The 134683-nt window shown below is 37.7% G+C and overlaps 24 protein-coding genes, 2 non-coding genes and 1 pseudogene across 52 annotated transcripts in view; 11 read left to right on the top strand and 16 right to left on the bottom strand.

Moving 5' to 3' along the window:
* Nucleotides 1–1183, top strand: part of LOC111467982 (rac-like GTP-binding protein ARAC8) — a 3632-nt gene extending 2449 nt beyond the window's left edge. The window contains exons 5-8 of the mRNA XM_023113080.1: nt 160–224; nt 341–406; nt 577–671; nt 881–1183. Of these exons, the coding sequence (XP_022968848.1) occupies nt 160–224; nt 341–406; nt 577–671; nt 881–920 (266 nt within the window). The 3' untranslated portion in view covers nt 921–1183. The remainder of the gene's footprint in view (nt 1–159; nt 225–340; nt 407–576; nt 672–880) is intronic.
* A 144-nt stretch (nt 1184–1327) lies between these two features.
* LOC111467952 lies at nt 1328–8318 on the bottom strand. Of its 4 annotated transcripts, none has more exons than XM_023113066.1 (5): nt 7935–8318; nt 7691–7859; nt 6349–6720; nt 1888–6273; nt 1328–1726 (listed from the first exon to the last, which is right to left on the bottom strand). In XM_023113066.1, the coding sequence occupies exons 2-4, from the start codon at nt 7820–7822 to the stop codon at nt 1918–1920; spliced, it is 4860 nt and encodes a 1619-aa protein (XP_022968834.1). In that variant the 5' UTR covers nt 7823–7859; nt 7935–8318; the 3' UTR covers nt 1328–1726; nt 1888–1917. The 4 variants fall into 4 exon arrangements, with proteins under 4 accessions (XP_022968834.1, XP_022968832.1, XP_022968833.1 ...); XM_023113064.1 differs by having other exon boundaries at nt 7691–7943; nt 8048–8318; XM_023113065.1 differs by having other exon boundaries at nt 7691–7892; nt 8048–8318.
* A 426-nt stretch (nt 8319–8744) lies between these two features.
* Nucleotides 8745–11670, bottom strand: LOC111467922 (39S ribosomal protein L47, mitochondrial-like). Of its 5 annotated transcripts, none has more exons than XM_023113050.1 (4): nt 11460–11670; nt 10803–10980; nt 9353–9510; nt 8745–9225 (listed from the first exon to the last, which is right to left on the bottom strand). In XM_023113050.1, the coding sequence occupies exons 2-4, from the start codon at nt 10966–10968 to the stop codon at nt 9118–9120; spliced, it is 432 nt and encodes a 143-aa protein (XP_022968818.1). In that variant the 5' UTR covers nt 10969–10980; nt 11460–11670; the 3' UTR covers nt 8745–9117. The 5 variants fall into 5 exon arrangements, with proteins under 5 accessions (XP_022968818.1, XP_022968803.1, XP_022968794.1 ...); XM_023113035.1 differs by having other exon boundaries at nt 10803–10983; nt 11256–11665; XM_023113026.1 differs by having other exon boundaries at nt 11256–11665.
* A 3173-nt stretch (nt 11671–14843) lies between these two features.
* On the top strand, nt 14844–20722 carry LOC111497750 (nucleobase-ascorbate transporter 6). 3 transcript variants are annotated; one of them, XM_023148678.1, is made up of 15 exons: nt 14844–15258; nt 15597–15765; nt 16321–16418; nt 16515–16691; nt 16943–17043; nt 17329–17404; nt 17497–17556; nt 17705–17889; nt 18068–18164; nt 18399–18485; nt 19145–19203; nt 19307–19398; nt 19843–19920; nt 20010–20170; nt 20271–20722. In XM_023148678.1, the coding sequence occupies exons 2-15, from the start codon at nt 15669–15671 to the stop codon at nt 20487–20489; spliced, it is 1587 nt and encodes a 528-aa protein (XP_023004446.1). In that variant the 5' UTR covers nt 14844–15258; nt 15597–15668; the 3' UTR covers nt 20490–20722. The 3 variants fall into 3 exon arrangements, with proteins under 3 accessions (XP_023004446.1, XP_023004461.1, XP_023004453.1); XM_023148693.1 differs by lacking the exon at nt 14844–15258 and adding an exon at nt 15303–15431; XM_023148685.1 differs by lacking the exon at nt 14844–15258 and having other exon boundaries at nt 15447–15765.
* A 2901-nt stretch (nt 20723–23623) lies between these two features.
* LOC111465553 lies at nt 23624–25191 on the top strand. 2 transcript variants are annotated; one of them, XM_023110001.1, is made up of 4 exons: nt 23624–24152; nt 24183–24288; nt 24424–24584; nt 24690–25191. In XM_023110001.1, the coding sequence occupies exons 1-4, from the start codon at nt 23793–23795 to the stop codon at nt 24804–24806; spliced, it is 744 nt and encodes a 247-aa protein (XP_022965769.1). In that variant the 5' UTR covers nt 23624–23792; the 3' UTR covers nt 24807–25191. The 2 variants fall into 2 exon arrangements, with proteins under 2 accessions (XP_022965769.1, XP_022965761.1); XM_023109993.1 differs by having other exon boundaries at nt 23627–24288.
* A 2893-nt stretch (nt 25192–28084) lies between these two features.
* On the bottom strand, nt 28085–30108 carry LOC111472240 (LIM domain-containing protein WLIM1-like). Its single transcript, XM_023117888.1, has 4 exons — nt 29648–30108; nt 29309–29446; nt 29113–29202; nt 28085–28413 (listed from the first exon to the last, which is right to left on the bottom strand). Exons 1-4 carry the CDS (start codon nt 29780–29782, stop codon nt 28219–28221), a joined length of 558 nt encoding a protein of 185 aa, XP_022973656.1. The 5' UTR covers nt 29783–30108; the 3' UTR covers nt 28085–28218.
* Nucleotides 30109–31207: 1099 nt separating this feature from the next.
* On the bottom strand, nt 31208–33985 carry LOC111468234 (succinate dehydrogenase subunit 7A, mitochondrial-like). Its single transcript, XM_023113389.1, has 4 exons — nt 33781–33985; nt 33619–33681; nt 32911–33013; nt 31208–31483 (listed from the first exon to the last, which is right to left on the bottom strand). The coding sequence occupies exons 1-4, from the start codon at nt 33835–33837 to the stop codon at nt 31404–31406; spliced, it is 303 nt and encodes a 100-aa protein (XP_022969157.1). The 5' UTR covers nt 33838–33985; the 3' UTR covers nt 31208–31403.
* Nucleotides 33986–34229: 244 nt separating this feature from the next.
* Nucleotides 34230–37412, top strand: LOC111471442 (uncharacterized protein At5g50100, chloroplastic). The gene is made up of 8 exons (XM_023117172.1): nt 34230–34501; nt 34796–34935; nt 35067–35174; nt 35893–35949; nt 36273–36338; nt 36461–36521; nt 36851–36897; nt 37139–37412. Exons 1-8 carry the CDS (start codon nt 34330–34332, stop codon nt 37175–37177), a joined length of 690 nt encoding a protein of 229 aa, XP_022972940.1. The 5' UTR covers nt 34230–34329; the 3' UTR covers nt 37178–37412.
* Nucleotides 37413–37584: 172 nt separating this feature from the next.
* Nucleotides 37585–41754, bottom strand: LOC111470985 (calmodulin-binding protein 60 A-like). Of its 3 annotated transcripts, none has more exons than XM_023116657.1 (7): nt 41080–41750; nt 40279–40345; nt 39870–39922; nt 39210–39706; nt 38974–39134; nt 38641–38847; nt 37585–38542 (listed from the first exon to the last, which is right to left on the bottom strand). In XM_023116657.1, the coding sequence occupies exons 1-7, from the start codon at nt 41247–41249 to the stop codon at nt 38003–38005; spliced, it is 1695 nt and encodes a 564-aa protein (XP_022972425.1). In that variant the 5' UTR covers nt 41250–41750; the 3' UTR covers nt 37585–38002. The 3 variants fall into 3 exon arrangements, with proteins under 3 accessions (XP_022972425.1, XP_022972433.1, XP_022972441.1); XM_023116665.1 differs by having other exon boundaries at nt 38641–38844; nt 41080–41748; XM_023116673.1 differs by having other exon boundaries at nt 38378–38542; nt 38678–38847; nt 41080–41754.
* A 1023-nt stretch (nt 41755–42777) lies between these two features.
* LOC111471326 (peroxidase 41-like) lies at nt 42778–44200 on the top strand. Its single transcript, XM_023117048.1, has one exon. It carries the CDS (start codon nt 43058–43060, stop codon nt 44048–44050), a length of 993 nt encoding a protein of 330 aa, XP_022972816.1. The 5' UTR covers nt 42778–43057; the 3' UTR covers nt 44051–44200.
* A 690-nt stretch (nt 44201–44890) lies between these two features.
* On the bottom strand, nt 44891–49427 carry LOC111471079 (heparanase-like protein 1). The gene is made up of 10 exons (XM_023116773.1): nt 49081–49427; nt 48398–48668; nt 48277–48313; nt 48011–48194; nt 47077–47225; nt 46761–46994; nt 46493–46682; nt 46267–46392; nt 46074–46173; nt 44891–45562 (listed from the first exon to the last, which is right to left on the bottom strand). Exons 2-10 carry the CDS (start codon nt 48605–48607, stop codon nt 45170–45172), a joined length of 1623 nt encoding a protein of 540 aa, XP_022972541.1. The 5' UTR covers nt 48608–48668; nt 49081–49427; the 3' UTR covers nt 44891–45169.
* Nucleotides 47384–47481, top strand: LOC111473161. Its single transcript, XR_002715577.1, has one exon. It is a non-coding gene; the product is annotated as a U6 spliceosomal RNA (small nuclear RNA).
* A 973-nt stretch (nt 49428–50400) lies between the features above and the next one.
* LOC111470776 lies at nt 50401–60260 on the top strand. Of its 5 annotated transcripts, none has more exons than XR_002715110.1 (10): nt 50401–51185; nt 51873–53192; nt 53430–55205; nt 55784–56875; nt 57138–57242; nt 57429–57518; nt 58375–58485; nt 58565–59133; nt 59290–59384; nt 59689–60260. XR_002715110.1 is itself a non-coding variant. In XM_023116403.1 (10 exons), the coding sequence occupies exons 2-9, from the start codon at nt 51129–51131 to the stop codon at nt 59102–59104; spliced, it is 5091 nt and encodes a 1696-aa protein (XP_022972171.1). In that variant the 5' UTR covers nt 50401–50526; nt 51084–51128; the 3' UTR covers nt 59105–59133; nt 59290–59605. The 5 variants fall into 5 exon arrangements, 3 of the variants coding, with proteins under 3 accessions (XP_022972171.1, XP_022972159.1, XP_022972181.1); XR_002715108.1 differs by having other exon boundaries at nt 59290–59453; XM_023116403.1 differs by lacking the exon at nt 59689–60260 and having other exon boundaries at nt 50401–50526; nt 51084–51185; nt 59290–59605.
* A 2517-nt stretch (nt 60261–62777) lies between these two features.
* On the top strand, nt 62778–64959 carry LOC111471357 (transcription factor UNE10-like). The gene is made up of 6 exons (XM_023117076.1): nt 62778–62944; nt 63049–63337; nt 63529–63618; nt 63693–63758; nt 64024–64362; nt 64683–64959. The coding sequence occupies exons 1-6, from the start codon at nt 62904–62906 to the stop codon at nt 64791–64793; spliced, it is 936 nt and encodes a 311-aa protein (XP_022972844.1). The 5' UTR covers nt 62778–62903; the 3' UTR covers nt 64794–64959.
* Nucleotides 64960–65083: 124 nt separating this feature from the next.
* LOC111497411 (pentatricopeptide repeat-containing protein At4g21065-like) lies at nt 65084–66799 on the bottom strand. Its single transcript, XM_023148200.1, has one exon. It carries the CDS (start codon nt 66797–66799, stop codon nt 65084–65086), a length of 1716 nt encoding a protein of 571 aa, XP_023003968.1.
* A 1463-nt stretch (nt 66800–68262) lies between these two features.
* LOC111471548 (dCTP pyrophosphatase 1-like) lies at nt 68263–69643 on the bottom strand. Of its 2 annotated transcripts, none has more exons than XM_023117278.1 (2): nt 68747–69643; nt 68263–68630 (listed from the first exon to the last, which is right to left on the bottom strand). In XM_023117278.1, the coding sequence occupies exons 1-2, from the start codon at nt 68912–68914 to the stop codon at nt 68391–68393; spliced, it is 408 nt and encodes a 135-aa protein (XP_022973046.1). In that variant the 5' UTR covers nt 68915–69643; the 3' UTR covers nt 68263–68390. The 2 variants fall into 2 exon arrangements, with proteins under 2 accessions (XP_022973046.1, XP_022973054.1); XM_023117286.1 differs by having other exon boundaries at nt 68777–69634.
* Nucleotides 68805–77310, top strand: LOC111471509. The gene is made up of 4 exons (XM_023117218.1): nt 68805–68892; nt 74704–75188; nt 75331–75453; nt 76883–77310. The coding sequence occupies exons 2-4, from the start codon at nt 74894–74896 to the stop codon at nt 77038–77040; spliced, it is 576 nt and encodes a 191-aa protein (XP_022972986.1). The 5' UTR covers nt 68805–68892; nt 74704–74893; the 3' UTR covers nt 77041–77310.
* Nucleotides 77311–79021: 1711 nt separating this feature from the next.
* On the top strand, nt 79022–95703 carry LOC111470798 (formin-like protein 20). 7 transcript variants are annotated; one of them, XM_023116425.1, is made up of 17 exons: nt 79022–79643; nt 80768–81471; nt 81548–81769; nt 81846–84589; nt 84731–84851; nt 87396–87467; nt 88536–88634; nt 88807–88848; nt 90352–90432; nt 90532–90582; nt 90683–90764; nt 91433–91527; nt 92313–92384; nt 92782–92898; nt 93981–94049; nt 94150–94216; nt 94712–95703. In XM_023116425.1, exons 1-17 carry the CDS (start codon nt 79571–79573, stop codon nt 94861–94863), a joined length of 4863 nt encoding a protein of 1620 aa, XP_022972193.1. In that variant the 5' UTR covers nt 79022–79570; the 3' UTR covers nt 94864–95703. The 7 variants fall into 7 exon arrangements, 4 of the variants coding, with proteins under 4 accessions (XP_022972193.1, XP_022972210.1, XP_022972201.1 ...); XM_023116442.1 differs by having other exon boundaries at nt 79571–79643; nt 94155–94216; nt 94712–94790; XM_023116433.1 differs by lacking the exons at nt 93981–94049; nt 94150–94216; nt 94712–95703 and adding an exon at nt 93000–93746 and having other exon boundaries at nt 79571–79643.
* Nucleotides 95704–96774: 1071 nt separating this feature from the next.
* Nucleotides 96775–97749, bottom strand: LOC111497402. Its single transcript, XM_023148190.1, has one exon. The coding sequence runs from the start codon at nt 97747–97749 to the stop codon at nt 96775–96777; it is 975 nt and encodes a 324-aa protein (XP_023003958.1).
* A 2463-nt stretch (nt 97750–100212) lies between these two features.
* LOC111497390 (probable receptor-like protein kinase At5g61350) lies at nt 100213–115654 on the bottom strand. The gene is made up of 21 exons (XM_023148182.1): nt 115345–115654; nt 114276–114377; nt 114021–114103; nt 113838–113922; nt 113648–113734; nt 112678–112739; nt 112389–112582; nt 112186–112246; nt 111653–111830; nt 110931–110969; nt 110742–110803; nt 110627–110663; nt 109947–109996; nt 109715–109784; nt 109239–109314; nt 105512–105609; nt 105359–105427; nt 104960–105005; nt 102431–103701; nt 100867–101937; nt 100213–100787 (listed from the first exon to the last, which is right to left on the bottom strand). Exons 1-21 carry the CDS (start codon nt 115405–115407, stop codon nt 100404–100406), a joined length of 4188 nt encoding a protein of 1395 aa, XP_023003950.1. The 5' UTR covers nt 115408–115654; the 3' UTR covers nt 100213–100403.
* A 2162-nt stretch (nt 115655–117816) lies between these two features.
* On the bottom strand, nt 117817–119839 carry LOC111471209 (probable xyloglucan 6-xylosyltransferase 5). Its single transcript, XM_023116916.1, has one exon. It carries the CDS (start codon nt 119514–119516, stop codon nt 118134–118136), a length of 1383 nt encoding a protein of 460 aa, XP_022972684.1. The 5' UTR covers nt 119517–119839; the 3' UTR covers nt 117817–118133.
* Nucleotides 119840–121046: 1207 nt separating this feature from the next.
* On the bottom strand, nt 121047–123094 carry LOC111471217 (probable xyloglucan 6-xylosyltransferase 5). The gene is made up of 2 exons (XM_023116927.1): nt 123018–123094; nt 121047–122819 (listed from the first exon to the last, which is right to left on the bottom strand). Exon 2 carries the CDS (start codon nt 122642–122644, stop codon nt 121262–121264), a length of 1383 nt encoding a protein of 460 aa, XP_022972695.1. The 5' UTR covers nt 122645–122819; nt 123018–123094; the 3' UTR covers nt 121047–121261.
* On the bottom strand, nt 122655–124658 carry LOC111497380 (annotated as a pseudogene).
* Nucleotides 124659–125132: 474 nt separating this feature from the next.
* Nucleotides 125133–128745, bottom strand: LOC111471042 (two-component response regulator-like APRR1). Of its 4 annotated transcripts, none has more exons than XM_023116739.1 (7): nt 127903–128745; nt 127617–127778; nt 127388–127521; nt 126966–127130; nt 126562–126655; nt 126308–126478; nt 125133–126277 (listed from the first exon to the last, which is right to left on the bottom strand). In XM_023116739.1, exons 1-7 carry the CDS (start codon nt 128072–128074, stop codon nt 125568–125570), a joined length of 1608 nt encoding a protein of 535 aa, XP_022972507.1. In that variant the 5' UTR covers nt 128075–128745; the 3' UTR covers nt 125133–125567. The 4 variants fall into 4 exon arrangements, with proteins under 4 accessions (XP_022972507.1, XP_022972512.1, XP_022972499.1 ...); XM_023116744.1 differs by having other exon boundaries at nt 125133–126140; nt 126180–126478; nt 127903–128743; XM_023116731.1 differs by having other exon boundaries at nt 125133–126478; nt 127903–128743.
* A 337-nt stretch (nt 128746–129082) lies between these two features.
* Nucleotides 129083–132799, bottom strand: LOC111471171 (protein NEN1-like). The gene is made up of 6 exons (XM_023116870.1): nt 132273–132799; nt 132023–132180; nt 131005–131051; nt 130854–130917; nt 130046–130713; nt 129083–129479 (listed from the first exon to the last, which is right to left on the bottom strand). The coding sequence occupies exons 1-6, from the start codon at nt 132553–132555 to the stop codon at nt 129248–129250; spliced, it is 1452 nt and encodes a 483-aa protein (XP_022972638.1). The 5' UTR covers nt 132556–132799; the 3' UTR covers nt 129083–129247.
* A 648-nt stretch (nt 132800–133447) lies between these two features.
* Nucleotides 133448–134683, bottom strand: part of LOC111471526 (putative invertase inhibitor) — a 5579-nt gene continuing 4343 nt past the window's right edge. The window contains exon 2 of the mRNA XM_023117243.1: nt 133448–133798. Coding sequence (XP_022973011.1) covers nt 133551–133798 — 248 coding nt within the window. The 3' untranslated portion in view covers nt 133448–133550. The remainder of the gene's footprint in view (nt 133799–134683) is intronic.
* Nucleotides 134510–134645, top strand: LOC111473235. The gene has a single exon (XR_002715608.1). It is a non-coding gene; the product is annotated as a small nucleolar RNA Z247 (small nucleolar RNA).

Below are 134683 nucleotides of genomic sequence, written 5' to 3'. Positions count from 1 at the left end.
TCACAAAATTTTGTCCTAATCCTCTCACTGTTGGAATGCTCTGATTCTTCAAGCTAAATGATTTGTTGTGTTCCTTTACTGTATTTTCTGTCATTTGCGTTGGTTCTCACTCTCAGAACAACAATTCTTGGTTGACTTGTGCTCATTTTCGTTGCTTAGATCTTCGAGAGGACAAATTCTATTTGGCTGATCATCCTGGATTGGTGCCTGTAACCACTTCGCAGGTGATTTTTTCGTTGTAACATGCTTAGGAAGGAAAAGTAGGAAACGACGCTGCTTGTGTTTGCCTCGTGATTATGATGAATTTTAACTCTTGGTGTTGATGGTTCGATCTAATCAGGGTGAGGAACTCCGTAAACAGATCGGTGCAATGTATTATATCGAATGCAGCTCAAAAACCCAGCAGGTACTCGGGCTATAAAAAATTTTCTTATCTCATGCGCACCAAAATCTTGAGCTATTTTAGTAGATCTGATCACTGACCACCTTAGAAAAATAATTCATGTAATTTAGTAGCAGCAAAAGTAGTGTTCATCTTTGTGCGGTTTGATTGTGAGTGTTGAGTGGCCATTGCAGAATGTGAAAGCAGTTTTTGATGCAGCAATAAAGGTTGTAATCAAGCCACCACAGAAACAAAAAGAAAAGAGGAAGCCACACCGTGGATGCCTGCTGTTAGTTCTCTCATCATCCTCTCTAATTTATCAAAATTTAAGTCCCAACTCGGAATCGAGATTGGGATTGGGTTATTCAGTTGTTTCGAGTTATAGAGTCGTTCACTTCGTAGTACACCTTCATAGGGGAGGCTGCTTTGCAAGTAGAATAAACTTCAAAACAATCATTGATCTGTCTCTGCTTATGCTTTGTTTTGGAATGAATGCAGAAATGTAATTTGTGGAAGAAACCTTATGAGGCAAAGTTGAGAGCAGCAGCTTTACTTTACAACAAAACAACAGAGGGTTGTTTGAAGCTAGGAAAATATGTTGGAAGCCACCAATGTTTCATAATATCAGTAGCTGTTTTTAAGTCTGATTTGTATCCACTTTTTTAAGGTTCTTTTAGTCGCTTCGTTGTATACAATTATTTTTAGGGGGAAGGATGTGGCGTGTGAACTCTGCTTTCTCTTCCTCCATTCGGTGGTATATTGTACAATAATAACTCTAATAGGAACTGCCTTATAAACCTACCGCCGCCGCCGCTGCTGCTGCTCATAACCTGCCCATGATACATTTAACATACAACACTGTTTCATAACCTGGCCATTGATTATTTGCAACACAAAATTAAAAAGAAAAAAAAACAAAACAAAACGAGGGTAGAACTCTCTGGCTTCAGGGAAAAAAAAATGAAATTATAAATATGATCAAGGCAATTCACCGGTTCATATTGGTGAAATAGCTGCAAAAAGGATGGGAAAGATTTTGAGTTCAACAGTATATTAAATTGATGCACTGAACACCTTTATCGGCACCAATTATCAGATAGAGCATGCTTTTCCAACAGTTAAATATCTACAAAGATGAAATTATCTGCAGCCACCCAGAACAAATTCAAGTGACAAGAAGCTTGAAGGCCCCAGACATTCTTTTTTTAGTCACAACTGATACAGAGAAAAGGTGTGGGGTTGGAGACCATGAAGAACATGAGATACTACTCACCACCTCCTCCAAAAAGCACACAAAGATGACAACCAGCAGTGGAAGTCAGCTCAATGCCAATCCTCAAAGCACTGAAAAACAGATAATTAACACTTTCAACATTAGAATATAAATCATGGAATATACATTACATATATTCATATTAAAGCGCCATCCAACACCATGTACCCCCATCCCACCCTTACAACATCTTTCCCCGCGGTCAAAACTAGAAAGATCTAAACAAACTCACCAGCTTTGAGGATTCAACAGGATCTTTCTGCTACCATGATGACTGTTTGTACCCATCCCACCCTCCCTCTGGCTCTTTTCTCTTCATCATGCCAATTGCTGGCTGGTAAATCCTCATATGCTCCTCGGTGGTGGCTTGCGAACTGGCAACAGATAGTTGCCTTGGTACCAAGGACGATGATTCCTCTCTTCCTTCAACGTCTGGAACAATAGGGCCAGCATTTAGATCTAAACCTTGTCTCCCCCACTTTCTACTACTATCAGAACTAGTATTGTTGCTGCCATCCAAGTGACTGACAACAAAAGGTCTTGGATAATGCGTTGAAACTGCACCGGGAGGAGCTAAGAACTGTGAAGCGACTGCAGGGAAGCAAAGCCTGCCACCAGATGACGAATCAACATATGTTGTTGCGTTGCCTGAAAATGTGGCCGAGGGTAGAGGAAAGCTGTTTCCAAAAGAAAGGACAGGATATTGAAAAGTTGAAGGAAACGGCACTGCAGGAGAAGATGATAATACTTGGCCTCTAAAGACATCGGTGCTATATGGACTGGTACCACTTGTGGGTCCCAAAATCCTGGGCGGTCCATTTGTTGCAACTGGAAAAGCCTGTTCTGCTCTATCAGGCATAATTGATGGAATTGCAACAGCTGAATAAGCATTTCCTGGAGGAAACCAGGATGGAAAATTTCCTATTTCTGCATTGTTCATCCAAAGGCCAGAAACAGTTGGCTGGGATGGCATATGGCTTCTAGCATGCTGAGGAAATATTGACGGTTCAGTAGTGCTCTCATCAGCAATAGGCCCATTCAAATCAAAGTCCCTGTGAAAATTCACCTTGTCATTGAGACGAACAGTTGATGATTTAACACTAAGAGGAGTTTCTATTCTACGACAGTTGTTCAAGGAGAAGCTGCTTGGATCAGGAGCATCATCAACTCGGTTTAAGTCAAGATCTAGCCCACCAGAACAACGCCCATGTGTGGAACCTATATCACGTGCTAGATCACGATTATTAACCAGGCCAGACTTAGAAGCCACCTCCTCAGAAAATATCTGGGGATTCATATCCTCAAGAGTCCTTTCATCAGGAACATTCAAGTCAATATCCAATGGGGGTCGTGAAATTTTACTGGCTGCAGCATCAGGAAGTGAAGCAGTTGGAACACCTAGTGGCATTTCTAGAATTTTTCTAGGTTCAGCAGGTCGAAAAGCACTTGTGGCGGCTGATCCTTTCCAGCCAAGTTCCCCTTTACTCCTCAATAGATCGTCAGGTGGTACAAAGGGTCTTTTTGCTGCAGCTGCAACTGTAATTGAAGCAGGAATGTTGCTTGCCACATTAGATATAGATACAGGAAAAGGTAACGGACTAATTAACTGAACAGTTGTAATTGAAGCAGGAATGCTGCTTGGCTCACTGCATTTTCCATCATCTACATTAAAGCCTTCATTCAAATCAAATTCCAACTTAGCATCCATATCTGGCGCTCCTGAAGCAGACATGGAACCAGCATCTGCAGCAGTGGATGTAGACTCCTCTGCTTCTTCTGCTTCAGCATCAGCTAATTTGGACCTCTTGGATGGAAGAGGCTGCTCAGTTTCTCGAACAGGAGTGAGAATAGATTGCCAATGATGTGTTTGTCCTCCATTTTTCTCCTTATTAAATTTAGATTCCAAATTCTCCTCCATGTGCTCGCCCTCAAGGTTGGTCGCTGAACATGAGCCACCTACACTTCGAGATTCAGATACCATAGGATCCAGGTCGCTTTGAGGTTTTTCAAGTTTCACATCAGCTGATGTGTTGGTTTCATCATTCTTCTCGGCCTTCATCTCACTTGCACTTACAGAAATCAAATTACTTGAAGAGCCTGAAGCCTGAAGTAATTCATCATTCCTTAATTTGGCAGAATCGCAGTTCAACTTAGAAGATAGCCTTCGGTCAGATGTACTAACACCATGCAGTCTATCGTTTGAATTGCCATCAACTTCTTGCAACCTATGCAAAGGGTCATTAACAACATCCGCTTCAACTTCGCGATTTGAGATACCATCGCCAACCACACTACCATCAGGCAAAGAACTGCTTGGCTTAGGTTTAGATTTAGAACTGCTATCTCCATCAACTACATCAGCTGCCTTACTGTCTTCAACTGGTTTAGCCCCCTCCATCTCAGAGCCCTTCTCTGGCATCCTAGAAGGAGAGATAGGCCCTCCAGCCTCGTTCATTTTTATACAACCATCTGGAAATGGCACAGCAGTTGGTTGCAAATTTACACCAGATGATTTTGAATGACCACTCAAATCTCCAACAGGTTTCTCTTCAGATTGTGAAGCACACCTTCCATCCACAATTTTAGCTCCAAAAGAAGTAGTGATCACGCCCTGCTCAGAAACATCCATAGCATCATTCGACTGGATGTTATCTCTAGCATCCTCTTCAGGATAAGATGCTTTAACTTTACAATCACTGCTTCTGGAGGTTCGGTCAACTGCAGAGATATTTCCTTGTGTATCAGAAGGCAAAACAAAATCAGACTTTGACATCTCAACGGCAGCTACACTAGCAAGTAAATTCATTCCAACATTATCCATGAGTGAGGTAGGCATATTAGCTTCGGAGCATTTAATACAACTCTCAATTAAAGCATTTATGGAGCTCAAAGAAGCTTCATGTAACTTCCCATTTTTATGATCATTCGCCCTTGAAACTTTTATGTCCTTGACAGCCTGACATCGATCCTCACCATGTACAGCAGCAGGAGATCCATCGCCATCATCAGAGCCGGTCACCATATCCTTTACATCACTATTCTGCCAGGGCCCGACATTCACATCTCCAGTAATATTAGGCTGACAGGTATCACTCTTACTGTGATCAAATTGATCATGCTTCTCTGAAAGTGGAGGAGAAGAAGCCCTGCTATTCATTATTGAAGGATCTTCAAACGATCCACCACTAACACTGTGTGCAGGACTCCGGCCTCGATTGGTGATCTTTACTATCAATTTAGGACTGTTTCCCTCACCAATAGGTCCATCAGATGCCTTTTCAAAGGTTGTTCCCGATTGAGATGATCTCTCTAAAACTGTGTTTCGGTGCAAAGAACTTTTTCCTGACCCTACATCTCGTTGAGCCCCAGAGAGAACAGTGCTAGGAAATCCATTGACTGATTTGCGCTGTCGAGATCCACCACCTGAGATCTTATTCACACTCATTGAACCAGCAGTAGAGCTTCTGGCATCCTCCTTCCCTAAACCACCACTTTTACCATGTTCACTAGAACAAGATTGACTATTATTATGGGACTGACTGGAACTGCTACTCTTTTCATCCCTGGCAATAGTTTGAGAAAGATCAGCTGTGCCACAAACACCAGGATTTCTGGATGATCCATCTTTCGAGTTAATACTTGCTGATGCGGGTGATAAAACTGGTTTCATAGAACCAGGAGAGGCAGATGCAGATCTTGTAACACTATCATCCTGAGCAAGCTTAACTGAAGCAGATTTGGATGTAGAAAGCTGAGAAACTGAGCTCTTCATGGCAACTTCAGAGGATGCATCTTGGTTCCTCCCACCATGAGCAACTTCAGATGATCGAGTTCTTGCACTCCATGCAACAGCTTGGTTTGAACCAGACTTTGCATCATTAATGTTCATTTCAGCTTCAACACGTTTTTTCCATGTGTCCACTAAGCTCCTTGCTTTCTTCTGAATTTCCAAGTTCTTATGTGAGCGTAAATGATTCACAGACTTTCCAATATGGCACATCTGCAAAGCAGGAAGATTTACAGGTAGTTTATCAAGGGCTCGAAGCAAAATCAGTAGAAATTCCTCAACTGCTTTATCGCTATCCTTGGGGCTACCGCCACTGCCAATTTTTCCCTTGTGAACCTCTTGGAGCCATTCATCAAGCACAGGTAAACCCTTAAGATGTACAAACTGATTAAGGCACTCAACCTTATCTGTGGCAGCTATCACACCTGCAAGTGCTGATCTGCCAGCCAAATCAATTTTTTTGTCACTATCAGACAGCATAAGCTGCACCAATTTCTCGACAGCTTCAGAATCAACTAAGCTCCCTTTTTCAGCAATTTTTGTGATCTCAAACTTTAAAGTATTTTCCAATCTGCAGTTAGCAGAATCCCCTTCATCAGCTTTTACGATGCGTTCATGTTTAACAGATTCTAATCCCTGGTCACTCCTCTCTCTTTTCTTGCCTTTCGTGTGAGAAGGAAAGGCGGCTTGAACACTATCTGAATTAGCTTTTAACTGAGATGTTGATGTTGGACCACTAGTACGCTTAGGTGATCGGCCACCAGGTTGGACTGAAGCATGCATTTCTAACCTCGTCTTGTCTAATAATTGATCCACTTCTTCCCGATGTTCCTAATAAAACAAATACAATTAACCTAATATCACACCAACTAATAGAGAATAATGAATAAAGCATCAGGAGCTTACATTAATATAATCCTGATCAGTTAGCCACCGTAAACACTTATTCCTTATGTCATACACTCTCCGGCACACAAATGACGAAATTCCTGATGGAAGTTTGATGTCCTTAGGAAGGAATGCAACTTTACACGGGTGGAGTAAAGATGCAGCAGGAATTTCATCCTTGTGAAAGGAATAGAACACTTCGTTGGGCGCAGCTTCCAAAAGGATGCCTTTGCCGAGCTTTAATTCAGAAGATCGATAAAGCCAATTCACACCCAACTTCAATTTATTCTCCTTACCAGTAGTCAACCACCGGATTATGCCAATAAAAGGTGGGGAGTCTTTGGGGGGTTTGAAAAGAGCACAATCACCAACACTAATCCTACGTCCACCCTGTTCAAGGATAGTAGAGAATAGTGAGTCATCAAAAAGATGTGCCTGCCAATAGACATTTGAAATTTTAAGGGTAACTAAAATATTGGAAATAGCAAGCAAGACTAGAGGAAGCTACATAATATTATAGCACATGATGTATTCCTTCCCAGCTCCCAAAAAAAACCCATGAGGGGAAAAAGCTTGCACCTTTTAAGTATAAAAAACAGCAATGTTTTCCTCATGAGAACAATTCCCATATATCAGCATACGTGGATTCAATTATATCATCTAATACATGTCCAAACAATATTTTAAGAGAAAATGTTTGTTGAAACACATTGAATTGCTTCTTGATTCAAACTAGTCAATAAGATGTCTTATTCGATCACCATATACAAACCCATTTCTCAAAATAAAAAAGGTAATAAGAAACAGCTGAAGTTAAGATCATGAACATCCTGCCCCTGGTGAAGCAAATATGCCTTGGGATTAGCATCAAACCTAAAACAGATGGGTCGATGGCAAAACATCCATCGGTTGGAAGGGAAAAAAAAAAATTGGCTAGTTTCAATGAATTAACGCCCCGTCCTAAAGACAAAGAATCTACATTCGCATTCGGTAATGCCGAGCAGAAAATCAGTTACATATTTTTTTGTAATAATCATGAGACTGTTTCTGAAGCCTCCAGACCGCTCATCGAGTGCCAAGATCCACAAAAATTTAAATTAAAAAAAAATCCATGCCGCACCCAGGGCTTCAGAGACATTTTACTAAATTCCTCCATAGAGAAAGAATGAACATTAGAACTAAAAACAATTCCTCCCTCCAACATTTACGCAACCAGCAATTTCTTCAACCTTTTCATTTCCCTACAACAGCGAATGCTTTGTTTGCCAGCACGAGCTAAAACAAAAGCACAAAGAAAGCTGAACCACAAAGGGAATACCTTAAAAAAGGACAATCGGGACAAAGAAACAGAAAACATTACCTTGCAAAACGAAGTAGGTGCAGATGAAGACGATGACGAAGAACCATCTGCTTCTACGATCTGGGTACCGCGTGTGGGGACTGTCCACATGTGCCGACTCCGTTTCCAGTTCTCACCTCGACGCCCATGCATAGCCTTGCATTTTCCCCAATTCCAACCTCGATCCCACCTTCACGCCGAACGAGTACCATCAATCCTAACCCTAATTCATCAGACGAAAGGCAATTCAAAACTATCCGCTTACCGAGAAACCCTAGATCAATACAAAACGCTGCCCTGGTATCATGTCCCGATAGAGGAAAGAGGGATTTGGAAATCCCACACCGGCGTACCAATAAATACGATTCTAGGGTTTACCTTATCTAACCAAGACTGATCCAATTAAGGTCCCGATCCAAGCAGGCGCAAGAAGAAGACGATTAAAGATTTCGAGCCGCCTTTCAACCTAGAAAGAAAGAGAGAGAGAGAGAGAGAGAAGAGTGCGAGAATCTAGAGAGAGAAAAACGAATGCGCACATAGAACGGGGGATAATGAGGGAGAGGAGTAGGGGGAAAAAAAAAAAAGAACGAAAGAGAAAAACAGAAGGCAGAAAGGAAATGTGTACTTGGTACTTGGTAGGGAGCCGAGACCGGGCAGTCCCGGGCAGATCGGGCAATTTGGGTGAGTAAATGATAAATAGACATGGCGGTGATGCAACTCCCCCCACAGCCCCAACTGACCTGGTACAACGTGCCCCAAAATGCTCTTTTTTATTATAAAAAAAAAAAAATTTAAAATTTGACTTTTGATTTTAATTACTAGGCTCTGACATTCAATCCAAGGGCCTTAGCTGCCTGATTTCGTCATTGTATGGGTCCCACAACCCCTTCCCCATACGGGCATTCTCTTCCAAGGGGTGATTGGGTTACCCAGTCGGTGACGCTCGACCCTCTCTGTCTGTCGCCAAAAGGCATCTAATGTAAAATTTCCTGAGTGAGGTTTGAGTACATCGCTCCAATAAGAGTGCACCACGTGGCAAATCTTGAAGAAGAAGAGGAGAAAGAAAGGTCCCTCATGAACATAAACAATCTTGATTAAGAAGCTAATAGAAAAGCAGAGCAAGTCTAATCAACATTCTCTCATTTACCCAACACAACAACATCAAACCATCATTATTTACCCTTTTTTCTTTGTCAACTCTTTCATTTTCAGCACACACATCACATCTAAATCTTCTACAATAATCTTGTCCATCATGATGTTCCCACAATTCATAACTATCTCCAAAACTTCCAATATCTGTCTTTTAAAACTAGATTAGAGTCCTAACGAGATCCTCGATTACATAATCAACTCAATTGATAGACGCCCGACTTCCTCCCTTTGTTACCGGGACGGCGAACACCACCACGTACAAGGCTGGGTTCGAATCATTGATTAGCTTATTATCAAAGGGCATTTACCATCCTCTTCAACTCTGCGCATCTCCGAGGATCTGGTTCATCGATGGCTCTCTCGGTAAGTACCTGTTTGATTCGACACATTGATTTCCTCACCTAAATTACGATCATCAGCAACCAACGTCGATATTAGACTAGAGAAGTAGTTAAACGATATAGCTATTAACAGTTCTAAGGGAACAAATATAACAAAACATAGAAAGCATATTGCGCCTCTATTTACCTTGGGAATGCGTTCTGGATTAGGAAACCTTAGATTTTGTGCGTTAAGCATCTGCCGCTGTGTCATCAACATATTTTTCTCCTTCAACAGGACATACCATAACTTGTTAAGATCGTCCCAAGACTTGAGCCGCAGTTCTGAAGCCTTCCAACTTCGACCTGACAGCATAGACATTGCAATGAGAATCTCAATATTGTGTTTTGAAGAAAGCCCAAGATCTCAGGCATGAGATTCTAGTGGACCCACTTGTTCTAACTACTAAATTCTCATCAAGGGCCTTTTCTTGCCTTCCATTGTTCAAGAAAAGTGAGTTTTGTCTTTTAACCCACAATTGTTTATCTTTACTATAAATTTCAATCAGTCACATACTGAAGAAAATTACCAAGCAAGGGACATTTCTGTTTGCAAGCATCCAGAACAAACCGTACGTCCACGAGCTAACCATACAGAGTTATATATCACGAAACTCATAAGATACAAAAGTATCAAGCCTATAGTAATGGAGTCAAACAATTTTAGGGATATTCCTATTGTTTTAACTTTTAAAAGACATCGTTATTCCTTTGAAGTAGGGCCTATATATATATATATAATATATATATATATATATATAGCAACTTTGTGCAAAGATCAAGTCTGAGAATTGAGATGAGGAAAGTAAGCATCTAAAATCCTTAAACAAAAGCCTCTTGACAAAGAGGAAGCATTCAAATTTGTACTAAGAGAGTAACTGAATGAACAGACACCATGCTAGAATATGAACATAACACTTGTATCTGGTGCGCAACCACACTGAGAGCAATTTGTAAAAATTTCAAAACTCCACATAAAATTTTCAACGGTCGATCATATGGCACACATTACATAGTTTCAGCAATAAGAATGCTGTGACAGCCAAAAGGTATAGAAGCTAAGTAGATAAATCAGACATGATCATGGCAGCCGACATCTGTTTAAAGTCCTGGCTCCTAATTTCACTTTGTAACGAATCGGGTAATTCTACAAACAACCACGTTTTCAAAGAAAACAAAGAAGGAGAATTCTACCATGAAACTCAATATATATGTTTTTTATGTTTTATCAATGAAGCTGAATCCAGAGTCCCCAGCGACCAATTATTTAAACTTTGACTAAGTACTGGGTAGTCCATGGCCACTTCTAATCTTGTTTTCTTAAAAGATGCCTTCAGACTCCATGCACAACAAGGAAGGTATTTTCTTGTAGCGTTGTGGCTGTATCTAAACAATTTGTATTCATTCCCATGAGTGAGTAGACCCTCCACGACTTGAAGTTCAAATTCCACTATATCCGACCAGACACCCAGGTATATATTTTCATCCCCAACAAAAAGTATATTGAGGCAAATTTTTGCGAATTGAATGAACCAAAATACAAATTTATTGATGGTTAATAACAAAGGCCAAAGCTCAATGGAAATATAAGAATATACCATATACAACAGGTTTGTCATCGTCTGGACTTCTATGTGCCTCAAAAAACTCCTCGAGCGGATTGTACCCTGTCCTAGCTGTAGAGCCAGCAGCAGCTGTAGCAGCAGAAGTTTCTGATCTAGCAGCAGCTAGAAATGTCCGCCCAAATATTCGTGTCAGAAGCATGCTGCACCAATGCTGCTTGAATTCAGAGACTAAAACAGTGAGTTTACAGACAATCCAAAAACATTAAAAATACATAATCTGAAAATGAAATACCATCTTTAGATTTAAGCTTTCTGAAACCCTAACAATAAGTGCTGGACATAAATTTGGTTTGGTTCAATTCAATTTTCTACAAAATTCTTTTCCCTCTGCTTGAAACCCCAGATTTTAAAAAGATTTCAAATCAGACCAGATTTCAAACTTGGACAACGAGAAGAATTTTTTTCTATATTTGTTAATGGGCATACGTGGTCAACGAGACCAAACAATGAGGGGCTGCCGAAGAAGACTGGCGTGAGGCGGCGTCTGGTTACAGACTAAATGGAGATAGTAACGAAAATTAAACTTCCGATGGGGCCGTGCCGGGGAGCAGCAACAACTGAGAAGGAGATAGCGAAGAAAAGAAAACAACGTCTGTCCCAAAATGACGGCGAAGGCTCCGATTCACTCACCTCCGATTCTGAAGTTCGTAGTCTTATTACAGTTCGACGGACTGTACCCAGAAGGGATGATATATTATGAACTGCAAAAACAAGGCTTGGACCCAGAAAGCGGCAACGATCTGGGTTCCGGCGAGTAAACGGCGACGAGATAGCAGCGGTGACGCGGGAGTGCGTAGTGCGAGAGAATTTGAGAACTGAACGCGGTACGTAAAACACCACAGGTTTTATTTATTTATTTATTTTCTCACAAATATTAAAAATCAAACTAAATTTTAAATTAATTAATTCAGAACTAGTGGGCCTTTTCACATATCCAAGCCCAAATTGTTCTGAATTGCCTAGATCCATCAAGCCCAAAATGAGTGTCGGCGTTGGACCTAATGGCCCATTGTTCTTATAAATGGACTTTGATCAAATTACTAATAAGGGCCCGATATAGGTAGTGGGCTTTTCTTCTTATTTAATGTAGGCCCAATAGAGAAACTCATTGGACCTGTCTATTTATTATCCACTTACAATAATAATTTTTTGTTATATTTTAAATAAAAAATTTAATAATTTATTGTACAATTTTGTAAGTGAAAAATCATAAATTAACACTTTTATTTGTAATTTGGGGAAATTAAAAACAAGAACACGAGAAACATGAATTTTGTAGAAAGTTCTATTTTCGAAAAATCGAAAACCAAAAACATAAAACGAATCGAGATACACGAACTTTAATAAAACAGTGATAAAGGGATATAGTCTTAACCAAAAAGGATTGTTTTTAAGATAACGTTTGAGAATGTTGAAGAATATACATATATATAAATAAATAAAGGGAACGAAGGGTGGATTCTTTGAAAACCCTATAAATTAGGGTATATCCCAAAGGCAAAAGAATGAGGTTTTGGATTACAAAAAGGGCAAAAAGGGAAAAGAAGAAAAAGAGGCACAGAATTTGCAAAAGTATGGTGGTCCCAGCTACTTCCACTCCAACCTCTTTTTATTTATTTATTTTTTTATTTATAAATAAATTACATGGGTATGCTTTTTCTTTCGAGCTTTCTCTCAAGGCTTTAAAACATGTCTTCCTTAAATAAAATTAAATAAATTCAGAAATTAAAAGAGATTAAATTTTGCAAATCTTAATCCCATAATTAAGATGTGATTTGATTTAAAGTTGATAAAGTAAAATAAATTTAGAAATAATTAGAAAGTTGGGTGGGCCCCAAGTGGGCCAGAAAATAATAAAGAAAAAAAAAAGAAAAAAAAGGAGAAAGTAAAAGGGGATATGCATATTCTTAGGGGAGGCTTTTACACGCGTAATGACAAATGTGGTTTGTGGACCATTCAATTTGTCTTTTTAATATTAATTTCTGTTTAATCAATATTAATTTTCAACCTCCCATAATTCAAACAATCATGTGGGCGTTGGAAAATTATTTGCTACTCCACCCTTCTTTCTTCAAAAACAATTATAAATCACCCCATTCAAATTTAATTAATTTAATCTTAAAAAAACAATTAATGAGTTAAATTAGAAATTAAAAAAAAAAAAAAAAGAGGAGAGGAATATGGCAAAAGGATAATAAATATAAAAGGGAAGACATTATTCCAATTGCTTTTTAGTCCTACTCTTGTCTTTATTTCTCCTATGGTCCCTCCAGCCAAATGTGAAGTTCGCACGTGTCATATTTTCACTATTTTGTTTTATTTTTTCTATATAAATTAAATTAATTACACTAATTAAAAGGTTGGTTGATCACTTCATAAATGCTTCCAATGCAGACAACCTTCATAATTCAACTACTTTTTCTCTCTACAACTAAAATATTAATTCCAAATTATTCTACCAAACAAATGTATATATAAATTACTTACCTCCTTTGAACATTTTTTTAGTTTTAAAAAAATTAAAATAAAAATAAATCTTATTCACGATTTAAAAAAAAACATATTCTAACCATATATCGGAGAAATGTATAGTTTAATAAAGTTGGTACGATATATCTACACGTAACCACAGTGAGCTTTTCATCAATGTTTGCATTATTATTTTTTAATGGGATATTGGCGAATGGTTGAGATTCATAATATTCTTCTTTTGAATTTTACTTTCGAGCTTAGCTCAAGATTTTAAAACGCGCCTATTAAAAAAATATTTTCAAGCTAGTGTAAGATGTGAGATCTAATTTAATAAAATACATCAAGAAAAATAATCCATACATATGAGCATATGGAGTAGAAGAATTTAAAAGTAGTATATTTTTAAAAAATTTAGAATTAAAAAAGGTAATTAGGTGGAAGAGGAAAGATTGGGTGCGGGTAAAAGCATGGTAATAAAATAAAATAAAAAAATAAAATAAAAAAATAAATATTATAACGCGATGGACAAAAGGCCAAAATCGAAGGCCATTGCCAGTTGTTTGACAAGATACGTTTCGTGTATATATTTACTCTTTTATTTGTTATGGCTAATAAAATTATTTATTTTTTGTTTTTTTTTATCCCATATGAATTAATTTAAAAATAAAAAAATAAAAAGATAATAGTAAAATAGTAAATAAATTATAAAATTTATAAACGTAGGGATGAAACTATAATTTAGCCTAAAATATAATCCCACATGCTGATTAGGGAGTTAGTTATTAATTGTTGGATTTATATAATTTAATGATAATAAAAGTATATTCGACTTTTTATTTATTTATATTGGATTATAAAATTTTGGAAGAATAGGGATGTGGGAATTTTGTCGGCGGGTTCTTTCTCTTCAACGCTGGCTTTTGTGGATTCGGGTGCCCCGACTCCAGGCCCGCCCGATATTCCTTTGTTACACCTCGCACGTGATCCCCACTCTCCCAATGTCCAAATTACCCTTTCAATTATTTGCATTCGTCAGGGTATCAACCCTACATCCATCCAAGGGCATTACCGTCCTTTTGTAATACACTGACCTTCTTTCTTCTGCGTGTTCGGGAATCCCGTAGAGAGCGATTGGCAATATATTTATTATATGTTTGAAAAATAAAAAATACTTATATCATAATATTACCTTTAAAATTTTCATAGGATATTAAATGAGAAGAGAATTATATTTGAATTTTTTTTCAAATTTTTAATATAAACTAATGATATTTTTTTTGGTATAACATTATGATAAATTAATATTTTTTAATTTTTTTTTGAGAATATTATAATTTTATAAAGTTGAGAGATATTTTATATATAATTGATGAAAAGCCTAATCTCTTTAGTTCAGCAACCGACGTCGTTTTGGATTCCTTTAAAACGTCGTGGTTTTGGACGTTTAAGCAACGACGTCGTTTTGGGCGTTAGATTAATTGAATTTGTTTATGGCGTGCTGGTGAATCAGATGCATATTAAAGTGGAAACAGCGATGGAAGTAAGTTGCTCTAATGACTGTTCTTAAGACATGAATTTACTAAATCTGGGAGAACATGCCAAAAGGGTGTGTAGAAATGGTGGAATTTCTTGAGAGAGAAAGTTAGAGAGAGAGAGAGAGGAAGGTGGAAAAAGCCACTTTGCAGCTACCCCAGTGTATATGCAGTTTCTTTTTTGTTTATCGTATCATCCCATCTTTCATACCTGCTTCACAATCACAGCATAGCTAACTCTTAAGCTGCTGCTGCTGCTGCTGCTGCTGGTTCAGTTCTGGGACTGTTCTTTTGCTTCAACCTATTTTTTGGGGTTTTCCCCCCTCCATTTCCAACTTTTTCAGTGAACTTTAGGGTGTGGGGTTAATGGTGTATTGACTTTAAAGCTTTCCCACTTGATTTTGCTTCTGAAAGATTGTTAAAAGGTACTTTTACACATCTTTTTTGTAATTTTATTTGTGGGTAATTACTAGAATTGATGTTTTTCTTTTCCATTTTATTTACCGGCCATGGCTACCTTATCGTTTCTGTGCTGTTTATTTTATTGTGTGGAGTCCCATCTATAACTTTTCCACCTAGTATTCTTGTGGAGGTGCATGTGAGTGTTTTACGCTTCTGGGTCCTCATGTTTTTGACTGTTTTCTCTGTTCTGTTCACACATTTGCGTGCCGTCATCTAAGATTAGCGCATTTCCCTCATCTGGGGGTTTGTTTTTGGACGATTTGGGAGGTGGGTTTTGCTTAGATTTGAGTTTCTTGTACAGATTCTAGCAAATTTTTGTTTCTGGGAACGAAAGAAAGGGCTGTTTCAAGCAGAGAAAGCTGTAGAGTGAACCATGGCCGGAGGTGCTAAAGTAGAGGAACCACAGGCTCATCCACCCAAGGATCAGCTACCCAACGTTGCTTACTGCATCACTAGTCCACCACCATGGCGTGAGTTTTTCCTTTTTGCATCTTTCAGAACATTCGCCTTGTTTTACCCATAATGAACTTAGTTTGAGTTCGATTCTTCCGAATCTGGTTAAGCTATTTTCAGTTCTTGTAGTTTCTTGATAAGAAACGAGATTGCATTAAAACAAAAGAAGGAACAGCCTACTGCAACAAAACTTTCCAATTGTTGAACACACCACTGTGTATTAATTGCTGGAAGTAACTGTTTTCCTCTATGTTTTGTTAGATTTTGCTGTTTGGATATCATATTTTTATTTCTCCGTGGTCGAATCTGAGATCAGAAAGCAGCTAGCCATTTCTATGCTCACATCTTTTACACAAATGTTGTTTTTGGCCATTGTTTTTCCCCTTTTTTGTTTTAACCATACTTCAAATGGGTACTGAAATCCAGTTTTGAGCATATCAATCGAGTTATTTATTGCGTTTCACGGGTTGATCGTTCTATTTTTTCACATTTCTATGGATTCTGGTTGTTTTTTCATTTAGTACCACCATGTACCTCATACATTTTGTTCTTAATTTTTTTCCTTGATGCAGCGGAAGCTATACTTCTCGGTTTTCAACATTATCTGGTGATGTTAGGCACGACCGTTCTTATTCCTTCTTCTCTTGTTCCTCAGATGGGTGGTGGATTTGTGAGGCCTGAAGCTTTTGAATTATATTAATTTTTGTTGTACATCAATATTTGAAGGTCCTTATAATCATGTGACTGTAACTCATTATTCTTATAGGAGGAGAAGGCAAAGGTTATCCAAACCTTGCTCTTTGTTGCTGGTTTGAACACGTTGCTACAATCGTTCTTTGGAACTCGATTACCCGCTGTGATTGGAGGGTCGTATACCTTTGTACCAACGACCATTTCAATCATCCTTGCCGGTCGATTTTCTGATACAGCTGATCCTATTGATGTAATGTAAACTAAATCCTTCTCGGTTTTAACTGAATTGCGTATAGGTCAATCTGATGAATGGCTAGTGCAGGGCTTCATGCTGAAAGAGAAATGCTCATTTGTTTCTATCAATGACTAATTTTAATTAATGAAAGCTTTCTTCACTAGTTATAACATATACTATCAGAATAGAGGATCATAACCGCTTACATGACAAATAATTGCTTGTTTCGTATGAGGTCATTGACGTTGCTTTGCTGCTTCATTCAGAAATTCAAGAAGATAATGCGGGCAATCCAGGGTGCGCTCATTGTTGCATCAACCCTTCAGATTGTGCTGGGCTTTAGCGGTCTGTGGCGCAATGTTGCAAGGTTGGTTCGGTCTACACTATGAAGGATACTGTAGACAAGCACGAAACACTCAAGTCATTAAGTTTACGAGTTGCTGGCACAAGAACTTAACTCACAAATTTTTTCATTTTTCGAAGTTATTAAGCTATTGTTAGATTGAATTTGCATTTGAGATAGAGCTCTTCTTAATAATGATACGTTACAATTTTCCCTTGAAGATTCTATAATTATCGGAACATTTTTATTCGTGACCTGTCCCCTTTGGAAGTCTCGAGCTTCATGTTGTTCACTGTTTCCATTTTTCAGGTTTCTTAGCCCACTTTCAGCTGTGCCGTTGGTTTCTCTTGTTGGCTTTGGGCTTTTCGAGTTGGGTTTCCCCGGGGTAAGTTTCTTTCTCTGTTCTTTTCGTTTTCAAAATTACATATTTGAGTTCTTTTTCACTACAAGAAATCTGACGTTCGCCTCGGATGTTAGGTTGCCAAATGTGTGGAAATTGGACTGCCAGAGCTTGTCCTTTTGGTGTTTGTTTCACAGGTATTTCGTTCAAGCAAGGCATATTCAGTGTTCTCTTTCGAGTTAGATTCTCTTACAAAGAAGATATCATTACCTTTCTTCCCCCTCTATTGACACTTTCTGTAAAGTCATCTTTTTTTGCTATAAACTTCGTATGCTTTTTGTGCAGTATTTGCCTCACGTGATCAAATCTGGCAAACACATATTCGATCGTTTTGCAGTCATTTTCTGTGTGGTGATAGTTTGGATTTATGCTCACCTACTAACCGTAGGAGGGGCTTACAAAGGCTCACCACCTAAAACACAACTAAGTTGCCGAACCGACCGCTCGGGGCTTATAGATAATGCTCCATGGTGAGTTTTGACTTGCTAAAATCGATATATGGAGCATGAAGTTCTTGCCGTACCATTCCATCATTGCACTGGATTTTTGCTCAAGAGTCGAAAACTTAACTTTTCCTAGTTGTGTGCCATTATCATTAGTTCATTGATGGGATCAACAATATACTTAGCTTGGAATTTACATTTGTAGGATAAGACTTCCATATCCGTTTCAATGGGGGGCACCTTCATTTGATGCCGGTGAAGCCTTTGCCATGATGATGGCGTCGTTCGTTGCTTTAGTCGAGGTTGTTTTCATTTTCCCGATTCAACGATCGCTCTGTTTACTGACCCATGAATTCATCCAGTTCCTGTTTTCTTCATCGTCTATGTCTTTAGTTTTCTGGTTTTTAAAATTTTCGATGTCTTCGAAAACTGAAAGGTAGTTTTGTTATAATTGACAATACTTTTGTATACGTAAATTCAATACTATTCATTCCTCGAAGTGATCCTTTTTTTTTCTCTGCTCATGTCAATTTCAGTCCTCTGGTGCTTTTATTGCTGCGTCCAGATATGCAAGTGCCACTCAGCTTCCACCCTCGATTCTCAGCCGTGGTGTTGGTTGGCAGGTAATGTAAAACTAGCTTATCTATGTAATATAAATCGAGCCACGTGGCGTTCCAACCCAGTTCCAACAATCGGACCGATCTCTTCTATGTTCTATGATAGTCTTCTATAGATATAGCTTGTCTCGTATTCTAATCTTGATTAATTCATTTCATTACGTACCTCCCCGTGAATGGACTGTTCTTATAGAGAGTGAGGTGCTTTCACATCTATGTGACTCGAAGTTTCATGGCGGTCCAAGAGTTGATCTATTTTCAGTTCTTTTCTTACATATTGGTAGTATTTAAGGACAGCCAGAAAGATGAAGGTTGACGATGTAATAGGGATGTTGCGAGTAGACGAACACTATATCATCGTCATCAAGCTCGTCCCTGACACAAATACTAATCTTTTTCAAAGATAATCGAGTATTAGGGGCACTACTCCTTTCATTATACTTGTGGCATACCTCCACTAGTCTTTCGAGAGGCTTTGGCCACTCGAAGATAGCTTAGGGAGACGGCATAATTTCATTAACAAACGAATAATTTCGAACAAAGGCGTTTAAGATGATTGAAGAGGTGGATGGGATCCTATTAAGCCTTGATATGCGCTATTATGCCTTTTGTATGACTAGTATCACATTTGGCCCCTTCAACTTATTGTGCAATTGTTTCTGCAGGGAGTTGGAATTCTACTTTCTGGGCTGTTTGGAACTGTGAATGGATCCTCGGTGTCCGTGTAAGAGTTTAACAGAAAATTTTGCTGCCTTCAACAGTCTACTTCGATAAGTACAGAAGTTGTTTTCGTCCCGTTAAGATTTTCTCTTACTTTTTGTATTCAGTGAAAATGCTGGTCTCCTGGCCTTGACCCGTGTTGGAAGTCGAAGGGTTGTACAAATTTCCGCTGGATTCATGATTTTCTTCTCCATTCTTGGTAAGTTTCTGATATGACACATATATAAGTGCACTCTATTGGTTGGAGAGGGAAACGAAGCATTCTTTATGAGGGTGTGAAAACCTCTCCCTAATAGACGTGTTCTAAAACCTTGAGGGGAAAGCCCAAAGAAGATAATATTTGCTAGTGGTGGGTTTGGGCTGTTACAAATGGTACTAGAGCCAGACACTGAGCTATGTGCCAGCGAGGATGCTAGGACCCCAAGGGGGTGGATTGTGAGATCCCACATCGGTTGGAGAGGGGAACGAAGCATTCCTTATAAAGGTGTGGAAACCTCTCCCTAACAAATGCGTTCTAAAATGTTGAGGGAAAGCCTGTAGAGGACAATATCTGCTAGTAGTGGGTTTGAGTTGTTGCATTGAACTCATGAGTTGGGCTGCTAAAATCGTTGTTTATCTGTTCTTTTCATCTGTGGGCTTGCAGGGAAATTTGGAGCTGTCTTTGCATCCATTCCAGCCCCCATTGTTGCAGCTCTTTACTGTATTTTCTTCGCTTATGTCGGTATGCATCTGTCTCGAGTAAACTGGTCGATAACCAGAGTTATAAGTTTCGAGTTATCTTGGTCGGAAACTGATTCATTTTGTTTGCAGGCATGGGAGGTTTAAGCTACCTCCAATTCTGCAACCTCAACAGCTTCAGAACAAAGTTCATATTAGGATTCTCCATCTTCCTGGGACTCTCTGTGCCACAATACTTCAATGAGTACACTGCCATTAATGGCTTTGGTCCAGTCCACACAAATGCAAGATGGGTAAGAAGGGACTTCCCCTCGTTTTTTTACGAGCTCTACACCGCTCTACACCACACATGTTAATTCTTACGGCAACACTCGCTCTTTTCTTTCTCTGCAGTTCAACGACATGGTCAATGTCCCGTTCTCTTCCGAGCCATTCGTTGCTGGAATCATTGCATATTTTCTGGACAACACACTGCACAAAAAGGGCGACGCGATCAAGAAAGACCGTGGCAAACACTGGTGGGCTAAGTTCAAATCGTTCAAGGGCGATACGAGGAGCGAAGAGTTCTACTCTCTGCCCTTCAATTTGAACAAATATTTCCCATCTGTGTGATTTGTTGGGCTCTCTGTCATTGCTGCTGCTGCTTCATTAAATGGGTCTGTGGAAAATGAGAAGATTGGGATCATTGTCTTGTTAATTTATTGCGAGTAGCAGCTGTATAAGATAGTTTCTTTTCTATATAGGATTACCTTAATAACTTCATTTCATTGCTTCGCTTTTGCTCTTTTGTATATCCAACGAAGAGGTGGATTTCCATGTGTCTATGAACAAACAAACATCCCTTCATCCAAAAAAAAATTACTCAAATCGAGTATAGTTCAATTGATTATGATATATGTTATCGGCTAAGAGGTCAGACTGAGAACAGGGCACATGTCACAATGGAGTGATGCAAATGATCATAATGTATAGTAAAAAATGCCAAATTGTCAAGAATATGCAACTTGAATATAGTTCAATTGATTATGGTATACGTTATCAGCTAAGAGGTTAGACAGATTGAGAACCGGGCACGTGGACAACCTTAAAAGGGGAGGAGACAAAGGAAGCATCTAAAAATTGAAGGGAATTCATTTTCATTTAAAGTCTTAGGTGGGAGGGCAATTCAAGATTGAAAAAGGGTGCATTTTGACAAGTCAACCACTGAAATACAAGGCCATGTTGAGCTACCCTACTACCCAAGGGACAATTATACATGAAAGTGAAGGGCCACATGGAATATTCCACATTTTCATCATTTGGGAAGCTCTCTCTTAATAATTTCAAAAAGGGCTTTAATTTCCCTTTTGAAATCATGAAAATGGTAATGAAATAGAACTTACGCTCCAAACTTTATATAGTATTAGAGTGCACGTGATTTAGAACCACTTCGGTGCTACTAACTCGTATTTTGCTGGCACATTTCACTCTCACTCAAAAAAGATCGATATCAACCATTTCCTTATGAACCACATATGGATCTACTACATACGGATGTGACAGACAAATTACACAATTAATGCTTTTCATTTGAAAAACAAAACAAGAAAAATATTTTTGGAAAAAAACAAACATTCAATCAAATTCAAAACTTCCGGAGAGCTTGTCACGTTGAAGAACTGTTGAGTAGCTCTTTTATTTTGTTCGGTGTTCGGTTCACATGTTTTTATTTTGTTCGGTTTAGGGTTTAGGGTTTAGGAGAAAACCGGTACCCACTCATTTGTTATTGTTTTGTGCACCAGAAAAAGGGAAGATATTTATATTTGTTGCATCTCATTCCTCTTGCAATACCTAACCCTCACATGCCTCCATTCTTCATATTGTTTCTACGGCTTTGACCAATCAAACTTCTTCATCTTCTTCATCTACAACATTTAAACCTCTAATATATTGGTCGACCAATATTGCACGATCCAAATTAATGGTAAGATATATTTTAAACAAAATTCTGACCAATAGAATGAATATTTTTTTAGATTTTTTTTAATATTAATAAATAAAATTGATAATAAATTTAAATTTAGAGGAAATCTAAGGCATGAATGCAACTAATTTAGGGATTATAATAAATTATCTTTAATTTTATAATGAATGAAGATTAAAAAAAATAATAAATAAATAAAAAGTACATCTCAACATGTGAGAGGGTGATTTGAAAATAAAATCTTGAAGCATGTGACAGTTATTCTTTCCATAAAAGCATAATGTATATCCCAAATTTAAGGGTCATGTCTCTTTGAATAACAAGTTTATATTAAAAGTTTCATACAACCTATTATTCTTTCCACTACCTTTTCTCTTATCTATTTATTAAAATAACAACTTAAATTAATATGTAACCATTCAAGTCTACTGCTAGTAAATATTATTCGTTTTAACTCGTTTCTATCAACCTCACGATTTTAAAACGCATCTACTAGGGAGAGGTTTCCACACTCTAAGAACAAATTATAAAACACTGAGACTTTGACCTCAGTTGAAATTTCTTTTATGAACCATATATATTAATAAGTTTTTTTTTTTAACTAAAAATTTCAATTTAGTCTTAAAAATTAATTTAATTTAAATCAATTCAAGTGGTCTATACTCTTAATAATTCTTTTTATTAAAAAATTGAAGAAAAAGTGAGTGGGCTTCCTTCCACTTGGAAGAACATTTATTTTTTGTTTGAATCAACAACAGTTCGATCCAAATTCAAACAGCCGGAGAACGACAATAATTTCTTTTAAATCTTACGACCTCAATGATATTGGCAAATGCCTGCCAAGAATGTTGTGTTTTGAAAGCGCCATTTTCAAATCCGGTAAGCTTTTCTTTATTTTGTCGCATCAATCTTTTAATGGATTATAATATTAGGGTTTCATTTTTCCTGGATCGATTAAACAAGCCCAACAACGGTTCCTACTAAGCATGATTACAATCCATAAGAAAATCCTTTAATTAGGTTAAAGAAAACCAGAAGAAGAAGAAGAAGAAGCTTTTTGAGCAGCGAAGGCTGAGGCAGATGGAAGCTTTAGTGAAAAGGGTAAATTTCCTTTTTGAAAGGGAGATGGTTGTAATGAATAGAAAGAGCTCGTAATGTAATACCTAACCAAAAAAGAAAAAGGAGAAAACGTTGAGACTCTGTCTGAATTTCCCTTTGATGCGACATCACTCATTATACTGATTCTCTTAGGGTTTCTCAACCTTGATTGTTTCATTCTTGGAAGCTATGGAACTTATTTAATTGCTCTGTTTTATGATTTATTTTACTGTTTTGAATGAAAATTCTGAAGGAGATGGGCTTAGGGATTGGATTTAGAGGCGCCCACAAGAATTTTCACCTCCAATTCTGGTCTGTTTCTTGTGGGCTACATGAAAACTACTCCCAGTTGTGTAATCCAAGAAGAACCACTGGAAGTAGAAGATTCAAGTTTTTTTTTTTTCTCTTTTTGGGGCTGTGGGAAATCTTTGACATTTTATGAAGGGAAATTTTGTCTTCTTTGTGGTCCTGTTGAATCATAACTTTGAGAGCATGACATTCGAAATGTTTCCATCCCCATTTCATTTATTAATTCATAGATTCCTTTTCATTTACAAAGTGGTGTGGTAGTCTTACTTCGAAGAATTCCATGGGGGATATAAAAAAAATCCAAACTGAAAAGAGAAAATTATTGGGGAAAGCAAAGCAATGAGACTGTATTCATCATGTAATGCACATATCAAGACTTGAAGCTGTATTTTCACCTTTGGCACCAAATCCCCTGTTCCTCCACCCACCCAATCATAGCTCAACACATCATAACTTGTTGGACAATGTTGCCCCTCTTTGTCACCTGGGTAGCCCTTTTAACCCCAAGATCTATTGAATAGATAAGAGGTTAAAGCTGCTGGTGAATGAGTACCTCTCTATCTCTAGTGGCTATAAAAAAAGATTGGTCCTCTTTCCTTGGCCTCCCCTTTTGTTTGTTCATTATCCTCTTCTCCCACAGTTTCATTCCCAGCAGAGAGAGAGAGAGAGAGATGGGAAATTGCCAAGCCATTGATGCAGCAACACTTGTGATACAACACCCAAGTGGGAAAGTTGACAAACTATATTGGCCTGTGACTGCTAGAGAGATCATGAAGATGAATCCTGGTCATTATGTTGCTCTTCTTATCTCCACCACCATGGTTACACCGAATGAAAGTTCTAATAACAATGAAACCAGCAAGGTTGAGAAAAAGGAGAATGAAGCCAGAAAGGTTGAGAAAAAGGAGAATGAAGCCAGAAAGGTTGAGAAAAAGGAGAATGAAGGCAGTAGTAATTCGGTTCGTTTAACTAGAATCAAGCTTCTTCGCCCAGCTGACACGCTTGTTCTTGGCCAAGTTTACAGGCTCATCACTTCTAAAGGTGAGTTTTATATCTACCACCGTTCTTCCTCTTGTTGCTGTCTGTTTTTCATATCCAACCCATAAAATTCTTCAAATCTCTTAATTTTTTAGTCTGAATTTGAATTAATGGCTTCATTTTCTTTGTGGGTTTCAGAGGTTATGAGTGGTTTATCCGCAAAGAAACAAGCAAAGGTTAAACAAAGCCAGTTAGAAGCCGCTGAGAAGGCAGGGAGGAGGAAAGAACGTGCAGCCAGAGGCTCAGATTCAGCAGCCACCGCCGCAGCTGGAAGATCTGTATCTGAAGATCCTTTTCAGGTGAATTTTTTAACAAACATCAAAACAATTCTCAACTTTGAAGGGAGTTCTTTTGACGATTGATTTAATTATAATTGTTTGTAAACGACTGCATAATTTTTGTAGGCGACCAAACACGAGAAGAACAACAGACCAAGGACAAGTACATCGACAACCTCGGCCATAGCCAGGTCAAGAACATGGCAACCTTCATTACATAGCATCTCAGAAGCTGGTAGCTAATCATTTATGTTCCCTATTTCCCACATGCTATTGAGAGACAGGGTGGCACAGATTGTCCAAGGCTCTTTAAACTTCTCCAAAGAGGGAAAAAAAAAAAAAAAAAAAAAAACAACAGAAAAAGCAGAAAACTGGAGAAAGTGAAAACAAATAAAGATGAGAAGCCAAATGAGCTTTTTAATTCAAGAAGAGAAATTCCTTCAAGAGCAGATCTGGAAGCAAAACAGCATAAAACCGTGCATAGGAAAAGCAGGGTGGGTAACATCTTTGTAAATTCAAAGTCCTTTTCAGTAATGGCTATTGGTCATTGTGCAAAATGAGCTCTGTTTTGATTACCACTCTGTTTCATCTGTTTTAGCAGAATAGAATAGACAAGTGCTTGTGCTTACTCTACTCTGTTGTTTTTGTTGTTATGTTCAATAACATGTAGAGTTGAAGATAAATGTTAAAATGAGTTTAGTTACGTTTAAATTGATTGCAGGGTTCATCTCTCGAGTTCTTTAAAGCTTACAACTCGGGAGAACAGTTGAAGTTGAAGTGACGTGGATTTGCTAGCTAGCTAGCTAGCTTCGTACGGTAATGATTCATTTCCAGCATATTTTCTTGGAACTAATGAAATGGATTAATAATTGTGTCCACTAAATGTAGTTGGAAAGCTATGATTGCTTGGAGTTTAAATGTTACCAAGAAAATCAAATGTTGTAGGGTCAATAGTTTCGTAAAATGATTTGAAACATAGAGGTTAAGATATAATTAAAAAAGGGGAAAAAAGAAATAGAAAAGAGTGAGTCCATGCAAGAAATGAAACCTAAGACAAAATGAGTAAAGATTTAGTGCAATGTGACAGTGCCCCTCGTGCATAGCTACAGTTAAATATCATAATTGTGATCTAATTGGGATGTGATGGATCAGCACTACCCAATTTATTTATATTATTTTTAAACTTTCTCATCATTTTTGTATATATATTTTTTACTCTCATACAATCATTAACTTCATCTTTTTATTTAAAACAAGGGGAATATTCCTCAATGCCCAAACCATCATGATTTTAATAAAGTCTTTCAGATTTCAACCTTTTCTTTTAATTCTCCCTTACTTCAATCCAAAGGAAATTTAGGAGGAGGTGGGCTAGAGTCGAACCCACTAATAGTAGAATGTTTCGTTCTCTTTCCGATTAATATGAGATCTCATAATTCACTCTCGTTCGAGGTTTAACGTTCTCACTGATACTCGTTCCCCTCTTCTCTCACACTTAGGATCAAAAACATATTTGAAGGGGTTGGGGCTCTAAATATTGAAGGGGAGTACCAAAAGTTTTAGAAGAAAGAGATTGCAATTAGGTCCGACGTTGATAGAAAATGTGTGAGTGTAGTAGGAGAGTTGCTGAGGAAAAGGATGAATCTCAAAAACACTATGGAGACGTGGTAGGATAAATGTTGTGTGGTTTGTTGACTGACATATTGGCATGGATAGCTCAAAACCTCGGTGGATTAAACTACCTAAGATGTTACTAAAATGAGACCGATATTGCGCCTCTTTAAGCTTTTTCTTTAGGAAATTCACGGGGAACAATGTAATAGCCCAAGCCCATTGTCCTTTTTAAACCTTTTATTTTGGACTTCCCCTCAGATTTTTAAATTGTGTTTGTTACGGAGAGGTTTTCACACCCTTATAAACAATGTTTCGTTTCTTTTTCTAATCGATGTGGGATTTCATAATCCACTACCCTTCGGGGACCAACATCTTCACTGACACCCGTTTAGCTAATGGAGAAGAAGGTACAAAAGTCAAAATTTTAATGAGGGGTAGAAGAAGAGACATACATATAGATACAGATGTGCAGTCAATTATTATTCTTTCGAAGTGCATCTTCATACTCGTTTTTACTATTCTTGAACATAGAACATCAATCAACATCAAGAACATGCATATTTGTTTTGAAGGATTGTTGATAAGGCTATAAACAAGAGATTAGTTGATAGGTTAGTTGTAAGAAAAAAGGAAAGGGAGAGTTGGCATGCATGCACACAATATGAAACCAAAGACAAAATGAGGAAGAGATTTAGTGGTGAATGTGACAGCCCCTCGTGCACTGCTAGTGCTATAACATAATTCAGGCCAACATGGTATCCATTCTTATGTCAACCGATTGAGATCTCATGTCAAGTTGAACAGAGGAACGAAGTATTTCTTATATAAGTGTAGGAACCTCTCTCTAGTAAACGTGTTTTAAAATCTTGAGGAGAAGTCTAGAAAAGAAAGTCTAAAGAGGACAATATTTGCCCGCTGGTGGACTTGGGCTATTACAAATGGTCTTAGAACTAGACCCCGGGTGGTGTGCCAGTGAGGACGCTGGCCTCCAATTGGGGTGGATTGTGAGATCCCATATTAGTTGGAGAGGAGAACAAAACATTCCTTATAAAGGTATGGAAACCTCGCTATAGCGGATGCGTTTTAAAATCTTGAAGGGAAACCCGAAAGGAAAGTCCAATAAAAACAATATTTATTAACAGTGGGCTTGAGTGATTACAATTTAGCTATCGAACGAGAAAAAAAGAACCGATATCTCAACTCCCAAAGCAATATGTCATTATAAGTTGAAGTTCCCTCCTTTGTTTTTTCTCTTTCTGGTGTGGAGGTTGGAGTAGAAGAATAAATATCATTAACTTCTTGTTCTACAGATTATGAGGCATATCATTGGTGAGTCATTCAATCTCATTCATTGACTCCAGCTGTTAGATAAGAATAATAATTGAGATATATCTCATAATTTATTGGATATTGTTTTCTCGGATGAGATTTCATATTGATTAGAAAGGGGAACGGAACATTCCTTGTAAAAGTGCAAAAATTTCTCTCTAGTAAACACGTTTTAAAACCATGAGGCTGATAACGATATGTAACGAGTCAAAACGGACAATATCTACTAGCGGTGGGCTTGGAGCATTACAAATAGTATCAAAGCCATACATCGAACGGTGTGCCAGCGAAGACATTAGGCTCCCTAAGGGTGTGAAAACCTCTCCCTAGTATACGCGTTTTAAAACCATGAGACTGAAGGCAATACGTAATGGGTCAAAGTGGACAATATCTACTAACGGTGGGCTTGGACCGTTACAATACACCGAGCAGTGTGCTAGCGAGAACGCTGCGTTCCCAAGGGGGTAGATTGTGAGATCCCACATTGATTGAAGAAGGGAACGAAACATTCCTTACAAGAGTGTGGAAAGCTCTCCATAGTAGACACGCTTTAAAACCGTGAGACTAAAGACGATATGTAACATGCCAAAACGGAACAATAAGATAGAACAAAGCAGATGAAACAAAGCCAGTGAGTTCACATATAAAAAAAAAAAACTCATTAATGAAAGGATGAAAAGAGGTTAAAGTCTGAATGAAGTGGTGTGTGTTCTTAGTGAGTCCCTTTAATATGTTCATGATGGTTGTCAAGTTGGGTGAAATTGCCCTTGTGTTTGAAGAGCTGGTTGTGATGATGCCTACAGTATAGTCGATGTTCATGTGCTATGTAGTTTGATGGGCTAATCACACATCCTCCATGTGAGCACCTGAAGCAACCTCTGTGGTATGATTTACTATCTACTGCCACCTGAACCAAACAAAGAGACCTCAAATTCTCACCTCAATATGTTGTTATACTAAAACAAATACACTTGGCTTTTATAATGCGTCCATTATAGAGAGGTTTCCACACTCTTATAAAAAATACTTCGTTCCCCTCTTCAACCGATGTGGGATCTCACAATCCACCCCTCTTTGGGGCCCAGCGTCCTCACTAGCACTCGTTCCTCTTTACAATTGACGTGAGTCTCCCCAATCCACCCCCTTTTGGGTCCAGTGTCCTTGCTGGTACATCGTTTGGTGTCTGGCTCTGATACCATTTGTAACAGTTCAAGTCCACCACTAATAGATATTGTCTTCTTTGGGTTTTCCTTTTCAGGCTTCCCCTCAAGATTTTTTAAAACAAGTTTGCTCGCCCTAATAAAGAATACTTCATTCTTCTCCCCAACAGATGTGGGATCTCACAATCTCACTCCTGTCGTGTTGCCAGTGACATGAGTGATCGTTGACCCTGTCCCTGATTTTCTTATTACTATTTGTGACGTCGAGTGGACTGACTATGGATTCGAGCTTTCTATCGGATACGGTAGGAAAAGAAGCTAAAGACAATATTCAACCATCCTTCCCAGTTTGGAACTTCCAACTTTATCACACTATGAATCTCTCAAGAAAAACAGGAAAAAGAAACAAGGAAAGTCATGAACCCTTTCATTATTTGCCCATTTACCTTCTCAATTGGATAAACAGTTTTCTTGCAAGCAACACATTTGTCTTGAGTTCCAGCAAAAAAGCTTGACAATTTGCTATTGGATTGGCCCTTCAATTTAAGTCAAAAGTTTAACTTTCATAAACTAATACCAACACCAAGGAGTTGGGTATCAGTTCATAAACAGTGATTTTAAAAGAATGAAGCAATGAAAAACCTGATTAGTAGATCTGTGTTTCCTCACAGTTCTTGGAGTTCCTTCAAAACTTTTTTCCAAACTTCCAGTCATCTTGAACAACTGATCAAAGTGAGGTTTGCAATACAAAACACCTTCAAAGGAAGAGTAATTGAACAACTGCAATCACAGAAAAAACAGAATCGTTTCAAAGTGACAGGCACCTATTCATATCTCTACTGGTTAAGACATATAGATCCGAGTATCAGAAAAAACAGAATCAGTACAGAAAAGGTAGGCATATAGGATCATTTGATATCAATTAGAGATACAGAGTATGAGGGATAGGATCTGGGGATCTATTCTATTCAAAAGATTTACCCTTAGAGTGTTGTTGCAATGGTGGCACCTGAAACAAGCCTTGTGATAGACTTTGCTATCTGCAGTGAGCTGATCAACCAAGTAAACAGTCTTGTCACATGCCTTGCACTTCTGGGTTGTCCCTAAAAACGCCATTTTCAAAGAAGAATTTGAGCTGAGCTGAACTGAACTATGAGGCTGAGAAGAAGGAAGGGAAAGAAGAAGCAGAGGAGCTCTCCTTTGCCCTTTTTAGTGTTAGAAAATTCTGAGTCACAGATTACAGCTCAGGCTTATTCATACAGACAAACTGACAAATTTCCAGTAATGGGTAATTTGAAGATTTGACCAGAAACATAAATTCCCCATCTGAACAGCCGTTTACTTCATCATTTTTCATGTCTCAGCTCTTTTAATTGCTCACAAAAGTTGAATATTATGCTCCAACCAGTGGATTAATGTGGGTTTTAATGCAATTTTATTGCCATATACGTTATGTTTCAGAGCCAAGTTTATTTTAATGATAAAATTTGAGGGATGATCTGATCTGTTGAATGAACAACCGATGATAATTTTGAATAAAAAATGGCATGTCTTTGGCAATCAAATGTATGACAGATAAGAAATGCATCTATACATGACAACTTTTTCCAAGTACTATGGTTCATGATTTGACATATCACAAACTCATCTAACTAATTATTTATGCAAATACAAGGTGTCGATTTCATTATCTTGTAGTTCATTAAATTTAAATCATTGCTCTTTTCTTTTTGAATTTTGTGAATTTTTTATCCTAATATGTTTCAATTCCGGTCGTCCTCCACGCTACAATGCTTTCATCTTTAACTTCTGCTCTGCTTTATTAATTTTTATCGGATCTCATTGAACTTTAATTGAGGCTTTTTGATCCGTGGGATCTTACAATCACCGACTTGAATTAGACTACCAAAGAAGACATCTCTTCATCATCCGATTGGACACTAGGATGTGAAGTTGTAAACAAAGATTCTCTCTTGTTAGACTGCTTTGACTTGGTACTGTATCGATTGAGGGGTTATCTTGGAAGTTTCAATTTCTTCCATCTCGTGTGGCTATTCAACATGTGCTCGATCATCTATAACACATTCAATACTATTTATCCTTCTCCACATTAGATTCAAGTGAGAAAGGGAATGGGGCGTTCTTTTGGTTTACATCTTTTCTCATTCTCCTTTTAGGCACCTACTGGGAAGAGGGATTGAAATGATCTGTCCCACCCACCATTCTTGTCCTATTTTAAAAATATAAATGAGACTATACTAAATTGAGCATTATTTATACTTCAAATCATATCAATAATAAACACCAACCAATCTTACTTGTATTTTTCAATTCATTTTTAATCGTTTGTTCATGTGGGTGTTACTGCTAATGTAGTGGGTCCAATCTTCTTTTTCAAGAAATTTGAATATATCAATTCTTCATTCAACATTCTAACAGTTTTTCAAGGATAATCCCATCTCTCAAAATCTTCAATAGTTTCAGCTCACGTCCCTCCATCATGTCACTTATATTTCAAACTAAAGAGCAGGCAACACAAGGTTATAAAAGGTGCTCATAACGATAAAAATGTATCCTGTTATCCCTTAGGATGATCCAAAGTCTCAGGTCAAAAAATATTATTGATGATTAAAACCTAACAGAATGGTGCTTAAAAAACAACCTTTATTTAGCAAACAAATGAAAGCATTGGAAACTTTTGCCGGACATTTTAATTGCCACTGGATTCTTAATTCCATCATGTGCTTCCGCTAGCAGTCTTTGCCTGTCGAGCTTCTTCTCGCATGGTTGCTCTTACATAGATTTCATAGCAACATCCTGAAAAACATACAAATAACAAAGATCAGCTTCTTTTTTCTTTTATTATTATTATTATTATAGTTCTTGTTGTTGGGAGGGGTGGGTGAGACAAAAATCTCATTCCAAGATTACAGAAGAGATACAAAGAGAGGCAAGGAGATAGCCCTCCTACCATCAAGCATGGGGAGATTAAGGAGAAAGAAAGTCCCCATGATGATAGAAGATATCTTCAAAACGTTTATATGACTTTGATCAAAGAAAGGTTACACGCTTTAAATTCTCTCAAATTATCTACCACTTTCCTTTAGAATTTCTATGTATGTTGTTAAAAAATTTGTCATTAGTTTCAACCAAATGACCCATAAAACAGCTCTTGAAGCATTCATTCCCAAGAATATTTTCTTTCCTTTTAACCACCTTCACAAAATAATTTCAGGAAGAACGTATATCTTTATGGAAGCATCATTTTATGTTGAACATGTTCCATAACTGAAACCAACAATCTGCCATACAAAAATAGCTCATAAAAATTGATCAATAGTCTCTTCAAAGAAAAGACGAGGTTGGCATGCTTGGGGATAGAAGTATGGTGTTGAATGTTGCCTTAAGTTATAACAAAGTTCAAAGTTGTTATGGACGGTAACATTGTACCAAAAAAAAAAAAGAATCTTCTAATGACCAACAATGACTTGGGGCGTAGAAACAGCAAAAACAAGAAATCAGAGATGTCTCATGTCATCATGCCAATTCACATAACATAGCCAGGTGCAAATGTGAAGCACTCAAAATTTACAAATTTTTAATTTTCTCCTTTGGATAATGGACAAATTAACTTCCCAACCCAAATTCTACTCATGGAAATAAAGTTTGTGGGGGAGATCAAATGTCTATGAACTCAGTTAGCTCAGTGCATCATCCTACACAAACATTTTGTAGAGTATAGAAATTGTGAAGAAAATAAGCCAGTTGTCTAGGTAATTATCACTTGATTCAATTACTAAGACTAAGTATCATCAACTTAAAATGAAATCTTTCATACTAGCTACTAAAGTCGAAAAGCTAGCACGCCAATTAAATAAACAGAAAAAAATAGCTACTTAGTCTCAATCAACCTGTTGTTAGCAAGCTGTATCATGGATAGAACTCAAGGATAATGCCACTAAAGTCTAAAAGGCACTAATAATAATCTGGCAGTTGCCACAATCCTAAAATTAGGAAAGAACAAACTAGGTTTGGCTAAAAGCATGGAAAGTTTGAAATGCCGAAAGCCAATTTTCATTTCTAAGAAGCTTGCAAAGATATGAAACTCTCGTAACGACATACATCACTCAAAAGATCATTCAGCCACACACCATCCACATCAATGTTGCTATAATAGCAGATAGCAGCAAGGACCCACTGGACAAAGAGACAAGTATTTTATTTAATGGAAAAAAGACTCATACCTGCAACAACCACAATGGTCAGAACATCTCCAATTTTCTTGATTCTAGAGACACCTTTCTTGTGTGATCTGAACCGCCTTAGAGAAGGGTCCTCAGCTAATAACTGCAGACATTCAACATATTAAAACTCATTGCATCACATACTTAGCAACTAAATTCCCTCACACAAATGCCAGAGGCGAACCAAAAAATTAGATAGATATTTATTTATCCAGTAGAGGAATGCTCTTCTGTGATGCAAGGAATAAATATTTTCAAACACATGCTTAAGAAAGTATCGCTACGGAAATTATACATGCGGAGTTTGAGAACATACTACATACTGCAAAGCAAACCCGTAACTTTCACCAATACTATGAACACATCACTTTTCACCAGGGTTTCAAGCCATTAGCACGGGATCACATTAGTTAAGAAAACAGCACGGCGACCTCCCATCCCCTCTAATTTCCTAGTCCTAAATACAGGAGTTGGAACAGGTTCGAAAAGCTTCCATCTACACTAGGGTCGAAAGATTCAAATACAATAAAGCGAAAGGAACTAGATTACCAGCCATACAATAAAAACTGAACATATAATTATGAGATATCAATTAACATAATGGAGCTGCGATGAGCTACAAGGAACTAATATCCCAAAACATGGAATAAACCGCTACACGATCAATTAAAGATAGCAATTAACAAGGAGAAAGTAAAACATGCTTACAGCTTTTTCACGAGTTCCTGGCTCGACGTGGAATCCACGGCGCGAGAGTGTTGAAGGATCCGCCTGTTGGTCAACCAAACAACTCAAGAGATTGATTGAGAGAAAAGAAAAAGAACGATTAAGAAAAAAAATAAGCTAAGAGGCGATCGAAGGAGAAATAACCTGGGATTGAGATCGGAAATGAGAGGCAAGAGTGGTTTTGTTGAGCAAAAACGCCATTGTTCCTGAGTACGAGATGCGAGAAGGAAGAGGAGAGCTGCGATGGTGAGATGAGGGAGAAATTTGGGAATGTAAAAACCTGAAAGGAAAGTGGGCTTCTTTCTTTCACTGCGTAAACAGAAATGGATTCAGCCACTTTAACGCAATATGAAATGCCTTTAATTATTTTGCCACTTCAAAATTACGAATTTCTATTAGATTACGACATACTTCAACAACATAAATTATTATATTCGGTAAAAAAATTATATAAAAAAATCTTGTTTATTTTTTTTAATCTCAAAATAATATCCGCGAGTGATGAACTTGGATCGGAGATACTCTCCCAATAGTCTCAATAGTTTTTAGAAGCATAGACGGAAATGGAAATGAAATACAAGTGGATTGTGGATAGCCACGCGTTTAGACATGCAAGGAGGAAGAAGGGTGAGAATCAGCTTCACCTTGGCGTAAGACTTCGAATGCAAACCACAAGAGGAGAAAAACTAGAACATGGCGTTTGGAGCAGCTGCCACTGCCACTGCCACTGCCATGGCATCTAAGTTTGCTGGAAGGATCGGTAATCCAATTCGACTATCAACTTCTCAGCTTCCCAAGCTCCGCCTCCATCGCACTCCTTTGCTTCTTCCGCAACCGTTCTCCGCATTTTGGACCAATCAACCCCGTAAGATTCCTTCGCCCTGCCTCTCTATTCGCGATCCTTTTACTTGTTTTTCCGATCAAAGATCTGCGAGTCATTTACAAGACGATAGACTTCTGTTTGAATGGCTAGAGCCAGAGAAGAGAAATGGCGAGATTAATTGCATGTTCATGTGTGCGCCTTTTGCAAATTGACCCATGGTTTTAAACCTAATGGGTTTAGGGTGGTATTTTCTAAAGATTAGTCTCATTCAATGAAATTAGCTTCTCTCGGAAAACAGCACACCATAATCTCCCTGAAGATTGATGAACAATGCAGGATTGAAATTCCAAATTTGCGCTATTAGTGAATCTGCAGTAGATCCTGTTTCTTCGAACAGAGAGCATGGAGAACGATCGCCTGAAAGTTGGAAGATCAAAATGCTCTATGATGGAGATTGCCCACTCTGCATGCGTGAGGTTGTACCGAGCCATCCTGTTTGCTTTTAAATTTAGCCTATGGAATCGCTCTTAGTAGAATTTGGCTTTTAAAATTGTTGATCAATGCCCTTATTTGTATCTAATTCTCTGTGAGTTCTTGGTATTGCCAGGTTAATATGCTGAGGGAGAGGAATAAGCGATATGGCACAATCAAGTTTGTTGACATAAGTTCAGATGATTACACCCCAGAAGAAAATCAGGGCCTTGACTACAAAACCGTATGACGTTTATTTCTGGTTTCTGAATGATTGAATATTGAGAGATCAATTATCTGAATTTTGAAAGTATTGATTGTGGTTCTTCTTCCTGTTATCTTTCTGAACATTACTTGATTGTGCCATATCATGAATTATCGATAACAGGAAGAAGAATCACAATCAATACTAACATTACTTGATTTTGAATAATACTAACACCATGAACTATCGATCCATCATTATTCTTGTTACAACCCAATTTTCGAGGTTGCGAGAAATCGAACCATGATGAAAATACGATCGTGACAGATTGGTATCAGAGCCAGACACTGGGTGGTGTGCCAGCGAGGATGCTGGCCCCTAAAGGGGGTGGATTGTGAGATCCCATATTGGTTGGAGAGGGGAACGAAACGTTCTTTATAAGGGTGTGGAAACCTCTTCCTAGCAGACGCATTTTAAAACCTTCCGAGGAAGCCTGAAAGGGAAAGTTCAAAGAGGACAAAATCTGCTAGTGGTAGGCTTGGGTGATTACAATTCTCATTTACTTCCTCAGTCTGCACTTATGAAATTCAAGGACCTATTGCAATGTGTAGTGTCTTTACAAATTTTTCTATTAAGAAAAAGTGGTTGTTATTGGACCAAAAAGAAATCAAACGAGTATTAGTTACTTTATTATATGGAAATTTTTTCAGTCTCTAAGGAACAATTATGAAGTATTACACATTCTATTGTCATTCAGGTTATGGGAAGAATCCATGCTATCCTTGCAGATGGTACCGTGGTCAGAGATGTGGAAGTAAGCTCCTTCCTTTCCTTTTCCTTTTCCTTTTCCTTTTCCTTTTCTTGTTCTTAAATTCAGTTATAAAATCATGATTGTATTATATCATAGTTTTCTGTTGGGTCACTCGTTGTGCAACTCGATTATTGTAAGTAATACACCTTTTCCCTGCCATGTGAAGTATTTAAAATTTTGGCTTCTATCAACCTCGGGCTCGTTATTTCTCTCATCCGTTGATCTTTTAAAACATCTTGTTCAAATATTAGATGCTTGACAACCTTTAGAACACAGATTTACTCATAGATTGTCTCTGTTTTCCCCCTACCGTGCTTCTTCTGCAGGTCTTTAGAAGACTTTATGAACAAGTTGGTCTTGGATGGGTATATGCCGTTACAAAATATGAACCAGTAAGTCTTCTCGAACTTATTTGAGCTTTCATCTATCTTCTCCACCAGGCTCAATTTTTATCCCAGGACACCGATTTCTCAATGCCTTCACATTGTTGCTTATGAACAACTTATTTCCACAGGTTGGAACATTAGCCGATGCTGTATATGGTCTCTGGGCAAAATATCGTCTTCAATTGACAGGTGAAACATGACCGTGAGATTTTTAGATAATATAGTTTCTGTGCATATGAGACCCCAAATGGCTTGCGTACAGAAAGAAAAGTATAACTCCTTATGTATGCCTTACATCCATAGCAGTCTTCTTGTGCCTAGAACTTGTTGCGTGGTTAATGGATTTCCACACTCGGAACTATCCACATAAGTGCATTTGTTGACTAATTCAAAATGCTGCCTACTCCTTCAAATATCAATTCGTAGCTGCATTAACAAAACTCACGAGTCTTGAAGTTCTTGATGGTTTTACAGCATGGTTGTGATCCTATTTCTTTGTCACTATGATATTGTTTCAGGTCGGCCACCGCTAGAAGATATTCTGGTTGCACGGAAGAAAAACAAGGTAAACTTTTGTGCCTTTTATGAATTCGTTAGTTTTAACTTAACAAGAATGAGCTTCTCACAAGAAAGAAATGAAGAATTCTTCTTTGGCCTATCTTTTGTTTATGGACTTAGAAGTGGACGTGAAATTAAAATAGGAATTTGGACATCCTTTTCTCACAAGAAGCTTATCTTCGGCTTCTGGTTGAGGAATGATTGATCTTTATAAACATATACATATGCATTCGGCGTTTTCTGCACAGGATGAAGTATGTAATGACAGCAAGGCTTGCAAGGCGTAATCCTTCTACACGGGATGACAATTCTCACTTGGTCATTGGATTACCAGAAAGGGAGAGAGCTAGTAGACGTTTCTTTTACATTCCTGTATACATGGCTGCCTTATAGACTCGTAACAATACTTTATACGTAGTCCACAAAATGTCAAATGTACTCTAGTAGATATCATAGGCACTTCTTCCCAGCTCTCCTTGTACTCAACAATCTCGTTGGTATTGATTTCTGCTTCTATTTATAACATCTTGCTGATTCAAGAAGCTAATAAACTCATCTAAGAAAACATTTGTTTACCGTCGTTATTTAACGCCCGATCAGTCCTCCAGAAGAAAGCTAAAGTAAGGTTCAATATACTGAAAAGAAGAATAAATAGTTCATAGACACTGAAAAGAGGAAGAAAAAGAGAATTTTCTCAAGACATGAACTTCTTAATCAAAAATTATATGCACTATAAAAAAAGCCTCCCATTCCCAATGTAAAAACAGGCTGAAAGAGAGTTCGTTTTGTACAGAAATGTATAGCGTAAAGAACCAAAGATAAGTATCTTGAGCATTCCGATCAACCATCAACTGAGACCAGATACTTTCTGATAGTGTTGAAAATTGCTACATAATGTACACACACTTGATCAGGGAGAAAATTCTTCTGGCTCAGATACGGGCACAGCAAGACAGACACCTAGAAAAAAACTGCATAGCCTCGTCTCCATACCAAATAACACGCACCACCCCGAGCTTCTCGTCATAACCGCACACATTTTAAACTGGACATTAGTGTGTTTTCCAGTATCAACCATAGTCCATTTTTTCCTTTCCACGACCACCTTTGTATCAATCAAATCTGCGTTTGTTTCTCCTAATAAACAAGAAGTACCATTGCAGCACACCATATACCTTAGTCCATCTAGTTTGTGCAACACCTTTTGGAGTAGCTCGTGATTCTAAAATCGAGCTACATTGGAAATCAGACTCTAAAACTTGCATATGATCCACATCGAAGAAAGATGAATTTAGCGGCTCGGAATCACAGAGCAGGGAAGAGCTGGGATAGTTTGGGGAACATGGAATCTGATCATGTCTTACTACCACGGAATCAAAGGCCTGCAAAGCATGATCGTCCAAACCACTCACATTCTCAATAGATCCCATCGATGAAATTATGTCAGAAGAATAGGCATTGGATGGTGTGAAATCAAAGCCACTAAATTTTGGAGAATCCAAATACTTGATACCATAAGAATGGTCCACCATCGGTGAGCTCGGGGTGTAAAGGAACTGAGAAGAGCTACCTACAAGAGAAGTTTCATCATCCATAGAATCAACTTGTTCCCAGTGTTCGTATGCGGAGATAACCAAGTTGTGAGCATCAGCCTGAGTTCAGAAAAAACGTTAATAAATCAGCTGAAAAGAATGTAAAACAACTGAAAAGAATAATACATGTATATTTAGAAGAGACAGGAGATGAGTGCCTTTTCAGTTTCAGATAGCTTATCTATGGGAACGTACTGGTAATCTGAAAGTAGCCCCATCACTTGTCCTACAACATTAAAGACCACTCCACTTTTCGGTTCCAAATCGTGAGGTTTGTACACATAAATCTTCTTATTGAGCACACATGTCTGCGCATGCTCAATTGTAGCTTCCCACATTTTGGTAGGCATGCCACCAAGAATCTGCTTTTTAAGACGAAAAAAACAGTAATGTCGCTTGCATATGGAATACTTTGGCTTAAATTTCTACTAGCAAAGCCAAATTTTGCATAAAATGATAGATGTTACACGAGGAAAAGGTATTATTATTACATTACGAAGCCTTGAAGGTTGTACATAAAGTTGACTTAGGAAATCTTGCACCGTCTTGATTTTTTCTTGGCTCAGGCGCTTATGATACGCTCCATCTTTGCTAATTTTCTGCAATCTCCATACTTCATCTTGCAGAGATGGAGGATGGTGCTTCTTGTACACTGAACAAAATGGCAGAGGTTAGGTTTAGAAAGGAACCATGCCCAGAAAATTAAATAATAAAGCTAAGTACTCACATTCGCCACGGTGATCCCTGACCACGAATGATGCAGTCTTTGCTTCTAGTATTCTCATTTCATTATTGTCGTCTAAAATTCTTGCACCCAGCCTGAACCGACGGCTTCTAGTCCAGCTAGAATTATCAGTGAAAGAAATCTCACCTACCAAACCAATGCCATATTTGAGGTTCACAAATGTATCTCCTGTAAGAAGTGATTTCTTTCCTTCCCTTTCTCTAACAATGTTGTTCTTAAACTCTTCTATAGTGTAATTATCAACTCCACTCTCAAAATCACCCTCCAGCACTACAATTTCCACTTTGGCTGAGGATTGTGGCTCAGTGTCAACAATTTTCCCACTTTGAGTATCAATCAAAGCCACCTTCAAGTTGGAACCATCTCTTCCTTCAATGCGAGCTCCAGTGAATACCGGGAGAGATATATCAGTTATGAACTTCAATTGAAAGCATCTTGGCTCGGAAGAACAGATTTCTTTCCCTCCATTTTCATCATTCCTTAACATAAATCCATTGATATTTCATCAGCACCTCGAATATATTATCCATATATAGATGCTTTTGGATTTTAATGACTTATGATCAGATTTCACCTCCTCTCTATTCCTTTGCACATTGGTCATATGCTTCAGCAATTAAACATAAAATCATGAAAAGTTACCTTTGCACATTGGTCATATGCTTTCTTAGCGCCAATTCAACCTCCTCCTTTACCTGTCAGCCACAACTAGCAAGCTTACAGCAAATGCTAAAATTTGCAACTCAAGGAATAGAAACATTAATGCATCTGTTGAAACATAAATTGAAAGTCTACTTGGAGTATGTTATTATTGTTCAGACATGAAGGTAATTGAATAGGTCAGCATTCTAGAAATAGAAAGAGAGGTAGTCTTCATACCCGACGACACGTTAGAGGATTCGTGGACCTTATATTTTACGACAATCCTTTTTTTACCCAAAAGAATAGGAAAAGATCCTCAATAGTTTGGTAAATGCTTAGACTTCCATCCCTATTCATAAATTTTCTACAGCAATGCTATGAACATATTTCTTTTGGTGATCATGCTTACCACTTTACGTATGAGTGGCTCCAATAACTTTTGCATTGATTGCGAGAACAAAGCATCCTGAACCACACTGTACATAAAAAAACATCATAACAGGTGATTAGAACAAATTAAAAGTATTCAATGAAATATACAAGAAATGGACATTCAAGACTCCAAGAGGCTGTGTTATAGCAGAGGCCACGACAAGAATCAAATGCCGGACTAATGTCCTGCCCGTCACAATTGCACTTCAACACGCCCTGAATGAGCATGACCGTGACACCCCCCCATCCCAGTTGTCTTGGTCTTCCTAGTATGCGACCAGCTCTTCTCTGAGTCGTAACTAGTTTGAGTGAGTCCAACCAATTCCCCATTTCCTATATTCATCACAGAAGATCATTTTCGATAGCTTCATCAAGCGAAATTTATCCTTTAGGGGAATCTCAAACAAACTCCATTGCACAGCGGACACTCATTATGTTCCCCATATAAATGCATCATTTTACTCACTCAGAAAAGTCCCAAGAATTCACCCAAAAAAGACTTAAACATGAATCATCAAGCTCTTGTACCAACTCAAGTAGGATAAATACAAACAGTTCTCTCAGAATTGAATTAAACCAATGAAGCCAGATCGCACCAAGTTCCTACTTCGGATTCTAACCTTCCAGCAAATGGAGTTCAGGTTCAAAACATAAATCAGCATTGCTAATGAAACTCACTCGAAATCCATATTGCAAGGAAAAATAACAGAACCCCAGTATAATCAAAGAGGAAACTTCAATAAAAGAAGTAAGATAGAGAGAAAGAACAGTGCGGTACCGAAAGAAACTAAACTTCCTACGCTTATCATCGGGATTGTCACCATCCGCCGGAGCATCTCCATCATCTGGATTTCTTTTCTGCGACGACATAGGAGGCAAGAAGACATACAGACACGGGATGAAGCGGTGGTATTGCCGAAGATTACAATGAACTAAAAAGACCAACATGCGGCGCGAGAGACAACAAAAGATATACAAATATGCGAATATATACAAACCCACATAAAGAAGCAAAAATTAATAGCGATCCACCAAAAAAAGAAAAAAATCTACAAAAAGAAAACCATCCGATCCCCTTCGTTCTCCATCGAAGTTCTCCTACCCTTCATCCAAATTCGGGGCTCTTGCCCTGAAACTCAATCGTAGTCGTCATTTTTCCCCTCAAAGCTTTCAGGGTCATTCTGAAAAACAAGAAACTGGTGCTGTGACCAAGTCCCGCCGCGAATAAGAGGCGTATAAGCCAGAAGGGCAGCAGAAAAAAAGGAACGTTAGGTGGGGACTTTTCCGGTTGGGCAAAAGGCAAAGGGCCGGTGGATTGAGTTGCCAGTCAGAGAAAGCGTGAGCGTATGGGCGGCGGAATGAGCCCGGGAAACCGCGTCGAGCATCGGCGCTAAATGGGCCCTTTTGCACGTCTTTCTGCCTCGGCCCGTAACATCGCTTTCCCTTACCAGATTTACCATACCATTATGCCCCTAAGTGGGCCTACTCTCCTCAAAACAATTATTAAATATGTCTCACTCTAATACTCAATATTTAAAATATGTAACTTTCAAATATATAAATAATTATTTGACACAAATATGGAAAAAAAAAAAAAAAAGAAGTATAATTTAAAATTTTAATATTTCAAAATTAGATAAAGTTGGAGAATTCAAGTCCACCTTTGTTTTTTATTTAATAAAAACATAGTCAAATGCCTCATTAATTTTTTTTCAATGATTTAAATATTTTTAAATTTTTAAAAGAAAAAAACGCAGTCTTACAAATTTTTGAAAGGGTTTTTATCAATAAAAAATAATTTGAATTTGGTGAATAGTTATCTTTATAAGCATGCTACAATGGGTGGATTATTATCATAATATTTGTCACCAAATCATTAGTCAAAGAGTGATAGCAACGTATAATTTAAGTAGGAATACTGCGGGGGCAAAAAAGTAAAAAGGAGACGTGAGTCTCAACTCAAATTGGTCTCATTTCCATGAATCTTCCTTCGTACTTTCACTTATCATCACAAGTCTTTAGACCTGCGAATGACACAATTACCCCCAGCTCTAAGAGCCCAAATGTCATGCCATCATACACGCTTTCGTTCCCTCGAATCAAAATTCAACCCTCACACTCCCAAATGGCAAAAATAACTTGAAAGCCCTTATACTTAGCTATCTACATAGTCAAGTCTATCCCATTTATAGGTGCACAATTCTGTTGGTACTCAACTCAACATACTTTTCGATCAAGTAATGACCTCGATTCAACACAATACTGCACTAGTGTGAGATTCATCCTTGCAAGTTACCTTCTCAACCTACTATGGCTCAATATCTGAACATTCATGTTGGTGAGTACCTATTTTAAATTATTGCTTTTACAAAGTTCACAGTAAGTTGTTGAATTTCAATTTTTTTTTTTTTCATTTATTGAATGTTCATATAACAAGACATTTCTATATGGTGATCAACATCGACATATGGTTACCATAGTTTTAGTAATTAAAAGATCGTTAGATGATTGAGGAAGTACCTGAGTTTGATTGTACCAGTAATAGCATTAAATCTTGAAGGATGCTTCATCTCTAACAAATCTCCCAAAATCTCTCCCATCCACTACTCCATCTCCTTTTTAAGCCCCATTCATCCCCTCCGTTTTCCTCACACCGCAATTGCTTCCTTCTTCCTCCTCACCACACTACACACACCCCTTCCACTTTTCCACATCCAGAGGAAGCAGGTTTCCCCCCGCCTCCTTCCTCTGCCGCCATGGCCTTCTTTCACTCTCCCGCTCTTCTTCTTCTACTTTTCCTATCCCTTCCATTCTCAGTTCAATCTCAGCTTTCTCTCCATTATTACCAGAAGACTTGCCCGGATTTTCCACAAATCGTTCATGACACTGTTGCTCGCAAGCACGCTACTAGCCCTGTCACGGCCGCTGCATCTATGCGCCTCTTCTTCAGCGATTGTTTGGTTGGAGGCTGCGATGGCTCTGTTCTTGTTTCATCCAATGTCTTCAACCACGCCGAGCGCGATGCTGAACTCAACCGCGATCTTCCTGGTGATGCCTTTGACGTCGTCACTCGAGCGAAAATTACCTTAGAGCTCTCCTGCCCTGGCATCGTCTCTTGCTCCGACGTGTTAGCGCAGGCGACTAGAGATCTCATCGCGGCCGCAGGCGGACCATCGTACAAAGTTGAGTTAGGGCGAAAAGATAGCCTCGTCTCCAAAGTTTCAGACGTGGAAGGCAACATTCCAAAACCGAATCAATCGATCGACGAGTTGATCAAGCTATACACGGCGAAAGGCTTCACGATTCAAGAAATGGTAGCGCTATACGGCGGACGCACGATCGGATTCTCAAATTGCAGGGAATTCAGCGACCGGCTCTTCAACTTCGGCAAAAACACACCAACAGATCCTGAGATTAATTCGAAATACGCGGAGGCGTTGAAGAAGTCCTGTGCCGATTACGAGAAGAATCCAGCAAGTTCGGCGTACAGCGACCCTGTAACGCCAGGGAAGTTCGACAACGTATACTACCAGAATCTGCTGAGAGGAATGGGACTGTTGGCGTCGGATCACGCGCTGGTGAAGGATCCGAGGACAAGGAAATTCGTGGAGATGTATGCAGGAAACCAGGCATTATTCTTCAAGGATTTCGGAGAGGCGATGGAGAAGATGAGCGTTCGAGAGGTGAAAACTGGCGGGAAAGGAGAAGTGAGGACAAGATGCGATGCGTTCAATTCAATCAACCATTAAAAAGGGAATTTTATTCGTTTTTTTTTTTTTCATCTTCTTTTCGTAAGATTGATTTGGAAAAGAACATTGTAGAGAGTTTATTGATGGAAGAGAGTGAGAGGAAGAGGAAAGGAGGAGGAATATTCTTTTTTTTTTTGTAAATTGTGGTTATTTCATGTTTTAATGAACTGATTTTTTATTTATTTATTATTATTATTATTTTTTATACAAACACTAACCCTCCCAAGTAGACATAAATGGTATAGAGTGGTGTGCCAAAGCTATCAGGTTGTTACAAATGGTATAGAGTAGACTTAAATTGTTACAAATGGTATAGAGTATAGTATGGAGTCGACACTGGAGGGTGTGCCAGAGCTACTAGCGGTAGGCTTAGTTATTACAAATGATAATAGAGTCGAGGCTTAAATTGTTACAAATGGTAATAAAGTCGACACTAAAGGGTGTGCCAGAGCGGCTTGAATTGTTACAAATGCACTAGAGGGCATGCTAGCATAGCTAGAGCTACTAGTCAACACTAGGCAGTGTGCTAGAGCTACTAGCAGTGGGCTTGAGTTGTTACAAATGTGAACTTGAATTGTTACAAATGGTAAGAATGTACATCTAACTTGACAACCCGCACCATCTCAACCCAAATTCACATCCCAACCCAAATTCACATCCCAACCCAAATTCACACTACACCTTCCTGAACACTTTTAAAACGTCTTTGTTAGGAAGAAGTCTATTTTCTAAATACTTTGCATAGAGAATATTAATTTTGAGCATAATTTATATATCTCCACCACTAAATAAATATTAAAATACAGGGAAAATTTGAGCAAAATATAAGAACAAGCAGAATTTAAGTCCCATTATGCAGACATTGATATTTGTTTAACTTGAGAGAAAATACACGGAAAATCTTACCAATTACTGTGCTTCACAGACTTCCAAGCTCCACAAAGGGAATGCAAACACAGTAAAATACAGCGTCTATCAAACTTCAGTCAACCACAGCTTATTGTACATTTTCCCAATTAATCATAATACAAACAATAACTTATGATGATATTGTACAATTATTCAGAACTCATGCAGCTTCTATAAGCTTTACAGTTATGCTGCAAAGATGGTATGAAATCACAAGCACGACGGCGCGTCGAAGTTAGGGAATACTATGAAAGCAACCGACAACGGGGTCATATGGACCGGAGTATTGACGTCTCGGAGGACAGGGTTCAGACTTGGGAGCTCTCCATCAGCAGTGAGCTCCAATGGCGATCCATTTAGAAGCATGGTTTGGGTTTGGAGGTACCCATCCTTTGGAGTCAGGTGGTATTCTTCTCTTGACACTGTTGCATCAGAGACTTTGTTGCCAACCCATGCAACACTCTTCTTCACGCCTTTCAGGAAGGAATTCTCTCTCATTACCCCATTTTCTTGGACATTCAGAAACATGTTTTTGCTGTTTTGGACATGGATTGAGAAATGTGTCTGGTTGCTCAAATTTATCAGCAGAACACTCACACCACTCTGAAAACAATCAAAGTTGGAACATATTTGATTTAGGCTACTTCTAAAAATGGAAAGTTAGGATTGTCTGACCCGTTACATATCACCGTCAGTTTCACGGTTTTTAAAACGTGTTTGTTAGGGAGAGGTTTCCACACCCTTATAAGAACTACTTCGTTTCCCTCTCTCCAACCAATGTGGGAACTCACAATCTACCCACCTTGGGGACCTAACGTCCTTGCTGGCACACAACCCGGTGTCTAGCCCTGATACCATTTGTAACAGTTTAAGCCCACCGCTAGCAGATATTGTCCGCTTTGCCCCGTTACATATCATCGTCAGTCTCATGATTTTTAAAACGCGTCCGTTAGGGAGAGGTTTCCACACCCTTATAAGGAATGCTTCGTTCCCCTCTCCGGTCGATGTGGAATCTCACAAAGATCGTTACCCTCTCCAATCGACGTGAGATCTCACACAGATCATTATCAAATAGGATTGTAAACTTTTCGAACTGAATGCAAAGAACACTTACACTTCCTCTCGCACAATGAGCGTAAGCGCGTAAGTACGACGATGCATCACTGCCAATGGGAAGAACAGTTTTCCCCATAAGCCGATGCCACAGAAGTGCACTGTTTCAAAAATCAAACGGATGTAAAAATCAGATACACAAAGGACTTAAAAGATGTCTAAAAGAGTTAATATTGCTAAATTGTAAGAGTTGCCTGTAAAAATCTGGATTTGGCACGAGTGTGGATGCGTTGAGCAGACCATAGTGACCCCCAACTAATGTTTGCCTACAATACACTTTGGTATTGTACTTGGATGCCAATCCCAGCTGATCTAAGTACCTAGAGTACACACGTAACATACAAACGATCACTTTACGGTTTACTCGATCGAAACAAGCATTACAAGACATGACTACATGTTAATGGCAATGAAGATTACCAAAAGCTATTAATGAACGTGTTGGATACATGACGACCACCGCTGTTATAGGCCCCGCCAGACTCCCCGACCCACGCCGACGCCCATGGACCATGAACTTGGATGGTTTGGTCTAGCCTGTTGAAGGTTTCTGATACCCTGCTCAAGTAATGTGGATCCAATATATTGTTTGCCAGATGGGGATCAACGCCTGTAATGAAAAGGGCAGCAATGAAGAAGAGAACAGACAAGATTGATCCATTTTTTTTTGGATACAACATTAACTTACCAGCCCCAAGATTGTATATGTGATGTGTGATGACATTCACAACATTGGATCCTGAAACCTGAAGAAGCTTAGCATACCACTCTGGCTCAAAGAATCCTCCCGGTGCTAGAAGTGAAGGTTTCCAGTTCGAATTCTTGTATAAATCATTGATGATGTTTCTTAGCTTGATCACATCTTTTGCATACAGTTCGACGTCGACACTCGCACCGACGCCATGTCCACTCAATTCATTACCTGCAGTTTTAAGGATATGAAGTTGAGCAGAAGGCCACAGACCAAATGATCATAACAACTGGTAACTTTTAGAGTCTTTTACCAAATTCCCATGAATCTATTGCATATCCCTTTGATATGGTGTAATTTATAAAATCCCAAGCATTGGTAGAGTCCCACTCTCCTCCCCATTTATCTCTTTGAATCCGGTGCCTTCCACGGAGTGCATTCAAGCCAAAGGTCACTATGGCCCTGAAAATGTAAGATTTTATCCATGATAAGACTTGTGTAGGGATGCTCCAATCTAATATTTCCCTTTTAACATGCATAATCCTTGACAAAGATTCAGAACATACAGGAATTAGAGATCTATAGAATTTGTTGAATCACCCAATGAACCCAAAAGCGGGTAATGCAAATTTAATGTTACTGGGACATTGGAACGATACATAGAAGATTAGCATGACCCCTGCACAAGGATGACACGCACAAATGGAGAAATGGTATTAGAGCCAGACACCGGGTGATGTGCTAACGAGGAGGTTGAGCCCCAAAGGAGGTGGACACGAGGCGGTGTGCCAGCAAGAACGCTGAGCCCTGAAGGGGGTGGATTAGAGAAGGGAACGAGTGCCAGTGAGAACGTTGGGCACCAAAGGGAGTGAATTGTGAGATCCCATATCCGTTGGGGAAGAGAGCGAAACGTTCTTTATAAATATGTGGAAACCTTTCCCTAACTAACACGTTTTAAAAACCTTGAAGCAAAGCCCGAAAGGGAAAGCCCAGATAAGACAATATCTACTATCGGTGAGCTTGAGCTATTACAACAATACTTTTAGCACTCCTTTCACTTGTGGCCTCGAAAATTTGTAGAAGATCCACAAAGTGGATATCGATATTAATTGGAAATGAAATGACATTAGAGAGGTTCAAACACATAACCTCCTACTCTGATACCATGTTCAATCATCACTCAACCCAAACTTAAAAGTTTGATGGGGAGTTGAGTTGCAAAGAAAGTAAAGACATAAATGTTTTACCCTGTGGTCTTGAATAATTGGTTTAGATCATCCCATCTACTCATGTGCAAACACCCCTTGGAATAACCAAACAGCCCCCATTTTATCTTTTGAAATGGATGACAAGGCGCCTTCAAACTTCCTACGTCGTACACCACTTGGTCTTGTAGCGAACCACCAACTCTTATCCTCAAATGCTCAAAAGCTTCCAAGTGTCAACCACGCAACAACAATGTAAGTATTGCAATTTAAAGAAGATTCTATATACAAGATCATTCTAAAAATACCTTGTATTGCCTTGGTTAGAAGAGGATGAGACAAGTTCTGAAAAAGGAAACAAATTGAGCTTGAATCAATCACAAAGAACAAGCGACTAAACATTGAGGATATGGATCATCTAATTCTCACCAAATTTACTGCAGAAGAATACCCCCATGGACAACGATTGTAATTACACTTATCATGAGGCCACCAATCAATGGTGGCACAAATGTAGTTGTCATCAGTTTCAGCAACTACTGAAGCTCCATCAACTATGATACTAGCATGTGTCGGTCTCTGAGCCAAGATAGCAGGTAGAGAAACTAAAAGAAGCAACAAGGAGATGCTGAAGCCCATTGGCAAGTGAAATAAGCAGCCTCAGACACCAATTTGCACGAATTCACACAGTTTACACGCCCTACATCATAAGAACACTGACATGATTTTCTTGATGGATATGTTTCTCATAACATATGTGAAAGGAAGGGCAAGATCTGTTGTTTCGTGTCTCCAGCTGACATTTTAAACATTGTTAAGAACTAACAGTAGCCTAAGAAGAACAGGTTTTAAAGAAGATTGTAGAGAGAAAAAGAAGATAGAACTAACAGTAATTTGTGTTTGTAATAGAATTCTTGGGTTCTATGTAGATTTGTTGCTTGTTTCTTGGGAAAAATATGAAGAACAGGAAATAGAAGCATCCAAACTCAAAGTACACCTAATAACCGAATCATTATAGCACTGAGATAATCAAATTCGATGCAACCCAGATACTACTCAAGCAAATCAGATCAACCCAATGAAGAACAAGCATCGATTTGCATAAAGTTTACCTTGAAAATATGCAACTCAGCTGAGCTTTCGAAGCATCTGCGATGCTAGCACGTTTCAGCGAAACCCCTTGCTGTTTCCAGCACCTCCTGCGAGTCTTTGAATATCAACGAATTACAGTGAACAAGTACAGTGATAGCTCTGGCGGGCGAACTGGATCTTTCACATATTTGTCCTTTTCACTTAAAATCTTCCTTCCAAACACCGACTGATGCGCAATTTAATCGTGGGTTGGGTGATGGAAACAGTTCTAATCAACCAAATAGTCGGCACCCAGTTAAAAAAATCCGATGGGTTGAAATGAAACGACGGCTGGAGATAAAAGAAGGGCTGTTTAAGATTTAAACGATGGATTAGGAGCAGAAATCAGCTCAGTAATTGAAAAGTTTATGGGTTGCTTTAAGGGTTAATTAAGATGGATACTTTAACCCATATACTTTCTTCCACTTTTTCAAAAATATGCTGTGAAATATGCTCTGTTCATCCAATAAGATAATTACTGCACATTTTTGTATATTTAATTGTTCAAAAGTTTTGATTTTGATCGAGGAAGTAAAGATTTTTCACGCCAATAGAATGTTTTTACTAATTAATTACAATTTGCTGACAAGTTTTTTAATCAATTAAGTTCATAACTTTATGGGGAAAGAAAAAAAAAATTATTAACTAAAAGGGTCGAATTAAAATATAATTTATTGAGGGGTTTGATGGAATTTCATACTTATCATTATAATCATTTAAAGGTGTAATAATAATTAATAATTAGCTTGTTGGTATTTAAAATTTAGAGAACTTTTAATTGTAAGATATTTTTTTTAGTGTCAGAGAATCAATCGTTATCATACTCTTAAATCTCCATATAACTCTCGTATCATTACAATTAGGTTTAGATTATGACTTTGATACTGCTCGTAAGGTCTTGTGTGTATCAATAGTTTTTGCGTTTCTTAATCAATATGAGATTTTTGTTGCATTTTAACTCTACGGAGAAAAATCTATTCCGCTCCCCTATTTTATTATTCGGAAATTTTAATCCCAAAATTATCTAATTTTCAAAGTTAATAACAAAATTATAAAATTTATAATTATATTAAATAAATTGGATTGAGTTCCATGGGTTGAACTTAATTGACCGACGTCAAACCAATAAAATTAAATATATATATTAAATATTAATCAAAATTAATCTTTCACTTTCTTCAACATCCCCAAGTCAACCTTCGCTTATTTTCTCTAAAAATGAAGATTTTATTGGAAAGAAAAAAACAAATTTAAAAAAAAAAAAAACATAAAAATGAGATATTTATTGTTGTATTGCGTAGCTTAATGGCGATGAACTGGTTCGAGCACGACGAAGCACTGCTACAATATATTACGAGTATGAACGAACAAGAACATGATTGTCTCGTCTCTTACAGCCATATTCAAACACCGATCCGTTTCTGATGGTGAAAATTCGTTGTCCTCTTTAGCATTTTGTAGGATTTTTGATTGAATTACACAGTTCCATGTCTGAAAAAGGGACCGCTCTGTTGAAAAAATGAAAAGTTGTTTGATCATTCTCCATTTCTTCAATTTTTCTTCGTTTTCTCTCTGATATAATATTAAATTTCCTCCTACTCGTGCCTCCTCCCTTATTTGTGTACTTCACGCTTTATATTGCATAAAATAAAGCCCTAGAAAAACCTTAGCAACCTGCCACTGCCATTGGAGTTTTTCAATTGCGAGTATTGTAGTTTTTTATTCATTGCATTGTTCCTCAGGCTAACTGGAATTCTGAATATTCAGATTTCTGTATGCACCTGAATAATCCGGCCCAATTTTTACTATATTGAGGTGCAGTTTTGTTTGTCTTTCCACGCGGTCGTTCATGGATGTGATCGATTCAACCAATTTCAATTTTGTAATGATTTGTGATGCCGTGGAATTAGGAGGGTTAGCTTTGGTTCTACGACTTGGAGGAATTGGGTGTTACAGCAAGAATTTGATTTATTTTTTCTTTTAGTTTTGCATTTTTGAAAAATGAAATCTGAGTTCTGATCAATTGGAGATGGAGAACGGCGGTGGAGGTGACGATCAGGGATCAGGATGGTTCGAAGTGAAAAAGGTGACAACTCCATTATCGGCTAAGTTCTTCTTCTTCTTCTTCCTCCTTTTATGATGATTAGAGAGTGGGTTTAGGGAAGATGAATGTTTCTTATTGTTTATCTTTTATTTCGCTGGGAATTTATGGATGAACTATAGATAACATGCGAGAAGGTCCCCGAAGCCCACCGATTTCTCATTTTTCTCACGCGGAGATATATAAGAGTTTCTTTTCTACAGAGTTGTGGTTTGTTTCACTAATTAGTCAAAGAATTTGGGGGCATCAAACTTGGTTTCTTTGAAATGGATTATTTAATTGCATCTGAAGATTATGTTTTGTTATTAGATGAAAACTTGAGCATCAGAGTTATTTGTTTGTAATGTAGGTACTCTAGAAATTTTACCGGTATAGGAGTCCAAGTAGACTTGGATATCTGTTGGGCTGTTCTTTCCTTCTCGAGGTGCTGCTAATGTCATGCAAAGTAGTTTTTTATTCACTTTTGAGTTGCATGCACTATATAATTTAACATCCAACTTTTTGCTCCTTCTCATTGAACATCAATATTATCCATTTCGTTGGCTTTGTTAGCCTCCTCCACCTTGGGTGCTGGGTTCATGCTTGTTACCTTCCTGGTTATGCTCTAATTATATCGTATTTTTTGTGGTGGCGAAGCTAACCTTTGTATAAATATGCTATTTTGTTGCCCAGAAACATAAGAGTAGTTCTAAGTTTTCCCTACAGAGCTGGGTTGGAGGATTTTCAGGGAAAAATTCATCTAATTCTTCGGGCAGTCCACATCTGGTGAATAAAAATGCCCGAAATGATAGGTCAAAGTCTCATCCTCCAACATCAGGAGGAAGTTATGCTGTTCATACCCAAATTAATACTGAGAAATATATTTCTACATCAACTGGGGACGATGGCGGTCCACACTTGTCTGATACGGTCAGACAAGACATTGAAGTCCCCAAGTCATCCGTTTTGCATGTTGTAGATTCTCATGGTGGAAGTGGAGACTATGGGAATGTCTCTCACAAAGATATCCCTGGAGTTGCTCAGAAAATCAAATGGGGTGATCTTGAGGATGGTAGTTTGATATTGAATAACAGTGCTAATGGAGTTGAAATAAAGTTTGGTAATATTGGAGAGGTTGATCTAGGCGTCTCTGAAAAGAATGAGGGTAAGCATGACTTGGCTTCACACATCTCTTCCCTTGATACACAAGTGATCAAATTGGGGGCATTATCAGTCAGAGAAGAGGAGGCCTCTCATCAGGCTCTTTTATCAACTGATGAGGTCAAATTATGCCAAGTTAGCCATCAAGATTTCAATAGAGAATTTAGAGAAGATCTGGAATTATTGAGTAATAGTGAAGCAGCAGTCTGTCCAAGTACCGACGACTTAAATTGCAAGGATATAGGCACCGAACACAACAAACTTATAAAAGATTACAGTTCAAGTTTTAACTCTCCCTCTAGTGAGGAAGCTGGAACTGAGCCAAAAGTCCAGAAGGCTGTTGAGTTACCTGAGCCTGAGGTAGAAAATTCAGAGCTCCATGAAGCAGCTGGTAAGAGTGAGTTGTCTAATTCGCCATTGATTGTTCAGGAGGCTGAATTACTCTCAACTGAAACTAAAGAACCTGAAAATTCAGGGGGTTCCTCTGATCAGGTTGAAGATGATCAAATTGAACAAGGGAGTGGAACTCATAATGTGCAAGTTGTGAGTGTGCCCAGTGAAGGTGAGACAGGTGAGAGTAAAGAAAGGTTTAGGCAGCGGCTCTGGTGTTTCCTTTTTGAGAATCTTAATCGAGCTGTAGATGAACTTTATCTCCTTTGTGAACTGGAATGTGACTTGGAACAGATGAAAGAAGCTATTCTTGTTCTTGAAGAGGCCACATCTGATTTTAAAGAACTAAATGCTAGGGTGGAGGAGTTTGAAGAGGTGAAGAGGTTGTCTTCTCAGTCTGTTGATGGAATGCCAATCACTATGAGGAGTGACCATTGTAGGCCACATGCTCTCTCTTGGGAGGTGAGCTCGAGTTTGACTGTTCTTTTGGCAAGCGATTCTCATATTCTCTGATGTGGCTATATCTTCTTTTTTTGCAAATATAATTACATATATTTTTTTTAGCACTTGTGCAACATGAGTATATCATATATTAACTCCTATACTTCTTGTTATTAGTTTCCTGTTGTGAATTGTTTGCTTGTATTGTTACTTTTTTTGTTAAGAACTTGAAACCCAATTATGCAATAAAAAATGCAGGTCAGGAGAATGACAAATTCTCCTCATAAAGCAGAGATTTTATCATCATCGCTTGAGGCATTTAAGAAAATTCGGCAAGAGAGAGCCAACATGCTTGAAGCAAGCAAAAATGTTTCTGGGACTGAGTGTCCACAGTTTATGGATCAGATGAAGAAAACATCTGCAGTAAATAATATACTGTCTCATGCTGCAGATTCAGCATTAAAGACAACAGAAAGTAAAGGTGCAGATCACACTCCAGGGAATCTTAGTGGAAAAGAAAAGAATATTGAGTCAATCGGTACTGAGAAGGTTAATGTTGTGCAAAATGGACGTTCACGCCCACATAGTTCCTTGTCTTCTTCTATAAATACGTCCAAGCCACCTCTTGCTGTAAAATTTAAGCGAGAACAAGAAGAATCTGATGTAGAAAAGCTACTTCCTAAAAGAGAACGAGCACTAGCAGAAGGTACGTGTGAGAAAAATCAGAAAGCTGCAGATAATTCGAAAAGACAAGCAACTGTTCCTGAAAAAGACAAGGAAAAGGAGAAGAGGAATATGGCTGCTCGGAAATCCATGGATGCATGGAAAGAAAAGAGGAATTGGGAAGATATACTTTCATCATCTGTTCGTATTAGTTCCCGCGTTTCACATTTACCAGGCATGGCCAGGAAAAGTGCTGAGCGTGTACGTGTGCTGCACGATAAGCTAATGTCCCCTGACAAGAAGAAGAAAACTTCTTTAGATGTCAAAAGAGAGGCAGAAGAAAAGCATGCTCGGGCAATGAAAATCAGAAGTGATCTAGAGAATGAAAGGGTTCAGAAACTACAGCGTACTTCAGAGAAATTAATTCGTGTAAATGAATGGCAGGCTGTACGCACTATGAAATTACGGGAAGGAATGTATGCTCGTCACCAGCGCAGTGAATCTCGGCATGAAGCTTTCCTAGCTCAAGTTGTGAAGAGAGCTGGTGATGAAAGTAGTAAGGTCAATGAGGTTCGTTTCATCACCTCCTTAAATGAAGAAAATAAAAAGATTATATTGCGGCAGAAGCTTCATGGTTCTGAATTAAGGAGAGCTGAAAAGCTTCAAGTAATGAAAATTAAACAAAAGGAAGATATGGCTAGAGAAGAAGCAGTGTTAGAACGAAAGAAATTGATTGAAGCTGAAAAATTGCAGCGTCTTGCTGAAACACAGAGGAAAAAAGAAGAGGCTCATGTTCGAAGGGAAGAAGAGCGAAAAGCATCAAGTGCGGCAAGGGAGGCGAGGGCCATGGAACAGCTTCGAAGGAAGGTGGAAAGAGCAAGAGCCCAGCAAGAAGAAGCTGAACTTATGGCCCAGAAATTGGCTGAGCGACTTAGTGAAAGTGAACAACGGCGGAAGTTTTATTTGGAGCAAATACGAGAGAGGGCTTCTATGGATTTTAGGGACCAATCTTCACCCCTGCTGCGACGAATTGTGCATAAGGATGGTCTGAGTAGATTGACACCAAACAATAATGGTGATGAGCAGGGACCAAGTAGCTCTGACTTGGATTCTGGTCTTGCAATGGGTAAGACGACAATGCAACAACACATGAAACGAAAGATCAAAAGAATCCGACAGAGGCTTATGGCTCTGAAGTATGAATTTATTGAGCCCGTTAGTGGTGCTGAGAATATTGGCATTGGATATAGAACATCCATAGGAACTGCAAGGGCAAAAATAGGTAGGTGGCTTCAAGAACTTCAAAAACTTCGCCAAGCAAGGAAAGAAGGCGCTGCAAGTTTAGGGCTGATAATTGCTGAAATGATCAAGGTACTATTAAACACCAATGTTTGTTTATTTTTAAGTGAGGGGGTGGAGTTTTTTTTAGTGAAATTTATTACAATTTTATTAAACAGACAACAGTATGAATTCTCCATTCCTCCATTTTGTCCATTATCTACTTGTTTATAGGGTTTATTACCTTCTAGAGAAGAGAATTTTATGAGATTTCCTTGCTTATAAGTTAGCATAGATCAGTTGGAAGCTGGATATCGATTTAAATAATTTGAATTGGAACTATGAGATGTGGTATTTGTTGCAATTTTAGCTTGTTGTATTTATGCCTGTGAATTCTAGTAGTGATTTGACATTGGTGTCACTTACAGCTTGCAACTTTCATCTACATAACTCGTATTCGTCTGTTTTATGCGAATTACAGCTTGCAAATTTTATCTTTGCATAACTCATATTCATCTCAAAAGATCATCACGCAGAACTGTTTCATAGCACATCTCTGTACTAAAGATAGCATAATGTGCTTTTTTCCAAAAGAAAAATGAATTCTTGTCTATTTGATTTGTATGCATTTATGTTATGTGTTGTTGCATTTGACAATTTTTGTTTTATAGTATTTGGATGGAAGGGAACTCGAGCTGCAAGCTTCTCGCCAAGCTGGCTTACTTGATTTTATTGCTTCGGCTCTTCCTGCTTCTCACACATCTAAACCTGAAGCCTGTCAAGTGATGATACATCTATTGAAATTGCTAAGGGTAGTATTATCTGCATCTGCAAACAGAAGTTACTTTCTTGGACAGAACCTCTTGCCACCAATCATCCCAATGCTATCAACAGCCCTTGAAAACTACATCAAGTTTGCAGCTTCTGTTAATGCCCCTGGTAATGTGCTTCCATCAAGCAAAACGTCTATTGAAAATTTTGAGTCAAGCTCCGAAGTACTGGATGGGTCCTTGTGGACTATCACAACAATAATTGGTCATGTAAGGCCTGAAGGACCGCAACTCCAAATGTGGGAGAGTTTGTTGGAACTATTGGTTGCTTACCAGGTTATTCATCGGCTCCGAGATCTTTTTGCGCTTTATGATAGACCTCAGGTGGAAGGGTCCCCATTTCCTTCCTCCATTCTCTTAAGTATACGTCTTTTGGTGATTTTAACATCAAGACCTGGAACTGATAGTACCATTAATTTTATGTTACCCGCTAGTGAAAAATTGGCGGAAGATGGAAGTGAAATTGCTATTTCTCTCCAGTCTAAAGATTTTATTGGAACTGGTTTCACTGAAGATGATAGTCCGTCAGAATCTGGGTTAAATGGGGTTAAAATTGTACAAAAACAAAAAATAGCAATAGATAAACTGGATGATGAATCGAGTGAGCAAAAGAAAAACGATGGGATGATACCCAGTGATGGAGGTCAGAGGAAGCTGACTGACTGCTCAATCGAGGCAAATGGTGTTAATCTCCGGACCAATGTTCAGGACGAACTACAAGATAGTGAAGTTATCTCAAAAACTTCTGTATCCCAAGGGGATCAGAAACAACCGATGGATCTTGTATCTGACCAATGGATAAAAAATATTACAAAATTGAAACCTCCAATAGCGTATTTACTGTCTGCTATATCTGATACTGGAATTGTTGGTCTCCTGTCCTTATTAACTGCTGTTTTGCTTCAAGCAAACAATAGGTTATCATCTGAACAGGTACGTTCACTTGTCAAATGCATTAATATCTCTGAGAAAATTTGAGTATGAAACAACTCGTAGTTTGGTGTTTAATATTACTGGATTCTGTCAGATATGTTTAAAATAAAATTTTAGATATAGCATAACCGAAGCACTTTAAGTTCAACTTTTCCTGATAGATTTTGAAGTTCGGCAGCCGTTTGTTTAGATTTTCAAGTTACACTTATTTAAGCATTGCCGCAAGCTGAGCAAAAATTTGGATGTCTTTACTATGTTTCAGGCCTCATATATCCTTCCATCTAATTTTGAAGATGTTGCTACTGGTGTGCTGAAGGTGTTGAACAATCTGGCGTTCTTGGATCTTAAATTTATTCAGCGAATGCTGGTAAGAGGCATTATTTCAAGTGGAACTTTGTCTATAACTAATTTCAATTTCTCGAATGTAGTTCAAAATTGGGATTGTTCAATGTTGATCCTTAAGATATAAATTACTAAGTCTCATAAGAAGAGATACTAATACCAGATCATTAACTCCAAGCTAACCAGGAGTTACATCCTCATTTTCTTTCAGGCTAGGCCAGACCTGAAAATGGAGTTTTTCCATTTAATGAGTTTCCTTCTCTCGCATTGCTCAAGCAAGTGGACAACTCCTAGTGATCCGGTAATTCATGTGTGCTATTTTTACAAGTTAGTGTTAAGTATAGGCGCGTACTTTTTCCATATGGTAGCATGCGAGACAACTACTAGCTGCAATTTTCATGGGCTGATCGATTATTTTCCTATAGTCTATAGATGTGAACATCATAACCCTAGTTGTGCATTACAATGATAGGATGTTAAGAGCCAAGTCCTTGGTGTTTCTCTGACTGACTTTGATTAACGAGTAAGAAGTTGGAATCAACACTTTTTACAGTCTTGGAATGCCAATAGTAAGTTTGAAGCAGCCAGAGATTCCTCCCGAAACAAAACCTATGACCTTGACCAAGATTAGACTTGACCACTTGTCTACCTGCACGCAGCATCCGGCAATAGATTGCCAGGGGCATCTAGAGCTGCAAGCTAGTAATTCCTTTACTCAAAGCTTTAGTTTCCAATGAAAACTTGGAACTCCATTTAACAAGAGAGGCTTTGTGTAAGGGCAAAATATTCTTCCCAACGGACAGGATGTGATGTGATTCAAGAAATCCATTTAGAGCCCAATCCGTTTTTTCATCTAGTCTTACAATATCCCAAATCGGTACAAACGAACTCAAAGATAGAGTTACAAACAGTTCAGGAAAATCAGCCGATTTATTTTACCATATTAAATTGTTACAAACAAAACCTACCGAGCATGTAAGTAAATTAATCTCTCTTTATGGCTGAGCTCATTGATTGACAATGCTGAAACTTAATTGAAAATGGGATTTTTGTGTAAATAGGGTCTATGCAGTTATCTATGTAGTTAACACTTTCTTTTTGCACCATTATGCATTATTGTGTAGTTCTAAGCTTTCAAACCTGCTGTTCATCCTCAGATTGGTCTTCTGCTTCTCGAGTCTTTGTCCATTCTTGGGCATTTTGCCTTGTTCCATCCTGAGAATCAAGAAGTTCTTCGCTGGGGAAAGAGCCCTACCATACTTCACAAGGTTAGTATCCTACCATACCCCTCCCATCCCTAAGCTTCATATTTGGATGAAATTTGACGAATGAGATTTCTGTGCTTAGGTTTGCGACCTGCCGTTTGTGTTCTTCAGTGACCCTGAATTGATGCCAGTCTTGGCCAGTACCCTGGTTGCTGCTTGCTATGGGTGTGAGCAGAACAAGTCCGTTGTTCAGCAAGAACTAAGTATGGACATGCTGGTCTCATTATTGAGATCCTGCAAAAATAATCTGCCAGTACCAACTGTTCAATCCACTTCAGCACAAGAGAACGATGATTCTAATGAATTTAACCCAAATGGTCCTGAGACTAGAAAATCGCTAACGGACGGTACCATTAGAGGCAGCCGCAATGTCTGCAGAACCACAAGGACTTCTTTAGGAAGACCTGGAGGAACTTCCACTGGAAATAGCAATAGGAGTAACAGAACAAGAAACCTAAGAGACAACAGATCAGCTAAAGCATCTGATGAAATTGTTTCGAAGCACAATCCACCAACATTAGAAGTTGCATCTGTGCTGTTGCATTATAGATTCCCTGGCAGTTTCATTGATAGGGCCGAGCAGTTCTTTTCGGCCGATACTCCCACTGCGTTTGATGAATAAAATGAGAAGCATGATGCGGGATTTTCCGGGTTTGTGATGAGTCTTAACCAATATTCTAAAAACATTTTTGAAAACTATCTTTACAGAATTATTTTTTTAAAACGAAGATTAAAAAGAATGTTTATCCAGCCCATAGTATTATCTATTGATGTCTAATGTAAGATTTGATATCGTATTTGTTTCAGCCGAGCTTTCTGGTCATGATGTCATTTGGAATCAAGAAACAACTAACTGGTTGCAAGAACTTTCAAGACAGTTAACCATACCAACAAATTCAAAGGTTAGGGTCATCATCAGCACAATGAAACAAGTTTCTCAGCTCTACTACACAGCATGAAAGGAAAAAAATGTTTGTATTCTTTCATTTAATCTATCAAGATCACCATATGTTATTATCAGAATTAGTGCTTGTATGTATGAATAATTAATGATTCTGATAGCAGTTCCATTCGATGGGCCATGAGGAATAGAAGATAACAATCCATTCATTCTGTCGTGAAATTATTGATTTTTCATGCCAAGCAACAACATGAAATATTTGTCAACAATTTAGATTCTTTGGTCTCCGTTTCACTTTGTAACAGGTGTTAGTGAGGACGGGATTGAGCAACACATTGGTGTATGTGGTTACAGCAACCAGCACAGATTTTCCTGCCAGAAGTCCAACGGAGTGCAGTTAGCCTCGACGTTTTTGGCGCAAGTGTTGCAGCTGGGATTAAGCAGCCATTCTGACTGCAAAATACTCACAAAATCCAGCCATGGAAGACAAGAATACAAGATGGAGTGATGAGATTTATGTCCTGCTTGAGGAATCTGAACCACAAGATCTTGTCCTCTAAGCGCCTGTGGACTCTCCAGGGCACTCAGTATTATTGTCTAAGAAGTCTGTCTCTGGAGTAAGCACTTCAGGGAACCTTCACTAAGGTTAGTTGATCGTCATCTGCATTCTCTTGCATTCTCTTACGCGCCATGTACTTGATTCTGTACTTTGCAATATCCCTATAATCTAATCAGGCAAGTTTGTTTGAACTAAGTCCTAAAAGTTTGAGATATTAGATTTTGTAATTTGAATTTGCTACACATGTATGTGTGCTATGTTGATGTAGAGTAGAACCACACAACACCTATTGGACTAGCACCTTTCTGTCGTATTACTCATGTCGTTACCATAAGGTGCCTAACTGATGTCCAATCGAACCTCTTTTAGTCTCGTGCTCTATTGGGTTTTCTCGAACATGTTTTACGAGGTCAAGATTAATTACTTAATCTTTCTCGTTTAGATTCAGCTTCCAAAGATTTGATAAGTTAAATACATGGGATTTCCTCTTTTCTTTTATGTTCTTATTTTCTAGTTGGAACAGTATGGTCGGTGGCTTGGGTTTGATTCTAAAGATTCTAACCTTTGACTTCTTAGTCTTAACTTAGTCGTGTTATGGCTTGTATAATGTAGTGGCTACCGAGCACATGGACTCATTTAAACAAGCTCGGTCCCAAAGAGATAAGGATAACAAATAAACGAACGAAACTGAGAATTGAAGCACCAAAAATAGTAGATTCCCATTAGCCAAATAACTTAAAATCTTGAAGGCGATGAAGGAAGTGAAGGCAATTCTGAGCCACCAAAGGAACGGAACAGTCTATTCCAAGCTCGGCCGCCTTTAGGCACATCCACCATAATTTCAATGCCTTTGTTTGCTCAGACAGTGAAACTATCCCTTCAAATGAAACAAAGGCTGTCCCACATGCTCTATTCCCATCCAACATCAACTTTTTTCCCACCAAAATTTATGTGCTTAAAAACATGTTCCAAATCCCATTTGTTCGTGAGGATACGTTATTTATCGAAAGATATAACTCTACGTGAAGCAATGTGGCTACTTGAATGTTTGAATTCTCTACTCCTATCATCTCTATAAGATTGCTCACATGAATTGTTGCACTCAGAGTTAGTAGTTTATTCTATCTTGAGATACAATCGTTCTTTACAAAAATTGTCTTAGTTAAGGCAACATTATCAAGTAAAACACATTTGCACTTTTTTTTAGTTCAACGAATTCTAATTTTCTAGTCAATGATGTATATTTTATTCAATTAAGTTATACTCGTGATATAATGTAAATAAATTCATTTAGTTAAGCTTATTGACACTTGAACTTAGCAAATTATATCTATTTTCATCTAAAACTTTTTAATTTCATCCAATTGAATTGTAAATTTAAACATATACTTTGATTTTTCTTCCTTATTAAAACGATCAACCAAACATTTGCAACAGTATGTGGCCTCAGAAGTGTGTTCCTCGTAATGAATGTTTTTTCTTGTCTCCATCAATTTGTCGGTGGATGAAATTACCAAAATTAAAGCTTGAAAAAAAAAAGTATTAACATTTTACTGTTATTCTTTTAACAAAATATTTTAATATCAAATAACAATACAGTAATTAAAAAAAATCTCAATAAACAATATATCTCAACGGGTTTAAACGTCATATTCTCAGCTTAAAGGTCATCGAATTCACATATTCATGAATTAAATTAACAAAAAAGAATGGGACGATGTGCTCCATTTGATTTTGTTACTATATCACTAGATAATATTGACGTTTCGATTTTGCGTCTCTCAATTGGGCTTCATTTAGTCAACTAAAAGACACCGACATGGACCAAATATTATGGTATAAACACATCTTTAGAGTAAATTCTAGATTAAGACAAATCATGTCATTTATTTGAGACAATTAAAATGGTCCCTTTTAGGAGTCGAAACTAGAAATATACTTGACTTAATTATTTATTTCATGTGTGGGTGAAAATAGAAATGAGATAGTTAGTTGTGCCGACTTGAATATTTATGATAATATACAACCAAAAAGTCTAGGGAACGATCAATTTTTATATTGTGTTTATTAGAGGAGTTAGGAGCTAGAAGATCGAACCTCCATTGAAGCTGAAATAAGTAACATCTTTCATTTGAGTTATACTCATAACGACACGTCTCCTATTTTGACTATTTGAGTTCTCGTAGGGTTTACTAGGGTAGTAGGTTATTGATAGAATATTATATTACATTTTTGCTTATGAAATATTATTAAATATATCATGATATTTTATATTTTTTTAATATAAAAGATATTTAAAAATAAAATTATTCATCAAATAACGAAGAAAAATTTCACTGAAGAATTCGATTCTCGTTTCAATCACCATGAAAATAAATGAAAAAAAAATCTCGATAACGAAAATTGAAATAAGTGATAGGAACGTAGACATAGAAGGCTTTCTCGTCTCGACCATCAAACATCTCTAATATTAGCTCGTTTGAGTTATCATTATAAAAGTCTTCAAACTTATAGCTATAGTAATTTGGATGACATTAATTAATTACTAGGAAGCGTATAAAAATAAAAAATAAAAAAACTTTAGTCTAACCATTTAACAAATTAAAGTATATATTATATAAAAATTTTGAAGCTCGTTGTTTAATTCTATCAAAATTAAAGAGAAAAAAATAGATATATATATATATATATATATTAAAGGGTCAGTGTTAGCTACAGTAACTAGGGCTAGGAGAATAAACACCCCTTGTGGGAAAGAAAGGGTTTGAAAAGTTGATGGAGAGTGGTCCAAATAAGTAAAGAACTGTTTCAGCTATCTCGGTTTCATACTGTGATATCTCTATCAACCCCCAATCTCTCGCATTATATACACATACCCTCACACACACATAGAGATAGAGATAAAGAAAGAGCTGTCCCTCAATTCCTGCACCTGGGAACCTATACCTTCTTCTGCATACTATGAGCATGAGCCACTGGACACTCCCAAACTGGAACCCCATGTAAGCACTCAATTATCACTCATTATAACTTTTTTAGTTAAGGTGAAGCCTTTCAAACCCACCATCCATAATGTTGTTTTTTGGGGTGGATTCCTGTAATTCAGGCCCAACTATGAACGGCCATGTGCGAGAGGGGATGACCAGGAAGCAGCCATGGACGCCCATGTGGAGGTGCTTTTCCAAACGCCTTCAACCAACCACTCCTGGAGCCAATCTGATGATACCCTCGAGTCCATTGTTCATAGTTCATTGTCAAGGAAACGGACACGATCCAACCCAGATTGCAAAAATGAAGCTTTGATGAGTTGGACTTCCATGGAATCTCACGGGAGCTTCAAAACCGAAGATTCTGTTGAGGATTTAGCTCAAGATGATGTCTCGGTGATGCACAAGGTCTTTGTTACGAAGTTGTTTTTGTTAGATAAACATGACTCTTCACAATAGTATTGATATCGGCCACTTTGAATCTAAGCTTTTGTGGTTTTGCTTTGGGCTTCTCCAAAATGCCTTATTCCAATGGAAATAGTATTCCTTGATTTGTTTTAGCGGACATCACTTACGGTTTGATTTGTTGTTTGAATCAGGAGGATGATCATAATATGAAGGGGAAAGCAGATGGGAGCTGCTCAATCGGACGAACTCGAGCAGCTATTAATCACAATCGGTCTGATAGAGTAAGAAACTTTGAACCAACTTAACTTCTTGTCATGCTACTCAAGGATTGAATTAACCGTTCTCTCGTTTGTAGAAACGGAGAGACCGAATAAACCAGAAGATGAAAGATCTGCAAAAGTTGGTGCCAAACGGGAGTAAGGTGAGAAAATGGTTGGAATCATGAATTATTTTGTCATTGTTTTCCGGGGTGCTCGGAAAACTCGTGTAGAGTTTAGTAAGCTTAGGTATGTGGAGATTAGAAAATCTATAATCCAAGATAATCAATTGCATTCTTATATAGAACGTAGGCTCGGTTTCAAACTTGAGTCACGCTTATCTAACTCGTAAAGTAAATATCTCTTTAGTATCGAATCGTCAATGAAATGGTTAATAGAGAGCTAAAAGAGTTGTCTTTCCTTTCACAGATGGATAGAGCTTCACTTTTGGATGACACAATTCAATATTTGAAGCAACTTCAAGCACAAGTTCAGTTCATGTACAGTATCAGATCAATTGTGCCGCAGATGGTCACGCCTCTAGGAATACAGCAGCAGCAGCTTCAAATGTCACTGCTTGCAGCTCATATGGGACTACTTAACACTGATTCAAAGGCTCCCAGCTCCAGTTCCTTTCCTTGTGCTGCTGCATTCCCTCCTCCTCCGTTTCTACTGCCTTCTATCAACTCAACAACAAAGCCAAAATCTAACCTTTCCACCAGCGCTTTCGTTCCTCCGACCGATCCTTTCTGTACTTTCTTGGCACAAGTAAGTCGAACATCAAACATAAGATGAACTAATCGAGTAATACACACAAATGGGTTCGATTTTGTAGAATGCAAACTGAAAAATAATTGAGATAGCTGGTTTTAGTCAACTTTCGCGATTCAGTTTCTTAAAGAGTCGTCAGGCCAGACTAAACCGATATTGAGTCATTCTACTTACACTAGCTCCTAACATGAATAAAGTGAATGAGGGACCAACTATATATAATAAAAATATTGAAAGAGCTATTCATTGAAGAACAGATTCAAGATGCAAAAGCTTACAGTTTTTTGTACTCAAGTGCTGATTTTTTGTCGCTGCAGTCAATGGATATGGATTTCTACAGTAAGATGGTGACACTATATTGCCAAGAAGTGAACAAGACACCTCGGCAGGCAGGCAAATTTGAAGGAATCAAGGAAGATATGCATTAGAGCTAACCACAAAAAACTTCAGCAATTGGTTGAATTGAATCCAAGAACAAATAGTCTTAGTTGAATAGCTAAATATGTCTCGTTTCAACCAAAAGTTCAAGCTTTCTCCAGTGATTTTGGTTGTTGGAAATGACATATTCTAATGTTAAGAAGTTCTGCATTTTTTGAATACCATGAATGAGCATATGGCAAGTCCAGAAATAAGTGAACATAATGCGAAAACAAGCAATATTGCTGAGCTGCTGCTCGAGATAGCACTGCCGAAGAGTTCGTTCTAACAAATTCAATGTTCACCAGTAGTCTCGGCAAGAACAAACGCGTTCAGAAAAATGGTGGAAACGATTTCGGTCTCTAACGACAATATATCGTTTATAGACAAGTGATACGACCTTGAAAAACTCATGGCAATCCGAGCAAATTCTCAGATTTTTCACTATCCTTAGGGTGCAATCTAAAGGAGAGTTTAAGAGACCAAATGCTAAAGCAAGTTTCTCGCTATGGTACATCACAGAGTGCTCTTTCTCTTCTTTCTCAATATCAAACAAAGACATGTCAGTGCCTGTAACGTAACCATTCTCTTTCAGTTTCTTCATCACATTATCCAACTGCTTATATATTGCACTGAATTCTAGTTTTCTGTCATTTGATGCAGTAAACTCATAAACTGCATTGTTTATTTCAATTGAACTGCAACCAGGGACTTTTTCAATCCCCCTGAGACTCATCATTCCTCGCAACTTTCCTACTTCGATCCACCGACGTTCCCTCGAGTATAGATTTGATAGCAAGACATAATTCTCCCCATTGTTTGGTTCTAACTCAATAAGTCTCCTGATAGTATATTCACCCATTTTCGTATTCCCATGGACTCGGCAAGCACAAAGCAGAGCCCTCCAAATGATAGGGTCGGGCTCCATGCTCATGGATTCGATTAACTCTAGAGCTTCCTCTAACAATCCTGCTCGACCAAGTAGGTCAACCATACACCCATAATGCTCGATCTTCGGTTGCAGTCCGAACTGTTGTTTCATGCTTATGAATTGTCGACGCCCTTCTGTGACCAGACCTTGGTGACAACATGCACACAAGAGACCTAGAAAGGTAACCGCATCTGGTTTGAAATTTTCCATCAACATCCTAGAAAAAGCCTGCAAAGCAGCATTGCCTTGGCCATTCATGCCATATCCAGAAATCAAGACATTCCATGTATAAACGTTCTTGTCTCTAATTTCTTCGAAGACCTTCTCTGCCTCCTCAACAACCCCACATTTAGCATACATATCAATAAGTGCTGTTCCTACAAACACGTTCAGTCTCAACTTATTCTGATAAATAAAATCATGGATCCACTTACCCTGATTCAAAGCTCCCAAATGAGAACAAGCAGATAGAACTACCACCATGGTTCTCTCGCTCGGTTCAGCCCCAGCTGCCAGCATCCCTCGGAAAGCATTGATAGCTTCCTTAAATTTCCTATTATGTGTATAACCAGTAATCAGCGCATTCCAAGTAACTGAATTTCTTTCAGGCATTTCGTCGAACAGCTGAGATGCATCGGAAATAGACAGACAAGAACAATACATGTGCACTAGAGCCGTGCTTGTGTAGACATCACGAATGAAACCCATTTGAACAACAGCACCATGTATCATTTTTCCAAGTTTAATATCACATAGCTGTGCAGTCGCTTTAAGAACGGCCGGGAAAGTAGAAGAATCAGGCAGAATGCTAAATTTATGCATGTGAGCAAAAATGATAAGTGAATTCAAATGCTCATTCAAATCCAAATAACCCCTGATCATCGAGTTACAAATCTGAGAATTAATAGAACCACGAAACTTAGAGAAAATAAGAGCAATAGATTCAAACCCATTATTCGAAACAGAGTCCTCAATGAGTTTCATGAGGAAATATCCGTCGCTCCGCATGTCATTGCCTTCCTTGCGGAGGGCATCCAGGCAATCAGGAATCTTTCTCTCAATACCGCCCTGAGACGGAAGATTCATCACCCGGGTATGCACAAATCTCGATATTTGTGATTGGTTCGCTAAAAAATCCAAGTTCGAGATCGTACAATTATCTTGGAGCCGAGCCCTTCGAATCAAAAGAAATGAGAAAGGCAGAAGCCTGAGATCCATTTTCATCTTCAGTTAAAGACAGTCTGGATTATAGTTTCCAGTTCATAGTTCAAATTATGCAGTTCCCTGTTGGTTTCAACATTTGAAGCCGGCGGGCCGGCGGTGGAGAGGGTCTGCAAGCAGCCGCAGCCATTAGAATTAATCTTTAATTTTAACTACTATTTTTACTCTCCAAGACTTTATATTTTAATTAACTTTATTTTAATATATCTAATTTCAATTATCTAAAGTAATCAAGGTTATTTTTTTATCTAATTTGACAAAAAAAAAATATCACTTAATATATGATAATGCTTAGATACTTAAAATGACATCATATAAATTTTATAATTATTATTCGACCCATTAATTTTATAATACGGTATTTTACATATTTTTAAAATATTATTATTCCATAATAAATGAAGGGGAAAAATGATTGCTTTCGAGAATATGAAAAATCATTCCATAAAAAATGATTCCTTGGTGCCTTTCTCGAACCGATTGTTTATGTATGACTTGATTTAATTCTATCAAATTTGGAGCGTGAAGTGTAATTTACTTTTGGGTATTCAAATAGATTGTTGTTGTTGAGACGTCGAAAATCACTATAGAATCCTCTAAGTTGGTTGTGATTGGAACTGAGGTGTGGAGGGTGTGAGTTACGACAACGTTTGACTACTGTGTCGGAACATGAATTATCCACATTAATATTTCGATTAGATTGTTGTTGATGAGACGTTAAAGACCATTGTAGAACCATTTGTGTTAGTTGTGGTTGGAGCTGAGGTGTGGAGGACATGGACTACAACAATGTCTGACTGTTGTAGAACCCTCTATTTTGGTAGTGGGTTGAGTTGTGGTGCGGTGGAAATGGACTTCAGAAATGTCTAACTACTTGTGGAACATGAACTATCAAGATTAATATTATCAATTAGATTATTGCTATTGAAACATTAAAGACCACTGTAGAACCCTCTCCACTCTTAGGACATCTAACCCCACTCTTAGAACATGAACTATCCAAATAAATATTATCAATTAAATTGTTGATGAAGACGGTCGTAAAATCCTCCATTGGTTGCGGTTGGAGTTGAGGTCAAGAGGACATAGACCATAGACCATATTTGACCATATTGTGGGAACATGAACGGTAGAGGTTGAAATTTATGAATGCGTTGAACCTAAAAGAATTAGTCATTAAAGCTTTAAAAATGATATATTAAGTCAAAATATATATATTAAATTTAGAACTTATTTACTTTTTGTTTTTTTATTTTTTATATTCAGCTGAATTTGAAATTATTTTTAAATTTGAGGGAGTAATTAAAAATCAAATTAAAAGTTCTAAATACCAAACATTTAAAATTTATTAAAGGACAAATTAAGAAGCAAAAATTATTGAAAATACAAAATTTAAACTCTTTCCGGACTTCCAAAATTACTAAGCAGAGAAAGGATCGAAGTGAAGGCGCGAAGTTTATGGCAGCGCGCGAGCGGAAGCGGCTACAGGATACTTGTTCGCATTTTTTACGATCTTGGAGAGCGCGGCATGGCCGAGATCAAGCTCACACACATCGGCCAGACGCACCAAATAGAGCAACACATCGGATAGCTCTTCTTCCAAATGCTCTCTTTCCGCCGCGCTCCAGTTCGGCAGCCCCCTTTCCACCTCTCCCTTCCACTGGAATATCTCCGATAGCTCTCCGACTTCGCCAACCTGCAAGGAATTGCAATTCTATCAACGATAAGAACAACATGTAAGATTCAGATTATTCCTAGTATATGTACTGATTTTGTTTGTTTTTAGGTCGAAATTGGAGATTGAGATGTTAACTTCAATGTGTTTTTTGTTTGATTAATTACAAGTGCTAGGAGCAGGTTTCTAGGGCTGTGGTATTGTTCCCATCCTCGCACTTGAGCGAACTCTGCGAGCCTGTCCTTGAGTTCATGCAGTGAGACGTCTTTGGCGGTTTTCTCAGGTTCGTAAGAACGACTCTCCATTTCTTTCTCTCTGTGATCTGTTTTTCTCTGCTTGTGGTTGTGACATTCTGTGTTCGGTTGGGCGGTAAATTTATAGAAGTCAGTTTAGGGCAGAGAGAGAGGAGAGATAGGGAAGAATTTGATGATGATAGTGGGATGTGCACTTGAGGTGTTTGATAAAAAGATAAAACAGTAATTAAGGCATGTGAAGTGTGGGCAAGCTTGTCTCCATCTTTCCATTCATGGCTTCAAATCACCTATCTGCTGCTACACCTCATGCCTTGCCATGTCTCTCCACTTCTCTATACCTCAACTTCTTTCAACATTTTGAATTTGAAGCTTGTGCGACTTTTGGACCCTTGTTCCTCCTCCAATTATATGTTTGTACTATATTAGTTTAGGTTCTTTAAGCTATATTTGAGAGTACTTTTAACCGGGTGGGCTAAGTATGTCTTTTTGTCGAGCTAAAGCTGCTTTTTCTTCTCAAAATCAAGACAGTAAAAGATAACTTTTATAGCTGAAAAGGCACCTGTAGAATAGTGTTTTTGGCCAAGTGTTTGAGGTAGCTTTCATAACACTTTTAAACTCTGAAGACTCTTTAGATAACGATTCCACTTCTTGTTTCTTATTTTATATAATTTTTGTGAATAAATGAGAAATGAGTTCGAGGGGTAGTTCTTTTCCACCCCTATGATTCAACATTAGTTTAGTTTTTCATAAAAAATTTATAGCCCAGTTTTCTCAACTTCATCAATAATCAAGACAGAAAAAGGTATTGTTGTGAAGGGCGGAGGGAGAGAAACTGAGGGCGTAGGCACGTTATACAAATCCCGGAAATTGCGATGGAAGTTGGGGAAATTTATGACAAATCTTGTTCCATTTGCCCTTTTTCCAGCACCTAAACGCCCATTCTTTTCTTTCTTTTCAGCATCCTCTATCTCCCCAGCCATTCCTTCTACTTCTTTTTATTTTTTTTCTGGTCAAAAGAAACTAGGAGTTTCAAAAGTTGGATAATAAATTAATTCACGATAGAGCTTACTCTTGAAAAGTTCTAAAAGTCCTATTAGTTTCTTAGTGTTTAACAAGTTTCTAAATACATTGAATTTTAAAAGTTCCTAAACTTCTGTTTGGTCCTTAAGATTTTAATTTCGTCGTTTAGTATGTTTCCGATCTTTAATTTTATGTTATATGAAGATTTATGTTTTATAAATCTTATGAATTTAAGAATAGTTAACGAGGTCTATTGGAAATAAAATTGAGAGTTCAATAGTGTATTAGACACTAAGTTGAAAGTCTAGAGACTTATTTGATACTTTTTATGGTTCTAGATTTTGATACTTTTTATGGTTCTTGATTCATAAATAAAGGGATATGGTGGTATAGCAAACTATTGGTTAGACTATGATAGTCTCACAAGTATAAGTCTATCAAAGAGAATAGGAAAATTATGGAAGGAGAAGAAGGTGGGGGATTTCTGTTCACCTCATGAAGTAGAAACTAAGCTGCTTACGAGCTAAGGGTTGCCCCTAGGCCATGAAAACTATTCAAATAGCTTGATGTAAAGTATCTGGTTTGGATTACTCAACTTCAAAAGTTGCTTTTAAGAAAATTATAAAAGAAAGGAAAAGAAAAAGGCAAAAACATTGTAGAGAACAGAGTTAAATGGTTGATGATTGCAATGGAGAAAAGGAAAGTTGAGAGGAAAATGGTACAGATTGTGTGTATGAAAATGAGCAACCAATTATTGCTTCTAGAGCTGTGGTTCTTTTGATTGAAAATTAGTTGCACCAAACACTTTATTTCTTGATTTTTTTCCCTTTAATCACTCTTTATCTTCCTAATCTCCTTCCCTCTCTAGCTTAGGCCACATCCAATTAAGGAAACAGCAAGCAATGTTCATAAAATTTTATTTGCCTATCTTAATTATTACTTGCCAATTGCTATAAAAGTTTCTTTTTGCAATAGACATCTCTTTCCTCCTGAAAAAAGATGACAAATTGTACAAATAAATAAAAATGATACATCTAGATTAATTACGGCTAAATTAATAAACATACCCTTCAAGTAGCACTTTGTCTCAAAAAGACCCATAAATTTTTAATAGTTTCAATCATACTTTTAAATTTAAAAAAATAAAAATAAATAAATAAACTGAAAGTACAAGTTAGTTTTAGTTGGGATGAAAATCTTTAATACTTTTGTTTCAAAAATATTTTTGAAGTTTAAATTTTTTTTTAAAAATACTCTTTTAACTTTAAAAAATGTTTAAAAATATTCTTGAGTTTTCAAAAGTTTTATTAATACCCTTAAACTAAAAAAAAACTTAAAAAACACCTTTAAATTTTTTTAAAAACTTCAAAAAAAATCTTATTGTTAGTATCATGTTTCAAAATATTAATAAACTTTCAAAAGTAACATTAAAAAGGAAATAATCTATGAGGTGTCTATAGACGATTTTTGTTTATATATTGACGGTAAAAAAAAAATTGAATATGTTTATAAAGGTTGAAGGTGTGAATGTTGTCATTAAATTTTATGAGTATTTTTCAAACATAAAATAAGGATATTTTTTAACTTTTTTAAATAGTTGAAGGGTATTAATTAAACTTTTTAAAGTTTCCAAGTATTTTTGAAACACTATTGAAAGTTCAAATGTACTTTTTAAACATAACACTAATGGTCTCCATCCAAAATTAATGGCAAGGGTGTTTTTGAGACATTTTAGAAAGTTTTATGTATTATTGAAACTTTTAAAAATTTATAAGTATTTTTTAAATTACAAGTTTAAGTTTTATGGGTAATTTTTTTAATTAATTAATTAATTTACTTTTGATTTTTTTTTTTCCTTTTTTAACCTTTTCAATGTCTTGCTTTACTTTTATTCTTCTGTGACTTCTCGTATCTTATTACTCAACTTTATAAATTTTAGGAGTTTGTTTGTGATTTATGTTATATAGATTATATAGATTATATAGATTAGAGGAACTCTCTTCAATTTTCAAATTGAGGGTTGTGTTATTTTGTTACGTAATATGTATAATTGTAAATATTAAATTTCAAACTAAGAAGGTTGAAATTAACGAATGATGAGTGAGGAAAAAGAAAAAGAAAAAAGGTTGTCCTTGCATTATTCCATTCCATAACAAGTGATCTTTTTATGTTTTTTAGTTTCTTTTTTCAACTTTAGGATAATTTTTTTTTTCTTTTTCCTTTTCTTTTTAGTCACATCTCAATTAGGATTCAAGGTGGCAATGATTCACATATTTGATTTACATAGTTCCCACTCGGTCTTTAATAAACAAAATATATTCTCTATAAGACTAAATAATCTAAGGCTAAATTAATAACAATATTCTTAAATTTTTCACTTTTGTCTCAAAAATATCAAGGAATAAAGTGTATTAAAGAAGTGAGAAAAAAAAAATGAGGAATTGTTTGGTCATAGTTTGAGGCGGAGAGAGAAGAAATCAAGGAGAGAGGTGGTTTATGAAGTATAGATAATTGGTTTTTGTTTATATATTCACGGTAATAACTTATTTTTTAAAAAAGTTAAGTGTATCAATATTCACTTTTGTAAGTATCAATATTCACTTTTGAAAGTTTGAATATTTTTTAAATATATATAATACTTCTTTTCACACTTACTATAATCTATCAAGAATTGATGCCAAAACCTTATGGTAAGTGTATGAACGAAAGTTCACCACTATAAGAGACTTGCGGTTGTCTGATTTATAAGTGTATCGTCATTTCTAACTTGAAAAAGATCATTTTTCATCATTTTGATCTAAGAACAAGAATTTACGTATACATACTTGTATATCTACTATCTTGATGTGGCAAATTACTTCTAAAGTTTTTTAGTATGTTATAATATGTGTTTGCATAGGTAAGGAAACCTTTTGTCTTTTTATGGACATTTTGTAAATGATGAATGCTTTTGTTTACAAGATGATTGGCAATAAATTAAAGAGTGTAGGTATCCATATCTTATGTCTATCAAAGTATGAACAGCTTTTAGGTTATGCACATTTCTTCAACCACAATCTTCATCACAAGGATGGAGAGGAGAAGCTATAGCTAATTTCATCTCCTCTTATGCCTGTTATGTTGATCAACATAGCTAGAACTTCATTTGGCCTTGCTGGTGGTGCTTAGTGCACTTCACCCGGATCTTGAGAAGTTCACACATCTCATCGACCTCCTCAACGAGGCCTGATCTCAAAACTGCAATTGGTACCATTCCCTTCTCAACCCTTGTCTTCCTTTTCCCATCACCCTTTTGGTGCGTTCGACTAGACACTCTTCCCCTTCATCGAGTGCTCGTCTTGCTACAACATGTTTCATTGGAAAAACTTCAAAACTATACACATTGCCTTTTATTGTAGCTTTTCATGTTTGTCCATACTCGGCTGCTACATAACCAATGGTTTCAGCCAGCATGGTACTCACATGGCTGTCTACCATATCTATAATTCTAGTCAAGCCCAAGTCTTTCACCCATCCTGACTATCTTTATCGAGCAGAATATTACTGGCCTTAACATCATGATGTAGAACAAAAGGGAAACATTCATGGTGAGGAAAGACCAGTGCTCGTGCCACATCAATTGCAAGATCAATGTGTTGCTGCCAGTTTAATCTGACTGGTCCAGTTTGGGATCCTCCCAAGTTCCTCCTTACAGTACTCATCTACCAAAATCCTCTTTGATCCATCAAGACACCATCTGTAAAGTTGAACAAGGTTCAGGTGCGACCAATGGAAGTCATTTCTAGTAAGAATCTACATTTGAGCTTGGAACTCTCTCACCTTCATTTCCTCTTATTAGGCGCTTCTTCTTTGCTACTTTCTTTCCATCAGGTAACATTCTTCTATAAATTGTTCCAAGGGATATCCTCGTGATTCATGTGATGAGTTCATGAACCCAAAGGAAAATCGTACCCCTCCCGAAGGTTATCCTCGTGATTCATGTGATGAGTTCATGAACTCAAAGGAAAATCTTATCCCTCCAAAGAATATCCTCGTGATTCATGTGATGAATTGATGATAATCCTTGAGAAAATTTGAATACTATTTCGAAGCATTAAAATTAACTCCCAATAAATTGATTTTCATCTGAAGAATAATATTAAGGAAAAATAATCAAGTTAATAAAAGTGTTTCGAGAATGGTATCATGCATTTAGTTGAGTTCCATGCATGGTAGTCAAGTCAAATCACAAATCTTAACTAAGGAGTGAGGCTAATGTTATAGGTAAAATTGGATACAAAAACATGGAAGACTAAGAGGCAAAGAGCCCAACATGAGCTAAGAGAGTGAATCTACCAAATAAAAGAGACAAGAAAAACTAGGGTGGAAGCTCAAGTTTCTTGAGGCCGAGATGAACCCTAGGGTTAGCCTGTTATGTATGGGACACAAGCCAAACATGCTCTCGGTTCGTATGACCCCAATTTAACCTAATTCGTTTATTTTTTGGATTTGGAAATTAATCTATAAAAATGTAGCTAAAATGTGAACGAGGCTGAAAAGTTCAATTTTGTTGAGATAATTGATAGAAAAAGATATTTATTTAGATTTTATATTGTTTAGGAAGAAATTTATAACTTGGAATTAGAAGATAATTTACTAACGTTATGTATACAAGAGGCAAATATGTAAGAGAAGACTTGATACAATTTGGAAAATTTAACAAACAATAAATATTTTTGCAATACTCTACTTTTATTTTATTTTATTTTTACATTTTTCACAACTTGCCTCATTTTCGTAGCAATTTATGTAATTTTCTGCTCATCCACGGAATTTCCCAGGATGCTCTCTTCGGCCCAAATTCAACAGGCCTGTTGTGTCCGGCCCAGCCCATTCAAATTTATTCTCGTGGGCGGTGGGCCGTCCGATATTGGGCTCGGTTAAGAAGGGAAAATCGCCATCGGCGTTTTGGACAATTTAATGAGCAGGAAATGATCGCACGTCTTCAGTTTCCCCATTTCCGGCTTCTACATGTCCGATCCGCCGGACGGCGTCGAAACTCCCATGGAAGCTACTTCCAGCTCGCCGTCACCGACTCGTTCCCGCGGCGGACCTAGACAGAGTGGCTCCGGAAATGGGAACGAACGGCCTAGATTTTTCGACACAAAAGCGAAAGCCATTTGTTGGGCCAAGGCCGATACTGTCCCTGGACGACATCCCGAGCGGTGGCGTAAGGACGCCGCTGGTAATGTCGTCTGCAAGCGCTTCTGCAACTGCCAGGGATGCCTCTGCTTCGAGTATGATCACATAGTCCCCTTCTCAAAAGGTAAATTTGATTTGCTTCTCTTCGCCTCTAGCCGGTTAATGGTTTCTGAGTTCGATATGGGAAATTTCGCTGTTGCTGTTGCTTTTCCGTTGTGGATTGCCGTAAATTTATGGCTTAGCTTTGGTTGTCATGAAATTCGCAGGCGGCGAATCCACGGCGGATAATTGCCAGATTCTTCAGACGAGAGTAAACAGATTCAAGTCGGATAAAGACGATGTTGATACGTCTCAGTTGAAAGGCTATTCATGTGATGTCAAGTTTACCGGTACTTTTTCATTCTGCCCCCATTCCCTGTCTATTGAAGTCCATGCTTTCTGTTTAGTCTTTTAACACTTGCTAGGGTTCGAGACTAAAAAATTGAACTTGCGTATGATGTCTGAATTTCCATATCTTAAAGATCCTGTTGCTAGTCCTTGAGCTACTCATACTAAGTTGAACGAAATCAAACTTGTGAAATCTCACTGTTATAGATCGTAAATCCAGATTAAACAATTTAGGTTTCCATAAACTATCCCTTTGTACTATTCCAAGTTAGAGCTTATCAAATTCATGCTTGTTAAAGCGACGAGTGAAACATCGGTTTGGAATAACTATTTAATTCACCTTTTTGTTGGTTTGGTCTTGATTTCTCTCCGGTTCGAATATAGCTACTATCATCAACTTACTTTTCTCCTAGCTGCCCCACATGTATAGCTATATAATTTTATCAGCTTTTACGGAATCATATGGTCGCTCAAAATTTGTAATTTCTATAAAGGCTATAATTTTATCGGATTTCATGGAATCATATGGTTGATCATATTTGTAATTTCTATAAAGTCTATATTTTTATCTGCTTTTACGGAATCATATGCTCGCTCAAAATTTGTAATTTCTATGAAGCATAAATTCGGCCGTCCCATGACACTATTGATTGGTTGTTTTGCTTTCCTTATCTTTTGACGGTACTTTGTGGCATTTCGGGGGAAGTGATCCGGAAACATCATTACATTTTCAGGAAAGTGCTAGAAAGTGAAGTTTCAATTGCTTTAGCAATTGTATATGCTGTCCTGTTTCATATTAGCTATCATTGCTGATGTTAGTTTATGTTCAAACAAAAGAATGCTTGTACTTTTGGTCATTGAAACACAAATGAAGAACCTACATAGATTGCATTCCCCTTGTTGAAGTTATGAATTCAAATCATGCTGTGCACCCACCCAGAATATGAAATATCTTATGAACTTTTTGTAGAGATATTCATTGTTGTGCATATGTGGAATAGAGCAGGTTCTATGAATCTTGATCAATACCTAAAGCTGAAATAATCCATTCTGGGGAGGAATTTTTTGAGGACGACATGGATTTTACCTCTTAGTTCATTGTCCCTTTCCATATTCAACTTGGGAACTTGGATTCAATAAGACTAACATTCATGCATATCGAATAACCTTATGCGACACTCTCTTGATTTACTATATTTGCTTACCAGAAAAACTCGTTGAATGTGGAATTGACTACCATGAATCAAACTCATTTTCACTTGACCCTTATTCAATTACCACTAGGATGTCCCATGGTGATTAAGATTTTAGATTTCCCTAGAACAATTGATAACATCCAATATTGAGTTTGTTTTCTTTTCTTTTCTTTTCCCCTCTCCTCTTTCTCTTACATCCTTATATGATGTATTTGGGCTGCATGTTTTGTTGCAGATAAGGAGCTTGACATAATTGAAATGGCTGTTTATGGAGATGTAATCCGGCCAGGAAACCAGTGTCGTTGCAGAACAGTTTCTGAAATGCTCGGCCAATATAAATCCAAAGACCGCTTGGCCCCTTGCAAGTTGCCATATAACGAAGATTCTTCGTAACAAAAAGAAGACTTGAACCCAAAGCATGTTTGCCCCATTTGGTGTAGATCTATAATTTAATACACTTGATACAAATAATGTTGGGGACCTCCATTACTTGATTAGATCAATGTGAATGAATATCACACCGATCTCAGTTTAAGAAATTGTTAAATTTTGAGTGTGTAGAAGTTTTTAAATCAACTAGATTACAATATATTTGATTTTTGTGCTCTCCATTCTGGTCCATATATTCTTAAACTGTTTATGTTAGTACTTAAATTGTATTAATGTTTTGTTACAGCCCTACAACTTTGCAGGATATATTATGTTAGTTGCTGTCCAAGCTTTTTTTAATTGAATATCTATCGTGAACCGTTATTCTATTTACATGTTATTGTCGTATACATGTTTATTCACACATCTTCCTGAATTAAGTTCTTAAGGTTTGAAGAGCTGTAAAATGGAGGGTACACCTTATCTCTCAAATGATAAACGAAACGATCTGCCAACAATTTGATAGCCACACAAAAATGGACCTCCCTCTCATCTCATCCTAAAACGGTTTGAGCTTAAATTTAAAGTGAACAATATGAATTGCCGATAAAGATAATTGAAAAGGAGATGTCACTGACTTTTTCTTTTTGTTTTAACTTTTTTTAAGAAATATATCATAATTCACAACTTTCGGCTTTAGAAGTCTTAAAATATTTATTTTCAATTCTTGAATTAAACAAAATAATTACTGCATATTGTTTATAAAATGGTATCGGATGAGTAAATATTAAATAAAAGTATGTTATTATGTCTAAAATGATTTTTTTTAAAATAATTTGATGACTAAAATATTTCAATTCTTACCTCAATTCAAAAAATAAAAAATATATTTATAAAATTAATTTTTAAAAACCAAATAATAATAATAAATTTTCTAATACAAATTTAAATAGTCGGCCGACCAAATAAACATGAACTATTCAAGTATAATTTTTATTTATTATTTTGTATAAAGTCACTTGGGATATTTACAAATTTTCAAGGTTGTCTTTTATAATATGGTTGAATATTTTAATTATTTATTTATTTTGGAGATGACTTATATATATATATAATTTTAGTTATAAAAATATTTAAAAAATAATAATAAAATGAATGTCAATGAACACATCTAGGGGCTCATTTCATGAAATAAACACTATGTTTGAACATGCAACCAATTCTATGCATTTAATTATTATCCCTACAATAAGGACTCCCTCAATAGTTGATTTTTCTTATTCCACCTACATTTTTATTTATTTATTTATTTTATATGTAGTACCTAAAATAAAAATAATAATTTAATTTAATAAACCTTGGAAAGTCAAATATTATATAAGATGGGTTGGATTTAATTAAAAGAATAACAAAAAATATATATATATAATTCTATTTTATTTTATTTTTCTTATTGATTTGAAATGCTTTTTTTATTTTTAATTTTTGGATGAATATTGCATTTAAAATAAAATAATTTAGGGAAAATCTGGGCTCAAGTGATCCATTTTATTTATTGCAAATTAGATTTTTTTTAATGGAAACAAAAATGAACTAAATGGACAATATTTAAGAGCTTAAATGACTTGAATGTGAAGCCAACAACTTGAATGATAAAGTAATATTAAAGATGGTCGATGTTAACGTATATATGGTTGGAATTACTTTCTTTAATTATTATAGATTAAATTACTTATTTAGTCTCGAGCTTAATCATTATATAATAAAATCAAAAATAGATTCTATTTTAATTATTGTTATTATTATTATTTTTGTAAATTAAAAATATGTAAAAATTGATTAAGATATTTTTATAATTTAAAAGTTTAATTAATCTAATTTTGAAGCTGTGAAATAAAAAAAGAAAAAATATAAAAGTGCCACGTGGGAGCCACGTAGGGCAAAGAGATGGGAGAAGTGGTAGCGCGAAAAGCAAAATTTGTACGTTGGCGGGTTTGATGTGTAAGAGAGAGGAGAAAGAAGTATGTTTCCATTTTATCCACTCTGCTATATTTCCCCCTCCCATGTCACGATAAGCCTTTCTGATGAAATTCATAATTCTTAGTTCTTTCCATTTCCAATTCCGTTTCTTTCTCTCTCGCCATTTTGTGTTCTTCCTCCTTCCCTCCCTTCAATCTCTCTGCCCCACTGTCACTTCTTTCTACTCTTCTGATTCGCATTTCTGATTCATCAGCTCCTCATTTTTGTTTTTACATTTTTTTGCCTAGACTATCTTTTGATTGTTTTTGTTATTTTTCCCCCCTTTGAAGACTTTTCCCCCTTGCCTGGGGTTTAATTGGCGGAAAGTAGTCGGGATTTTGTTTTTTTTTTTTTGCTCGCTAAATCTCGCTCTGCATTTGAATTGGTGAATTTTGGGTTGAATTCCGGAGGTTTTGGCTGTGATCCGACCTTTTAATTCTAAGATCTGCTCTGGTTCGCTGGTCAATATTGATCTGGTTAGTGTTTTATTCAGCAACGGGTTTGGATCCGATCCAGGAAGAAACAGCGCCATCCGATGGCGCTGTTCAGAAGGTTCTTTTACAGGAAGCCGCCGGATCGGCTTCTTGAGATATCCGAGAGAGTCTATGGTACGCTTCCTTACAATTTTCTTTTTCCCATCGAGATTTCGTGTTGTTTTTCATTTTATGCAGCTTCCCCCCAATGCTAAGCTATTGAAGAATGTTTACTCCTGGCGTCATTTGTTTACGTGCGTAGTTAGGCGATTGCTTATTTTTTCTAGCTTTATGCAAGCTCAATTCTCGATGATAATGGCCAATTGGGACAATGCTGTAATAAACCCTTGAAGTTTAGGTTTAGCTGCTTCGTAACGCAATAGTTCTGATGCAGACTATCGGGTGTACTTAATTTCTTCGGGATTTTATTTTTGCCCCGTACTCCTATTTCTCCTCGACCTGGGCTGTGGAATGTGACGGAAACAGCCTCCTATCCCCGTTGACACGCTTTTTCTCTCGCTCGCACTCATCGCTCTTAACGCGGTTGCCTGTCTGGTTATATCAAATACTCTATTAGAGGAGTAAGAATCTACATTGATTTATACCAATAAAAAATGGACGATTCCTGACTTCAACTAAATGATGCATGGTGCTAGAGAAATGTACAGTCACGATATTAATACTTTTGGGACATGAGTTGAAAGAAAGGTCCACTTCTTGAGGTGGTCGACCTCTTGCTTGCACAGATTTGAACTATGACAACTACATAATATTCTATTATGTTGTTCCTATATTTGTAGTTTCGTTTATCATAGGGGCCTTTGTACGTGACCTGAGAAGGTTCAAGGCTCAATCTGTTTATGAGTTCTTTATCTGTATCAATGCTTGTTCCATTAGTTTAGTAATGGCATTGTTATGAACAAGAGGCTAGTTTTGCTGCTCTGTGAACCTATTTCTTTTTTCTCGAAGGGAGCTGCTTACTGTTTGTGGTCCAATTGTCCCGTTCTTCTATTTATCTGACCGTCAAATTCATGCCACCAGAACCTAGTTGAATAACTGTTATATGGGAATGCCTTTTGTACCAGTTTGCAGAGTGGTGGCGTTACACCACTCTGTAATTGAGTTATGGTGATGGCTTTGGGTTGCAATCAGATATTCTCTTTTGGCTACCTATCAATATGGATATTTTGATAGCAACTTGTGAGATGGTTTTTAACAGTGGCACATGGTAACATGTTATGCTTATTATTTGTTTTCAGTGTTTGATTGTTGCTTCTCCCCGGAAGTGTTGGAAGAAGAAGAATATAAGGTCTACTTGGATGGCATTGTAGCACAGTTACAGAGCCACTTTCCTGATGCGTCTTTCATGGTTTTCAACTTCAGAGAAGGTGGTAAGCGAAGTCAAGTTTCTGATGTACTGAGTCAGTATGACATGACAGTTATGGACTATCCCCGGCAATATGAGGGATGTCCTTTATTGCCATTGGAGATGGTTCACCACTTCCTTCGATCAAGTGAAAGCTGGTTGTCGCTGCAGGGTCAACAGAATGTGTTATTGATGCATTGTGAAAGGGGGGGATGGCCTGTTCTTGCATTCATGCTAGCTGGTCTTCTGTTGTACAGAAAACAGTACAGTGGGGAGCAGAAGACTCTTGAAATGGTCTACAAGCAAGCTCCTAAGGAACTTCTCCATCTTTTATCTCCTTTAAACCCTCAGCCTTCCCAGCTGAGATATCTTCAATACATTTCCAGGAGAAACTTAGGTTCTAATTGGCCTCCAGCAGATACACCCCTAGTTTTGGATTGTTTAATACTTAGAGTTCTACCTCTTTTTGACGGGGGAAAAGGGTGTAGGCCTGTTGTGCGTGTCTATGGTCAAGACCCCTCAATACCGGCCGATAGAACTTCAAAGCTTTTATTTTCAACATCTATCAACAGAAAATATATCCGAAACTACCAACAGGTAATGACTCAGCAACACAAAATCTGAAAGCTGAAATTAACCAACATTTAAGTTTTCTTATTAATTGTTACCACAGGAAGAGTGTATGCTGGTGAAAGTTGATATTAATTGCCATATTCAAGGGGACGTAGTTGTTGAATGCATCCATTTGGATGAAGATCTAGTACACGAGGAGATGATGTTTAGAGTTATGTTTCACACAACATTTGTTAGATCAAATATTATAATGCTGAACCGTGATGAAGTTGATGTTTTATGGGATGCAAGGGACCAGCTCCCTAAGGACTTCAGAGTTGAGGTAAGTTGTTGGTCTTCTTTTGTGAATGCGCTTTTGTCAAGTTATAAACGTTAATACGAGATTGCATTTATGTCAGGCACTCTTTTTGGGTGCTGATGCTGATGTCGTTGTCCCCAATCTTACCACAACCTTTGATGATGATGATGAAGATGAAAATGAAGCTGGAGCTGCTTCTCCTGAAGAATTTTTTGAGGTTGAAGAGATTTTCAGTAATGCAATGGATGGGCAGGAAGCAAAGGGATCCAATCATCCTCAATTGATCAATCGTGCAGACCGTAAAGCAGATTGGAAGGAGGACTTTGATCCGCCTGCATTCCAAGATTGTGCAACGGATGATGGAAATCTCAAGCATGTGAAGAAATCAGATTTTGATGCAGTGAAGGACATTGCTGTGGATGATGTGAAGTACAAGCTGGATGAAAATATATATTCCGACCTTAATGCTGTTAAGGACATTGCTGTGGATGATGGGGATATGAATTCAAATTCCTTCCTGGTTGCTGCTGCTAATGTCTTGACTCATGTGAAAGCCCAGGGGTTGGTAGATGCCGCATATGGAAAAGTTGAAGATAATGAAGAAAAGGATGATGGAAGAGATGCTGCACCTGCGAAATTGGGAAACAAGGTTCTGCAGAAAAAGTTGAGTGCTGATGGTTCTAGACAAAAATCTGAAAAATTGCAAACACCAATCCCCAAGAAACTGCCTATTCCAAGTGGAAAACCTACCACTGATATGGTTTCAGCCAAACAGAAAGTCAAGCAACAAGAGACTCAAGGTTTTTCTGCAAAACAAGCAAAGCCGAATGCAGTTTCTAGGTGGATTCCTCCTAACAAAGGCTCTTATATGAACTCTATGCATGTTTCCTATCCTCCTTCAAGATATAACAGTGCCCCAGCTGCTTTGGCCAGTATTGCACCATCAAAGGATACAAGTGCAAATTCCAAAACAAAGGGTTCTGCCACCCTTGATTCTCTGGTTTCTACATATTTATTTAGTGAACGAAAAAATCAAAAAGTGGATTCTGCATGGTCTTCACACTCTGCACCTGGGGAACTCATGCTTGGCGCACCATCTCCAGTTGAGTCAATTGAGGAAGCAGATTCTTCCTCTGAAACTCCAAAACCATCACAAAGTGATTCACAACTTGAAGTAACACCTCCTCCCCTTCCCACAAAACCTCCATCTCCACATTTACCATCACTCCCCAGTGCAAATGCAATACCTCCTCCACCTCCTCCACCACCCCCATCCTTGCACCATATGGAGTCGACATACTCTGTTCCACCACTTTCTGTGTCTTTAGCACCACCACCCATTGCTAACTCATCAAAGGCAGTGACTCCCCCTCTCCCTCCCCCTCCTCCTCCATTCAGTAGGCAGAACAGTGAGATGCTTTTGCCCATTTCTTCTACACAGTCATCATGGGAGCAAAGATATTTTTCTGTTTCTAGTGTAAAGGTGGCTGGTTCTGTACCTCCTCCACCTGCACCCCCATCTCGACCTCGACCTCACTCTGTGGCCTTGCCATCTACATTAAAGAATATTGCAAGTATTCCTCGTGTACCTGTTGTATCTCCTCCTTCAGCATTTCTTTCATTGGCATATAAAGGTATATTGCTATCATCACCCCCACCTCCCCCTCTTTCTAGGATACATGAACTACTTGCTCCACCATCTTCACCACACCTGCCTGCTCCAATATATGGTGGTAAAACACCCCCACCTATTACTTCAGTTCATAGTGCACCCCCACCCCCACCCCCATTAATGCAAGGGGCACTTCCTTCACCATCTCCAGGGGAAGGAACTCCATCCCCACCCACGCATGGTGTATCTCCAACACTACCTTTATTACATGGAGCACCACAGCCTCCCCCACCACCTCCTCCCCCACCACCTTCAATTTATGGAGCACCTCCTCCTCCACCCCTTCCAATGTTTGGAGCACCCCCTCCTTTGATCCCTCCCATGCAAATGCAGAGGAGACCTCCTACACCTCCTCCTCCGCCTCCAATGCATGGGTCTCCTCCACCAATGAATGCAACTCCTCCACCACCACCGCCTCCCATACGTGGGGCTTCTCCACCACCCCCACCTCCACTAATGCATGTGGCTCCTCTACCATCGCCACCGCCACCAATGCTTGGGAATCCTCCTCCACCTCCACCTCCACCTCCACCTCCACCTCCACCAATGCACGGGAATCCTCCACCACCCCTGCCACCTCCACCAATGCATGGTGCTCCTCCACCACCCCCGCCACCTCCACCAATGCATGGGAATCCTCCACCACCCTCGCCACCTCCACCAATGCAAGGGAATCCTCCACCACCTACCCCTCCACCAATGTGTGGGGCTCCTCCACCCCCACCGCCACCCTCAGCCGGGTATGGTGGAGCCCCACCACCACCTCCCCCACCCGTGGGTGGTGGAGTCCCCGCACCCCCTCCACCACCCTGGGTTGGTGGAGCTCCCGCACCCCCTCCACCACCTGGGGGTGGTGGAGCTCCCCCACCCCCTCCACCACCTGGGGGTGGTGGAGCTCCTGCACCCCCTCCTCCTCCAGGTGGTCATGCTCCAGCCCCACCTGGACCTCCAGGTGGTGGACCTCCTCCACCTCCACCACTAGGTTCAAAAGGAGGAGCTGTTGCACCTCCTGACCCAAGAGGTTTGTCTGCTGGAAGGGGGCGTGGGCTAACACGCTCAGCTACTTCTGCACCTCGAAGGTCCTCCTTGAAGCCTCTACATTGGAGCAAGGTTACAAGAGCTCTGCAAGGGAGCTTATGGGAAGAACTACAGAGATATGGCGAGACTCAAATGTATTTTGAATTCTCTTTTTATGTATCTTGCCGATTTGAATTGAAATTAATCCAGTCTTCCAAGAGGATATTTCTCAGTACTTTTAATGATTTTATGCTGTTTGCTTCTTATTGGTGCTTCCTTTTCCTCCCTCTCCTCAGTGCATCAGAGTTTGATGTGACCGAGATAGAGACTCTCTTTTCTGCAACTGTTTCCAAACCTGCTGATGGAGGCAAATCTCGAAGGAAGTCTGCTGGATCCAAAACTGACAAAGTTCATCTGGTAATTTTATAGTTGAAGTACGTTGTTGGAATTTTCATTTTGATGACGGAAACTACAGGATTAACATGTATATAATCTCATCTGTCAATTATTATTGATTTTGAATCATTTGAAAACCTGATGCAATTCCCACTTGGAGTGGGAGAGTTTTACATTGGTTACATTGGTGCTTGGTATAGGTGCAACTTAAAGAGTTGTACCACGTAAATCAGTAGAAAAGTTAACTCAAACCAAATTGAAATAGTAGTTCACAATTTAGTATGACGAGCTTCAGTTCCTATACCTCCTCATATTTCGAAGTATCAGAGAATTCATTGAGTTTAGAAAATCACCACTTTGTCAAATGCGGAACAGAAATAAAAAGTTTCTTTCTTAAAAATTTATTAACCATCATAGCTTGATGTACAACTCTAATTCTTGGCAGACATCATAAATTCTGAATCTCATCTTTGGAGAACAACGTGATTTTTGCTAATTAAGTAGTACTTGGAACCTCCAAACGCTGAATGACCTTCAGAAATAAAGTGTCCTGTGAAATTTTCCAGTATCAGATTTAAGCAATTGTAACATCAATTTTTTGAAGGTTTCTTTTCAGATTCTGCATTCCTTAATGAAATTTGTTTTATTATGATCTAATATATTCTTTGAATGGCATTCAAAAATTATAATTTAGTTTGGGGTAGAGGTTTTTTTTTATTAACATACTTTTCAGAAGCTGCCATGTGTTCTATTGGATGTGCTGTATAACGAGAAAAAAACAATCATTAATTTCTTTTTTTTATGTTTCATTGACTCAGTGAATAAGTTAGCTGTGTATTATTGTTAAGAGCATGGTTATATGAGTCTTTAGCCAATACAATTTACACAAATTCTCTCTCAAAACTCTTGTACGATGTTAGATTGCATAGTCTCAAAGCAAAAAGTTGCATAGGATTTCTTGGGTTGTTTGGTTTTTTCTTTCAAATAAGACTAAGATCTGCAATTTGATTTACCACTTTGGTGTGTTGGACCGCCCTTTTCAAGAAGAGCTCTCCCACTTTGGAAAGTGTGCCATTTTTGCAAGTCCTTGTATGTTTTGAATTGAGAACTTTGGGTTGAATAAAAGAACATAAGATCATTATGTCTTTTATAAAGTGTTTAGAGTTCTTCTGCTGGTTGTATATGCGGATGGCTTTCTTATTACTATTGTTATTACTAGAGCTATGCTTAAGCTTTTAGGGGTCCTATGTATCATAGTTAATCTCATTCAAAGGACTTTGGATGTTGAATTAGTTTTTTTTTTTTTTTAATTTTTTTTTTGGGTTATATTTGGCCATAGAGGTGGTAGGAGTGGGAAAGGGATTCTTTTAGTACAAGGAAGTTTAGAGCACTCCAATTAAGCTTAATGTAGTTCACAAAAGAGGACAACTTATTTTTGGATATTGAGGAATTCTGGAAAGCCAAACTATCTCGTCCAGAAGTTGCTTATTCAAATAACATTATGTCAATACAAGATATCACAAATTACAGCTTGAAAGCTAGATCTTGACATGAAATCTTAAAGTTCATGTTATTGCTCCTTAGATGTTGATTGGGTATTGTTCGTAGGTCAACTTTGTATTGAATTTTTGTTTAGGGTAATTTATTATAGTAGAAAAGAAAGAAGTAAAATGTTCTCTCACGTGTGGGTGCAAAATCAGAATAAAGAGCTATGACACAATTTGTGTGTGAAGTTACAAAATCAGAATAAAGAGCTATGACACATTTGTGCGTGAAGTTACAAAATCAGAATAAAGAGCTACAACACAATTTGTGTGTGAAGTTATGTTGATACACTAACTTTAGACTGGGTTAGATTTCAATATCACAATTTAGTCAAACTGCAGAGTGACAAGTGAGCTTTTTTTCTAATTGCCTCCAATATGATATTTCATAAGCGAATCATGTTTATTGTCATTATGTTAAACCACAAGATATATGAAACTGAAAAAATAGGTTAAGATGTTGCTACCAAGTCTCTAAATAAAGCATGAATTGAATTTCTGGTCGTAATTTGTGGCATGATTAACATATATACTCCAGCATAAGGGGGATTTATTAGTTGAATTTTAAATACCATGGTTATAGGTTTTGTCACTTAGTATAGTGTCTTTATTGTGTTTTAACACTTTTTTAGGAGAAGGGTCCCATATGTTTGGGGTTATATTATACAGTATTTAGGGAATGAGCTTTCTCCCATTTTATTTGCTGTTAGTTTACATTGTATAGTTGGTGGATCACTATTTCATCCAAATTCATCTACTTTTTTCATAATGGACTTTTTGTTCACAGATGTCAACATAACAATCCCGTCCTCATTGATAGAAATGGACTTGGAAAAGGTTTACTTATTTACGATGGATGCCTACATGGATCACTGGAAAGAAATAACGTTAATAGACTTAATATCTGCTGAATCATATTTCTCACCGTTGCTGGTTGAACTCTTATGCTGCTAGATATTTTTTGTCTGGGGGGGGTGGGGGGTTGAAATTAAAATTTTGAATACATTTATATTTTTTGTAGATTGACCTCAGAAGAGCTAACAACACTGAAATTATGCTCACCAAAGTAAAGATGCCACTTCCTGATATGATGGTAAGATGATCGGACCAACTTTTTATTTCTAACACACCTATGCATCAACTGAAACCATCCTTTACTCTTGTTACTAGGTTTTCATGGTATGTTTGAAACCATCTACACAAAGGCGTTGAATATTGTACATGCTTAATACCTTAATTTCGTTCTATAAACATGATGACTAACGTTTCTTTTCACTTTTCATGAGTCTAGCACATGTAGAAATTATTTCGACTTTTGTCATAATTGTTTTTCATGTCACACATTGACCTTTTACAACCAATATTAGATAATTTTGTCAAATTTTCTAGGAGCAAGCTTAAGTTCTATTGGGCTTGTAGTCGTACAATATGTTAGCTGATAATTCAAATCCTGGGTAGTAGGAGAGATGGTGGAATTCATATAATCCTTAAATATTCCGCTTGTTTCAGCTGATTCCAATTCCTGGGCTCTTACTTGACCAAATGGCCAAACTATCTGCACCCTGCAACGATTGGAGACTGGACTGATCATAGTTTAGGGGATAAAAATTGACTGACCTACAAAAGCTATTTCTATCTCATACCATCACATCTTTCATTGCAAGCTATAAAAGGTATTTTGTGAACTTCGAGTTCGAAACTTGAACACGCTAGGATGATCAACATTCCTTGCCTGAAAAACACCTGTCCTCATTATAACTGTTACAAATACCATTTCTTAATTAAGCCCGAATAGACTGCTCAAGACAATGTATCACCTTCACTTGACAACTGGAAGTTTGAAATATATCACAATAAGAATGTATTACTGTTCTAATATGAATTTTAACAAAATGAAAATTTTGAATATGAAAAACTGTAAGATTACTAGGTTGAGCGCACACATAATATTAAGTTTTAATCTTGCCCTTGTGAACAGATGTTCTGAGGAGGATAGTGCTAAGTTGGAGATATTGAGTTGATAAATACACTTTCTTTTTTTATTTTACAAATACTTGTTTTTGGCGTTAGTCATGTAATTTTTTTTTTTTTTTTTTTTTTTTTTTTGATAATGGTGATCGTAATTGATGAAAAGTTTAGCTTTTAATGTATGATATCTCAGGCTGCAGTGCTAGCAATGGATGAATCAGTATTAGACGTTGATCAGGTGGAAAATCTCATAAAGTTTTGTCCTACGAAGGAGGAGATGGAACTTCTTAAGGTGAACTTCTTAATATTTGAAATTAGAGGCTGATGGAAGAATTAAACTTGACTATGAGCATTTTTTCATAGTTTCTCAGAATACTAATTATTCTGTAGTGACATATCCTGTACTCTTAATTTTCTTCGTCTTTTTATCATTTCTTTTGACAAATTTATTGTTTTCTATCTAGGGATACACTGGTGATAAGGATAACCTTGGAAAGTGTGAACAGGTATTCTGTTTGCTTTGTTGAACATGATAAATTACTTGATACAGCCGTGAAATCTGTTGGACTAATCGTTTCCATGTAATGGTGACACCTAAAAATATTAACTTGCTGTTGCATTTTCCTGGTATTGATTTCGTGAAGTGTTCAATATGATTGACCACTTGTCAAATAATTCATGTCATCTAGTAGGGTAAAAAATGCAAAAGCATCTTTTGTAGTTAAAGACGTTTGATACTTGGGAGCCATTTATTTTACATAATAATTCGACCTTATTGTTTAACAAATGTAAAATCAGGAAAACAAATGTAAAAAATGTAAGTGGTTTCCTTGGACGGGGGAGGGCCCCTGGCCTTTTGGCCGTCTTTCCAGTTTTTGTTTATAATATATTCGATGTCTCTTAAAGAAAATATATAAATAAAATTTTCACCTGTCTCATGTGGGGTTAAGGATGTTCATGGGACAAGGACATGATAGTTTTCTCTATGTCCCAACAAAATTTTCCGTTAAACTCTGCTGGGATTTGATAGAAATTTCTAGCTAGGAATTGCAGGGGTTGGGTTCGTTGTGGAGCATTATTTCTTGTTTAGTGTTTCTTAATTTTTTAATTTTTTTTAAAATTTCAATTAAATTAAATGAAATCTTTTGGATTTTTTCTTTCCCAATTAAATAGTTAATTCTCCATAAAATTCTTCCTTTTAAATGTTTCTCCACAGGAAATTTCTATTAAAGAGAAAACTCTTAAACATTCTAATAGAATCAAAATTATATTCCATATCAAATTATCCAATTATCCATGCATGTTGTTCAAATGTTCACTTACATAGTTCAAACCTATCAAATTAACGAAGTCATTAAACAATAAAACTTCAGAATATGTATGTATAAATATATAATCAAAAGAGGCAAACTAACCCGTTCCCATTCCCATTTAGCTCCTGGGGAATATTTTCCCTCCACTCAATTCCCACAGGCCGTTCCTGGGGGTATATGTTGCACTCTCTCTCTCTTTTCCTTGTAATTTTTTTTATAAGTTTGGTGTAGTTTTAAATTTCAGTCTCGACTTCTGTTTTAAGATTATTTGTTAAAGCTTCTAGGATTGATTTGAATAGCTCACACTGCCTTCTTGCTTAAATCTCGTAAATCATAAGATATTGGTTTGCCATTCAGTGTCAATGTGATGTTCCACATTGGTTGGGGAGGAGAACAAATCACCATTTATAAGGGTGTGGAAACCTTCTCCTACCAGACGCATTTTAAAGTTTTGAGGGGAAGCCCGAAAGGGAAAGCCCAAAGAGGACAATATCTGCTAGCGGTGGATCTGGGTCGTTACAGTCAATGAGAAATCATATTCTGAAATTTCTTTCGTTGTCTAACATCTAACTTATTGCTTTATCTGATTATAATGGTTAAAATCTATTTATTTACTTTGTTAGGATTTGACTTATTCAATGTCTGATTATCATTGTTCGAAGCAATTTATTTATTTTGATTTATCTTGTGTATCAGTATTTTTTGGAGCTGATGAAAGTGCCTCGGGTAGAGTCAAAGATGAAAGTGTTTTCTTTTAAGATTCAGTTCGGCTCTCAGGTTTGGTGGTATCATCAATTTAAACTAATTTTGTTGTTTCATTATTTCTAGATTATTGAATTACATCTTTTACCTGGCATCTTTGGTTTCCATCTGCAGTTATCAGAATTTAAGAAGAGTTTGAATACTGTCAACTCGGCTTGTCATGAGGTTGTTACTGCTGAGAATAAAATCCTGCCGTAGTTTTGGTTTGGCACTTCAACCTTTTCGTGCTTTAAACCTTCTAAAATTAACTATTACTACTTTGTAGGTTAGGAATTCTGCCAAACTGAAGGAGATTATGAAGAAAATTCTTTATCTGGGGAATACACTGAATCAAGGAACGGCGAGGGGTAAGCTCTTGATTACTTGGGGTAATTGGAATGTGCTGTTCATATGGAAAAGTCATCTTTAGCTATTTTCATCTATTTTGAAACCTAGGTTGGAAGGAAAGGAAATAGGAGCGTAAATTCAATATAAATGCCAATACTTTATGAGAAATCCTCTGTGGTGTGAAATTATTATTTGATCAGGAAAAACTTAAGTTTTATAGTCTCATGGGACAATGACGAAAGGTGCTAAAATAATGTATCACTTATATTACCATTATGATTTGTGCATTTATTGGTTGATGATTGGTCTATTTCCTGATCCATCGCATAGGAATGACTTATCTTTGTTTCTAAGGAACCTAAAACAATGAAAGTATTGAAAAAGAAACACTATTTTTAATCTTGCTGCTGCTCGGTGGTGGTATATGCAAGTATACTTCTTCTTACTCTTCCTTTTTTTTTTTTTTCAATTTCTAATCTTAAATTAAACTCATGACCTGTTCAATGAATGGCTAATTTCAGTAGCTCATCCTACTCTGGTTGAATGCTTGCATGATACTGTCTCATCATTCATCTCCCCAAAACTTCATGGCAATTTTGAAGGGTTTTATATATTGGACGTCTTGTACTTTGTTCATTCATTTCTTGTTTTTTTTAGTTAAAAAACCTATTAAAATATGAGCTTACAGGTTCTGCAGTTGGCTTCAAGTTGGACAGTCTTTTAAAGCTTGCTGATACACGTGCTTCTAATAATAAGATGACGCTCATGCATTATCTTTGCAAGGTTTTCCTTCTGATTATACCTTTACTTAAATATGCTGCGCTAATTGGCTATTTGTGCAATTCACTTCATGGTTAATTAGAGGAGTTATACGTGGATTATACTTTCACATATTACATAATATGTAGATATATTAGTGATGCATATCTAGCTTGTTCCCTGTTCATAGTGAGAAATGTCTGTATAAGCACTGAAGCTGGTCAAATTAACAAGCTATACTTTTTTCCCTCACGATACTTTCATTAATAGGAAGATAAGTATAAATTGCAGGCGAAGAGGAGAGGAAGAACCACAAAAAAGTGAGAACTGTTCAACCCTTGTCGAAGATGTACAAGAGACCCATACCCCTAGCCCCCCAAAAGATCCTTCAAAGAGATTTTTCAAATGTGCCTGCTCGAGTAGTGATAGGAGATGAAAATCTGCATACGAACTGCCATTTATGTTGACATATTAGAGTGTAAATGTGCTCGATAAACCAAAAATGTTAAAACGTGATGAGTGGTAGTCTTAAAGGGAAGGCAATAGATAGACTTCAACACATTGGGTTAAGGAAAATGATACCTAAAAGCATGAAGCTATCAAGACGTCTGAAAAAGTTTTAGTATATTGCTCTAGAGGGCCTCTGGTCATCATGCATGCTGTTCCGATGTAAAGAGATGAATGAGAATCAGATTTCATGGTTTGAGTACTACGTTCCTAGATCTTTTATCAGTTTGTTGCATCTCTGGAAGGAGATAAACCCTACTATACTTCAGCTAAAAGTTGGATTGCAATCTCTAATTTGTTAGGTCCTTGCTTCGAAGACACCAGCTCTTCTTAAATTTCATTTGGACCTGGGTAGCCTAGAGGCAGCAACCAAGGTACAAACCTTTGTTTTTCTCCATTACTCTGTTGGTTTTTGTTATGGATATCCTTACATATATATATTTATAAGAAATAGAAAAATTCACAAGGATAATGTAATATTCAAACCATTCCAAGAAATTTTCAAATTGCATTCAATTTAGGTAATACTAGTAGAACACAAACCTTAGAGAAACCCCACAAAGAAGCGTTATCAGTAATGGCCTCCCAGTCTTCCTCCTACCTCATTGTTTCTGAAGAATTTTTCTTTTCCTTTGCTCCTAAGGAATTTTCTTCTCTTTGTTTCTGATGTATTTTCTTTTCCCTTCCATCCAAGCATACGAAAGATTGTTTAAATAGTAATACATCATTGGTCCTTGGTTTTTGTTAACATCATATTTTCCTCTCTGTAAGATACAATTGAAGTCTTTAGCGGAAGAAATGCAAGCTATAATTAAGGGGTTAGAAAAGGTCAGGCAGGAATTTGTTGCTTCTGAAAATGATGGCCCAGTCTCTGAAATTTTTCGAAAGGTACATCTGCCCTTTCATATGTTTTTCCCAAGAACTTTTCTGCACTTTTATTCTTCCATAGTGATTCTAACTTGATTCTATTTTCTTTTATTCTTCCATAGTCATATGTCTCTGGAGTATTTTCTAGTAACATGCATTGCCCTATATTGATTTACTTTAAAAGGATAATTACAGTAAAATCATGTTTTCATTTGCCCCATGAAAGAATTAATCATACATAAAAACTTCACTTCAGAAATTTGTTTAATCACACTTTAGACTGTGAAATTGAACCTGGCAATCATGTATTTGAACTATCTAGTTATTTGTATAAGTTATAAAATAGTCGGGAAAAAGACCAATTATTTGCAATCTCCACTGAATTTGAAGTATCTCAGTAAAAAGAATTGGATTCACAATGATTAACATCTCACTTTTTACCCACAAACCTCCAATTCGGAAAACCTTTTGATGCAGATCCGGACCATACTATAGCGACCTATGACGTGAATGTCTTAAATAGAAAAAACCAATGTCATGGTAAAACTTGATATCTCAACCAATAAAAATCTTGTCATGTTATCATGCGCTTTTTTGCTTCATTTTTGGTCTTGTTCAACTGCTCAATACAAAAACAATAGTTTCTTCACTTTGAATAGTTGTGAAATTTTATTTGGCTTCTTGACAACCCGTTTCTTTCTTTCTGTGCTATATTGTCCTAAAACTAGACGCTGAAAGAATTTATTGCTATTGCTGAGACAGAAAACCAATTATTTGCAATCTCCACTGAGTTTGAAGTATCACAGAGAGAATTGGATTCACAACGATCAACATCTCACTTTTTACCCACAAACTTCCAATTCGAAAAACTCCTCATGCAGACCTTTTGATGCAGATCCGAACCATACTTCACCAATCTATGACGTGAATATCTTAAATAAGAAAAACCAATGTCATGCTAAAATTTGATGCATTTTCTTAATCATTTTTTGGTGTTGTCAAACTGCTCAAGACAAAAACAATAGTTTCTTTATTTTGAATAGAAATTTTATTTGGAACCCTGAAAACCTTTTTTTTTCTCTACTTTTTTGTCCTAAAATTAGACGTTGAAAGAATTCATTGCTACTGCTGAGACAGAGGCGGCGTCGGTGACAAATCTGTACTCTGTTGTGGTAATTTTCTAGATCGAACTACCATTTAGAGTATTATTAAATGATGGCAGGTAAAGGAAGCAATCTCATCTTATTTTTCATTCTGTCCTTTGGTGGACAGGGTAGAAATGCAGACGCACTTGCATTATATTTTGGTGAGGACCCGGCTCGTTGTCCATTTGAGCAGGGTACGCTATGTTCCTTATGGTTGCACTTCTATTTTCTCACTACATGTTGATATGAAAATATTTGAATCAAGTTACTCCTCTGTTCTTCCAAGTTTCTGTTTTCTCGTTAATAATTCTGCACCTAATCATTATTATCATGTGTGCTTGATGAATAGTCAATTTCTTTCCTCTCTTGAGAAGCTGGGTCACTTTGTGTTTAATATTCTTTGGCTGGGAAATTATGTAAACTGGACTTTGTTTTGTTATCCAAAGTTTTTTGTAGTTTTCCCATTCCCTCCTTATCTAGTTTTCATGAAAATGGTTGGATGAAGAGATGTTGAATCATGACCTTGAGTTTGTGATAACATTGTTATTCATGGTACTTGCATGTCCTTGTTTTCAACTTCAAACTGTTTGGATCGTACAATTATGTAATGCTCGAGGGATTGATGTTGATTCTTTTTATTCTTACTCTGTGATATTTACTTGGCTAATTCTACACCAATTGGGCTGCAGTTATAGTGACATTGTTGAACTTTATGAGATTATTTCGGAAAGCCCACGAAGAGAACTGCAAACAGGCTGAATTGGAAAAGAAAAAATCCGATAAGGATGCTGAAATGGAGAATGCCAAAGGAATTAGCCTTACGAAGAAGAGCGTGAAATAGGTGATATACTTGAGTTCTCCTTAGCATGGGAGATTGAGCTCTCATCCTACATCGACGACTCGGTTGTCACCTTGCAGCCAAGGGGAAACATGCCGTGTGACCAGCTCCGAAACACGTCCAATTGAGATTTTTTCTGCAGTGCTAAAACCTCAGATTGACTCGGATATGAACTAAATGGGATGTTTATCAATGCCTGCAGAACTTTGAGTTGGCCAAATTGTTTATTCGTGCATATTTGACCGGCTGCTGCTTGAATCAACAAAACCACGCCCCAACTCAACTGATCAAGGTCAATCATGGAGATATATTGGGTGCTGACTATCTTCGCGAAGCAAAGGTGTCCTCTGTGCTGGTAGCTGCAATCCTGAATTATGGGTTGGCTCCTCCAGCAGAATTTTTCAGACTCAGAAGAGTATTTTCAGTCCTAGATGAGTCTTTTGATTAAAGTAGGTGATTTGGTTTCGGCTTTGACAAAGCATTTGGCATAAATTTTTTGGGCAGAGAACAAATGCGTCGGAATTGCATCCTTGAAGCAGTCCAGCCGTTCCACGAAACCGTGTACAGAGCCTCTCTAACCATTCCATACTCTAGAATGTAAAATTTTTCTTTTGTTTGATGTAACATGAAAGTAGTTTCTTATCAGTAGATTTTTTTTTTTACTCAAACCCGTCGTAGTTGACGATGTTGTGCAGATTCATAGAGGGTAATTAGAAGACGGGTTTTCCCCACTGTAGTTGTAACATAAATTGAAAATATAGGCCACGTTTGAAATCTGTCGTTTCTCTTCAAAGTTGTAACATAAGTTAAAAGTCATTCATGAAAATCATCCATTTGTTGTCCTGATTTGGCTCCCTGCATTACTATATTGGGAAGAACTGTAAGTCCACATGCATGGTGTGACTTGCATTATTCCTTGATTGTTGTCCTTAGCGGAATCTTTGAGACAAGCATTGTCCACTAGAGCTTATGATTAAAGGCTCAAAACAAGAATTGGGTCAAGTGCTTGAAAAATTTGGTGGCTTTCGTAGCACTTGCTGGAGATATGTGGTGCCAAATATGCAATTATTTCATAGCATTTATTAAAGCCGTCTCTTTCAGGGGTTTATTAAAGCCGCCGTAAGATGTACTCTACTCGTCGTGAGACCAAACAGGTGCTTTAACTTAGTAGCTGTCTTCACCATTTTATGGCACCTTTTGTTTTGTTTCTTTAATTAGTTCTCATCCGCCTGAACATTTCTACTTTCTATTTGGGGATTTTGCTTCTCGACTCAAAGATTGAAATATGGGAAGAAACGTCGTCCTTTCAGACTTAATCGAAGTAAGTGTTCTAGTCACTATCATGTCACCACCAGGTCTCACATGATTAGAGAGGAAAACAAAACATTTTTTATAAAGGTGTGGAAACCTCTTCCTAATAGACACGTTTTAGAATCGTGAAGTTTACGGTGATACGGACCAAAGCAAACAATGTCTACTAATGGTGGGTTTGGACGGTTACAAATGGTACCAAAACTAGATACATTAAAATTTGTTAGCGGTAGACTTGAGCTGTTACAAATAATATGAGAGTCAAAAGAATGTTGATTTTCATCCAACATTCATAGTTTTGAAACCTTTACGTGACTTTTAGTAGAAAGAGTAAGCATCTAGGGTAAATTTTTCCATTAAAATAGACAGTAACACAACCAAAGGTACTAAAACCCAAACCCACATAGATAAAAGCTTTCAAATATCATGAAAGATAAGGTTATTTACAGCTTGAAAGAAATAGGAATTGGAATGCAGTTTTGTTTTTGTTTGCTCAAGCAAGTTCACGAGTTGCAGACTCCCCATAGAGTAAAACTTATGAAGAGAGTCTCTGTTTCAATTCAATTTCAATGGGCCTGAAACCATCTCTCTCATGGAACTTCTTCAAACCCCTTCCAATGGAGGCCATCCACCGTCACTCTCCTTTTCACCAACATCCATCCAACAACAAACACACCTCTTCCTTTCCAGACACATTCCATAACCCATTCTGTAACTTTTGAAGAACATGGTGTTAACAATGGCGTCAAGTACCACAAAAACAGAGTACAAATACGCCACAAACATTCCTTCCACCACCATCCAAGCCCCCAATCTCTCCCTTGAATGGTAACCTCCCACTATTCTGTACTGGAACAGAGCTTCAATGCCTGCCATACCCATATTGAAAGGCAGCGCCACCAACAGCGCCGTCGCGCTTCTCCCCTGAATCAAAACCCAAGCCTTAAGAATCGCCATGAATCCCCCTTTCCTCTCCATCCCCGACAACACCGATGCCAAATTACAGATTATGATGGCTTTAGCAATCGCTATTGAATACAAAAAAGCCCCCAAAACTGATACCCACATGATCCAATTGGGGGAGAAGAACCCAAATCCCTGGAGGCAATTGAAGGCGAAAAACAGCAGGAAAAACACTGTTGCATTGACAGAGACGAAGACGAACGAAATGCAGACATGGGTCACAAGGAGGGGATTGAAAAGCGACATAATCGAAGAAAAAGACGGCTCCAAACTGGGTTTCTGCTGATTCAAAGCTTGAATTACACAGGCTTTTGAAATCAAAAGGAAAGTCAGAGAAAAGGGTAGAGAATAAATGGAGGAAACAACCGTTTGAGAGAGCTTCTGAATGAGAATTGTGAAGAATTTTGAAGATATGGGGAACCCAGCAGCATCAAACAGAGCCCTGAAATGATCAAAAGCAGAGGAAAAAAGAGAAGAAGAAGGAAGAACAGTTTGTGAAAGAAGAACAGATGTTGCATACGGAAACGCAAGAACAGCCGCAATTGAGGTGAAGAACTGATAATTCAGAAGAAAACTGTAAACCGATCTTCTGAGGAGCTTTCTTGAATCCTCCATTAGAAGAACTTGAATCAAAACGATGGGTTTGGGGCTATGAATCCAAAGGGTTGTTTGGTTATAATGAAGAAGCTGTTGATTCCTCCATATCTAACCAAGCAACCGCAAGAGGATGAGGAAAAAGTTAAGGGTTTGATATTTGCTTCCTCATTCAATTTTGATCTCTTTCTTTTAATTGCTTCTAATCCACTCTTTTTCCACTAATACTCATACTTAACCTAACCTCCAACAGAGATTGATTACCTAATGCTTCTTCATCTATCAATCTCATTAGTATTAATTATGATTTTTATTTTATTTTAAAAAATTATTTAATTATATTTGTCACATGATCAAGATATCAAGGCATAGTCTTTGAATGAACGGTTAGAAGTTTGAATCTTTAAGTGAATTCTTCGGCCCCATTCCATTTGTAATAAAGTGGGTCCCGACATAAATACATTAAGAAAATAATTGAATAAAGCCATAAATCCTATCTTGATAAGAAAAAATTGTATTGAAAAAAGGCATGGACTCTATTCATTTATTAAAGGGATTCGATCCATGGAGGTGAGCCTATGGCTAAACTCCAAGCAACTTCAAGATTCCTTTTTATTATTTGTATTAACTTTTTTATAATAATTTTTCTATTCATTATTAGACGTCTATACATTTTTTTTCCCTTATATATTAGTTCATATGATTTTAAGTGTTAATGCGCTAAAAATATTAATTGTGCATTATTTCATTGATTATTATTATTATTAGGTTATTGTGAGATCCCACATCGGTTGGAGAGGGGAATGAAACATTGTTTATAAGAGTGTGAAGACTTTTTTCTAATAGACGCATTTTAAAACTGTGAGGATGACGAAGATACGTAATTGGTCAAAGTTAAAGTGGATAATATCTATTAGTAGTGGGTTTGGACTCTTACAAGTGGTATCAGAATGTGTCAGTGAGGACGCTAGACCTCCGAAAAGGGTGAATTATGAGATATCACATTGATTAATTGTGAAGAATGGTGGGATCTCCAAGAGGGGTGAATTGTGGGGAAGGCTCGAAGAGGACAATATCTGGATGATGCGTAGTGGACAAAGTGGACAATATCTCAATGAAAAATGGCCCGAGAGAGCTCCTATACACATGACCACATGCTTTTTCCTCACAATTTCCAGTGAATACAGTAAGATTAACACGAGCAAGAAATTTTTCCGAAAGTCTTAAAAAAAAAAGTCATCAATGGGTACCTCTATAAAAACAAAAACTAAAAAATGGTTCGTGAGTGAAACTGAATTACAATAAATCCTTTTCAACGATATTACGAGGAATGTTCAAATTTGATGAATTTGACACAAATGTTCTATAAACAAGCATCCCTAAAGAGTTCCACTCTCGAGCCATTTTCTATAGGAGTACCATTGTTTTTTTTTTCCTTTTCCATTTCTCATACCAGTGTTACTGGGACGTTTAGAAAAACTTCTTTCTTACATAGTCTCTTACTATATTCACTAGAGAAGAATAAAACTAGCGGCCACCCAAATCCTTTTGAGAATACCCTAATTCGGCCATTTAAAGCACTAAAGAAGTTGTCCGAGTAGCAACTTTGTTCGTTTTTCAAACGAGTGCCACTAAAACCGTCAATTTAAAACATTTAAGAAAAAAATCCTTAAGACAATTAAAAAAAATGGAAGTTGGTTGGGTAGAAAAGCCTGTTGACCTATGCTTAGTTGGTGGAAGGTAGATGTAGATCTCACCTCATCAAAAAGACATTTTTTTTTTAAATAAAAAGTTTGGTGCCTTTTTATTTTACTTAATTTAATTAATTACATTTTATATGGATCTATTTTATTACAAAACATGGGACAATAATATTTTTTGTAAATTAATTTTTGTCACAATTTTTTAATTAGAAAGAAAATATTAAAATTACTCAGGTTTTGCTTTCATGACACTCTATAATCTCGAGTTGCTTACAATATCCAAAAGTACAAAAAGAAGCGAATAAGAAGAACGAAGGCAATAGGTCTCTCGTAAGCTAATAGATATTGAAGAGTTAGCTATCAATGTAAACAAGCATAACAGTTCAAGAGGGTGGATTGTGAGCTCCCACGTCAGCCAGATGAACAAAACATTTTTTATAAAGTGTAAAAATCGTGAGACGTACGACATGTATAACAGGCTTTGTAGATGGGCTTCGGCTCTTATAACAATTGGTAGCTTGCTAAGGTTGGGTAAGATCCACCTAGTTGATTTGTGAGATCTTGCATGGACAAGGAGAACAAACCATTCTTTACAGGAAGGTGGGAACCTCTTTCTAGTAGAGGTGTTTTAAAAACGAAAGTCCGAAGGGGAAAGTTGAAATCTAAAGACGACAATATCTACACACGGTGGACGTAGACCGTTACATGCAAGCTTGCCTTCAAAAACAAGATTGAAAAATGATACCGATATTAGCTTCTTCTACAAATGTTAACGAAACTGAGACAAGAGGGAGATTCATATACACAGAAGATTCAAAGTGGATTGAAAAATGAAGAAACGATGTAAATAAAAAAAAAAAAAAGGCAATAATGATAAAATCTACACAACACTCTGTATGAACATCAAATTTGGGTTTGGAGCTGAGAATGTATCAGCGAAGAGGAGGATGGCGAATTCCAAGTAAAAACTGTTCATCTTCCCTGAAAATTTCGAACCTCTGCAAACAGAGGAGCACTCACTGACACTTCAGAAGCATCATTACTCGCAGAAGCACTGCCTTTTCCTTTCGGTTCATCGTCGTTTCCTTTGTCCAAAGCCGCCAGCCCTTCGCACTTGTCTTCCTCTGGGTCCTCCAGCTCTGACACTGCCTCTTGCAGCTGCAAAGCATACTCTAAGTTCCACAGCACATCTCCCATGCTCGGCCTGTCCACGCCATATTCACCCAAGCATTTCTCTGCTGCTTCCACGAATTTCTTCAGCGATCCCTGTACTATTGAGCTGCTAATAACAGGATCAATTATCTTCTCTAGCTTTCCTTTTCTGTAATTCTGCATTGCCCACTCCGCCAAATTCACCTGTATGTGTTCACAATGAGCTATAAGAATCGATGAGTCTAACAAGAACTTAACATGAATGAAGCGTTGGATTAGCAACCTGCTCTCGCGGCAATGTCGGGTTTATCACTTGTCTCGCGCATAGAACTTCAAATAGAACAACCCCAAATGAGTAAACATCCGATTTGTCAGTCAATTGTTGTCGTCTGAAGTACTCTGGATCGAGGTAACCGAAGCTTCCTTTCACTGCAGTGCTGACATGGGTCTGTTCCAGCGATGGGGCGGCTTTCGAGAGTCCAAAATCAGAGACTTTAGCAACAAAATTCTCATCGAGGAGAATGTTTGTGGTCTTCACATCACGGTGGATGATGCCCTGAGCTGCACCGGTGTGGAGATAGTGCAGCCCACGGGCGGCGCCTATGCAGATTTCGAGCCTCTGTTTCCACGACAATGGAGGGAGATTTGAGCCGTATAAATGGTCGCGAAATGGGCCATTGGCCATGTATTCGTACACAAGAATCATCTCGGATTGCTCGTCGCAGTAACCGATTAGGGAAACGAGATGGCGATGGCGGAGTTTGGAGAGCATTTCGATCTCAGTTCTGAACTCGTTAATGCCTTGATCAGAGCTAGGGTTTCCTCGTTTGATAGCGAGTTTGGTTCCGTCTTCTAAAGCTCCGACGTAGACTTTGCCGAACCCACCAACGCCGATCACTGCTTTCTCGTCGAAATTATGCGTCGCAACCTGTAACTCATTGAGGGAGAAGAAACGACCGAGGCCGACATTGGTGTAGATACCTGAGAACCCAGTCTTGCTCCGGCGAGACCCAAAAACGCTTGATCTTCTGGAGCTGCTTTTGCTAGAGAAGAAACTGGATTGATTTGAATGCAACGGGAGAAGCCATGAAGAGAAGCTCTTCCTCTTCTCCCATCCTTGAGGCCTTTTCTGCCATCTCAAGAACATTACTCCAAGAAACAGAACGGCCATCACTCCCATTCCCAAAGCCACAATAGCTGCAATCTTCATGGCGCTAAATCTTGAGCCTCCCATGTATTTTCCATCCACTGAAAACAACCCATCCAAGCTCTGTGCATCGTTGCTCATCTTCATGATCTCTACACCATTAAGGATTGCATCTTGAAGGCCTGAATTCAGATTCGATGGACCCACCTGCGCGTTTAGAATATGAATAAAAGATTAAAACCACCTTTTCTTATCTTTTCTTATCTCCTAATGGAAAGTCTATGGCTAACCAGTGAAATTCAAGTTTATTTGGGGGAAGTCCCATCTCAGTTAATTTAGAGGGTAATTATGAATTTATAAGCGAGAATAAATTTTCATGAGAGGCCTTATGAAAAGTTCAAAGCAAAGCCACCCGAGCTTAATTTAAAATGGACAATAGAATAACATGTAGAGAGTCAAAAGCCTTGAAAATATAGTAAAAAGTGACTCATGTATCAACAAATTGTGTACTTGGTTTGAGGGGCTCTAAAAAAATGAGTCTAGCCTCCTTTAAAGGAATGCTGTTAGAGGAATGCTATTCGAGGGCTAATAGACCTTAGAGAGGTTTCATAGCGTAATTTGTTCGAAGGATGGTTGGGAATTCATTAACATTAACAACATGAATAAGCTTATGAGTTCGGTAGCAGTTTAGGGAGGTGACCTGAATCATGATGGTGTTGTTTTTGATGGAGGAGGCATTGAGGACGAGGTCTCTGTAGTAAGGAGTTGAAAGATCGCCGGTGAGCTGAGAGAGGTCGAGATCTGCAATACCCATCATCCCGTTGATGTAAACATTGAAGTACAAAGTGTTGAGGACGGAGCTCACAATGTCACAGAAATGGAGTCTGATCAAATATGAATAGCTCTGCTCCACATTAAAACTCCAGCTCATATTAAAGCTTACTTGCATTGTTTTTGAATCTTGCAGATCCTCCGCCGTTGCATAAACCCAATATGGAGCAATCAATGGAGTCAAGTCGTTTCCAGGGTATTTAATCGAGTTCAAATCCACAGAAACGTTCTTAGAACCCTGTGGGAATCTGTTATAAGCATCATCTGTTTCCCACGTTCTTGACAACGTATCGTTTCTAGGAACAATCTGAGGCCCTCCGACATTAACACGGTAGCAGATTTCCAGAGCGAAATGCGACAATCCGCTAAAAAACCCCACCGGAGAAACAGAGGTGGCGGAATCGGAAAACAGAGGATCTGGGGCGGAGACGATTTCGATGGCATTGATGAACGCCGATGAATTCTTCTTTGGTTTGAATTGAAGGGAGAATCGATCAGTAGTGATGTTGATTAGATACTCCTTGGAGACGATTTTGGAGTCGGCCTTGATTGAGAAATCGTGGAGGAGGACGAAACTGTCTGTTGTGACAGTGAAAACGGAATCGGAGAGATTATAATTAGGGTGAGGAAGAGGGTAAAAATAGAGGCGAATCCAATGGCGGCCGGCCTGAGAAATGAAGAAAGTGTAAGTGGAATCGCTTGGGAAGATTCTGGCGGTGCGGAAGAGAGGCAATGCCCAAGAAGACAGAGGCGAAACAGTGGCGTTTACGGGAATGGAATCGATTGAGGTTTGGACGTCTTCTTCAGTGGCAAGGAGAGAAGTCGATTCGCGATCGGATTTGAAAATCCGGCCGTCGTCGAGATGGGTTTGCCCCGGCGAGCCGCAGTCGATCAAGTAATTGTCGCGAGGGGAAAAGGGAACAAAAGAGGGATGAATAGCAGAGGAGAGAGAGAAGAAGAGGAGTAGAGAGAGGAGGAAAAGGGAGGAGGGGAATGGAGTGGTACAGAATTCTCCCCCCATGGGCGCCGGAAGTGAAGGAAGTTGAGACTTTTTAGAGGTAGAGTGAGAGGGGGAGCGGCGGCGGTGGCGGCGGAGGAGGAGAGGAGGAGGGCATGGTGGAGAAACGGCGGAGAGGGAGGTAGATTAGAGGAAGGAGGGAGAGGGCATGCAGAGTAACAGAAGATGGAACACAACAACAAACTGCGTTACATAGAGAGAGAGGCGTTAGCCAAAGGCATAGCCATTGCTTTGGAGTTCGTTGGAGGCAAGTAAGTGAACTACGTGCATACCTCTCATGCGTCCTTCCACCTTCTTTCAATCTTATTATTAGACTTTTTCCAGTTTAATTATTACCTAATTTGTAAGTTTGTTTACGTTTTTGTTTTCGTTTTCGAGCTGGATCTTCAAAATTTTACTTGTTCGTTCAAAAAACGTTTAAGTATCATTTTAATGGCGTTTTAAATTTAACTTATATTTCTTAAATGATATATATAGTGGCCAAAGTAATCTTCTTGCTACCATACCTTTGTTACAATTTATTAGATCTAGAAATAAAAAATTTAGATAACTATTGGAGTGGGTCCCAAGAACATTGGAATTTATCAGTTTTCCGTTGAATAACGACCAACTAACTCCAAAGGCCATTGTCCAATCAATAAATGTAATTTGAAAAGCTATTCGTTTTTCTGTTCAATATATTAGCATTTGTGAAGCTGTGATAATGCATTACCTAAATTATAAAATAAAAATAAAATAGAAGAAACTTTGATAATGCACACCACTAATACTATTCCCTTCAAAAGTCTTCTTTATTTGATAATATTATCCTAATTTTAACCCTTTTTTATAACAAAGAAGAAAAAAAAAACCAATTGTAATAAATATTGCAATAAGTAAACATATAAAATAAATCACATTTAAAAATAAAAATAGAGTTATTTATCACAAATATAACATTGAAGTATTTGTATTATCATCTTCGAACTTCCCCAATGCATCATTCTTTTCTCTAATTAACGTGAATCTCACAATTACTTAATAGAAACTATTAAAGTTATTAAAGTAAAATCTAGCCCCTGAAATTTTAAACCTTTAAAAGAAAACGAATACGATATATTCTCCTGTTTCGAATGTTTCTGTGAATAACAACAAATTTTCCCTTCCGCCATTGTTCAGAGATAAAGAGGAAAGATAAGACGACTTTGATAAAAGCTCCAAAAAAATAGTGGAATACATATGGTGACCACAATTCTTCTTGGAGGACTTTATATTATGATAAATATGTGCCTATATGAACCAAAGAATGTTTTCATATGTCAACTTCTTAATGGTCAATCACAATCTGCAGAGAATTTGACCAACAGATGTTACAGCTGTTTACTTATCATTGCATCTGACACCCCTGTTCTTCTGCTTTGAGATATACAAGTCCACGCCTTATCCTCTGCACGTCAATACCAAATAACAGCCATTAAAATAGACGGAAGGTCACCAAAAGAACAAGGGAATCTACAAATTTCATTCAAGATGATCAGTTTAGAATGTTTGGTCCATTGTCGGTAATGTGGATTGCGGTACTGGTTCGATGAGAAACGGAAGATGAAGAAAGAAGGACAAGAACGATAAGCATTCATAACAGTGTTGGAAAAAGGATTGATTTAGCTTTTTCAACACCATGAGAAAGTTGCTTATGTTTAAATAAGCATACGTATCATACTGGGGTTTTCTATAAAAACTAGCTTAACATGGCAAGGCCAGAACAAACAATTTCTATTTCGGTAAAAGGAATTTTGGTACCTCTCTTGTATCCGTCATTCGTAGAAGTTCCAATCTTTCCAGGGGCCTCCGATTTGAAAGGGTAGCAAGCTGCAGCAATAAGAGATTACAATCAGCTTAAAGATTGTGAAAGTCCATGAATAAGTTTGATGAGATACAAGATGGAAAAGCTACCCAGAAGCTGAACCGTTCAGGATCTCGTGATGAGGGCATCATTGCTTCCACATTAAGAAGTCTATCGTGTTTGCTATGATCTGTCAAAAATCCCATTACTGACCAAATTGTGTTGCATGAAAAAGTGTGCATGAATGGAGAAAAGATCAGAATTGGTCTAATAGTTTATTTTGGCATGATATCATGCATGTGAGAAGGCAAGGGAAAGGCTGCTGAATTCAACAAAACTGCTCCTTCAAGACAAATCCAAATGCAACAATATAGGTGGAAAAGTTTTTAATCGAACTGCACAACTAAGTCAAATCAATTGCACAAAGGGCAATATCCTATGATAAACAAGTAGAAAAAAAAATCATTTTCAATTTTAGAGATGTGGCGCTGGGCTGCTGGTACCTGAGTTTTTCATCAAGCTTTAACCACTAACGACATCATAATTATGATGTCGAGGCAGGGACAAAATAGGAACCACCAGAAAAGTTTAATTTGGAGCAGACTGGTCTCTTCGAAAATAAAGATGTCTAATAGGGAACAAGCGGAAAAGATACTCTAAATAACTAAATTGTGTGACTTGATCCTGTTCATATTATATTATTTATAAATTACAGAAATTAGAATTCATGGTGCTAAGAAACAGTTATACTTTGGAATCTCCATCTCCTCATCTTTTTCGCAGATTGACATTCATGACCTAACATTGACATTTGGTGCAATTGGTTAACTTCCTCGAGGGATACCAAAATTTTCTAGGCAATCAAGCCTCGTGAGGAACCAACCACTCCCAACAACATGGGAGAAGCTTGATTTTGAATAGGAACAGGACAGGGATTGAGAACTTTTCCTTCAATTTCTCTTTACCAGAATATTGTTAACTGAAAAAACCAATTCTTTCAAAAGCAACAGCTAATAGGAAAGATCGCAAATATGCCTATGCATGACCTAGAGAACAAAGCTAGAGAAGGTATTCTGTTCAAACCCATTCTACTCATAACCTTCGTGTAAGAGTTAGAGGAGCATAAAGAGGAAGATGATGGTTTTCTTGTCTACAAAATTGTCTCTTCTTGTGAGCCCTTTAATGATCCATCTCCATATGTACCTGTTTCTACTCAACCACCTATTACTCAGGTTTATTTTCAACAATCACCTCTTTCGGTCACATGCCCTATACCAGAGGCTTGTTCGTCATTGGATCCAAGAACAAGCAATGTCCTATTGCTTTTCATAAATGTAAATGTTCGTGCACTTATCCCATTTCCTATTTTTTTCAAATAAAATTAGTCATCTTCAACCTGTTTTTTCATTGCATCCCTGAAATCTGTATCTATCCCAAAAAAACTATTCAGGAATCTGTCATTTTGGTTGGCCTGCTAGATGACAATTGTACTTGAGATTTACTCACTTCTGGTAGGAAAGAAGCCTACGGATCTGTAGCTCGATTGAAGCTCGTATTGTTGTTAAGCCTACACACAAACTCAAGGCATCAACTATTCTGATATTTTTTCTTTGGTTGCTAAATTGGCTTCCGTCAAGTTATTCGTTTTATCAACATCCCTTTATCAATGGCCCTTGCATCAGCTTGTATTAAAAATGTCTTCCTTCATGATGATCTTCAAGAAGAGGTGTATATGAAGCAATCACCAAGCTTCACTCTTAGTGGGGTAATAGAAAGGTATGTGTTGTCTTCGTAAATCCTTGTAGGGATTAAAGTAGAGTCCACAAGCATGGTTTGAAAAATTCAGTCAAGTGATTGAAAACTTTAGAATGAGGAAAAGCAAGTTAGATCATTTTGTCTTTTATAAACGATTTGAAAGTAGTGTCATCATGTTGTCATGTATGTTAATGATATGGTCATTACCGGTGACGACACATTAGACATCTAATATTGAACACCTTTCTCCATAGTCAATTCCATACAAAAGATTTGGGAATGTTGAAATACATTCTAGGAATTGAGGTAATAAGAAGCAAGATTTATTGACCGAAGTAGGAAAATTAGGGGCTAAGCCATGTAAAACCTCAATGATGCCCAACTTGCAGCTCACAAAAGAATGTGAACATTGTGAGTTGCAAGTTGGGCATGATTAATATAAACATGCTACAACTTGAAGGAGGAGTGTTAAAGTTGTTATATTAGTATAGTTATGTTTTTGGTGAACGTATTAGTTGTTTCGTCTTTTATTGCCTTTTTACTTTCTCCTACTTAGGTTAACCTTGTACACTTGTATGTATATCTCTTTAGTGAATGGAACAGAGGATTTTCATTCTCTCTAACCTTTAGCATTTACAATTAAGAACTAAACTAGTTGCATCAACGAGTGGGAGGAAAAATACCCAATAGTTCCGTCCAAGGTCCAAATAAGGTCTCGTACCATTCTCCTCTCCTTGAGAAAAATATTCATACCGTAAACCTAGGGAGACCAAAGTATATTCAACTTGAACGCCAACCGACGTGGAATAGATGAATAAATCCACGTGAAAGTTACAGTTGACTGGGGAAAGCCAACAATTTCCGGAGTAAGGCCAAAATGAGAGTCAAATTGATAAACAGTTGTCAAAGTATTGGTATTAAAAAGTCAATTAAAAATTTTGGTGAAATATTTATAATTGATTGGAGGTTTTAGATGAAAAAATGAAGAGTACAAGTATCCAAATTTTGTAATATATTCATGGGATGCAAAGAATATGACAATCTAATTCAAGCAAAGAAGACATCAACTTTTATGAAGTTGGGTAATCTGAAAAAGTGAAACAATAATAATTTGGCTCCAAAATTTACGAATCTATTTTAGATAGTCTTTAGAGAGTAAATTTATCAAATCAACACTTCAAGTACAGGGTAGATATACTTTATAGAGATGTGTTAAAGAAATTTGAGAAAGATTTCTTGAGACTTTTAGCGTCAGTTTAGTTCCAAGGAGTGGGATATTGTAGAGGAGGAACTTGATCACCCCTCTTTTAATAAAAGAAATATACTGTTAAAGAAACATAAGCGGATATCAAAAGATGTACGAGGGGTTTTAAGGACATTTGGAGTTGGCTTATTAAACTGTCTTCTTTTCATATTCCCTACAAAATCTTCTTCGTAACCGTTTTTTGTTATTACAATTTGAGCCTTTTCTGTAATTGATGTTCTCTTCAAGTTGTAGCGGGCTCTTTTCTGTAATTGGTGTTCTCTACAAAATGTAGTGGGCTCAATTTTTGTTCTTCCATAGTTGGTTTTTGTTCCCAATATAAATGTGTGTGGGGACGTCAATTTCTTGTGGCAATTGAAGACATTGTTTAGGAGGCTTTTGGTGTTCACTTGGCTATTAACAGGTCGTACAAGGCAGCTATATACCTCCCTTCAGCCCTTAGTTACTAAGAATTTTTGTGATTGGCCTTTGTTTATCATAATTTTAAACTGGAGCCATATTTCGTAATTGGGTAGTTTGTTAGCCTTTGATTTTTGTTCTCGTCCCCTTTTTCTTTGGCTTTCCTTTTTCCCATGTTTTTGTATTACCTTCTAATTCTTCACAATGAAAGTTGGTTTTTTCATTAAACGAAATAGTATTTTATCATAAACGGTCTTGAACAGGGGTCTTTTAAAATAATAACAGAAACTTTGCATCAAGTAAAATGAAATATTTACATCCAAATAAAGGCCAAAAAAAGCCTCTGTCCAAGGAGATAATAAGTAGCACAATCACTAAAATTAGAGTTTTTTTATTTTGAATGATATAATCTCCCTTACCTCGCCTAGATGCTTCTTTTGCCTTCCTTATCCATGACTGAGCGTACTCTGCTGCATTATTTGTCATTTCCTGCAACTGTAAACAGGCATACAGATGCTTTGCAAGTGAGAAATCAACAAAAGAAGGGGAAAGCAGCAAGAACAATAGAAAACATGTTACTCAGACGTACATAAACATCAAACCTTACGTACCAAACATACTGAGTTTAGCAAATGAAAATTTTGAAAAACCTACTTTGATCGAAAAAGATAATTAATTGCACTTAAAACATAACCCTATAATTTAGCCTCTCCAAATGCCAATTCATGCCAGATAAATTAGTATTGGTTAAAAATGGCCCCCAGCTCATTATGGAATATTAAGATCCTGGCCAAAAAGCAACGACTTCAACATCTGGCTTATCTTTGAATATAATGTATCCGAAGCAAAAAGAGATACATATAGCAAATGAAAAGCCAAGTTTTCAGTAATTTACTTCTGCTTGCTCTCTTGTCCCTTCTGCGGGAGCTACATCATTGACCCATTCGATCTCTGCCACTCGATACCTGAATAAAGCATTAAAAGAAAATAAACCCGTCTAACTAAAACTGGAAAACTTTCATAACTCTGGCTTTTGCAGCTTCTCTTTTTTGGGGATACAGAAACAAGAAGTAAATCCGAAAACCTGTTTCAAGTATGAGCAAAACATCAAAGTGATGCAAACTAACCCATCTTGATCCCAAGATCGAATAATGTGAAATCTTCGACGACTTTCAATCTGCACAAGTTTTTAAAAGCAGGACATACATAAGTATGAGAAAGGACAATCAGACCAATAGTATTCTAAGAACATGAATGCTTCTTCACGAGGCAATGAGCAGCAAGAAATTATAACTTGTAATTGTGGCATCCTTTACTTTTAAAGATAATCAACTTGAAAACATAGTAGGATTTCTTTTTAATGGAAAAATGGTAGGATAATCCAGCCAAGTCGTGGCAGTGTGCCTTCTAAATGTGGTGAATATTCTTAAGCAGAAGAAACTACTATCAACGCCATATAATATTTTTACTACTCAAACTTTAAGCCACATTACTCTCGACTATCCATAACAAAGTGGCTCAGTTCAATTAAAATTATAACATCACTCACATATGTACAAGAAAAATATCTAAATCACATATCAAATGAGAACATGAAAGGAAGTTCTTATGTTTTCATCTTCAGCCACAATAAATCAAAATTAAATATTTAATTTAGGATATGTAATGTATATGTTATGGACATCACCTACAAATTTACAGAAATAGCTGATATTAATGTTAAAAGAGATATCTACTACACCATATTGGATCAATTCACCAAGGTTATGAAAAAACATATAAAATAATACAAGAACAGATGCCTAACCTCTAGATAGAATCGTCCGTCTGCAAGAGGCTCACACCTGATAAGGAAAAAAAACAATGGGTAACGTTTTCTATTGATTAAGGGATATGAGGGGCCAAAGTATGACTGCACCTACTCGGTAATTTCCACTTCACATGCAAAATCAGCAATAGAACCTGTTGTAGAATCCACAATAACCTAGATGACAAACATACAACCACAACAGTAACAGTCAAGCCTTTAAGAAATGTATTATACCTTAAGAAAAGAGAAGATCAGGATAACTTAATGAAAAGAAAAAAAAATTAATAGTTACAACATCTACCATTCCCATACGATGATTGCCTTCCATTATCCTCCGGACCTGTTATGTAAGTTAACGGAATTGGTTTAAATAATTCAATATGATAAACATAAGGTGGAAAAACGGCACCTGGAAGATTGCTTATTTAAAGAAAAACAAAATAACAAAGAAAAGAGAAATTTATGGCCAGAGAGACTCATTTATAGGAAAGGAACTTTGATTAAGAGAAAAGAAAAGTGAGTTCATAACTTTCGTGAGAGAGAGAGAGAGAGAGAGAATTAAAATTTGTAAAGTCAGCAGAAGCACATAGGTCTCATGGAAGTATTGCGTATCAAGATAATCACAAGAAATAAGTTTATATGGCTTGTTCAGGATAAAAACAAATAAATTTATAGGCTTATTTATCTAACCACAAATACAGAGACAACAATTGCACCCTGAAGAATAATAACTATGTAAATAGAGAAGGAATTTAGGGTGTTCATTATTTAGGATGTGAACTCATATGTCCTTGCAGTCACCATGCAAAATATTTGCTTGAACTTGCGGTACCAAAAGAGCCGACTAATTCACAAAAGCACTTTAGCACATATTGTTCCAAAAGGCTCCGCAAAAAAAAAAAAAAAAAAAAATTAAGCAGGCAACGTGCTGATTGAAATAACAAAAAACAAAAATTGAAAGGCAACATGCCGTATACGTTACCAGAAATTTTTTTAAAAAAAAGGAAACCTTGACCAACTCACCATAAGTCTGTAGCGGGGTTCAAATATGTGAAGCGGGAATTTCTGACATGGGATAACAACATCCATGACAAAAAGAGGCATTATATCGATACCAAAATTTGCCAAACCATCATGTTCTGACTTCCTTTCAGCATACTCCTCTGGAAAGTTCTTCTGTATAATGTTGCTCAGCGTAACACTGGTAAAAACCAACTGAATGTCATGCAAAAAAGTGATATCAACCGAACTAGATAATAAATTATACCATAATGTTTACTTAACAGGAGACATTTTCATGTTCATATAGTATCACTACACTACAAACAACAAACATGCACATGCATGTATATAAAGTCTGTAGCATGCATGCAGTAAGCTTTTTACGTGTTTTGACCAATTCTCAAACGACAACTGGGTTCATTTATGGACTTCCGTTCATGCTTTAACTACTTTCCATAACAAAAGCACATATTTTGTGGGTAGAATGAAACCAAACATGGCTGCTTTTTGGACTTCAATACCATGCCCTGATTACTACAACATGAGCAGCTTACCTGATTGCACATGTTCTTGAACTGATAAAAAGAACTGTTCGGCACAGCGGACATTTATTACCTATAATTTCAATACACAATCAGAAAGACAATTCTAAGCTCTCACATCTCCCTCCAAAATAATAATAATAGTAGTAGTAGTAATGAAATGTAACTATTGAAATAGAAATGCCAACGGAGAGAAGGAAACAAAAACCACTAACCACGATCCATCGACTGAAATAAGCAAGAACGGCAAAAAGAATGCCCACAGGGAGTTGTGATGGGTTCATAAAGAAGCTTAAAACAAAGGGTGCAATCAAATTCATCACTACGATCTGGTAGCCCATGGCGTCCCCTTCCTGTCTGACTCACAGCTATCCTCTCCAATCTCTGAAGAGAAGCCTGAAGAGGATTGCTACATATTACAAGAAACAAAAGGGAAATTTTTTTCACAAAAAGGACATTCAACTAAATTACATACATTTCTATATGAAAATAGAAATATATTACCTTAGAGGGTCAATTTGAAGGCCGGATAGAATAATATCCTTTGCTATGTCATATTTTTCTAGCTGCATAGTTAACACAAAATTACAGTTATATGTATAAAAAAATATTTTTCTAAAAACGCTAAAATTAAAAATGTGGAGTATTTAACCTTTTCTACTTTTATTATAAAGATCGGGCGATTTTGTTCAAGCAATCAAATGTTGATTAAAATATAAGGGTCTAAAATTTATGGAGGTACAAAAAAAAATTGAGAAGAAACCACCGAAATTTTGAAAATTTGTAAAAATCATTTAAACAGTTATTAGCAAACTATTAAACTTTTCATACAAGTCTATAAATATAAGATTGAATCAATGTAAAAGGCCACATATTAGAAAGATAGATCACACGATGAAACCAAGGAGAGAACAATAAGAATAAAGAAAATGGGGTGGAAGTAAGATGTGCAAACATGCACATATACAAAGAGAGCAAATTATTGAACGAAGCATAAAAACTAAATAAATCCGTATGGTAGAGTGAGATGCTGAAAAAGGGTATGTTAATCCACTACTCTAAGATTATGGGTGAGTTCCACTAGTAGCTCAATTTATGGATGAGACTTAACAAATGCAAGTACGTAATGTATGAACAAAAATGTTGTCATGTTTGAGTTGGTCTCGTAGCAGGTGAATTTTTCACCATTTTATTTCAAGTTTTTATTCCTTTAGATGTTTGTTTCTGTAGATTTTCCATGATTATATTTTAATAAATTTTTGTTTTTCTATTTATTCATCACCATGATTGAAATTCGACATCTAGTTAAATTTCCATGCTATTCCAGAAGAAACATATTGCCCCTCCTATTGACCTTGACCATCATGGTTTACAGAAATATAGATATGTCGATTGGAAAATTTCCTCCCATTCTTTTTGTTTGGAAGTCAGGTAAATCTTATCTTGGGGGGTTTCAAAAATAAGATATTCTTACGAGAATGAGAGCATTAGCCTTCAGAATATATGGTTTCACTGATTTACTGCATTGGTCCATCAGCTTCTCAGCATCTTTTAGTGCAAGCTGAAATATTGTTGAAGAGTTAACAACGCAACCAATGTAATTCAAAAAGAAATATTTCCCATAAAAAATTAAAGTAGATGAAAAGCAATTAGAATAGAATTACTTCAGCAAGTACTGTAGGATCCAACCCATTCAATGGTCGATATTCAGAAGCAGACGGTGGTCTATCTTTGAGGAATCGACTAATCCTGTTTGTTGGCATCATAGTTACAATGAATGAATAATACTGAATGGAAGAAAGATAAAACTATTTTTAAAAAATAATAATAATAATAATGATAAAAACCTGATATAAGCAGCACTTCTGTTGTTGAGAATAACCGGATCACCTGGTTTGATGTTATTTGCTCTTGAGTAACACTTGATTGCCTGAACAAAAAATAAACTTGTATTTTATTTTCAGATACTGAGAATAAAAAACTGATCGTGCAATATAAACAAACTCATGTGGAAATGATAGTTTAATGCATGATCTGAAGAAAAGTATTATACTTTCTCCAATAGTAAGAGATCTAAGAGAGCAAGCAGCGAAACATTTCACCTCTTCAAAGTTATTATCTCTAAATGCTCGGTTCCCGTTTTGTACGAATTCAAAAACATGACTAAACATGTTCCATGTTAATGAACCCTCTCCTTCATTGGTCTGCACAAAATGAACAGTTTCCAATCACATTCTGAGACATGTATTAAATCAGAAAAGAACTGATGTTATCCTTCAGTTTTCATCTCAAAAAATATATATCAAAACAGGAGAAATACTTGATCTGTATCAATACTAAAAAGATAATTATTACAATCCTTCAGCTTATTGACCATTCATTCAGCAGCTGGCATGGATGCTATCTTCTTTAATGGATAATTGCAGGCATCAGCCAACAGAAACTTGTTGGGTCAAGTAAACTAGCTATAAAACCTACAGTAGCTGTTAAATCTAAAATTTCGAAAAAGACACGAGCTTGCATCATTCTTTCTCATAACGATCAAGCTCAATGTTGCAGAGATTTATATCTTTCATATGATATATTCTACAATTTTTTTTTTTTTTTTTCACATCGAAACAAATCTATGGTAAATTATTTTTTTTATCTTGACTTTTTTTTTTCCTTCCCTTTTCCCTTTCCCTTAATTTAATGTCAGTTGGTTGATGAATAATTTGCTAAAGGAGACAACTAGAAATGAACTACTTTGCTAGTTCTTTCCAAGTCAAGCTCGAGTTCATTTTTTACCAAAACACTCTTCACAGCGATCATACACTTTAAATGAAACACGATTAGATATTCGGAAGTAGGAATGATACGATTGTGGAACCCAGAGATATTACCGGAGTGAACAAAAAAAAATTAGAAATATATTAGAAAACAATTAATACAGCAAAAAAGAAAGTAGTCCAGATAAATCCTCGAAGTTTCCCATCTCCTGTTGCAATTAATACAAGAAAAGCTGCATGTGGCTCAGAAAGAAAGAAAGAAGGAAAAAACTAAAACACCTCAAGGCTCAAAGCTCGGCACTTCGTTCTTTCAACACAACACATTGAATCAGAAAAACTAAAGCAAAAGAAAGTGGAAAAAAGAATAACAACCAAAAGAGAAGATAATCAATAACGAACTGACCGAAATGTAGTCGTCGATGTCGCCGAGAGAATCCACGGGCAAACTGTTCGAAGGCTCAGCCATAGCCAATGCAGAAACGGATTGAAACTCTTCTGTGAGACGAAATTCAAGACTATAGAAGAAAATTGAAGCTAAAAGATAGAAGAACTTTAAGAGCAAGTTGCAATGACCATCGTGTTCGTCCCTGAATCCTTCGTCCACACACGGACCAAATTCTACTACGTGTTTTCTCTCTCTATCTCTCTCTCTCTCTCTCTCTCCCGCGGGAGGGCCAGTGGGAGACGAATTTCGAAGGGCTGAAATTTTTTTTAGTTATTTTGCAAATTTATTATTTTCGTAAATATGATTTATAATTTAATAAAACACACAAAAATCATTTTATACTTTATTAATAAATAATGAAAATGTGTAGGAGCGTTAAATCAGAGCCGTAGGATGAAAGTTCGATTCCCATTTGTAGAGTGACAGATCGAAGATGATTAGATGGGGATATAGTTGGAAGCCGTAATAACTTTATGACCAAATTTAATGATCAAAACTTTATGGCATTTTGAGTTTTTTTTTTTAAATTTAATTTAATTTTGAAATAGACAATAAAGTCTCCATTTCTTTCAAGAGATAATAAGTCTCCCTTATAATTTTATTTGCTTAAATTTTAATATATTTATTTCGTCTTTTATTTTAATTGGACTTTAATATAAGTAGAAAATTACTTTTTATTTTAAATAAGATTATGAATTCATAAATATATATAAAAAAAAAAAGAGTGTGACATTATAATATAATACCAACTATGGTCCAATGACTCTAATTAAATTGGACACGTAAGTCTAATCTTTCTCATCAATTTTTTTTATTACCATCGTACTATCAAGTGGGATGACAGTTAATTCGAATATTACAAATATTTAGGAATAAAATTTAATGAGGAAAATGATAAAGAAAAGTAGTAAAGAAATAGGAAGAAATGTTGTTTTGTTTCAGAGAGACGTAGGTGGTGAAGTTGAGATAAGGGAATTAGACGGCACGGCAGGGGGCCGCAGCAGTAGCGGAGATGCCGCCGAACCCTGCCCCTGCGGATTCCTTTCTACCTGCGAATGCCACTTGGGATGTGATTTGCCGCCTTAGATACAGATACCTACTCTGCCCTATCAACATCTCATCCTTTGCCCTTTTCCAGAGTGCAGTCCCAAGGCTACAAAATCGAATCACCCAAATTTACTGACGTCTTATCTAAACAAATACCCTCGTATTTTGATGCAACTCGATTGAAAGGTACCTAGTTCTCCTAATAGAACACTTTTACATTTTTTTTTTTCTTTTTTTAAGGTTGAAAGCTCGATCTCTCGAGTCCTACATTGGAGCTTCATATGATTCTCTCGGAATTGAACCGCAGGGCATCATTATCTTTTTTTCCTGCATTTTTCAAGCTATAGGGATATGATTTGAACTTTATGTTCTTATTTGTTTGGAAGTATCAGGGGATACTCCATCCCAAACACCTTACATAGAAGACCACAGACTAACCCAGAAGCGAGACTAGTTCATATTTACAACAATTTCACAAAGATCATGCCCTGTGATATGCCATGTAAGTTGTAAAGCTGGCTAGAAATTAATGGACTTCTGCATATAGAGATACTGTTTTATTCTATGCGATTCCTTTGTTATCATATTACACTTCTGCACTAAGATTCAAAGGGAAGTTGCATTTGTAATCTCAGCCCGTAAAATCACTCCCTAATCTATTGCAATAGTTTAAACTCACCACTAACAGATACGGTCCGCTTTAGCCTATTATGTATCGCCGACACCCTCACAGTTTTAAAATGCATCTGCTAGGGAGAGGCTTCCACACCCTTATAAGAAATGTTTTGTTCCCTTCTCCAACCGATGTGGGATCTCACAATTCACCCCCCCCCCCCCCCCCCCCCCCCCCCCCCCCCCCCCCCCCCCCCCCCCCCCCCCCCCCCCCCCCCCCCCCCCCCCCCCCCCCCCCCCCCCCCCTTGGAGTCCCAGCGTCCTCGCTGGCACACCACCCAATATCTGGCTTTGATACCATTTGTAACAATCTAAGCCCACCGCTAGTACATAGTGTCCGCTTCGGCCCGTTACGTATCGCAATCAGCCTCACGGTTTTAAAATGTGTCTACTAGGGAAAAGTTTCCATACCCTTATAGGGAATGCTTTATTTCCCTGGCCTATGAACCGGCTAAGCTTTGCAACCATAGTAACCAAGCTGATGGAAATGGTACATCATTTAGATCAAACATTGCATATTGACATTGCAGTTTCTCAATATCAGATATCAATGGGATGAGCAAAATTCACATACAAATCCATATCAACACATCATTAATAGGTACCAGCTAAACAAGTATTGGCTATGAGCACTTGAATTATCAAAGCCATGCGGCAAACTTCTCCCCATTCTTCTTCCTCGGGATTAGATATACTAAACAGCCTTTCTCAGAAATATCAAAGTTCTGATCTAGATTTGAATGCATAATATTGATATCAATATGATCGAGTCTAAATACAAAGCAAGAATAGTAACGTTCAACTCCTCAAAATAAAATCAAAGTAAAAAAGAACGGTAAAGAGAGGTAAATAAAGTACCTATACTCATTTCTGAAACACTGTCTTTTTAAGTTAATGAAAGAATTATGCTCTATCCTTCTCAGAACGAAGAGACAGACTTGTATGAACTGCTGCCAGCCTTTATCTGCTGCTATGAATTGACGTATTACATCATCACCTACAGGTAATCACACAAGGAAGTGATTAGCTCACTTGGTTGGAGGCGTGTTACTTCGATGTAGAACACGCCACCGAATATTGTTTTGATCAACCGACTCCAATGGAGTGGCTGTCTCGTTCCTGATTCGCTTGATCTTGGGGCTCAGAAGGCCCCTGTGGCGAAATCCATACAGGTTGAGCACCTGATTGTCAGCAAAATTAAAAGCCCTCTCCATGCTACTCAAGCACCTTTCAACTGGATAATCTCCATAGCTACCACAAGGCTTGCAACCAACAAAATGCGTCACGAATGGCCACCTTTCGTCGCCTAATCCAGGGTGATACTTCTCGATCATTTCCTCGTACCTATCGACTAATCCAGCCCAATAACCATGCAAATAGTATGAATTCTCAATAAACACCTTATCCATCCATTGATCTTTCTGAGAAAGCAATAGATATATCAAAGCTGACTGATCATCAGCCTCAAATGCTGGCCTGCCCTTCAAGAATGCAGTCAAAATCTTGCCAGCCTCTTCTCGAATCGGACCCTTTGGTCCCATTGGAGCCCAGGCATCCAGCAAATCCAAAGACCATTGACAATTCCGAAACAAAAAGCTTCCTGTGTTGAGTGCAATCCAGGACTTCTGGTTAAACATCAAATCAGGATATCCATGAACAACCAAATTATAGTTATCATATTTTTCTAGAGGAATCTCAAACATCATATCAGTAAATAAAGCATCACTATCCATCCACCAAATCCACTCAACCTCAGGGTGAGACAACATCAATCGCCGAATCAGCGGCAACTTGGCCCAATATCCAGCAAGTTCCTTATCCAAATGAGCCAAATTGTATACTATGTCAATCCCATGAAGCCTGCAATAGTCAATCTTATTCTTGATTGCCTTCAACAAATAATGATCCCCAATTGGGTTATCACAGGGTTTTGGAGGAGAACCAGTAACAAGCAAGATCCTAGCTCTTTTATTAACATAATTTGGAAATTGTGGGTTTTGATCGAGCCAAACCTTTCGCTTCTGATTCCAGTTCGCAATCTTGGGTCCAAGCGTGTAAGTGGCATTAGGGTTGATTTCGGTCTCGGCAGGATCATCCGGGCCGTTGGGGTCGCCGTCAGATCGAATCTCCGCAAGTATCCGGTTGGTTTCTTCGATGATGTTTTGGTTTACAGCGTCGGCCTCGGAGCTGCCAAGGTTGCCGATGCCGATGGTGCCACGAAGAACAAGGATGGTGACAAAGCCACAGAGTATTGTGATCTTGATATTGTTGAAAGTCTTCTGGATCTGACGGCCACGTGGAATTCCAGGGAACCCACGGCTTCTCCTACCGTTGGCGGTGGCAGCAGTGGTCGGCAAACTATTCCCTCCACCGCCGGTTCTCTTCTGAGCTGAGATATTGTCTAATCCCATGCTTCCTCTCTTCCTTTTCTCTCTACAAAATTTTCACACTCGAAAAACAGAAAGATCTGACAAAATACTTCTTCTTCTTCTCTCTATCCTCTTTTACCTTACGACGATTTGGAGCTATGGGTTCTTTCCCTCTTTCCAGCAGCTCTCTCCAGCATCAATTCAAGTATGTCATCAGTTGAGGGTGGCGATGGGTCATGAAGAAGAACATAGTTGGCCCAGAAAATAGCACCGACTGTGTGTTGAATCGAGGGGATTTGTTCGAATGATTCGATTTTTATGTTATTTGAGGGAAACAGATAAGTATAGTGGATTTTATGATAATATCATATGCATTTGTGTGAGATGTGATTGGATCCACTGTTTCTTTATAACAAATAGGGTTTTATATTATTAGGATATAAAATCTACTTTCGTTAGAACAATTTTTAGCACAAATTCACAATTTCCTGAAATTGGTTTTCAAAATTTGGTACGTGTTTTGTTTGAATCAGTTTACCTTAACCTTCATCGCCTATGACAGTTCTTAAAATCTTATTTCCTTCAGTAATTAATGTCTTTTAACTTACAAATTATCATTCAAAATTATTTTTTTAAAAAAAAGATGTGTATTTAGTGAATTATAAACAATATATTTCACAAAACAAATTATGAATTTAGGAAGATTTTCCATAGTTATAATGTTCATTTAATTTTTTTTGTTGAAATCATTACTAAATTTTTTGAGATAATGATTATTATTATTATTTTGATAATTTTAGCAAAAATTGTAATACTTTTTATTATGAAGTTTAATGGGATGNAATTAACATTGAAATTTTTTTTTTTTTTTTTTTTTTTTTTTTTTTTTATAGTTTAAGAAGAGAAAAGAAGCTTAAATTGATATTTCTATCTTTTTAATGCTTTTGTCGGATGATTATAGTTGTAATGCCTTAGCTCAAGATATTGAATCTGGATTCAACACCTAATGCTGTCATTTTTCTAACCATGCAATCTACTTGTTTTGAAGTGTTTCTAAGAATGAAAACTGTCTTAACACCGAAATTTACAAAGAATATTAATGAGATCTCACGTCGGTTGTCGGTTGGGGAGGAGAACAAAATATTATTTATAAGGGGGCGGAAATCTCCCCTATCAGAAGTGTTTTAAAAATCTCGAGGAGAAAGTCCAAAAACGATAATATCTTAAGCTGTTACAATATTCATACTTCTTAGTTCCTTGAAAGTGGGAAAGAGATAGATAGAACAAGAAGCTGATAAAGCATTTTTAATCGGTTAAGAGAAAGAAATAAAGGCACTCATAGGGTTCGAGTACAAGGAATGTCGACAGATCCATATCTTCACAAAATTATCAGGAACTTCAGAGAGTATCAGTCACTAGCAGTTGAATTATCTATAAGCCATATGGCTTTGTTGGAAACTCTTCTGAATTATATTTGAATGCACAATACTGATATCAATATGAGCAAAGTCTAAATACATGGCAAGAACAGTAATGCTTCAACTCAAGAGAAGATCGAAACAAAAGTATCAGTAAAGAGATAGAAACAAAGTAGCTATACTCATTGCTGAATAACTATCTTTTTAAGTTAATGAATGAATCCCACTCTATCCTTCTCAAACGCAGTGACCACAAAAAATAAGCAAAAGACAAACTTGGGTATGAACAATTACCAGCCTTTTATATCTGCTCTGGATGAATTGACGTATAACACCATCACCTACAGATAAATCACACAAGTGATTAGCTCACTTGGTCGGAGGTGCATCGCTTCGATGATGAACATGCCTTCGGATATCGTTTTGATCAACCGACTCCAATGGAGTGGCTGTCTCGTTCCTGATTCGCTTGATCTTGGGGCTCAAAAGGCCCCTATGGCGAAATCCATACAGGTTGAGCACCTGATTGTCAGCAAAGTTAAAAGCCCTCTCCATGCTACTCAAGCACCTTTCAACTGGATAATCTCCATAGCTACCACAAGGCTTGCAACCAACAAAATGTGTCACGAATGGCCACCTTTCGTCGCCTAATCCAGGGTGATACTTCTCGATCATTTCCTCGTACCTATCGACTAATCCAGCCCAATAACCATGCAAATAGTATGAATTCTCAATAAACACCTTATCCATCCATTGATCTTTCTGAGAAAGCAATAGATATATCAAAGCTGACTGATCATCAGCCTCAAATGCTGGCCTGCCCTTCAAGAATGCAGTCAAAATCTTGCCAGCCTCTTCTCGAATCGGACCCTTTGGTCCCATTGGAGCCCAGGCATCCAGCAAATCCAAAGACCATTGACAATTCCGAAACAAAAAGCTTCCTGTGTTGAGTGCAATCCAGGACTTCTGGTTAAACATCAAATCAGGATATCCATGAACAACCAAATTATAGTTATCATATTTTTCTAGAGGAATCTCAAACACCATATCAGTAAATAAAGCATCACTATCCATCCACCAAATCCACTCAACCTCAGGGTGAGACAACATCAATCGCCGAATCAGCGGCAACTTGGCCCAATATCCAGCAAGTTCCTTATCCAAATGAGCCAAATTGTATACTATGTCAATCCCATGAAGCCTGCAATAGTCAATCTTATTCTTGATTGCCTTCAACAAATAATGATCCCCAATTGGGTTATCACAGGGTTTTGGAGGAGAACCAGTAACAAGCAAGATCCTAGCTCTTTTATTAACATAATTTGGAAATTGTGGGTTTTGATCGAGCCAAACCTTTCGCTTCTGATTCCAGTTCGCAATCTTGGGTCCAAGCGTGTAAGTGGCATTAGGGTTGATTTCGGTCTCGGCAGGATCATCCGGGTCGTTGGGGTCGCCGTCAGATCGAATCTCAGCAAGTATCCGGTTGGTTTCTTCGATGATGTTTTGGTTTACAGCGTCGGCCTCGGAGCTGCCAAGGTTGCCGATGCCGATGGTGCCACGAAGAACAAGGATGGTGACAAAGCCACAGAGTATTGTGATCTTGATATTGTTGAAAGTCTTCTGGATCTGACGGCCACGAGGAATTCCGGGCAGCGTACGGCCTCCCCTGACGTTGGTGGTGGCTGCAGTGGTGGGGAAACTATTGCCTGCACTCCCAATTCTCTTCTGCGCCGATATACTGTCTTGTCCCATGTTTTTTCTCCCTTCTCTCTACAAAATTTTCACACTCTCACCTGAGGAACACTCGTATACAGAAAGATCTGACAAAAAAACTCCTCCGTATCCTCTTGTCAAGATTTGGGGATATGGTCATGAGGGAAATGGCTTATTCCCCTCTATCCAACAGCTCTCTCCTCCACCTCGTCTCCTGCAATTCAATTATGTCAGCAAGATCAGAAATCAAAGAGGTGGGCCAGAAAATGGGACAATCATGGAGGGAAGAGGTAGAAGAAGAATAGAACAGTAATGGGTAATGGGTAATCGCGATGAATTCAATTCAATTCAATTCAATTCAATTCATGGTGGTGATAGATAAGGAACAGCTAAGAAAGGAAGAAGAAGAGACAATGGAGAGATCTGTCTGAACAATGAACACCGACTGCGTTGAATTGAAGGACTTTCTGTGAATGATTAGAAGTTTAATGTCATTAAATAAAGATTATAATTCATGTCTGATGGATTTTATGCAAATCTCATACGGCACATGCATCCGTCTGATCCGTGATTGGATCCACTGTTTCCTGATTATTGGGATGTTTTTTCTATTACACAAATTCCAAGCTCCTAGCTCCTTCTGTCACCACTCAGAATTTTTAGGTTTTTTCTTTTTTTGTTCGACAAAATTAGAATTAGGATAATCCGTTGAAAGCCCAACAATATTAATCGAGAAGAAAATAACTTCACATGATTTGGTTTGACAACAAAAACTCAAAAAGTTATTTCAAAGATAGATTCTTACTTCTCTTTCCCTTTGCTATTGTTTTGTCAGTTGCAGCTTCGTTTTGCTTCTCAGCCGCTGTTGTATTCCTCAAGAATTTTGCTATTAATCTTTCTTGTTGGCTTGGAAACCTCAGTGATCGATGGATCCAAAACCTCACTGAGCACCCAAGCTTGAGACCCATAGCCATGGCCTCCTCCCACAGTTGCCTGCCCATTTCAAAATCACCCTGCAAAGCTTTGGTATAAGCACATCATAAATTGGACTTAACCTCCCAATGAGCTTCTGTTCATTTTTCTCAAACAGCTCAACTGCATAACTTGCTCTCTCAGCTCCACACAGAATACCAATCAAATCATAGTAGAATTTTCGATCCGGGATCAACCATCTCGTCCACAATCCCATGCCCTTTCCCAAACCTTCCACTCAGGAACAGAACTCTCACCACAAGATAATAGCCAACCCAATCGGGTCGAAAGCCAGATCGTTTCATCATGTCAAGGGTTCTACATGATTCCTTCACTCTCCTGATCCTACCAAGACATGACAACAATACATTATAACTGATTGAGTTTGGGGCAATCATATAGGATCTCATTTCCATCATCACATTCAATGCTTCAGGCACAAGACCTGAAGGATTTTTCTTAAGATTATGCTCGCAAAGGCACCTAAGGGAAGTGTTGTAGCAGAACAAATCTGGCATGGTTCCATCAGGCTTCATTTCTTTCAGTATCCTACTTGTTCTTTAGTGTTCTTCTGAATTGACCCTCCATATAGAAGGCTTATATAGATGCGACTCATTGTGCCAGATATCAAGCCTCAGCCACAAGACTGAAGGTCTGGCCCTCTATTGCACGGTTACAATGGCAGTGTAGTCCTTCTTCTGAGCAAATAAGCGGATGGCATGATTGACATCTTCATCTACCCAATCATGTTTCAAATTCTTGAGAGACCACAAGAAAATCTAAGCACCCTTCTAGTGGGAGCTTCGTTTTTGCAAGAATCCATAACCCGGGTAACGAGTGAAGATGTCAAGGATACTGTACATCTGTTCAGACTGGCTTCCAATTCATCTAGCCCACCGATCGAGCATGAAACTATTTTACACAGTTCTAGCACAGAAGCGCCATTGTAACCGGTGGAGTGATGGGAGCATAAGCGATTCTGGGTGCAGATGGGTTGCATAAAGAATCCATGGCATTTTAACTTCAACACTGAGACGCATATTCTCGGCGGAATATCGTCGAACACATGGCATGCGTGCATTGCATTGTACAGAGCTCGGAGAACAACGGCTTAACTTCTCATAATCGGCTTTCAGGGGACCAACTTAAACCGAGGTTTTAAGGACATTAAAACACTGGAAATTTATGCAATGATTCTATGGACACGGCGCTTACCTTGATTTCTTCGATGTATGCTCCTGGGGACGAACACCCTATTCTCAGATCGAACCGTAATAATTAAACGGTAAATCAGTCCCCAAATTGTATGATGGAATTTGATCGTATCGCTCTGGATTTCTAACTACTTCTCTGGGATAAATTCATCTCGCTACTTGATTGGCTAGGAATCGACAGCAGTAAAACCAAGTGAAAACAATTTGGAAATCAGCCGCTTAAGCATCAGCATTCCTTTCGTTCCAAGCCTCTTTGGTTCGACTCCGTTCGACATTGGTATTACTGCTGGACAAATTTTTATTGCAGGTGACTTTTATATGAGCGCAATAAGGAACCAATTAACTCGAATTTAAGGGGAAGGGTAAATTCATTTCAATGTAAAATTTCGAAGCGTTCTCTCTTTAAAAAATATTCCTACAGGTAACAGAAATTTCTCCAGAAAAGTATGAAGTCTACTCCTCTGTTCATATGTAAGCATGAACTGTTGATTAGAAACATAAATAACTGAATGATCTTCAAAATCGACCAGCAGCTTGTGATCTCGATGCAAGGCTCACATAGTTGTATAATTTGTTCATGCCTTCAGATCCCCATCAACAGAGCCACAGGTACTGTCAACCAAGTCGATTAGTATATAGAAGGTAACTTGGATACCTTATATCATTTCTTCCTTTTAGCTCAGATTACCCTCCAGGCGCAGCAAAACCCTTCGTGGGGGTTATCATTTATTAGACAATTCTGCTCTCATGTGCCTGGAATTCTAGAAAGGTATCTCTTAGAGCGTTTCGTCGTCGTCGTTGTCATTGCCAGTTGAAGAAGGTTGCCCGTTGAGATCAACATTTGCTCCATTCCTCACAAATTGTCCTCGCACGCGAGGCCTCTTCTCAGCTAGTTGTTTACGGTTTTCGTACCTAATTTTCTTATCAAAGCATCGCTCTTTCCTCTTTTGTCTAAATTTAATCAAAGCAGCCTCTCTTATATCAGCTTTACTCAGTTTCACTTCGGTGGAGGATGAATTTCCAAATGATGGCGGCCATGGATGAGAACTAGGCATTTGACTGGGTTGCAAACATATATTGAGTGGATAATATGGAAATGGGGGCATCCCAGATGCAAGAGGGAAATGATGAAAATGACTGTACTGTGGCATTGCAGCTGCAGTCACATGATTTTGCCCATCATGTTGATTCTTGCAGTGGTAGAAGTCTGTAGATGGCGGTATCAAAACTTGATTCGTGCCTCCAGGCAGATAAAAGGGATACTTTGTTTGAGTCAGTAATCCAGCGGGTCGAGACTCGTCTCTCGGATGCTCAACCACCTGAGATAGCTTTTCTTCATCATGGCTCATTTGTTGAGAAAATTGTAGCTTTTCTTCATCATGGCTCATTGGTTGAGAAAATTGGAACGTTTGAGGACTGCTAGACATCTCCATAGACCAAGAATCAGGAACACTGATACTACTCCGACAACCATCTCCTTGCGAATAACTTGTACAGGCATTTCCAGTTTCACAATGGTCAGTAGATACCAGTTGATCAGTTTCAGATGATAGAGGGTTCTCTTCCCTTCTCAATTGTTGAGCAGGTGGTGCTTGAAAGTTGCTTTTCAATGCATTAGGTTTGCAATATGTAAAGAAGGCAGAGGATTCTCTGATTTTTCCGATTTTCAGTTTACACTTTTTAGGGCCTGAAGATAGTTGTGATCCGTGTCATTGCCTATACATATAAATAAACCACAAAAATGTGTTGGTAGATGAACAGTCTACTAACCGTTATGGTTTTCATCGATAAAATGCACGTTAGGCTGAAATTGCAATGAATCAGCCGCAGGAGGGTCCATGGCAGTGGCATCAGCAACAGCAGACTATAATGGAAATATGGAACTTTATAAAGGTGATTCATTCGACACTTATAAGAGAAATTAAGCTCCAAGCCTCCCAAAATGCCTAACATGATGCAATTCACATTGAAATACAGAAATCATAAACATACTGCCGAGAGTTAACAGGGTTTATCAAACTAAAGGGAATTTAAAAGGCTTTTGGAACAAGGTTTATGGAACATGCTGAAGTCCCCAGATTTGAAAAGGAATCAGAAAGTCTCAACTCCTAAGACATAAAAGAACAATATAGCACATAGGTCTGAAGATTTAGTACGAAGATGAATAAACTAACCATATCTTCCTGATGGGGCATGTCCAATTCTGGGTTAATGCTCCTATGAGTGTTATCATCGGTGTCGTCTGAGAGAAAAGTAGTGCTATTTGTATTGCGGTCACTAAGATCTGAAGTCGCCAAATCAAAGTCGAAATTTAAAATTTGCTTCTCTGTCAATCCGAGCTGCGAATAAACAAGATGAACGAAGTTTGTAAGAGTACAAAATGGGAAAGGTTTTATCGAGTCCTCAAAGGGAGAGCGCAAAAAATGGAATTGTATTATGCAGAGCCCTTATATTCACATCCAGATGAAAGATAATTGAAATATCTGTTGTTCAGAGTAAGCTATGACATAACTAAGAATTCAGATCCAAAACAACAAACATCCTAGGAAAGTGCAATGAAAACAGAGAGAAATGAAACGAGTTGCTGGAGACAAACCATGCGCCGTCTTCTCCATATGTGAGTCCACAAGTTTAATAGCTCATTTGTTCGTAAAGGCTTCACGAGATAGTCCGCTGCTCCGAGCCTCAAGCACTTAACAACAACAGATACCTCATCTTGCGCTGACATCACTAACCAACGCAAAACAAAGCCAAATAAGGATCACATTCCATTAGAAGGCTAATAATCAGGAACTATCAGCAGGTAGCTACCCTGAGTCACTTACTAATCACAGGAATACGTCGCAGCTCTTTATCCCGCGTGACGTATTTGAGCATTTTCATACCTTTGGCCATAGGTAGATCTACTTCAGTTAGAATGATATCAATATCTGGTCCCTCAGCATTCAAGGCATTAATCACCTGTCTAGCTGATCGTACTGAAATGACTGTAAAAACAAACTTCACATGTCTACTTATACAAAACAAGAAAAAAGTTCAATACACGAATAACTGAACTCATATCTATAATGAGAAAGAAACAAAACCTAAAGCAATGAAATGAAGCCATACCCTGATATGAACATCGCAAAAGAAGTGTAAAAACCTCTTGTGAACTCTTAGAGTCATTGTCACACAGTAAAATCTTCACCTTACTCCTATCAACAAATCCAGCTCCTCCACCGCCCCTATTACTTTCCCCAACACCACAATCCTTGTTGGAATTGATCTCTTTGCATTCCATCGTCACAACCCGCTCAAAACTCCCACAACGCCAGTTCAAAACAGAGTAACTATGTTTATCAAAACAACTAAATCATGGATTCACATCCGAAAACATTCAGTATTGGAGCAACCCATTTCCACCATTAGGGTTCCAAGTTCGCGCCCCAAACGCTACAACCCCAAAGCTCCAACCCCAAGCACCAGCGCAACCAACCAGATCCCACAAATATAGAAAACACAGAACTCAGCACAAGGCCGCATGTATCAATCCCTTTTTCCATCAACCACAAGAAGATAGTACCAGATACCCCAATTAGGGATCACGAAACACATATCTCAAAGCCGAATTAGAAGTCAAACAAAAACCACCACCAGATTCCATGGCTCCATCCAGTACATTGATGGCGGCGGAAGAAGAACACGGACCTCGATCAAGTGAAATCACCGGTGGTGTTGAAGCAAAAGAAACAAAAGTTCACAAAAGCACCAAAACGGAGCTCTCTAACTGGATAGAATTTTGCGACTAACGTGCGCGGAGGGAAGACAATCGCGGGAATGCGAAAGGAGTGGGCGGTGGTCGAAGAGAGACGAGAGGCGCAGATTAGCGAGAGTCTGACGTGGAGGAGAGAGAGGAAGCGGCGAGAGAAAAATGCGGAGAGCAAATTTTCAGTATAAAATCAACGGATAGTTTGGTAGAGATGGAAAACAAGGCACGTCGATCACAAATCTTTCCCAGATGTGGAATGAATCTATGGCTGTGTTTCCAATTTTTCCCACAAAAATATTTAAATTATTTTGCCTTTTATTATTATTATCGCATTTAAAAAATTATAATTATAAATTTAAATTAAAAATTCAATTTTTTTAAATTATAAATTTAAACTTATAATTCAAATGGTATTAATTTTCATTCTTAAACATTTTAATCTAATATTTCTATCTCCGATGGAGTATTGAAATCTATTACCAATTAACTCTATTTTTGAAATGCACGTAATTTATCGAAAGACTATAACCTAATTAATAATAATTATAATGGCTGATAGATTTCACTCATAGTAAAATAACGAGATAGACGCGTATGTACGAGTATAGGAGTTTTTAGCTTTTTATATGGACAAGTTAGTAAGTGAAGTAAGCATAATATAAGAACAGGGGTACTTCAGTAACTGCACAACTCTATTTACCAATGCTAGGAATGGATGATCAACTTTTTGGCTACCAATCTAATGCCTGCACTCTGTTGATAGTCATATGTATCCAAGGATATGAATGCATCTAAGATGGCGCCAGGGTTGATCAACCTTTCAAGCCCTGCAGCATCAAATCTGTTGAATATCAGCCTTTGTGCAGCACCTGATGGTTCCTTTTTCAACATCTCTGTAGCATAAGTGGCTGTATCTCCACTTACTGCGCTTGGAATACTGTGGAGGAAGAGGTTTAATATCCATTACAAACTGAGCAAGGAGACAAATTTATGAACTATTATAGCAGATGAATGGATTTGAAGCAAGCTAGCATGAAGATCATATGTTGGACTTGTTTTTTCTCTCTTCCTTTTCCCTCGTTTAAGTGATCGTAGTCTGTTTATACATTGTCAAATGATGTAACACCTCAATGCCACTGCTAACATATATTGTTCACTTCAGCCTACACAATTTTAAAATACGTTTGCTAGGGTGAGGTTTCCACACCCTTAGAAAGAATGTTTTGTTTCTCTCTCCAACCGAGGTGGGATCTTACAATCCAACCCCATTAGGGGGCCAGGGTCCTTACTGGCACACCACCTTTGGCTCTGATACCATTTGTAACAACCCAAGCCCACCACTAGCAGATATGGTCCACTTTGGCCGTTACGTATCACCGTCAACCTCAAAGTTCTAAAATGCATCTGCTAGGGAGAGGTTTCCACACCCTTACAAGGAATGCTCCGTTACCCTTTCCAACCGGTATACGGTCTCACAAATTATCAGATGGGAGTGTGACTTACTGTAATCTCATGGTCGGGTAGTTGAAATAACCATCCTTTCTCACCACGACAGGCCTCCACTCAGAGCCACTACCAGAATCTGAAAATAATCTCTGAGCCACACCATCAGATGCTTCAAGAACCCTGCATAAACTTGGTGGTACATCAACCACAAAACTCAGCCTTGGACGTCCAGCGTAATCAGTGAATTTTGTGCTTATGCCAAACCGAACTTTCAGATTATTGCAAAGAAGCAGTAAACAGGCGTCATTGTGCAATAATTGTATTCTTTGGCTGCCACGAAAGAATGGAATGAAAGAAGCAGTGATGGAGGGAATAGAGACCTGATCTGGCTCCAAGAATTCAGGAGATACTGAGACATGTTCTTCTTCCATGCTGATGTCTGTTCCAAGTGATTCACCTGTTATTTGGTCACTGAAAGAGTTCATGTTAAAAGAATCTGATTCAGTTGCATCAGATTCAGCCAGATTTGAGGTTCCATCTTCAGAGCTGCAAGTTACAAGGGACAATATCGGATGAGCTTCCCCTTGTTCATCTGTTAGAGATATCCTTGAACTCGACGAGTGAGTACTCTTATTCGAACCAACTCTGTGTCGGGACGATATTCCAGCACGACGCCTCGTAACAGCGTTTGGAGGAACCAAATTGTTCTCAGGGAGACTTGATTCCTGTAGCCAGACACAACAGTTTTAACTCTAACCCACCATGCTTTTCTAACATAAAATGGTCAATATAAGAGCAAAGCTAATGCTACCGAGCTGATCTAAACTGCAAATAATGAATGGATCGTTTTACATTTATAGATTACCAGAAACAAGACAGTTGCACAATACTTTAGAACTTCGAGATTCATCCTGACATCATCCAAACTCCTGGAGAATTACACAGACAAAATCAGATAAATAGAAACTGCTCCTTTGATTTAAGTTCAAAAATTGGTAGCAAGTTTGAAGAATTACCTGTGTGTTTGTTGTCCTATCCCGAAATAGGTAGCAAGAGTAGCCATCTACAGTGGAAAAGAAACGTCAAAAGCCATTATATCAAGAAGATCCATGGCTCGTTATGATTGTCGTCGACCTCACAGTTTTAAAACGCATCTACTAAAGAGAGATTTTCTCACCCTTGTAAGGAATATTTGGTTCTCCTCTCCTGTTAATGTGAGATCTCATAATCCACCCTCTAGATACTATTTATAACAACTCAACCCTATCATCAGCCGATATTGTTTGTTTTGCCCCATTATGTATTGTCATCAGTCTTACTCTTTCAAAACACATCTACTGGGGAGAAGTTTTCACACTCTCATAAGGAATGCTTCGTTCTACTCTCCAACTGATGTGGGATCTCATAGTCCACCTCCCTTGGGGGCCAGCGTCCTCTACTCTCCAACTGATGTGGGATCTCATAGTCCACCTCCCTTGGGGGCCAGCGTCCTCGCCAGCACATCCCCCAATATCTAGCTCTGATACCATTTATAACAGTTCAAGCCCACTACTAGCAAATATTGTTCGTTTTGGCCCGTTATGTATTTTCATTAGCCCCAAGGTTTTAAAACGCATCTATAAGGCGAGGTTTCCACAATCTTATAAGTAATGTTTCATTCTACTCTCCAACCGATGTGGGATCTCACAATCCACCCCCTTGAGGTCCTAGCATTCTCGCTGGCACACCACCTGATATCTAGCTCTGATACCATTTATAATAATTCAAGCCCACTACTAGCATGTTGTCCACTTAAGCCTATTGTCGTTAGTCTCACGATTTTAAAATGCATCTACTAGGGAGAAGTTTTCACACCCTTATAAAATATGTTTCGTTCTCCTTCCCAACCGATGTGGGATCTTATAATCCACCTCCTTCAAGGCCCAGCGTTCTAGCTGGCAATCGTTTCCCTCTCCAAGCTCAAAGTTCATTCGAATTTTATATAAACACGAGGAGAACACAGCAAGAATGCAAGAGGAGAAAGAGTTTTTTTACCTTCATGTCGCCAGCTCTCCTTCCAAACTTTTTTGTCAACAAGGCCAATGAATCAATAGTTCCTTTGGGTTGTGGTGGTGGCATACCAATTTGTGCAAAGGCCTCCCTTATTCTTGCACAATCAAATCTGAGTATGTTATGGCCTGCCCATATCCGCCCTACACAACAATATTGGAAACTCAGACGCAGGCACACATAAAATGATCAAGGAAGATATGAGTATCATCGCGCGAGAGAACAAAGAGAGTACCGTGAAGGATGTGGTAAACCTTGTGGGCAATTTGGGCGAAAGTGGGGGAGGAAAGGACGGCGTCTCTAGTTATGCCATTGCATCGCACCGATAAGGAGGAAATGAGGGAGAGATGTGAGGGTCGAACGAGAGTGGAATAGCTCTCTAACTCAACCAGCTTCCGAGGGCACACCAGAATTGCTCCGAACTCCAAAATTGTGAATCCCTGCCCTTGCCGGCTCGGAACAGTCGTCTCCACGTCAAAGAAGGCAATCTCCGATCGATCCTCCATCATTGAATCCATGAAATTGAAGAAGAAGAAGAAGAAGAAGAAGAAGAAGAAGGCGCGAAGAAATGAAGGTATTATAAGGAGAACAACATTCAGAAGCTTAAGCTGAACGCCACTGAAATCAACCTCGAATCAATTCCACTCTCGCTTTGATGAGATACGAACAGTCCATTGGAAGATTAAGTTAGCCATTTCCTCAAGGACAAGTTACGTGCAAAAGCAATTCCAAAGCTGACTGTAACTTCAATCACGCTTCTCCTTCTTCTTAAGTTATCCTCTTTCAACCTTAAATCATTCATTTAATCTATCAATGATCAACCCAAAATTCTGGCCTTTTTTAATTATTATTTTAAAAAATTCATAATTATTTATGACTCAAATCTCTTACAAGTGAGAACACATCACTACATTTGATTACATTACAATCTTAAATGTAGAGTTGGCTTAGATCGTGAATCCTATTTTCAGGTTGGTTGAGTTAATCCGATAAAACTTGATCAACCCGTGAACTGCACTAAAATTTTTCAGTTTTCTAAAAACTAAACGATTGTGTTATGAGATCTCACATTGGTTGAAGAGTATAACTAAACGTTTCTTATAAGAGCGTGAAAACCTCTCACTATTAGATGCATTTTAAAATCATGAGGCATACGATAATACATAATGAACTAAATGAACAATATCTAATAGTGGTAAACTTGAGCTGTTACAAATGATATCAAAGCGAGACCTCAGAGTTAGACACTAAATAGCATGCCAACACATTCCTTATAAGAGTACGGAGTGGTGGGTTTGGACGGTTAGATGGGTAGTCTAGATTATTCGGATTATTATGTCGTATGAACACTTCTCTCGTTTAGTTGTGGCTTCAATTCATTCATGTACCGAGTACCATAACTTTTATATAATAATCCAACGAACGAAAGACTTAATAGACACGAATCAAAAGTTCACATCTTCTCCACTTACACATATATGCCATATATTTAATAGAGGAATAACATAAAATTTCATTGAAGATGCATATTCATGTTGACGATGGAGAGAGTCAACGCAGCTAACTGAAACACATTCTTATTACTCTTAGTCAACGGTGAACCCACGCCTTGTTTTTCATGAAACCCATCTTCACAAGTTGAAGGAGCTTCCATGATTGAACTAACCTTCACATTTGCATCACTAAAACGCTTCTGTTTATACTCCCTTTTACATTCTTTCAGCGTCGGAATCGCATCAGAATAAAGCTCCAAACAATCATCTATGTTAGAATTGGTCAATCCATTAGAATAGCTTGAAGTTAGTCATGCCATAAGAATAGGCTTACTTCGTTAGTTTCCTATGAAATCGGATCTATTAGTTAATCTTTTGCCAATATAAATAGAATATGTCCTCAATAGTGTGAGGCACAGTTTTGCATAAACTTGATATGGTATCAGAGCAGAAATAAGATCCACGAGATCCATAGCCTCTGCTGTTAAACATGTCAATCCCAATCAACACAATGTCTTCTCCGTCGATCAGTCAGGTGATTAGTGTTAAGCTTACACAAGAAAATTATCTACTGTGGTCTACCCAAATCCTTCCCTACTTGCGTAGCCAAAACCTTGTTGGTTTTGTGGATGGATCCATGCCTGCACCAAGCCAGACGATCGCCGTTGAACCAAGTGAAGAAACAGGGAATCGCAAAATTATCATCAACCCTGAGTTCACAGTCTGGTACCCCCAGGACCAGCTGGTACTCAGCCTCATCAACTCATCAGTCACTGAGGAGGTTCTCAGCACGATGGTTGGAATCACCACTGCACGAGAAGCCTGGATTACGCTGGAGCGACAATTTGCTTCCACATCTCGAGCAAGAGCAATGCAGATCCGTATGGAACTCTCTACTATCCAGAAAAAGGACATGACAATTGCTGACTACTTTCGTAAAGTAAAACATCTTGGTGATACACTTGCTGCCATTGGCAAGCGAATAGAGGATGAAGAACTCATCGCCTACATGCTGCAAGGACTTGGTCCAGATTATGATCCTCTAGTCACAAGCATTACAACCAGAACAGATGTATACACTGTCAGCGACGTGTATGCTCACATGCTGAGCTATGAGATGCGGCACTTGCGTAAGGGTACATTTGAGCAACTT

The sequence above is a fragment of the Cucurbita maxima genome, unplaced genomic scaffold (genome assembly GCF_002738345.1).
Source record: "Cucurbita maxima cultivar Rimu unplaced genomic scaffold, Cmax_1.0 Cma_Scf00002, whole genome shotgun sequence".
NCBI lineage: Eukaryota > Viridiplantae > Streptophyta > Magnoliopsida > Cucurbitales > Cucurbitaceae > Cucurbita > Cucurbita maxima.
This window is presented reverse-complemented; position numbering and strand designations above follow the sequence as displayed.

Coding starts and splice junctions, on each gene's coding strand:
- LOC111465553 (XM_023109993.1), top strand. CDS start 23,793: ATGAGTACCTCTCTATCTCTAGTGGCTATAAAAAAAGATTGGTCCTCT. Junction 24,289..24,423: donor CAGGCTCATCACTTCTAAAG/GTGAGTTTTATA, acceptor TGTGGGTTTCAG/AGGTTATGAGTGGTTTATCC. Junction 24,585..24,689: donor TATCTGAAGATCCTTTTCAG/GTGAATTTTTTA, acceptor TAATTTTTGTAG/GCGACCAAACACGAGAAGAA.
- LOC111471042 (XM_023116731.1), bottom strand. CDS start 128,074: ATGGAATGCAAAGAGATCAATTCCAACAAGGATTGTGGTGTTGGGGAA. Junction 127,522..127,616: donor GCGACGTATTCCTGTGATTA/GTAAGTGACTCA, acceptor TGCGTTGGTTAG/TGATGTCAGCGCAAGATGAG. Junction 126,479..126,561: donor TATCGATGAAAACCATAACG/GTTAGTAGACTG, acceptor AACTATCTTCAG/GCCCTAAAAAGTGTAAACTG.
- LOC111471509 (XM_023117218.1), top strand. CDS start 74,894: ATGTCCGATCCGCCGGACGGCGTCGAAACTCCCATGGAAGCTACTTCC. Junction 75,189..75,330: donor CATAGTCCCCTTCTCAAAAG/GTAAATTTGATT, acceptor TGAAATTCGCAG/GCGGCGAATCCACGGCGGAT. Junction 75,454..76,882: donor ATGTGATGTCAAGTTTACCG/GTACTTTTTCAT, acceptor GTTTTGTTGCAG/ATAAGGAGCTTGACATAATT.
- LOC111470776 (XM_023116403.1), top strand. CDS start 51,129: ATGGAGAACGGCGGTGGAGGTGACGATCAGGGATCAGGATGGTTCGAA. Junction 53,193..53,429: donor CACATGCTCTCTCTTGGGAG/GTGAGCTCGAGT, acceptor TAAAAAATGCAG/GTCAGGAGAATGACAAATTC. Junction 58,486..58,564: donor GCCCTACCATACTTCACAAG/GTTAGTATCCTA, acceptor TTCTGTGCTTAG/GTTTGCGACCTGCCGTTTGT.
- LOC111471326 (XM_023117048.1), top strand. CDS start 43,058: ATGGCCTTCTTTCACTCTCCCGCTCTTCTTCTTCTACTTTTCCTATCC.
- LOC111471357 (XM_023117076.1), top strand. CDS start 62,904: ATGAGCATGAGCCACTGGACACTCCCAAACTGGAACCCCAT. Junction 63,759..64,023: donor TGGTGCCAAACGGGAGTAAG/GTGAGAAAATGG, acceptor TTCCTTTCACAG/ATGGATAGAGCTTCACTTTT. Junction 64,363..64,682: donor TCTGTACTTTCTTGGCACAA/GTAAGTCGAACA, acceptor TTGTCGCTGCAG/TCAATGGATATGGATTTCTA.
- LOC111497402 (XM_023148190.1), bottom strand. CDS start 97,749: ATGGAGGATTCAAGAAAGCTCCTCAGAAGATCGGTTTACAGTTTTCTT.
- LOC111467922 (XM_023113050.1), bottom strand. CDS start 10,968: ATGCTTCTGACACGAATATTTGGGCGGACATTTCTAGCTGCTGCTAGA. Junction 9,511..10,802: donor TGACAAACCTGTTGTATATG/GTATATTCTTAT, acceptor CTATGCTGTCAG/GTCGAAGTTGGAAGGCTTCA. Junction 9,226..9,352: donor ATCCAGAACGCATTCCCAAG/GTAAATAGAGGC, acceptor ATCGTAATTTAG/GTGAGGAAATCAATGTGTCG.
- LOC111471217 (XM_023116927.1), bottom strand. CDS start 122,644: ATGGGACAAGACAGTATATCGGCGCAGAAGAGAATTGGGAGTGCAGGC.
- LOC111471548 (XM_023117278.1), bottom strand. CDS start 68,914: ATGGAGAGTCGTTCTTACGAACCTGAGAAAACCGCCAAAGACGTCTCA. Junction 68,631..68,746: donor AAACAAAAAACACATTGAAG/TTAACATCTCAA, acceptor AATTCCTTGCAG/GTTGGCGAAGTCGGAGAGCT.
- LOC111497750 (XM_023148678.1), top strand. CDS start 15,669: ATGGCCGGAGGTGCTAAAGTAGAGGAACCACAGGCTCATCCACCCAAG. Junction 18,165..18,398: donor CGTTCGTTGCTTTAGTCGAG/GTTGTTTTCATT, acceptor TGTCAATTTCAG/TCCTCTGGTGCTTTTATTGC. Junction 19,399..19,842: donor GATTTTCTTCTCCATTCTTG/GTAAGTTTCTGA, acceptor GTGGGCTTGCAG/GGAAATTTGGAGCTGTCTTT.
- LOC111471442 (XM_023117172.1), top strand. CDS start 34,330: ATGGCGTTTGGAGCAGCTGCCACTGCCACTGCCACTGCCATGGCATCT. Junction 34,936..35,066: donor GCCCACTCTGCATGCGTGAG/GTTGTACCGAGC, acceptor TGGTATTGCCAG/GTTAATATGCTGAGGGAGAG. Junction 36,522..36,850: donor ATATCGTCTTCAATTGACAG/GTGAAACATGAC, acceptor ATATTGTTTCAG/GTCGGCCACCGCTAGAAGAT.
- LOC111471171 (XM_023116870.1), bottom strand. CDS start 132,555: ATGGATTCAATGATGGAGGATCGATCGGAGATTGCCTTCTTTGACGTG. Junction 130,714..130,853: donor GTGCAACTGTCTTGTTTCTG/GTAATCTATAAA, acceptor GTCTGGCTACAG/GAATCAAGTCTCCCTGAGAA. Junction 129,480..130,045: donor TACCCGACCATGAGATTACA/GTAAGTCACACT, acceptor CTTCCTCCACAG/TATTCCAAGCGCAGTAAGTG.
- LOC111470985 (XM_023116657.1), bottom strand. CDS start 41,249: ATGTTGGTCTTTTTAGTTCATTGTAATCTTCGGCAATACCACCGCTTC. Junction 39,707..39,869: donor CATATGACCAATGTGCAAAG/GTAACTTTTCAT, acceptor ATTTATGTTAAG/GAATGATGAAAATGGAGGGA. Junction 38,543..38,640: donor AGCTATCTGAAACTGAAAAG/GCACTCATCTCC, acceptor TTCTGAACTCAG/GCTGATGCTCACAACTTGGT.
- LOC111467952 (XM_023113066.1), bottom strand. CDS start 7,822: ATGCATGGGCGTCGAGGTGAGAACTGGAAACGGAGTCGGCACATGTGG. Junction 6,721..7,690: donor CACCTACTTCGTTTTGCAAG/GTAATGTTTTCT, acceptor ATCCTTGAACAG/GGTGGACGTAGGATTAGTGT. Junction 6,274..6,348: donor CTGATCAGGATTATATTAAT/GTAAGCTCCTGA, acceptor TTGTTTTATTAG/GAACATCGGGAAGAAGTGGA.
- LOC111471209 (XM_023116916.1), bottom strand. CDS start 119,516: ATGGGATTAGACAATATCTCAGCTCAGAAGAGAACCGGCGGTGGAGGG.
- LOC111497390 (XM_023148182.1), bottom strand. CDS start 115,407: ATGGCTGAGCCTTCGAACAGTTTGCCCGTGGATTCTCTCGGCGACATC. Junction 113,923..114,020: donor AGAAGTGCTGCTTATATCAG/GTTTTTATCATT, acceptor GCCAACAAACAG/GATTAGTCGATTCCTCAAAG. Junction 112,740..113,647: donor AGGCTAATGCTCTCATTCTC/GTAAGAATATCT, acceptor TTAACTATGCAG/CTAGAAAAATATGACATAGC.
- LOC111470798 (XM_023116425.1), top strand. CDS start 79,571: ATGGCGCTGTTCAGAAGGTTCTTTTACAGGAAGCCGCCGGATCGGCTT. Junction 81,472..81,547: donor ATATCCGAAACTACCAACAG/GTAATGACTCAG, acceptor TTGTTACCACAG/GAAGAGTGTATGCTGGTGAA. Junction 92,899..93,980: donor TCTCTGAAATTTTTCGAAAG/GTACATCTGCCC, acceptor TCCTAAAATTAG/ACGTTGAAAGAATTCATTGC.
- LOC111471079 (XM_023116773.1), bottom strand. CDS start 48,607: ATGGGCTTCAGCATCTCCTTGTTGCTTCTTTTAGTTTCTCTACCTGCT. Junction 48,314..48,397: donor ATTCTTCTGCAGTAAATTTG/GTGAGAATTAGA, acceptor TTCCTTTTTCAG/AACTTGTCTCATCCTCTTCT. Junction 45,563..46,073: donor CTCATTGTGCGAGAGGAAGT/GTAAGTGTTCTT, acceptor GATTGTTTTCAG/AGTGGTGTGAGTGTTCTGCT.
- LOC111468234 (XM_023113389.1), bottom strand. CDS start 33,837: ATGGCGTTTTTGCTCAACAAAACCACTCTTGCCTCTCATTTCCGATCT. Junction 33,682..33,780: donor ATTTCCGATCTCAATCCCAG/GTTATTTCTCCT, acceptor GTTGACCAACAG/GCGGATCCTTCAACACTCTC. Junction 33,014..33,618: donor CAGGAACTCGTGAAAAAGCT/GTAAGCATGTTT, acceptor GAATGTCTGCAG/TTATTAGCTGAGGACCCTTC.
- LOC111472240 (XM_023117888.1), bottom strand. CDS start 29,782: ATGGCGTTTTTAGGGACAACCCAGAAGTGCAAGGCATGTGACAAGACT. Junction 29,447..29,647: donor ATTGCAACAACACTCTAAGG/GTAAATCTTTTG, acceptor CTGTGATTGCAG/TTGTTCAATTACTCTTCCTT. Junction 28,414..29,112: donor CTGTTTATCCAATTGAGAAG/GTAAATGGGCAA, acceptor TGTTTGGTTCAG/GTGGCAGTAGATAGTAAATC.
- LOC111497411 (XM_023148200.1), bottom strand. CDS start 66,799: ATGAATCTTCCGTCTCAGGGCGGTATTGAGAGAAAGATTCCTGATTGC.